Genomic DNA, 129,203 nt, shown 5'->3' on the forward strand with positions numbered 1-129,203 from the left:
GGAGTTGCACGTGTCATACGGAGGAACACAGGCATTTCAACGCTTTTGGAGAGACAATCAATGCAGCGCACGCTACAATGACATACGATTTTAACCATTTTAAATAGTAAAAAAAAATAGAAAATCAATATGTGGCACTCAAGGTTGATATATAGATATTAAAAAAACCTTAAAATACATAATAAAAATGCTTAGGCCCGGCAGGGGGTCAACTGACCGCCGGGCTTGCAATACACTGGAGGAAACCCTAAGTATATCACTATATACATTGTTATTATATATACCATATATAGTATATTAAAGATGTATGATATATATTTTGGTGTGTGTGTGCAGAGCAGAGAAGGAGTGGGGCGATGGGATCCGTGGTCTGTCGCTCAGCGCTGCTCGCTACGCCCTCTTGAGGCTGGAGGAGGGACCCCCTCACACCAAGAACTGGAGGTATCTATAACTCCAAAATACAGAAAAAATGTATATAAATAACTTCAGTAACTACAGAAATACATCTTATAACATAAATACATTCAATAACTGATAAATGTATTCAGTAACTACATGAATGTATTCAATATCTAATGAACAAATACAATAACTAGTAAATACATTCTATACTCATACTTTATATTCAATAACTAATAACTATTATATATTACATTCACCACATACTGTATACATTACATTACATTAAATACAGTAATTTCAACGCATAATAGTTTGTTGTTGCACATTTAATCCTTAAAACTTGCTCGTTGATCAGAGCTCTATACATTTTCCTGAATTGCTCGCTTCATTTTGCTCTTCATGTTTGTACATTTTAAACACTGATAATCTTCTGTCAAATAGGAGAGACAAACAAACATGCAAACCAACACAAATATTCTTCTATAGCCATAGTTTTATGGAAAATGCAAACTGTAGATGTGTGTTTACTGAAATGCTAAAAGAAATAACCTCACATGTCAGGACCACAGCAAACAAACAGCTGCAGGAGCTCATTTCAAGTCCACTGTTCTCTAGTGTGTGAATGAAGCTTGGATGAATGTATGTGCATGTTTGCAGGTAGGTCCACTTCCTGAAGCCCTCCTAAACACACTTCCTGTTGTCCTCCTAAACACACTTCCTGTCATCTTCCTAAACACACTTCCTGTCGTCCTCCTAAACACACTTCCTGTCGTCCTCCTAAACACACTTCCTGTCGTCCTCCTGAACACACTTCCTGTCGTCCTCCTGAACACACTCCCTGTTTTCCTCCGAAACACACTCCCTGTAGTCCTCCGAAACACACTCCCTGTAGTCCTCCGAAACACACTTTGTGTCGTCCTCCTAAACACACTTTCTGTAGTCCTTCTGAACACACTTCTTTTGTCCTCCTAAACACACTTCCTGTAGTCCTTCTGAACACACTTCCTGTAGTCCTCCTAAACACACTCCCTGTAGTCCTCCGAAACACACTTTGTGTCGTCCTCCTAAACACACTTTCTGTAGTCCTTCTGAACACACTTCTTTTGTCCTCCTAAACACACTTCCTGTAGTCCTTCTGAACACACTTCCTGTAGTCCTCCTAAACACACTTCCTGTAGTCCTCCTAAACACACTTTCTGTAGTCCTCCTAAACACACTTCCTGTAGTCCTCCTAAACACACTTCCTGTAGTCCTCCTAAACACACTTCCTATAGTCCTTCTGAACACACTTCCTATAGTCCTCCTAAACACACACTTCTTTTGTCCTCCTAAACACACCCTTCCTTTTGTCCTCCTAAACACACACTTCCTGTTGTCCTCCTAAACACACACTTCCTGTAGTCCTCCTTAACCTACTTCCTGTAGTCCTCCTCTTAAACACGCTTCCTGTTGTCCTCCTAAACACACGCTTCCTGTTGTCCTCCTAAACACACGCTTCCTGTTGTCCTCCCAAACACACACTTCCTGTTGTCCTCCCAAACACACACTTCCTGTAGTTCTCCTTGACCAGGGGTGTCCAAACTTTTTTCACTGAGGGCCACATACAGAAAAGTATACGAGTATACTGGGCCACTCACTAGAGGTGAGGTATATCACCTCACCTATCGTGTATTAAAGTTAGCAAAATCAATCAAATGAAGGTAAATTATGCTTGATAATTGAATATGCTTAGAGAAAAAAACAGCCTACATCACAGCTTTCTATTAATGAGTTTTCATTTATTTTGTTACAAAAATGGTTGTCAGCACATTGTCAAAACAGCAGCCTCAGATTGCTTCTTAGTCAGGATGGTGATCCCCCTTCACAGCCATGTATAAAAGGGAAACGGTAGGGGATGGTAGCTCAGGAGGTAGAGCTGGTGGTCTAGTGATCTAAAGGTTGCTGGTTCAATCCCAGGCTCCTCCTGCTAGCATGCTGTAGTGTCCTTGAGCAAGACACTTAACCCCTAATTGTACGTTTTTGGGCTTGTTAACACATCAACTATCGTTTGTTAGAACATGTTCTCAACTTAAATTGACTGGATTTATTAAGTCATTGGGCTTATTAACACATGAATGCTGTGTAATATATTTTTAACTGATCTATCATGGGAACAGCGTTGCACTCATTGGGAGCAGTGATGCTGCGCTTTGGACTGAAGGATGGCTGGCAGGTCAGGAGTAAGTTTGGTGGTTGAGATGCAAATTGCTCAGTTGGGTTCTCCATCTGCTTTTTTTCAGAGTTTAACAGAGAACATGTTTGCTCATATACGGATGTTGAGCCGAACAGACTCATCGTTCTTTTTGTGTGCCGTCTCATCAGAGACGCATCAAAGCGCCGCTAGAAGTCGGGTCGGGATAGAAGCTGATGTTGATTCTTCAGAGAATTATCACACTGTATTTCCATAAGTTCTAATTGCAGACTCTCTTCCACTTCTTCTGCATCTATCAGGAAGGGAGTCGAGAACAGTTTTGTTTATTTTTCATTGGTAGAAAAATTTTGGAAGCTCTGATTGAATTCTGTCATGAGAGATGTGATCACAGACACATGTGGTACATGTTGTAGTACCAGTTGGTCTGCCTTGTAGACTCTTGTTCAGTGTGTTAAGAAGATAAGATCAACTTAAAAAGCCAGGTCTGCCAACCATCGAGGGTCACTCAGCTCATAAAGAGATCTGTCCTTCTCTTTCAAAAACTGGTCGATTTCTGATCTCAGGGAATAAAACTTAGCCAGGACACATCTGAATGGAAGAGTAGGTCCCCGTATTCAGCATCGACATCAGATAGGAAAGCTTAAGCAGATTAAGCAGCTCCTCCGTAATGCAAAAGTTATCGTAGACTCCCCGCAAAAGCATTAACAGCTGTGTCTGTGGCATCTGTGCATGTGTAGTAGTGTGGCGTGGCGTGTGGTCGGTAAAGATTCTTCTTCTAATTCTTGTCTAATTCTTCTAATCACATGCAATTGTGTAAAAATCAAAAGCACAAGCTTTATCTGACACTTGATGTTTTAAGTTAGCTGACAAGTCTTTGATTCACCGCACAACTGTATTGTGGACATGCTCAGGTTTTTGAATTCTCGTTCTTTGATTGCTCTTGTTTTGTGGAGAAGCTGCCTTGTTCAAGTAGCTCCACCTAGTGTTAAAACTCAGAAGTACAATACAGTCAAGTTCAAGTTTCATGTGTGGGCCATATTCCTTAAATTTTTGGAACTTGCTACTGGCCAATTAAAAATGGACCACGTGCGCCGCAGTTGGCCTGTGGGCCGTGGTCTGGACACCCCTGTCGAAACACACTTCCTGTAGTCCTCCTAAACACACACTTATTGGTCCTCCTAAACACACACTTCTTGTAGTCCTCCTAAACACACTTCCTGTTGTCCTCCTTAATACAAACTTTCTGTAATCCTCCTAAATGCACTTCCTGTTGTCCTCCAAAACACACTTCCTGTTGTCCTCCTTAACAGACACTTCCTGTTGTCCTCCTAAACACAAACTTTCTGTAATCCTCCTAAACACACTTCCTGTTGTCCTCCTAACGCCACTTCCTGTTTCAGGCCCCAGCTGCTGGTCCTCCTGAAGCTGGACGAGGACGCTCACGTCAAGGCTCCTCGCCTCCTGACCTTCGCCAGCCAGCTGAAGGCAGGAAAAGGGTTGACCATCGTCGGCACGGTGATCCCAGGCAACTTCCTGCACAGCTACGGGGAGGCGCTGGCTGCAGAGCAGGTCTGTTGTCTGTCTAAAGACCTTGGAAAGACTTTGGAAATACCTTAGACTTCCACTTTGTAAAGTATTCTAATGACTTTAAACTCTTAAGATTGTTTTAAGTCTTAGAATTTGTCTGGGACCCGGGGCAACCACATTTGGTACATTGGCAACCGTCTTGTGTGGTCTGGTTTCCTTGTTGTCGCCACTGTTTGCTAAATAATAAGGTGGTATGCTGTATGTTTACAACTGAAAATGAGTTATCCTGGAGCATTTATTTACTCTGTCAAAAATGGTAAAACAATTGCAAAAAGTGGCAGCAACACAGAGCCTCCACCCTGCAGACCCTGAAACACCTGATGGAGCAGCAGCGGGTGAAGGGCTTTGTGCAGTGCATCGTGGCCCAGAAGCCTCGGGACGGCATCAGCCACATGATCCAGTCCAGCGGCCTGGGAGGCATGAAGCACAACACGGTGGTGATGGGCTGGCCCCATGCCTGGAGGCAGAGCGAGGACCCCCAGTCCTGGAAGACCTTCATCAGTGAGTCTGTCTGTCTGTCTTGCATGGAAGACCTTCGTCAGTGAGCCTGTCTGTCTGTCTGTCTGTCTTGCATGGAAGACCTTCATCAGTGAGTCTCTCTGTCTGTCTTGTATGGAAGACCTTCATCAGTGAGCCTGTCTGTCTGTCTTGCATGGAAGACCTTCATCAGTGAGCCTGTCTGTCTGTCTGTCTTGCATGGAAGACTTTCATCAGTGAGTCTGTCTGTCTGTCTTGCATGGAAGACCTTCATCAGTGAGTCTGTCTGTCTGTCTTGCTTGGAAGACCTTCATCAGTGAGTCTGTCTGTCTGTCTTGCATGGAAGACATTCATCAGTGAGTTTGTTTGTCTCTCTGTCTTGCATGGAAGTCCTTCATTAGTAAGTCTGTCCGTCTGTCTCATTGATAAAGGTGGATATTATAATAATAATAATAATAATAAGTAAGAGATAACGTCCAGCCAGACGGTGGTTATCTCTTAATAACCCCAACAGGGTGACCAGGTCTGGTATTAGTCTGAAGGAGGTTATTTGGTGATGGTGACTGTCTGGCTGCACATTATCCTGCTTATTATATAGCTACTTAACCGGATGTTGGGTGGAAGTCTTCTATTGTTGTTTCTTTGTAATGTGACAAGATAGCTGGAACATGTAGGAGGTATGATATGAGGGCCTGAAACCAGGAGAAGTGGTTGCCCGTGGTCAGTGCCACGGACAACTGTGGTACTGACCACATCAAAATCCAGTATTCCACAGAGCTGTGAAATAATGACAGTTAACTTTTATCTGTGTTGTGGCTTCACAATGCATTGTCGGATACTGGGATACAGTGTATGCATACGATGATATATCACCAGATGTACATCATCCTGGTACTAAACAGTATTGATGCATATCATGGATTTAGATGGACTAAACCGCTGACATACTAACTTGGTGTACTCAATTTTATAGCAGTAATAATAAAGTGGTATCCCGTTTTGGATGTAGCGTAGCGTTTAAGGAGGACGTTATTGGAAGGACGGTTTTAGGGGGACTTTATGAGGATGTTATTTTTAGGAAGGCCTTATTAGGGGGACATTATTATGAGGACATTAAGAGGACGTTGTGTTGTTGTGACAGTGCCCCCTGTCTGTCCTCCAGACACGGTGCGGGTCACCACAGCAGCCCACCTGGCGCTGCTCGTCCCCAAGAACATCTCGCTGTTCCCCGGGAACAGTGAGCCTTGCGCAGAGGGCTACATCGACGTGTGGTGGATTGTGCACGACGGAGGCATGCTGATGCTGTTGCCCTTCCTGCTGCGGCAGCACAAGGTACCGAGCTTCACCCAGGGGTTATATCTGGGGTAATAATGTGGATAACTTGCAGCCAATGGTTATTGTCTCAGAATAAACCCAGACGGGGTGACCTGGTCTGTATCTCTCTGAAAGAGGTTCTTTAGTGATAACACCATCTGGATACACATTATCCTACTTATAACACACCACTTACTGAATACAATAATACACTGAGAAGGATTTACAACTAGTATAGATCCAGTGTATAGATTTACTGTATACATCTAGTATATAGATCCAGTATATGGATACAGTGTATAGAACCAGTGTATAGATTTGGTGTATAGATCCGGGATTCCGATTCGGTGTATAGTTCCGGTGTATAGATTCAGTTTATAGGTCCGGTATATAAATCAAGTGTATGGACTCAGTGTATGGACTCAGTGTATGGACTCAGTGTATGGACTCAGTGTATAGACTCAGTGTATAGACTCAGTGTATAGACTCAGTGTATAGGTCCAGTGTATAGGTCCAGTGTATAGGTCCAGTGTATAGGTCCAGTGTATTGATCCAGTGTGTAGGCTCAGTGTGTAGGCTCCATGTATTGATCCAGTGTATAGATTCTGTATGTAGGCTCCGTGTGTAGGCTCCGTGTGTAGGCTCAGTGTGTAGGCTCAGTGTGTACCTTCATGCCATTCAGGTGTGGCGTAAATGTGGCATGCGGATCTTCACCGTGGCCCAGATGGAGGACAACTCCATCCAGATGAAGAAGGACCTCGCCACCTTCCTGTACCACCTGCGCATCCAGGCCGACGTGGAGGTGGTGGAGATGGTACGATCAATGGCTCATCAATGGATACTATAGATATATGTTGTATAGATGGATGTTGTGTAGATGGATGTTGTGTAGATGGATGTTGTATAGATTATATAGATGGATGTTGTATAGATGATATCGATGGGTTCTCCTCTCCTCCTCCTGCAGCACGACAGTGACATCAGCGCTTACACCTACGAACGAACCCTGATGATGGAGCAGAGGTCTCAGATGCTGAGACAGATGAGACTCTCCAAGTCTGACCGCGAAAGAGAGGTGAGACAACCAGAGCGGAGAGAGAGACAACAAGGGGTGAGAGAGAGACAACCAGGGGTGAGAGAGAGAGACAACCAGGGGTGAGAGAGAGAGACAACCAGGGGTGAGAGAGAGACAACCGGGGGTGAGAGGGAGACAACCAGAGCAAAGAGAGAGACAACCAGAGCAAAGAGAGAGACAACCAGAGCGGAGAGGGAGACAACTATTGGTGAGAGGGAGACAACCATTGGTGAGAGGGAGACAACCATTGGTGAGAGGGAGACAACCAGAGCGGAGAGAGAGACCACCAGGGGGGAGAGGGAGACAGTGAGCAAAAGGAACTGAAAGAAAGCAAACAAACAAGAATGAAAAAGAAGGAAGTGCACATTCCGTAAACAGGAAGCTGCAGGTTTCAGGTTCCTACACCATGTGGTACCACTCCAGAACCCTGCAACAGGAAGCAGCAGCTGCTGTGTTCCTTCCTGTGTTATCCAACAGGAAGCAGCAGCTGTGTTCCTTCCTGTGTTATCTAACAGGAAGCAGCAGCTGTGTTCCTTCCTTTGTTATCTAACAGGAAGCAGCAGCTGTGTTATGCACTGACTTCCTCTGTATCATTGGTTTCTTTAGCACATTCGCTGGAGTTTGGACGACGTAAGTGTGAGTTTTGCAGTAGAATAGTGACAGTAGATTAGTAGAATAGTGACACTAGATTAGTAGAATAGTGACAGTAGATTAGCGACAGTAGATTAGTAGAATAGCGACAGGAGATTAGTAGATTAGCGACAGGAGATTAGTAGATTAGCAACAGGAGATTAGTAGATTAGCGACAGTAGATTAGTAGATTAGTGACAGTAGATTCTACTAATCTACTGTCGACAGTAAATTAGCGACAGTAGATTAGTAGATTAGTGACAGTAGATTCTACTAATCTACTGTCGACAGTAAATTAGCGACAGTAGATTAGTAGATTAGTGACAGTAGATTAGTAGATTAGCGACAGTAGAAGCGCTCCCTTCACGGCACGCTGTGAAAACATGGATTCCAAGAGGATGTCCCATCTCCAGATGTATCTCACTTTCAATTTTACATTCTTTCTACTCATATTTGTGTGTTTTGTACGAGTTATTTGGACATAATGAATGATTATCTGGATGGGACGCCTCTTTGAAGAGTTCATAACTCCATTACATTTAACTATGATTTTTGGGAGGACTTTTATGTGAGTTAAGAATAATTTTTGGGTCATTTACAGTGGGGCAAAAAGGTATTTAGTCAGCCACCAATTGTGCAAGTTCTCCCACTTAAAAAGATGAGAGAGAGGCCTGTGATTGTCGTCATAGGTACGCTTCGACTATAAGAGACAGAATGGGGGGAAAGAATCCAGGAAATCAAATTGTAGGGTTTTTAATTAATTAATTGGTAAATTCTCCAAACTCCACTATGGCCAAGACCAAAGAGCTGTCAAAGGACACCAGAAACAAAATTGTAGACCTGCACCAGGCTGGGAAGACTGAATCTGCAATAGGTAAGCAGCTTGTTGTGAAGAAATCAACTGTGGGAGCAATTATTAGAAGATGGAAGACTTACAAGACCAATGATAATCTCCCTCGATCTGGGGCTCCACGCAAGATCTCACCCCGTGGGGTCAAAGTGATCACAAGAACCATGAGCAAACATCCCAGAACCACACGGGGGGACCTAGTGAATGACCTGCAGAGAGCTGGGACCAAAGTAACAAAGGCTACCATCAGTAACACACTACGCCGCCAGGGACTCAAATCCTGCAGTGCCAGACGTGTCCCCCTGCTTAAGCCAGTACATGTCCAGGCCCGTCTGAAGATTGCTAGAGAGCATTTGGATGATCCAGAAGAGGATTGGGAGAATGTCATATGGTCAGATGAAACCAAAATATAACTTTTTGGTAAAAACTCATTTTGTCGTGTTTGGAGGAGAAAGAAAGCTGAGTTGCATCCAAAGAACACCATACCTACTGTGAAGCATGGGGGTGGAAACATCATGCTTTGGGGCTGTTTTTCTGCAGAGGGACCAGGACGACTGATCCGTGTAAAGGAAAGAATGAATGGGGCCATGGATCGTGAGATTTTGAGTGAAAACCTCCTTTTTGGGCATTGAAGATGAAACGTGGCTGGGTCTTTCAGCATGACAATGATCCCAAACACACCGCCCGGGCAACGAAGGAGTGGCTTCGTAAGAAGCATTTCAAGGTCCTGGAGTGGCCTAGTCAGTCTCCAGATCTCAACCCCATAGAAAATCTTTGGAGGGAGTTGAAAGTCCGTGTTGCCCAGCGACAGCCCCAAAACATCACTGCTCTAGAGGAGATCTGCATGGAGGAATGGGCCAAAATACCAGCAACAGTGTGTGAAAACCATTTTTACGGAAAACTTTTGACCTCTGTCATTGCAAACAAAGGGTATATAACAAAGTATTGAGATTAACTTTTGTTATTGACCAAATACTTATTTTCCACCATAATTTGCAAATACATTATTTAAAAATCAGACTGTGATTTTCTGAATTTTTTTTTCTCATTTTGTCTCATAGTTGAGGTTTACCTATGATGAAAATAACAGGCCTCTCTCATCTTTTTAAGTGGGAGAACTTGCACAATTGGTGGCTGACTAAATACTTTTTTTCCCCACTGTATGTCCAACAGACTCCATTTGAATGGTTTTGATGTTCTCAAACATTACAATAATCTGATGGCGACTTTAAACTATGGGTTTGTATGTAATGTCATTGTGAAGAACTGGGCCAATTAGAAATTGAAAATATTCTGTCGTGTTTGTTTTGGACTTTTCGCCATCGGCAGATGGGCGGAGTCACCTCCACGAGAGACGTGACGATTTTAACTTTCAAATACTGACAAAAACTGTAAGAGATTTATCCTTTGTGTTAAACTCTGCTCTGCTCGTGTTCAATGTCATTGAAAAAGAAACAAGCGCAAACGTAATTCTTACACTGCACATATACCGATGGCTGTATGACGGGCGGCTTGTACTACCGCTCCCGTCAGACAACCTGACAGCGCCACATGGACGATAGAGCAGGTGCCAAACCCAAAGAGGAGGACGGTTCCTCTGTGACCAAGTTCTGCTGCTCCTGTGTTGCCACCTTGTGTTTGTGTCGCTTGGGCTCTTCGTTAGCATTTAGCTTCTTCGCTGTAGCTTAGCCAGTGACCGTGTGCTGCGTGTAGGTCTATCGCTCCCCCAGGTTCAGGAGTTCTCGAGGAAACTCCCCAAACCCCAGAAAAGCTGACCGAGACAAGACAGGTACCCAGACAGACAGGAGAGTGTTCCATGGAGGAGACCGTTTCACAGCTTTTCCAAACCGTCCGACTGCAGCTTCATCTTGACAAAGCAAAGAAAAAGCAAAATGGCAGCGCTTCCTGTTTCTGTTTGTTTGTTGTCCAGCGCTCGTGGAGCTTCAGTGTGAGCGTCCCTGTTTGTTCCTGACAGCAACACAACATGGAGGCAAACAACTGTCTTTTCAAGTCAACTAAAAGAGTTGTTTTGTTTGAAGGCCCATGGAACTGAGTGACGCAGGGCTATAAGCCTGCTACCCTCCAACACCCTAACCATCCTACCCTACCCTCCTACCACCCTAACCCTCCTACCACCCTACCCTACCCTCCTACCATCCTACCTTGCTACCCTACCCTCTTACTACCATCCTACCACCCTACCATTCTACCACCCTACAATCCTACCCTACCCTCCTGGCAGCCTACCCTCCTACCCTGCCTTCCTACCATCCTACCCTGCTACCCTCCTACCACCCTACCATCTTACCCTGCTATCCTACCATCCTATCACCCTACCCTCCTACCCTACCCTCCTACTACCCTACCCTGCTACCCTACCCTCCTACCCTACCCTCCTACAATCCTACCCTAACCTGCTACTCTACCATCCTTCCCTACCATCCTACCCTCCTACCCTACCATCCTACCCTACCCTCCTACCCTGCTACCCTCTCCTCCTACCCTACCCTCCTACCATCCTACCCTACCCTCCTACCCTACCATCCTGCCCTACCCTGCTACCCTACCATCCTTCCCTCCTACATCCTACCCTCCCACCCTACCCTACTACCATCCTACCCTACCCTACTACCCTGCTACCCTACCCTCCTACAATCCTACCCTACCCTCCTACCCTACCATCCTTCCCTACCATCCTACCCTGCTACCCTACCATCCTACCCTACCCTCCTACCATACTACCCTACCATCCTACCCTACCATCCTGCCCTACCCTCCTACCCTGCTACCCTACCATCCTCCCCTCCCCTCCTATCCTACCCTCCTACCATCCTACCATCCTACCCTACCCTCCTACCCTGCTACCCTACCATCCTACCCTACAATCCTGCCCTACCCTGCTACCCTACCATCCTTCCCTCCCCTCCTACCCTACCCTCCTACCATCCTATCCCACCCTACCATCCTACCCTACCCTGCTACCCTACCCTCCTACCATCCTACCCTACCCTCCTACTACCCTACCCTTCTACTACCCTACCATCCTACCCTACCATCCTACCCTATCCTCCTACCATCCTACCCTACACTTCTACTACCCTACCCTCCTACCATCCTACCCTACCCCCCTACCCTACCCTTCTACCCTACCACCCCACCCTACCCTTCTACCCTACCACCCCACCCTACCCTCCTACCCCCCTACCCTACCCTCCTATCCGACCCTAAGTTTTATTCTGTCAACTGAGGAACAGCTGCAGGCGAGGCTCCTTCCTCTTCTCCCTCTTCCTCCTTCATCTTCTTCCTTCCTCTTCCTCCTTCCTCGCCTTCCTCTTCCTTTCCTTCCTCTTCTTTCCTTCCTCTTCCTTCCTCTTCCTTCCTCCTTCTTCTCCTTGCTCTCCCTCTCCTTCCTCTTCTTCTTGCTCTTCCTCTTCTTCCTCTCCCTCCCTTCCGCTTCCTCTCCTTGATGAAGGAGAGGAAGCAAAGTTGGTTGAGCGACGTCTCGGTTGCTCGGCTTCGATCTCGTACTGTGGAGAAAGAGAAGTGGTTATGTGCCAGGATCTCTCAACATTAAACCGGGCTTCCGTGTGTGACCAGGCCCAACTGGTGAAGGATCGCAACTCCACGCTGCGGTTGACGAGCATCGGCTCGGACGACGACGACGAGCCGGACGGCGGCGAGCGTCCTGCGCCCGGCCTCGCTGCCCGCAACGAGCGAGCGTCGTGTGGGGAGCGTGCGGCGTCCTGCGAGCAGAAGCGCCGCGTCCAGATGACCTGGACCAAGGAGAAGAGCATGCAGTACCGAGCCACCCACTCTGGATGCTCTACGCCAGAGGGCTTCAGAGACATGCTGAGTATCAGACCGTCAGTATATGTGTGTGTGTGTGTACAGTATATATACAGTATGTGTGTGTCTATATATATATATATATATATATATATATGAAGCGTTTTATAAGATGTATGTCTTGTACTACTTATACAACTAGTCATCCTAGTTATTCAACAAGACGTTTAATTACTAGTATGACTAAATGTATCAGGAGTACATCTTGTTTAATAACTAGTATGAGTTTTATAAGTAGTAAGTCCTGTTTAATAACTTGTATGACTAGTTGTATCGCGTGTACGTTATATATATGTGTGTGTGTGTGTGTGTGTGTATATATATATATATATATATATATATATATATATATATATACACACACACACACACACACACACACAGTGGGGCAAAAAAGTATTTAGTCAGCCACCAATTGTGCAAGTTCTCCCACTTAAAAAGATGAGAGAGGCCTGTTATTTTCATCATAGCTACACTTCGACTATGAGAGACAGAATGGGGGGGAAAGAATCCAGGAAATCACATTGTAGGATTTCTAATGAATTAATTGGTAAATTCCTCGGTAAAATAAGTATTTGGTCACCTACAAACAAGCAAGATTTCTGGCTTTCACAGACCTGTAACTTTTTCTTTAAGAGGCTCCTCTGTCCTCCACTCGTTACCTGTATTAATGGCACCTGTTTGAACTGGTTATCAGTATAAAAGACACCTGTCCACAACCTCAAACAGTCACACTCCAAACTCCACTATGGCCAAGACCAAAGAGCTGTCAAAGGACACCAGAAACAAAATTGTAGACGTGCACCAGGCTGGGAAGACTGAATCTGCAATAGGTAAGCAGCTTGTTGTGAAGAAATCAACTGTGGGAGCAATTATTAGAAAATGGAAGACATACAAGACCACTGATAATCTCCCTCGATCTGGGGCTCCACGCAAGATCTCACCCCGTGGGGTCAAAATGATTACAAGAACGGTGAGCAAACATCCCAGAACCACACGGGGGGACCTAGTGAATGACCTGCAGAGAGCTGGGACCAAAGTAACAAAGGCTTCCATCAGTAACACACTACGCCGCCAGGGACTCAAATCCTGCAGTGCCAGACGGGTCCCCCTGCTTACGCCAGTACATGTCTAGGCCCGTCTGAAGTTTGCTAGAGAGCATTTGGATGATCCAGAAGAGGATTGGGAGAATGTCATATGGTCAGATGAAACCAAAATAAAACTTTTTGGTAAAAACTCAACTTGTCGTGTTTGGAGAAAGAAAGCTGAGTTGCATCCAAAGAACACCATACCTACTGTGAAGCATGGGGGTGGAAACATCACGCTTTGGGCCTGTTTTTCTGCAAAGGGACCAGGACGACTGATCCGTGTAAAGGAAAGAATGAATGGGGCCATGTATCGTGAGATTTTGAGTGAAAACCTCCTTCCATCAGCAAGGCATTGAAGATGAAACGTGTCTGGGTCTTTCAGCATGACAATGATCCCAAACACACCGCCCGGGCAACGAAGGAGTGGCTTCGTAGGAAGCATTTCAAGGTCCTGGAGTGGCCTAGCCAGTCTCCAGATCTCAACCCCATAGAAAATCTTTGGAGGAAGTTGAAAGTCCGTGTTGCCCAGCGACAGCCCCAAAACATCACTGCTCTAGAGGAGATCTGCACGGAGGAATGGGCCAAAATACCAGCAACAGTGTGTGAAAACCTTGTGAAGACTTACAGAAAACGTTTGACCTCTGTCATTGCAAACAAAGGGTGTATAACAAAGTATTGAGATGAACCTTTGTTATTGACCAAATACTTATTTTCCACCATAATTTGCAAATAAATTCTTTAAAAATCAGACAATGTGATTTTCTGCATTTGTTTTTTTCTCATTTTGTCTCATAGTTGAGGTTTACATATGATGAAAATAACAGGCCTCTCTCATCTTTTTAAGTGGAAGAACTTGCACAATTGGTGGCTGACTAAATACTTTTTTGCTCCAGTGTGTGTGTGTGTGTGTGTGTGTGTGTGTGTGTGTGTGTGTGTGTGTGTGTGTGTGTGTGTGTGTGTGTGTGTGTGTGTGTGTGTGAATCCCAGCTGACTGTCCACTTCCTGTTCAGAGATCACTCCAACGTCAGGCGCATGCACACAGCCGTCAAGCTGAACGAGGTGATCGTCAACAAATCCCACGACGCTCGTCTGGTGCTGCTCAACATGCCAGGTCCTCCACGCAACACGGACGGCGACGAGAATTGTATCCTTCATTAGGAAGTTAACTCCTCTTTATCAGGAAGTTAACTCCTCTTTATCAGGAAGTTAACTCCTCTTCATCAGGAAGTTAACTCCTCTTCATCAGGAAGTTAACTCCTCTTCATCAGGAAGTTAACTCCTTTTCGTCATGAAGTAAACTCCTCTTCGTTGGGAAGTAAACTCTTTCTACTCTTGGATCTAGATTTGACTTTTTTTGCTCATTAGCATCAACCCAGACCCATCATTCTGTGTCACAATTCATAAATGTAATTCTGGTCAAATAAATACAAATACACAAACAAATATCCCTCCATCCAATAATAATATGTGACTCATTGTGCTGCTTCCCGTTGAATCTCGTGGAATACTATTAAATTACATATAATGAGAGTGAACTGTGCCGCAAAAAACCTGGAAGCAGGACTTCAGGAGTCATCAGGTGGTGCTGATCAGATGGTGCTGATCAGATGGTGCCGATCAGATGGTGTTGATCAGGTGGTGCTGATCAGATGGTGTTGGTTCTTGACCCGCTGCTCAGACATGGAGTTCCTGGAAGTTCTGACGGAGGGACTGGAGCGGGTCCTGCTGGTCCGGGGTGGAGGCAGCGAGGTCATCACCATCTACTCCTGATCCACTGCACCAGTCCGGGGTGGAGGTGGGCGGGACCCCTGAGACCCTGGGGACGGGCCCTCGGCACAGACTGCCCTGCCCCCTCCATCACCAACATGATTCCTTCAACACGGTGTGTGTGTGTGTGTGTGTGTGTGTGTGTGTGTGTGTGTGTGTGTGTGTGTGTGTGTGTGTGTGTGTGTGTGTGACTGTGTGTGTGTGTGTGTGTGTGTGTGTGTGTGACTGTGTGTGTGTGTGTGTGACTGACTGTGTGTGTGTGACTGTTTGTGTGTGACTGTTTGTGTGTGACTGTTTGTGTGTGACTGTTTGTGTGTGACTGTTTGTGTGTGTGTGTGTGTGTGTACGCTTCGGCGGGGGGGGTGGGGGGCAAACGGATACAAGATGGAATTTTAATTTGTACTTTTCTACAATATTTTTAATTTTTACCCCAAATTCTCCCGCTGGACCGAACCAGAGCCCCCGTGGGACCGCCCTTGGGTCCGTGGGCCGTACGTTGAACGTTCCAGGGCAGAGCGACTCAGGGTTCCACAGAATGTATTTTGGAAGCAGCCATTTTGTTCCACGCTGTGACCAGCATCTTCTCTTCAAAGGTTCAGCTGTGCTTGTTCGTCAGGTTCACAGGAAGCAGAGAAATGGAAAGGGCTCCTCAACACGGGTCCGGGGACCCCCAGGGGGACCTTCCAGTGGGTCCTCAACACGGGTCCGGGGACCCCCTGGGGGACATTCCAGGGGCTCCCCAACACGGGTCCGGGGACCCCCTGGGGAACCTTCCTCACTACTTGAACTGTTATTTGATCCAGTGACGTTTGGATCCTAGTTTGACTAAATCACATCTGATCACATCGATTGATCGCAGAGACTGAATGTGATCAAACTGAGGCTCCAGGACCCTGAGAGGGTCCCTGAGGACCCTGAGACGGTCGTTTGATGAAGGGTTTTGGAATAGAACTGGATCCAAAGTGTCTGAAGATCTGGCAGCTTTTAGGGAGAGGAAACAGCAAAATTACTTTCACTTTGAGTAAATTGCCAAATCCACGAGGAAGTAAGTACTTTAGTAGCAGTACTTTACCAGTAGTACTTTACTACACACATAGTAGTAGTACTTTAGTAGGCGTACTTTACTACACACGTACACGTATTCACTTCTGAGGGAAAGAGTATTTAATTTGTCTCATGTGATGCAGAGCTCCACACACTGGTTGCCCAGTTGCCCTGATCAACCAGGTTTGGTCCATCGTCGGCCATCTTGTCCGGTCTGGTTGTCGACCTCTGTCTGTTTACAACTAATTCAGCAACCATTGTGTGAGTTGTAGCAATCGGGTTGATGCGTGGGTGCCGCGGTAACCAGCGACCTTACAAATTAGAAATTTCCATTGAATTGTGCAAATGTGACTTTTTTTGTTCAGCTGCTGATTCCTGCCTCCGTTGGTGATTTACTTCAAGCTTTCATCTTCTTTGTGTTTTATTTTGCTTGTATATAAAGAAAAATCCTGAGTTTTATCATTTTTATGGACATTAATATAAGAATAAGGACGGGAGGCTGTTTGGGGTCAATAAACCACTTTTCAAGGAAAGAAATGTTTTGTTTTCCTTCACTCAATCTGATTTCCTGTTTCCTTTTTGCTGCTTCCGGTTTCCTGCTTCCTCAGGCAGAACAAGTAAAACCAAAAACTGTAGAAGTTTGTGACTTGAAAGAAGAAAAGTGTTTTAAGACGGTATAAAAGTCACTGCCATTCAGACGCTTAATTTGACGAGGCTTCACAGCGTTTTGGAAACAGCTTTGATGCTCCTCCATGCTTCATGTTCCTGACTCGTTTACTTTGTTTTAATTCAGTTCCAATCAACACGAGTGTGACGCGGATCTTGAACGCACTGCAGAGGGGGCGGAGCTTACCGCGGAGGGGGCTGGATCGTTGCGGAGGAGGAGGAGGAGGAGTTGACCTTTAACCTCTGGAGGCCGGAGGGAGGGTCCCCCGCCCTCCTACAGCAGCAAGCTTGCGGGTTCCGACCTGAGCGGCAGGTTGCGTGTGGATGTTTGATTCACCTGCTGACTGTGCACCTCCATACTCGACCCGCCCCTCGCTCCTTGAGGCGGAGGCCCACAGCACCCGGCCCACGGTCCGGCTGCGGTGCCTTGCCCAAGGGCATCAGCAGGCGGTGACCCGGACTAACTTTTTAGCCTTTGGAAGCCACAGTTTGGAAACCAACTCCCGCTTGGTAGAGCCGGTGTCTTGCTCAGGGGCCTTGGCAGTGCTGTGTACCTGGCGTGAGCCTGGCGTGCTGGTCTTTCACCCTCAACGTCCTTGTGACGATGGGAACCACGACAAACCTGCGACGAGGCGTCAAACCCTCAACCTTCTATAACAGGCTCCTCCTGCTCGCATGCTGTAGTGTCCTTGAGCAAGACACTTAACCCCTAATTGCTCCTGATGGCTGCGTCCGTCGGTGTTTGAACAATTGTAAGTGGCTTTGGATAAAAGCGTCTGATCAATGACTTAATGTAATGTAAATGTAACATCACATGATGGGTTCACATTCTGTTGCAGTACCAGTCTTGTCCAGCAGGAGGCGCCATGTGGACTGTATAGAATGTTGTTTGGCAAAACTGCTTCTGAATGGTTCAGAGTTTATTATTAATAATAATGATAGTAATTATCATAATAATGATGGTAATAATTATAATAACAATAATTATGATCATATGATGATGATAATAATAATAAACATTATGACAATAATGATGGTAATAATTAATTGATGATAATAATGGTAATAATAACGATAATAATAGAAATAATGGCGGTAATAATAATATTAATAATACTTAAATACTTCGGGTCCTCGTAGTGCAAGTGTCCCAGACCGCGACCCGATAAATCTCCTTGGAGGAGTCCGTGAACGTACAAAGCTAAAATGGCAGCTTTAGTTCAAAACTGCCGACTTCCTTTGGCTTTGGGTCATGGCAGCAACGTAATGCTTTGTCAGGCTGGGGATGATACTCAAGTGCCGAACGGGGTGAGTTTTGTGGTAAAAAAAGTGAATCGGGTTGATGTTTTGACATTTGAAAGAGGGTGGGGGCAGCCATTGTGCTACGCCCAGGCACAAGCCATAGAATACCGATGGGGGTATAATAATGATGATAATAATAATGATAATCATACTAGCAATATTAATAATAATGATACTAACGATACTAATAATAATAATAATGATACTAACGATACTAATAATAATGATAATGATACTAACGATACTAATAATAATGATAATGATTCTAACGATACTAATAAGAATAATGATAATAACGATACTAATAATGAAGATAATGATTCTTATGATACTAATAATAAGGAAAATAAAAATGATAATGATACTTACGATACTAATAATAATAAATTATGATAAAGAAGATAATGACTGATAATGATAACAATGATGATGACGAAGCTAATGATACTAACAATAATGATGATAATGATAACGATAATGATAATTATAATGAGAATAATAATGCTGAAAATGGCAATAATAATTATCCTAATAATAATGATAATGACGAAAATAGTAATGAAAGGTTTTCTTGCGGAGCGACGCGTCACTTCCTTCCTGCTGACGTCACTTCCGCTGTTCAGCGTAACCCGGAAGCGGGCTCCATGTTGTGATGTGTGGGGAAACTGATCAGATTCCTGGGAGATGGAGGTAAGACACCACACCCAAATACTGACACAGGGACTATGTGTACTATGCATGTACTGTATACTATGTGTGCACGCTGTGTGTAGTGTTTGTGTGTACTCTGTGTGCGTGTGTGCGCTGTGTGCGTACTGTGTGTACTATGTATGTATTGTGTGTGTGTACTTTGTGGGCACTCTGTGTGTACACTGTGTGTGTGTACTGTGTGTGTGTACTGTGTGTTACTATGTATGTACTGTGCATGTATCTACACTCACTGAACACTTTATTAGTACCACCTTATTAGTACCACCTTATTAGTACCACCTGGACACCTACTTATTCATGCAGTTATCTAATCAGCCAATTGTATGGCAGCAGTACAATGCATCCCATCCTGCAGATACAGGGTAGTTGTATATGTAGATGTAGGGGTCACATCCTGCAGATACAGGGTAGTTGTAGATGTAGGGGTCACGTCCTGCAGATACAGGGTAGTTGTATATGTAGATGTAGGGGTCACGTCCTGCAGATACAGAGTAGTTGTTAATGTAGATGTAGGGGTCACGTCCTGCAGATACAGGGTAGTTGTATATGTAGATGTAGGGGTCACGTCCTGCAGATACAGAGTAGTTGTTAATGTAGATGTAGGGGTCACATCCTGCAGATACAGGGTAGTTGTAGATGTAGGGGTCACATCCTGCAGATACAGGGTAGTTGTATATGTAGATGTAGGGGTCACGTCCTGCAGATACAGGGTAGTTGTAGATGTAGGGGTCACATCCTGCAGATACAGGGTAGTTGTAGATGTAGGGGTCACATCCTGCAAATACAGCGTAGTTGTATATGTAGATGTAGGGGTCACGTCCTGCAGATACAGGGTAGTTGTATATGTAGATGTAGGGGTCACGTCCTGCAGATACAGGGTAGTTGTAGATGTAGGGGTCACATCCTGCAGATACAGGGTAGTTGTATATGTAGATGTAGGGGACACATCCTGCAGATACAGGGTAGTTGTATATGTAGATGTAGGGGTCACATCCTGCAGATACAGGGTAGTTGTATATGTAGATGTAGGGGTCACATCCTGCAGATACAGGGTAGTTGTAGATGTAGGGGTCACATCCTGCAGATACAGGGTAGTTGTAGATGTAGGGGTCACATCCTGCAGATACAGGGTAGTTGTAGATGTAGATGTAGGGGTCACGTCCTGCAGATACAGGGTAGTTGTAGATGTAGATGTAGGGGTCACATCCTGCAGATACAGGGTAGTTGTAGATGTAGGGGTCACATCCTGCAGATACAGCGTAGTTGTATATGTAGATGTAGGTGTCACGTCCTGCAGATACAGGGTAGTTGTATATGTAGATGTAGGGGTCACGTCCTGCAGATACAGGGTAGTTGTAGATGTAGGGGTCACATGCTGCAGATACAGGGTAGTTGTATATGTAGATGTAGGGGTCACGTCCTGCAGATACAGGGTAGTTGTATATGTAGATGTAGGGGTCACGTCCTGCAGATACAGGGTAGTTGTAGATGTAGGGGTCACATCCTGCAGATACAGGGTAGTTGTAGATGTAGGGGTCACATCCTGCAGATACAGCGTAGTTGTATATGTAGATGTAGGGGTCACGTCCTGCAGATACAGGGTAGTTGTATATGTAGATGTAGGGGTCACGTCCTGCAGATACAGGGTAGTTGTAGATGTAGGGGTCACATGCTGCAGATACAGGGTAGTTGTATATGTAGATGTAGGGGACACATCCTGCAGATACAGGGTAGTTGTAGATGTAGGGGTCACATCCTGCAGATACAGGGTAGTTGTAGATGTAGGGGTCACATCCTGCAGATACAGCGTAGTTGTATATGTAGATGTAGGGGTCACGTCCTGCAGATACAGGGTAGTTGTATATGTAGATGTAGGGGTCACGTCCTGCAGATACAGGGTAGTTGTAGATGTAGGGGTCACATCCTGCAGATACAGGGTAGTTGTATATGTAGATGTAGGGGACACATCCTGCAGATACAGGGGTAGGTGTATATGTAGATGTAGGGGACACATCCTGCAGATACAGGGGTAGGTGTATATGTAGATGTAGGGGTCACGTCCTGCAGATACAGCGTAGTTGTATATGTAGATGTAGGGGTCACGTCCTGCAGATACAGGGTAGTTGTATATGTAGATGTAGGGGTCACGTCCTGCAGATACAGGGTAGTTGTAGATGTAGGGGTCACATCCTGCAGATACAGGGTAGTTGTATATGTAGATGTAGGGGTCACGTCCTGCAGATACAGGGTAGTTGTAGATGTAGGGGTCACATCCTGCAGATACAGGGTAGTTGTATATGTAGATGTAGGGGTCACATCCTGCAGATACAGGGTAGTTGTATATGTAGATGTAGGGGTCACATCCTGCAGATACAGCGTAGTTGTATATGTAGATGTAGGGGTCACGTCCTGCAGATACAGGGTAGTTGTATATGTAGATGTAGGGGTCACGTCCTGCAGATACAGGGTAGTTGTAGATGTAGGGGTCACATCCTGCAGATACAGGGTAGTTGTAGATGTAGGGGTCACATCCTGCAGATACAGCGTAGTTGTATATGTAGATGTAGGGGTCACGTCCTGCAGATACAGGGTAGTTGTATATGTAGATGTAGGGGTCACGTCCTGCAGATACAGGGTAGTTGTAGATGTAGGGGTCACATCCTGCAGATACAGGGTAGTTGTATATGTAGATGTAGGGGACACATCCTGCAGATACAGGGGTAGGTGTATATGTAGATGTAGGGGACACATCCTGCAGATACAGGGGTAGGTGTATATGTAGATGTAGGGGTCACGTCCTGCAGATACAGCGTAGTTGTATATGTAGATGTAGGGGTCACGTCCTGCAGATACAGGGTAGTTGTATATGTAGATGTAGGGGTCACGTCCTGCAGATACAGGGTAGTTGTAGATGTAGGGGTCACATCCTGCAGATACAGGGTAGTTGTATATGTAGATGTAGGGGTCACGTCCTGCAGATACAGGGTAGTTGTATATGTAGATGTAGGGGTCACGTCCTGCAGATACAGGGTAGTTGTAGATGTAGGGGTCACATCCTGCAGATACAGGGTAGTTGTATATGTAGATGTAGGGGTCACGTCCTGCAGATACAGGGTAGTTGTAGATGTAGGGGTCACATCCTGCAGATACAGGGTAGTTGTATATGTAGATGTAGGGGTCACATCCTGCAGATACAGGGTAGTTGTATATGTAGATGTAGGGGACACATCCTGCAGATACAGGGGTAGGTGTATATGTAGATGTAGGGGTCACATCCTGCAGATACAGCGTAGTTGTATATGTAGATGTAGGGGTCACGTCCTGCAGATACAGGGTAGTTGTATATGTAGATGTAGGGGTCACGTCCTGCAGATACAGGGTAGTTGTAGATGTAGGGGTCACATCCTGCAGATACAGGGTAGTTGTATATGTAGATGTAGGGGACACATCCTGCAGATACAGGGGTAGGTGTATATGTAGATGTAGGGGTCACATCAGAACAGGAAACAATGTGATGTCAGTGTTTTCCACCGTGGTGTGACTGTTGGTGCCAGACAGGCTGGTCAGAGTATTTCTCTAACTGCTGATGTACTGGATTTTCACGCAGAACAGTCTCTAGTGTTTACTCAGAATGGTGAGAAAAACAAAAAACATCCAGTGAGCGGCAGTTCTGTGGGGGAAAGGCCTCGTTGAGGAGGGAGGTCAACGGAGAACGGTCATACCGGTTGGAGCTGACAGAAAGGCTACGTCACTCAGATGAGCGCTCTGTACAATGTGGTGAGCAGAACAACATGTCAACACCACACGTGGCACCTTGAGGTGGATGGACAACAACGGCAGAACCACGTCGGGTTCCACTTCTGTCAGAAGAACAGGAAGCTGAGGCTGCACCGGGCACAGGCTTCCAAAACTGGACCGACGCGGCCTGGTCTGATCAACCTCCAGTTCTGCTGAGACAAACCGACACAGGGTCACAATTTGGCGCCACCATTATGAATGCGTGGACCCAACCTGCCTTGTGTCAACAGTCCAGGTGGTGGTGTCATGGTGTAGCGAATGTTTTCTTGGCACATTATGGGTTAATACCAATCCATCATGGCTTGAATGCCACCGCCTACCTGAGTATTGTTGCTGACCATGTGCCTCCCTTCATGGCCACACCCATCCTCCAGTGTCTACTTCCTGCTTAATGAAGCACCGTGTCACAAAGCAACAGTCATGCTTTCATGACCATGATGACGAGTTGAGTGTTGTTCGGTTTCCTTCCCGGATCATCCGTCACCGGATCACAACCAACAGAACCTTTGGGAAGTGATGGAGCGGGAGATTCGCAGCATCAATGTGCAGCCGACAAAGTATAAAAATTAGGATAAAAATTGTACGAAAAATAGTCATAAAATAGTTTGGAAATACAGTAAAAACTAGGGCTGAACGATGAGATAGAAAATAATCAAATTGTGATTTTTTCTTTTAGACCAATATTGAGATTTAGTTTTTGATTTTTTTCAAATTTCCTTTTTCTTCTGTATTAGTCACTAAACATGATAAATCGGTTCTATCGTACGACCTACACGACATCTAAACTGCTCCCACCTGATGGCCATGCCCACGTGTTATGATGAGATGGGATGAGTTGATATGAACATATCTTTATATATATAACATATATTTAACTACTGAATTGTAAAAAGAAAAACCTTCAATCACAGCAGAATATTGAGTGATTGGTTGAACTTTGTTTTAATAATGAACATTGTAAAAACTGATTTTAGAACAATGTTCCGTGTACGTGCCGCCGGGTCTCACCAGGTCGCACCGGGTCTCGCAGGGACGGAGCACCGGGTCTCCGTGCTAAGGTTCGGTTAAAAAGTGTCCCGGTTTATTCCATGAAGAGACGTGAAATAAAAACACACTGTTGTGGTCGCGGGCCTCGCCGGTACCGCCGTCGGTACCGTCGCTTTACTAAATGACTGTCGATACTTTACTGGACCGGACCACAGCAGGACTAGACTGGAACGGACCGGAATATACGTGACTGGCCCGGACTGGACCGGACAGGGGAGGTGAAGACCGACTTGTATAGACTGGACCGCACTGTACCGGACCGGACTGTACGTGACTAGACTTGACTGGACCGCACTGGACCTGACCGGAGAGGTGCAGACTTGTATTGACTGGACCGGACTGTACCGGACCAGACAGTACCGGACTAGACTGGACTGCACCGGACTGGACTGTATTTGACTAGATTGGACTGGACTGGACCGGACTGGAGAAGTGCAGACCGACTTGTATGGACTGGACCGGACTGTACTGGACTGGACCTGACCGGACTGTACCGGACCAGACCGAAGAGGTGTTGACCGGCTCGTATGGACTGGACAGGTTCCTGACCTGATCATACCCAGCACCACTGTGCTCCTGTCCATGTTTCAGCTTCCTGGAGGCAGCGATGGCTTCCTGACCGTCTCAGGGTCCTGTCACCCCTTCCTCTCGTCTGAGGTAAACCTTCTACACCTCCACCTTTTCTTATCTTAAAAAAGGTGGAGGTAAACTGGCTCCACCAGTACCAGTACACCACCATTACACCACCAGTACACCACAAGTACACCACCAGTACAATACCAGTTTACCACAAGCGCACTGCCAGTGCACCACCAGTGGAACACCAGCGCACCGCCCGCACGCCGCCAGTGCACCACCAGGACACCGCCAGTACACCAACAGTACACCACCAATATACCACCAGCGCACCACCGGCACACCACCAGCGCACCACCAGCACACCACCAGTACACCACCAGTACACCACAAGTACACCACTACACCACCAGTACACCAATACACCACTACTGCACCAGTACATCACTCGTACACCAGTACACCACCAGTACACCAATACACCACTACTGCACCAGTACACCACTATTACAACACTAGAACACCACTGGTCCACAAGTAATACAGTTCACTACTTCCTACATACTAGAACACTACATAGTACATACTAGAACCCTACTTAGCGCGTACTAGAACACTACATAGTACATACTAGAACACTACTGTACTTAATACATACTAGAACACCACATAGTACATTTTAGAACACTACTGTACTTAATACATACAAGAACAGTACTTTGTCCATTCTAGAACACTACGTCGTACATACTTGAACTCTACTTAATAGATACTAGCACCCTACTTAGTACACTGATTAGTTCATAGAAGCATACTACTTTGTACATACTATAACACTAACTCGTACATACTAGGACTCTATAGATACTGGCACACTACTTAGCACACTGATTAGTTCACACTAGCCGATACTTAGTACATACTCGAACACTAATTAGTACATACTAGGGCTTTACTTAATACATACTAGGACCGTATTTAATAGATCCTAGCACACCACTTAATACATACTAGAACACTGCTTAGTATATACTAGGGCTCTACTTAGTACAAACTAGGACTCAACTTAATAGATACTAGCACATGGCTTCGTACATACTAGAACACTACTTAGTACATAGGGGCCACGCCACCAACACTGGAAACTGCAGAGGAGCTTGTGGTTTCTTCTACCAGACCAACGAAGTATCACATCTGGATTCCCACTTGAACCCGCAGACGTTCCACACCCCGAGCCTGGGTGATGAGGAGTTTGAGATCCCGCCCATCGCGCTGGACCCTGACTCCGCCCTCTCCGTGTCCCACTTCCACCGGCCCGACAGCGCCGTCGTCGGGGGCGATGACCCCTCCTTTGCCTCCGCCTTCGTCCATCCCCCCTCCCAGGCCCTGGGTGCTCTGAGCCTGGGGGGCTTCAGCCAGCCAGGAGGGGGCGCTCTGCTGGGCTCCACGCTGGCCATGGTGGGTACAGCGCTTTGAGAAGTACACGTACAAGTACATGTACAATGCCAAGTACGTACCAAGTAGGTCGCTACTCAGAAGGAACGGAGCGCTGGTTGCTTCTGCTGACCAATCAGAATGCAGAAAAAACAAAATGAAACTATCGGTCTACCTGTCTGTCTGTCCATGCATCCATCTATTCATCTATCACAACATAACATCATCATCAATGCCTTTGTTTTAGATGTATATATATTTTTTTCTAATTATGTATAAATGTATGAATATGATCCATTTAGAAATAGAACCGCTAGAAATGATTTATTTTAGTGTGTTTGTGAAAATCAGGTTCTCTAATTTTAAGCTCCGCCCCCCATTTCCTCCCTCCAGGATCTGCGCCATCCCATTGGCTCCCAGTTCAGCAACTCGTCCCCCATGACCATCGACGTCCCGCTGGATGACGTGGCCGCCGGGCTTCTGGGTGGCAGCCCGCTCTCCACCATTGACCAATCGGAGCTGAGCACACAACTGGGGCTGGGCCTGGGGGGCGGGGCCATGCTTAGGCCCGCCCCCTCGCCACAGAACCCGCTGTCCGCTGCTGCCTCGCCCACCAACTCGCTACAGGACGACGACATGGACGACTTCAGGCGGGTGAGCAGCGCGACCTTACCGATCAATTTCAATTCCATTTTCAATGAGACTGGAAATTAGTTTTGTTTTTCATATCGCAATACCGTTACAACATCATGGCCTTGAGACTAGATACCGTTACAACATCATGGCCTTGAGACTAGATACCGTTACAACATCATGGCCTTGAGACTAGATACCGTTACAACATCATGGCCTTGAGACTAGATATCGTTACAACATCATGGCCTTGAGACTAGATACCGTTACAACATCATGGCCTTGAGACTAGATATCGTTACAACATCATGGCCTTGAGACTAGATACCGTTACAACATCATGGCCTTGAGACTAGATACCGTTACAACATCATGGCCTTGAGACTAGATATCGTTACAACATCATGGCCTTGAGACTAGATACCGTTACAACATCATGGCCTTGAGACTAGATACCGTTACAACATCATGGCCTTGAGACTAGATACCGTTACAACATCATGGCCTTGAGACTAGATACCGTTACAACATCATGGCCTTGAGACTAGATACCGTTACAACATCATGGCCTTGAGACTAGATATCGTTACAACATCATGGCCTTGAGACTAGATACCGTTACAACATCATGGCCTTGAGACTAGATATCGTTACAACATCATGGCCTTGAGACTAGATACCGTTACAACATCATGGCCTTGAGACTAGATACCGTTACAACATCATGGCCTTGAGACTAGATATCGTTACAACATCATGGCCTTGAGACTAGATATCGTTATAACATCATGGCCTTAAGACTAGATACCGTTACAACATCATGGCCTTGAGACTAGATACCGTTACAACATCATGGCCTTGAGACTAGATACCGTTACAACATCATGGCCTTAAGACTAGATATCGTTACAACATCATGGCCTTGAGACTAGATACCGTTACAACATCATGGCCTTGAGACTAGATATCGTTACAACATCATGGCCTTGAGACTAGATACCGTTACAACATCATGGCCTTGAGACTAGATACCGTTACAACATCATGGCCTTAAGACTAGATATCGTTACAACATCATGGCCTTGAGACTAGATACCGTTACAACATCATGGCCTTGAGACTAGATACCGTTACAACATCATGGCCTTGAGACTAGATACCGTTACAACATCATGGCCTTGAGACTAGATACCGTTACAACATCATGGCCTTGAGACTAGATACCGTTACAACATCATGGCCTTGAGACTAGATATCGTTACAACATCATGGCCTTGAGACTAGATACCGTTACAACATCATGGCCTTGAGACTAGATACCGTTACAACATCATGGCCTTAAGACTAGATATCGTTACAACATCATGGCCTTGAGACTAGATACCGTTACAACATCATGGCCTTGAGACTAGATATCGTTACAACATCATGGCCTTGAGACTAGATACCGTTACAACATCATGGCCTTGAGACTAGATATCGTTACAACATCATGGCCTTGAGACTAGATATCGTTACAACATCATGGCCTTGAGACTAGATATCGTTACAACATCATGGCCTTGAGACTAGATATCGTTACAACATCATGGCCTTGAGACTAGATACCGTTACAACATCATGGCCTTGAGACTAGATATCGTTACAACATCATGGCCTTGAGACTAGATATCGTTACAACATCATGGCCTTAAGACTAGATATCGTTACAACATCATGGCCTTGAGACTAGATACCGTTACAACATCATGGCCTTGAGACTAGATATCGTTATAACATCATGGCCTTGAGACTAGATACCGTTACAACATCATGGCCTTGAGACTAGATACCGTTACAACATCATGGCCTTGAGACTAGATACCGTTACAACATCATGGCCTTGAGACTAGATATCGTTACAACATCATGGCCTTGAGACTAGATACCGTTACAACATCATGGCCTTGAGACTAGATATCGTTACAACATCATGGCCTTGAGACTAGATACCGTTACAACATCATGGCCTTGAGACTAGATATCGTTATAACATCATGGCCTTGAGACTAGATACCGTTACAACATCATGGCCTTGAGACTAGATACCGTTACAACATCATGGCCTTGAGACTAGATATCGTTATAACATCATGGCCTTGAGACTAGATATCGTTATAACATGGACATCGTGATATGATGCTGGATATCGTTATAATATTGTTATTTTTTCTCCACCCTCCCCCGGCTCAGAGTGTCCTGGTGGAGTCCCCCGTCTCTCTCTCCGCCTCTCCGGGTGTCATCCCTCTCGACCCTTCCGTCACAGACTCCGCCCCCTTCCCAGCGGTTTCCTCATGTGGCTCCGCCTCCCCGGCCTTCCTTCGGCGGGGGGGTGGCGGAGGGGGCGGGGGGAGGAGGAAGGACCCCCGGGAGCCGGTGAAGCCCGTGTCGGCCTACGCCCTGTTCTTCAGGGACACGCAGGCCGCCATCAAGGGCCAGAACCCCCACGCCTCCTTCGGGGAGGTGTCTCGCATCGTGGCCTCCATGTGGGACAGCCTGGGGGAGGAGCAAAAGCAGGTGGAGAAGGAGATGATAAATCCATGCCTTACAAATATAGTAGTATATTATATTTGTGTTTTTATTAGTAGTATATGGTATATTGTAGTACAATATTTCACGGAACAAATTCTCTCTCAAACAGAAATTATACATTTGAATCTTTATTTCTCTACAAACAAGATAAACATTGCTTTGCTAAATATGCAGTGTTATATGGAACATTTTATAAACAACCATCATTTATATATCCTTTAAACCAGTGGTTGTCAAACTGTTTTTTGTAGTGTACCCCTTTAATGGTACAGTCACCTCGCCGGCCACAGGGCGCTGCAAAGCAACAGCCAGTCCAATTTGAGCTGACACGCCCACAACAGCCAGTCCAATTTGAACCCTTCGCCGGCGCTGTGACTGCACCATTTCATGTTTTAACAGCTTCACTGACATTGGAAGAAAAAAAACTACAATTAACATACATAATATCCTGTATTTATTATAAAAAAAAATTCATTTTAAATAACCAATAATTTTTTAAATATATTTTTGTTTTGCTTTGGTCATTCCCCGCAGTCCTCCTCGGGGTACGAGAACCCCATTTGAGAAACACTGATTTAAAATATAGATAAAATAAATGAAACTGAAATATAATAGAAAAATATGAATATATATTTGATATCAAAATGATATCTTATAAAAATATTGATATATTTTAACATAAATAACATGTAAAAAATAGATTTTCAAAGGGAGGATGAAAAGCTGTGTTTTTGTTGTATTGAACGGTTTGAATCGGTTTTACTTTTCAACTGATGAAGCTTTAACTTTTCACCAAACATCAAAGACTTTGATTTGAAGTCTCCAAAACGTGGCGTGTGATGTCAACTGATGAGTCTTCAGCATCATTCAGTCATAAAACAGAAAAATTAGACGTTGTTATGATACAGCACAATGACGCCGCCAGGAAGTTCGGCAAGTGGGTGGGGCTCTGTGGGGGCGGGGCCTTTATTTTTCCTCTCGACATTAACTGACATTCAAGAATTTCCAGCACCTGCATTCCAGGACTCTGCCCGTGTAAGTCACTACAAACTCTTAGGAATCCAGTTTTATCTGATCTGGTTTCATTGTTTTTGGTTTTTAAATTCTGCATCACCTCCTGCAGATGTATGACATCATCACCCTGAGTGGACTGTCGTTAGACCGACAACAGCCGCAGACATGTTCAGTCCTCCATGTCAAATCACATTTGCTTTGTTTTTAAGAGTCTTCATAGTTTTCATATCTTAGTTTTTTTGCTTCTTCTCAGGTTTACAAGAAGAAGAACGAAGCAGCGAAAAGAGAATATGTGAAAGTTCTGACGGCCTACAGAGCCAGCCAGGTCGAAACATGCATACGAGTCATATCCACCATGCACATCACATTCATCATACGGTTCATATCCACCATGCACATCACATTCATCATACGAGTCATATCCACCATGCACATCACATTCATCATACGAGTCACATCCACCATGCACATCACATTCATCATACGAGTCACATCCACCATGCACATCACATTCATCATACGGTTCATATCCACCATGCACATCACATTCATCATACGAGTCATATCCACCATGCACATCACATTCATCACATAAGTCATATCCACCATGCACATCACATTCATCACGAGTCATACCCACCATGCACATCACATTCATCATACGAGTCATATCCACCATGCACATCACATTCATCATACGAGTCACATCCACCATGCACATCACATTCATCATACGAGTCATATCCACCATGCACATCACATTCATCATACGAGTCATATCCACCATGCACATCACATTCATCATACGAGTCACATCCACCATGCACATCACATTCATCATACGAGTCACATCCACCATGCACATCACATTCATCATACGAGTCACATCCACCATGCACATCACATTCATCACATGAGTCATATCCACCATTCACATCACATTCATCATACGAGTCACATCCACCATGCACATCACATTCATCACATAAGTCATATCCACCATGCACATCACATTCATCACATGAGTCATATCCACCATGCACATCACATTCATCACATGAGTCATATCCACCATGCACATCACATTCATCACATGAGTCATATCCACCATGCACATCACATTCATCATACGAGTCACATCCACCATGCACATCACATTCATCACATGAGTCATATCCACCATGCACATCACATTCATCACATAAGTCATATCCACCATGCACATCACATTCATCACGAGTCATACCCACCATGCACATCACATTCATCATGAGTCATACCCACCATGCACATCACATTCATCATGAGTCATATCCACCATGCACATCACGTTCATCATACGACTCACATCCACCATGCACATCACGTTCATCATACGAGTCACATCCACCATGCACATCACGTTCATCATACGAGTCACATCCACCATGCACATCACATTCATCACATGAGTCATATCCACCATGCACATCACATTTATCATACGAGTCACATCCACCATGCACATCACATTCATCATACGAGTCATATCCACCATGCACATCACATTCATCATACGAGTCACATCCACCATGCACATCACATTCATCATACGAGTCACATCCACCATGCACATCACATTCATCATACGAGTCATATCCACCATGCACATCACATTCATCATACGAGTCACATCCACCATGCACATCACATTCATCATACGAGTCACATCCACCATGCACATCACATTCATCATACGAGTCACATCCACCATGCACATCACATTCATCACATGAGTCATATCCACCATGCACATCACATTTATCATACGAGTCACATCCACCATGCACATCACATTCATCATACGAGTCACATCCACCATGCACATCACATTCATCATACGAGTCACATCCACCATGCACATCACGTTCATCATACGAGTCACATCCACCATGCACATCACGTTCATCATACGAGTCACATCCACCATGCACATCACATTCATCATACGAGTCACATCCACCATGCACATCACGTTCATCATACGAGTCACATCCACCATGCACATCACGTTCATCATACGAGTCACATCCACCATGCACATCACGTTCATCATACGAGTCACATCCACCATGCACATCACATTCATCATACGAGTCACATCCACCATGCACATCACATTCATCATACGAGTCACATCCACCATGCACATCACATTCATCACATGAGTCATATCCACCATGCACATCACGTTCATCATACGAGTCACATCCACCATGCACATCACATTCATCATGAGTCATATCCACCATGCACATCACGTTCATCATACGAGTCACATCCACCATGCACATCACATTCATCATGAGTCACATCCACCATGCACATCACGTTCATCATACGAGTCATATCCACCATGCACATCACATTCATCATACGAGTCACATCCACCATGCACATCACATTCATCATACGAGTCACATCCACCATGCACATCACATTCATCATACGAGTCACATCCACCATGCACATCACATTCATCATATTTATCATATCTATTATATTTATGATGCCACGGTAATGGAAGGGAGGCTAGCTGATCCCATCTGCAGCCATGCATAGAGCTAACCCAGTTAGCATGAGATGCCTAAAGGTGGACGGGTGTCTCAGGGAAACTCCAGCTCTGCATCCTAACTGTTAGCTCAGTGCATGACTGCGGCTGGGATCAGTTAGCCCAGCATCTCAGAATTAGTTATTAAAGTGATGCATTTTGCGTACCACCCCCCAGATTCCCATGGAGGTGCTGGGCTCCGCCCCCTCGCCACCTTCCCAAGCTCCGCCCCCACCGGCTCCGACCCGGGCCGCCTCCTCGGTGCCCCGCCCAGCCCGGGCTCAGCAGTACAACCCAGAGGAGAACACCATCACCAACATCTGCACCTCCAACATCATCCTGGACCTCCCGGTGGTCTCCACCCGCTCCCGCACGGGCGCCACCCGCCCCGCCCCCCCGGCGCAGCCTCCCCCACACGCCGTCACCAAGATCATCATCAGGAAGACAGCGTCGCCTTCTGGCGGCGTGACGGTGACGGCTTCCCCCGCCCCGTGTTCCTCGGCCCGCCAGCCCCCCCCACTGCAGCAGATGCATGGCGCCCCGCGGCTGCAGCAGATGGTGCACGCCCAGGCCCCCCCCCCCCTGCAGACCCCGCCCCCCCTGCAAGCCAAGCCACGGGGCGTGACCGCAGCCCCTTCCCCTCTGCAGATCAAGCTGGTGCTGCCGGCGCTTCGCTCCGACTCCGCCACGCCTGTCCTGGTCACCTCGATGGGGGCGGAGCCTCTGCCGCCCCCTGCCGGCGGAGAGGAAGCAGTAAGAGGAGACTTCCTGTCTGGGGTTCCGGGTGTTAGCTTCATAACGTACTCGTCGGGTGATTTCTCTGATGATATCCTGAATAATAATGAAGAATGAAATGTATGAACTTTTCCTTCCAGATGGAGGTGGAGGTCGACGTAGCTCCTGGACCCCCTGCACCGCCCCCCGGTGGCCCCAACCTCTGTGCTCGTGCCGGCTGCAGCAAGCCGGCGGTGCAGAGCAGCGACTGGGACCAGGAGTACTGCAGCAACGAGTGTGTGGCCACACACTGCAGGTCAGCAGGGGGTCTGGAAAGTCATGGAAGAGTCTTGAATCAGAGTTTATGGGGTCTGGAAAGTCATGGAAGAGTCTTGAATCAGAGTTTATGGGGTCTGGAAAGTCATGGAAGAGTCTTAGTTTTGAAATAATCTGACATATGATGATGTTTTATTTGTTATCTCTTTCCTGCTTTATTTTGGGCCTTGAGGTCTTCAAAGTCCTTGTCTAATTTTTCAAGAATAAATACATGGAGATGTTTGTATCCATGTCCACGTTGATCTCTTTAAGTCTTTGTAGTTTATATGAAGTGTCACCAGGATGAACCAGCGCTGCTGGCGGCCGCCGGCCAATCAGAAGGCAGGATTCCACTTGGACCGGAAGAATAACAGAAGTGGAACTGAAAGAAGACCCTGAACCTGCAGGTGGCGCTAAAGTCCTGTGTTGTTCCCCTGCAGGGATGTGTTCATGGCGTGGTGCTCCATCAGAGGACAGAAATCCACCTCCGTCACATAGAGACATGGAGCCATGGAGGCAACAGACTTTTCATGGACAATGAACGGAAGGAAGGATGGATGACGGATGGAGGGGTGAATGGGTGGATGAATGGAGGCCAAAGACTCAGGAGAGGGAGACTGTCGTCTCACGACGTCGATCAATAAAGTTTTATATTGACGTTGTGTTTTTAACTATTTATGGATTTTAACAACGTGATCGTTTGCTTCCACGTGAACGACCTGGAAGGTCAACACCTTGTGAGGAGCTGACGGAGAAATGGCCTCCAGCTGGAGGTGATGGAGAAATTACCTCCCGCTGGAGCTGATGGAGAGATGGAGAAATGGCCTCCAGCTGGAGGTGATGGAGAGATGACCTCCAGTTGGAGCTGATGGTGAGATGACCTCCAGTTGGAGCTGATGGTGAGATGGAGAAATGGCCTCCAGCTGGAGGTGATGGAGAAATTATCTCCAGCTGGAGCTGATGGAGAGATGGCCTCCAGCTGGAGCTGATGGAGAAATGGCCTCCAGCTGGAGGTGATTGAGAAATGGCCTCCAGCTGGAGGTGATGGAGAGATGACCTCCAGCTGGAGCTGATGGAGAGATGGAGAAATGGCCTCCAGCTGGAGGTGATGGAGAGATGACCTCCAGCTGGAGCTGATAGAGAGATGGAGAAATGGCCTCCAGCTGGAGGTGATGGAGAGATGACCTCCAGCTGGAGCTGATAGAGAGATGGAGAAATGGCCTCCAGCTGGAGGTGATGGAGAGATGACCTCCAGCTGGAGCTGATAGAGAGATGGAGAAATGGCCTCCAGCTGGAGGTGATGGAGAGATGACCTCCAGCTTACATTTTACATTTCGTCATTGATCAGACGCTTTTATCCAAAGCCACTTACAATCATTCAAACAGCGACGGACGCAGCCATCAGGAGCAATGAGGGGTTAAGTGTCTTGCTCAAGGACACTACAGCATGCTAGCAGGAGGAGCCTGGGATCCAACCAGCAACCTTTAGATGACTAGACCACCAGCTCTACCTCCTGAGCTACCGTCCCCGAGCAAGAGCTGATGGTGAGATGACTTCCAGCTGGAGCTGATGGAGAGATGGAGAAATGGCCTCCAGCTGGAGGTGATGGAGAAATGATCTCCAACTGGAGCTGATGAAGAGATGGAGAAATGGCCTCCAGCTGGAGGTTATGGAGAAATGGCCTCCAGCTGGAGGTGATGGAGAAATGGCTTCCAGCTGGAGGTGATGGAGAGATGGCCTCCAGCTGGAGCTGATGGAGAAATGACCTCCAGCTGGAGGTGATGGAGAGATGACCTCCAGCTGGAGCTGATGGAGAGATGGAGAAATGGCTTCCAGTTGGAGGTGATGGAGAAATGATCTCCAGCTGGAGCTGATGGAGAGATGGAGAAATGGCCTCCAGCTGGAGGTGATGGAGAAATGGCCTCCAGCTGGAGGTGATTGAGAAATGGCTTCCAGCTGGAGGTGATGGAGAAATGGCCTCCAGCTGGAGGTGATTGAGAAATGGCCTCCAGCTGGAGGTGATGGAGAGATGGCCTCCAGCTGGAGGTGATTGAGAAATGGCCTCCAGCTGGAGGTGATGGAGAGATGACCTCCAGCTGGAGGTGATTGAGAAATGGCCTCCAGCTGGAGGTGATTGAGAAATGGCCTCCAGCTGGAGGTGATGGAGAGATGACCTCCAGCTGGAGGTGATTGAGAAATGGCCTCCAGCTGGAGGTGATGGAGAGATGACCTCCAGCTGGAGCTGATGGAGAGATGGAGAAATTGTCTCCAGCTGGAGGTGATGGAGAAATGACCTCCAGCTGGAGCTGATGGTGAGATGACCTCCAGCTGGAGCTGATGGAGAAATGGCCTCCAGCTGGAGGTGATGGAGAGATGACCTCCAGCTGGAGCTGATGGAGAGATGGAGAAATGGCCTCCAGCTGGAGGTGATGGAGAAATGATCTCCAGCTGGAGCTGATGGAGAGATGGAGAAATGGCCTCCAGCTGGAGGTGATGGAGAAATGGCCTCCAGCTGGAGGTGATGGAGAAATGGCCTCCAGCTGGAGGTGATGGAGAGATTTTCACTTTTATCTTTAATTGTATTCTCTGAAACATCCAGTTTAATGATCCAGAAAATGCAATGGTGAAATAAAAATATTGGATCTGAACACTATGAGAAAATATCATTTCATATCAAATATGATTGAATATGAGTTCATGGGAATGTTGATTTCAACTGCGTCTGCATGTCTACGAGCCGATAAGCGACAGAGGCATCAAGTATTGGAAGAGCCCTATTTGAGGCTTTTAAAGTTTGACAGAGCCAACCCCCAGTTTTACACCAACCCTAACCCTAATGCAGCATGATTTTCTGACTTTACTTGAACACAGCATGGGCTCACCCCGGTCTGTTGTCTCCTGGTTGCTCGTCTCACGGAGCAACCCGCCTGTCTTTAAAACAACCGTCCATGTTTGCCTGTCAAGCAGGACTTCTCATTATTAGAACTCACCTTGTTGTCTGTTGAAATATAGAGCTGCACTCTCAGTGAGCGGTGGCTGTTTGCTGCTGTGTCGGGCACCTCATTTATTTGTCGACTTTGTCCTTAGATTACATTTTCAGTCAATTCTGTTTCCATGAAATACGACAGATGCTGTGATATACCTGTGGGTATTTACCAGCGCATGGCTTCTATTTTTCCGACGTCTCGCTGGATCTTGATCGCATCACTCAGTTGCACATTTCAGTGTTTTCGAGGGATGCGCTGAGGACATTTTAAGGATTATTTTTGATTAGAATTTTCATCAATCTGGCGAAGTCATGTGGAGCAGGGATTTAAAATATCAATGTATTAGATCTACTGACATCTACCAGGTAAGAAGTTATGTAAATATACACGTAAATACATAGTTTGGTAACGTCTGAACACTACAGAGTGACCGAGTCCACGCAGCCCACTGGACACGACCCAACTGGACATTCTCAATCAGAACCTGCACATTTATAATAACTAATATGATGACATCATAAAGCGTCTAACTGTAAATATCATTTATAGTAAATAATATGATGACATCATAAAGCGTCTTACTGTAAATATCATTTATAGTAAATAATATGATGACATCATAAAGCGTCTTACTGTAAATATCATTTATAATAACTAATATGACATCATAAAGCATCTTACTGTAAATATCATTTATAGTAAATATGATGACATCATAAAGCGTCTTACTGTAAATATCATTTATAGTAAATAATATGATGACATCATAAAGTGTCTTGCTGTAAATATCATTTATAGTAAATATGACAAAGCGTTTTACTGTAAATATAATTTATAGTAAATATGATGACAAAGTGTCTTACTGTAAATATCATTTATAGTAAATATGACATCATAAAGCATCTTACTGTAAATATAATTTATAGTAAATAATATGATGACATCATAAAGCGTCTTACTGTAAATCTCATTTATAGTAAATATGACGTCATAAAGCGTCTCACTAAATCTCATCTCAATTTTAGATCCAGATGTGTGACGTGTCAGTTAACCTAGACCAACTGAATATTTGGGGTCAAAGTTGTTTGTTTTTTTTACCAAAATCTGCTCCGTATGTGGATCGATTTGGATGGAACTTGAACCATGAGGTGTTTGTGATAGCTCGGTTCAAACAAGATGTAAACCGTCTTCGATGTTCTGCAGAAGTTGGTGTTCCAGATAGGGTTAGGCTTCAGAATTCCGGTCAGGAACTATAGCAATAAGTGGCTGCCGAACAAAAGGGTTTTTTATATTTATATATATAGATATGTGTGTGTGTATATGTATGTAAACACACACCATTATCGACACCAATTACAAATTTCTGAGTTCCAATGGTACGTAGCATCAGTTAGTTCTGTTGCTCCTCTTTACATCAGCATTACGTCTAAGAACAAGTAAAATTTCCATTGAACGTAGCATCAGCTGACGTAATGACACAGTGAGTCCTGGTGACACGCAGAATTACAAATACAAGGATACACTTGCGTGTTAATTTGTAACATATCTTGGTGTTTGGTCTTGTGAAGGGCAATTATTGTACATTCACGGAGGTTTACGTATACGACTACAGCAGCCTTGTCGGACGACTCCTCAGCAGCTTTGTCGGATGACTCTGCAGCAGCCGTGTTGGACGACTCTTCAGCAGCCTTATCGGTCAACTCTTCAGCAGCCTTGTCAGACGACTCCACAGCAGCCTTGTCGGACGACTCCTCAGCAGCTCTGTCAGATGACTCTGCAGCAGCCGTGTTGGACGACTCTTCAGCCGCCTTATCGGTCAACTCTTCAGCAGCCTTGTCAGACGACTCCACAGCAGCCTTGTGAGACGACTCTTCAGCAGCCTTATCGGTCAACTCTTCAGCAGCCTTATCGGTCAACTCTTCAGCAGCCTTGTCAGACGACTCCACAGCAGCCTTGTGAGACGACTCTTCAGCAGCCTTATCGGTCAACTCCTCAGCAGCCTTGTCAGACGACTCCACAGCAGCCTTGTGAGACGACTCTTCAGCAGCCTCGTCGGACGACTCTTCAGCAGCCTTGTCGGACGACTCTTCAGCAGCCTTGTCGTACAACTCCGCAGCAGCCTTGTCAGACGACTCCTCAGCAGCCTTGTCGGACGACTCTGCAGCAGCCGTGACGGATGACTCTGCAGCAGGTGGATTAATGGGACTTCTGTCGATAGGGTGAGCAGCTTCAGATATCTGGGAGTCCACATCACAAAGGACTTAACATGGACTGTTCACACAGACACTCTGGTGAGAAAGGCGAGGCAGCGTCTCTACCACCTCAGGCAGCTGAGGAAATTGCGGGTCTCGGTGAGGATCCTCAAGTCCTTCTACTCTGGAGCAGTGGAGAGCATCCTGACAGGCAACATCACTGCCTGGTTTGGGAACTGTACTGCCCAGGACAGGCGGGCCCTGCAGAGGGTGGTGCGTTCAGCTGAACGTACCACTGGAACTACCCTCCCCCCCTTGCAGGAGTTATACACCAGGAGGTGTAGTAGCAGAGCTGTAGGATCATGAAGGATCCTCATCACTCCAACAACGGACTGTTTCAGCTGCTGTGGTCAGGCAAGCGCCTCCGCAGTCACACAGCGAGAACAGAGACTGAGACGGAGTTTCTTCCCTCAAGCCATTAGAACTGTCAATGCTGACCTCACCAGGGGTCCTAACTGAGCCATGCACTAGGCTCCACTACCTACTGTACTGTATGTAGCATACTGTACCGCATACTGTGTCACTGTTCAGGGTTGTTCGTGATGTCGTATTGCTGCGCCGTACTGTTGTATACTGTGCTGTATTATCCCAAACACTACCTCACACTATTCACATTCACATGCCACTTTAATTCACATGCCACTTTAAATGCACATATCTGTACATACATAGGCATATTCCCTCTATCTATTCCATTTTATTTCATTTTATTTTTATTGTATTTTATTCTATATATTTTTATCTTATTCTATAAGTATTCAACTTACTGTATTACGTTTTAGGAGTCAGTCGGTCTATTAGAAAGGAATTCTTTACTTTTATTTATTTTTTTTCCTAGGACATATTGTGTGCTATCACCGGGTGCGTTGCATTACATTTCACTGCATATATGTATAAGTATGTATATGTATGTGACAAATAAAAAATCTTGAATCTTGAATCTTGAATCTTGAAGGTGTGATGGACGACTCTGCAAAGAGTAAAGACAGCCCAGCAGCGTCTCAACTTCCTAAGGAAGCTAAGGAGAGCCCACCTCCCGCCCCCCATCCTGACCACATTCTACAGAGGGACTGTAGAGAGCATCCTTAGTAGCTGCATCACTGCCTGGTTTGGTAAGTGCACCAAACTGGATCATAAGAACCTGCAGCGAGTAGTGAGGACAGCTGAAAGATCATCGGAATCCCTCTCCCCTCCATCTCAGACATCTACACCACACGCTGCATCCGCAAAGCAACCAGCATTGAAGAAGACCCCACCCACCCCTCACATAAACTTTACACCCCCCTCCCATCTGGCAGAAGGTACCGAAGCATACAGTCCCTAACATCTAGAATATGCAACAGCTTCTTCCCCCAGGCCATTCCACTCCTCAATGCTCAGGGACTGATCTGAACCACCCCCCTGCTAAATATATAAATAATAAACTTGGTACTGTACTACTGTACTACTGCAGGACTGTACTACGACTCTGACCACCACACTACTGTTACCGCCTATTGACAGTTGCCACTATCTGGCCCCCCCCTACACACCTGGTTGTGTACTCTGCACTCTGGCGAATGTTGTCTGCTGTCTTGTGTTGCTGTTTTGTACTTTTCCAGTCACTAAGTCACTTTGCTTTCTACAACCACTTAACAAGATGTTGTTTAAGTCACTTTACTAAGTTGTTTATTGCGCTCCACCAGACTATATGTAGCATGTCGTCCAACTGTGTTCTGTGTTGCACTGAGGTTCTTTGAGAAACGTTATTTTATTGCACTGTGTCCTGTGTACGTCTATGGCTGAAATAACAATAAACCCCCTTGAATCTTGAATCTTGCAGCAGCCGTGTCGGATGAGCTCCCTGATGCTGCTGCTAACTGTTATTTTTCTGCTGCTTGGCCTTGTTGCTAATCCTCAGCTGTTTAGCAAACTGCTCGATGTCCCGCTATACCATGTACTGTAGCTACACTTGCTTGGGTAATGTTGTGTAACCATGGTAACCGTAGCTAATGTTGGCGTGCTACTTGTTCTAACATTGCCATTAGCTCACATGCTGTATAAAGTGAAGTGGGCAAGTTTAATCTTTTTTAAAACATTGTTCTCTTGTTTTTGGTGTTGTTCATAGAGTTAATGCCATTCGATACTAACCCTGACCCACCCCCACCATCCAGCGGCTCGCCCCCAATGTTCAGCAGCTCACCCGCAACATACAGCAGAAACGTTAGAAATACTGACAAATGAAAAGAAGGTTAAATGGACCTGATAGTAGAAATGTGTCATGGAAAGATAAACTGGCTGAAGCTGAATTGACCGGCCACAGACAGTATTTGACCAGCACTTGGCAGGAGCATATTTGATTCCCTGCACGAAACAATTATTTACACGAGTACACAATGAAGACCTGCGTTGATTGTTTTTGTTGTTGTACGCAGAAAGAAGGAAGCGAGACAATAACACAAAGCTAATGCAGTATGTTGAGGGGGAAGGCCAGAGGTTCAGCAGCATAGCAGAGACTTGGACGTTGCCTTCAGGGACATAGAGGACGCCTTCTGGGACATGGACGACGCCCTCAGGGACATGGACGACACCTTCAGGGACATGGACGACGCCTTATGGGACATGGACGACACCTTCAGGGACATGGACGACACCTTCTGGGACATGGATGACGCCTTAAAGTACATGGACGACGCCTTCAGGGACATGGAGGACGCCTTCAGGGACATGGATGACGCCTTCTGGGACATGAACGATGCCTTCAGGGACATGGACGATGCCTTCAAGTACATGGACGACGCCTTCAGGGAAATGGGCGATGCCTTACTGCAGAAGATGGACGCTACACATGTGCTTTGCTGGGGCTCATGGGGTGCATGCTGGTGGCAATGCAGGCTCAAGCCAACAACTGAAGACTGTTAAATTAAATGGTTGTTGACATTGCACATAATATGTTCACTGCATGCTACACTTTGACTTTTTGTTAGATTTGTAGTGATTTTTGTTTTTTGCCTGTTGTACCATATTTAATTGATTGTTTTTTAAAACAAACAACTTTTCTAAGTATACATGTCTGCTTCAATATACCAATCAACAAAGAAACAAACAACACAAGTCATGACAGATGTCTTTGAACCCAAACAGCGCAGTTCGGGTCTGTTGAAGTCTGTTCATGCAGCTCTAAGGTTGGCCCCGCCCGGTGACCACGCCCGAACCCTGGACCAAGGTAAAGGCTTAACAGCTACTAGAATATTACAGAAAGATCAGCTTTTTATCATTTACATGAGATCTGATCACACTTTCTGCATTCATGTAGAAAGAATGCTACACAATATAAAACCTTGTTAATTAAATATAATATTATAAATAATTATACATCACGAAAATTCATATAAAAATATGTATACACAGGATATATATATATATACATACAGTATATATATGTATGTACACAGTGTGCACAGTGTATGGCCTGGACGGTGCCGGACTCTGCCGTTATTCCGGCTGGATTTTCCATCTACCGACACGACAGAACCACGGAGTCAAGTAAACACAGAGGCGGTGGGGTCTGCATTATGGTTCACTCTCGCTGGGGTTTGGATATATCAGTACTCTCAAAACACTGCTCTCCAGGCCTAGAGCTCTTAACTATAAAAGTCTGTCCCTTCTACCTCCCACGGGAATTCAGCTCCGCTATAATCACAGCAGTCTGCATACTCCCGCAGGCGGATAAAACCTGCGCGTTAGAGGACCTTTACGGAGGAATCAATGGACTGAAGAATGCTCACCCTGAGGCAGCTTCTATTGTTTGTGGCGACTTCAACAGGGCTAATATGAGGAAAGTTTTGCCTAAATATCACCAGCATATCAACTTTCCTTCCAGGGGTGGTCAGACTCTCGACCATTGTTATTCACAACTACGGGACAGCTACAAACCCCTCCCCCGCCCTGCCTTTGGTAAGGTGGATCACACCTCCATTCTTCTCCTACCAACCTACAGACGTTTAAAGCAAGGAAAACCGGCTTTTCGAACAGTCCAACACAGGACTGTTTCGAAACCACGGACTGGCAGATGTTCTGTGTTGCAGCTGATGGGGACATGGATGCATACACAGGCTCTGTCTCAGGCTACATCTCCAAGTGCATTGATGATGTCGTCCCGAGGGTCAAGGTCAGGACTTTCCCCAACCAGAAGCCCTGGGTTAATGGTGATGTCTGTGCTAAGCTCAGAGCACGGTCCTCCGCCTATAGCTCTGGGGACATGGAGGCCTTGAGGAAGTCCAGATATGACCTTCTGAAAGCCATCAGAGATGCCAAAAGAGCCTACAGGGACAAGCTGGAGTCAGACTACCAACCCCAGACGCCTGGTGTGGACTGCGCACCATCACAGACTACAAAGGGAGAAACAGGAGTGCTGCCTAACCAGTCGCCTTTCTTCCTGACGAGCTCAACACCTTCTACGCACGGTTTGAGGTGAGCAACACCATCCCGGCTGCAAGGCTAGTGGAGGACCAGGATGACTGCCCTCTGTTCCCCTGGTAGGACCAGGTAGGACCAGGATGACTACCTCTGGTAGGACCAGGATAACTGCCCTCTGTTCCTGTGCTCCGGTGGGTTATCTCCCAAATAGGAGCCTTTCTGTGTGGAGTTTGCATGTTCTCCCCGTGCTCACATGGGGTTTCCTCCACCTCACGTCAGTAAGGACCCCCTCAAAAACATTGCACACATCATCGTCTGACCAGCAATGGACACTTATCACCTGGTCCCTGGGCGCGTCCACGTACGCTGCCCACTGCTCCTGCTGTGCCCCCAGAGGAAGGACAAGCCAGGATGGTTCAATGCAGAGAATCCATTTCACCAGCACCACCAAAGCATGTGCATGTGTGTGTGTGTGTGTGTGTGCAAGCATGTGTTGTAGTGTGGTGTGTTGCGTGACGAATAAAGACTGTTTCTTCTTCTTTAAAAAGTTAGGGATATTGGGCTTTCAGGTAAAATTTCAGGATGAAGCTAAAATGCACTATAACCTTTACAGGTGAACTTCATTTGACCTTCTCTAAACTTTTGAATGCACATGTCCAACTGTTCAATGTTTCAGTACTTTTATGCACAACTTGCTGTTCTCTAACAAGGAGCTGAACGGCAAAATTCACAACAGGTGTTTGATCCATGAATGGACCAATACATTTCCTGGTTCACTTAGAATTGGTATTTAAAGTCCTCTTCATCATGCTGTTCACATGTTGACATCATGAGACCAAGACCACACCTAACAACTGATCAACAGCGTGCGTAGAAGGTGTTGAGCTCGTCAGGAAGAACCTTCAAACAGGATGTTGTCGGAGGGAAGTGGCCACTGAGCTTAGAGTGTCACAGAGTGTCATCAGCAGGTTGCAATAGAGATACAGAGACTGGAAGAGTCACAGAAAGACAGAGAAGTGGACGTCCTTTGGCCACATCCCACACGGATGAGCGCTTCATTGTGAACAGTTCCCTGCGCAACTGCATGATGATGCCACTCAACTCCAGGCACATTTAAGGAAGGTGAGAGGCACCAAGTGTCACGTCAGTCCATTCAAAACTGTTGACATCAGCGTGGTCTGCGTGCTAGACGACCTGCAAGGGCACCTGACCACACCACCACAGGCATCATGGTCTTGCAGGTGCCAGGGAGGATTGACGCTGGACGAGGGACCAGGGGCCTCAGTGCTGTTCTCTGATGAAAGTCCATTCACGTTGAGCAGAAATGATGGAGACGTCAAGGAGAGCGCTACGCATCAGCCACTGCTGTCACCAGACGAGCCTTTGGTGGTGGTGGTGGTGTTACAGTGTGGGCAGGTGTGTCTAGTCAATACAGAACTGCCCTACACTTTGAATGGTACAGTGACAAGCCCATACTACCTGAATGACATCATTGATCCAGTCATTGTGCCCCTGCATGAACAACACAGGCCTCATTTCATCTTCATGGACGACAACGCTCCAGCTCATGGAGGTGGCATCACTAGGGAACGGCTGCTGGAGACTGGGGCACCTCAAATGGAGTGGCCTGCACTTTCTCCAGACCTGAATCCATAGAAAACCTATGGGATGAGCTGAGTGGCCGTGTAGAGGCTCCTAACGCTGTACCCCACAACCTCAATGACCTGAGGGCCCCCTTCAAGAAGAGTGGGGGGCCAGGCCTCAGCAGACAATAAGTCGACTTGTGAACAGCTTGAGACGTCCTTGTCAAGCTGTAGCTGATGCTCGAGGACACATGACAAGTTATTGAGACATTGACATTTGTTGTTGTGGTAAACCCACCACTGTTGTTGGCTTTTGTTTCAGTAAATTGTTTGAGATGAGGAAATCACCATTGTATCTTCTACTTAAATGCTCTACTTTCATCATATCATATCACTGGACCGTCAACTTTTTACATTTTCCATCAATTTCACCCGAAAGCCGAATATCCCAAACTTTTTGTGAGTAGTGTGTATACAGTGTGTAGCTGTATATATATATATATATATATATATATATATAAGTAAGTATGTATGTAAACAGTGTGTATATATATATATAAATATACACACACATATATATGTATGTATGTATATACACAATGTGTGTGTATATATATATTTACATTTAGTCATTTATCAGATGCTTTTATCCAAAGCCACTTACAATCGTTCATCATCAGGAGCAATGAGGGGTTAAGTGTCTTGCTCAAGGACACTACAGCATGCTAGCAGGAGGAGCCTGGGATCCAACCAGCAACCTTTACATGACTAGACGACCAGCTCTACCTCCTGAGCTACCACCCCCATATATATATATATATATATATATATATACTGTATATACACATATGTATGTGCACATACAGTATATACAATTAAGGTGTATACACAGTATGTATATTCTTTATACACATACATATATATAGTATATAATTGTATATACACAATGTATATATATACTGCATATACACATATGTATGTATATATATAGTATATATATCCTATGTATATATGCTGTATATTTAAATGTATGTATAGGTACAGAAGATATATACGTGTTTATATATATATATATAGATAGATGTATATTTAGATATGTGTATATGTGTGTGTGTATATATATACATATATGTATATATACATATACATTTATATCTACAGTATATATACATACTGTGTATATGCTGGATATATACATACTGTGTACTTACTGTATGTATATATGCTATAAATACACATACATATGTACATATTGTATGAATATATTTGTCTTTATTTGTACTGTGTATTTCTTTGAGCTTTTATTTTCATATCTATATGTGTTTATAGAATACTGAGTACACGCTGTGTATGTTGTATTTGATGAGTTGCTGCATTGTTGCTGTTGACTATTACTGCAGAAAGAAAAGAGAGAAAAGCAGAGCCGCCATCATGGCTGCGTGTGACGTCACAGCGCCCTCTGTCCGCGGTCAGCACGCTGATTTTTCCCGCCACGGCTGCTTTTTCCCGCTACCGTCATCGTTTCGAAACCTACTCCGTCATCACAACGTCACATACCTATTTTAAAATGTTAGTTATTAATACTAAACCATTTTTGCATCAAAGCAGCGTTTTAATCCAACATCCTCCTCCTTAATAGTATCATTATTTATTGATTTAATTCTTAATAATATTTATTTGACATCCTGGTTACTACTATTGCGTGGTTGGCATCACTCCATTTGTTATTTTTATTATTATTACGATTATTATTCCTCTTATTACTATGAATAGTAACAATAATACTTATACTACTACTACTACTACTAATAATAATAATGGGTTAGGGTTAGGTTAATAATTGTATGTATTTTTTGAATTATTATTTATTTGTATTTCTTCATTTTCACGGTCACTTCTATAAAGTGGTTGGCATGACTCCATTTGGTATTGTTGTTGTTATTATTATTATTATTATTATTATTATTATTATTATTCATAGCGTGCTGACTTTCCCGCTCTTTCCGCGCTGTCCCTGCCTCTTAAAGGCAGCGGCACCGTCCGGGGGCCGGTGCCGCTGCTTGGAGCCCCACATCGAGCTGCTATGGCGGTAAACCTGGACAAGGAAGCCTGCTACCGGAGGCTGCAGCGGCTGTACGGGAGCTGGAAGGTACCGGGGGCCGGGTGGAGGGTCCCGGGGGATGGACCGGGGACGAAGGGACCGATAAGACGGGGTTAGACTCCACCATGCGGAGCGCGGGGTCCGGGTGCACCGGCTCTGCCTGGATGGAGCCGCTGCGCGGGTCCCAGCTCCGACACAGCCCGCCGCGGGCCCTGGGTGCTAATGCTAATGCTAATGCTAACGCTAACGCTAACGCTAACACTAACACTAACACGCTGCCTCTGGTTGGGTGTCGTGTCACCAAATGCCCATAAAACGAATGACAGAGGATAACGGAGGATAACGGGTGAATAATAACAGTTAATAACAACAGTTAATAACAGTGGAACTAACGTCAGCTTCAGGCAGCGAGGCTACCACGCTAGCCTCCACACATATGTGTCTGTGGCGAATAACCGATCGTTTCCCACTTCCAATAATTCCATCTGGACGGCTCGGCCTTCTTCTTTTATCAATAAGCTGATCGATCGGTAACTCGCCCCAGCCAGCCAGCATGCTTGTGTACCAGTTAGCGTTAGCATTAGCATTAGCCTCCACCTGATGTGTTGCTGTGGAGCTCGTGCTGCTTCACCACCTCTACATTGGTTTGGGTTCAACACATGGCGAAATAAGAAAACAGGGAAAGGGAACACGGTCAGCCCTGTGCTCAGCATTTACAATGGACCAAATGAAGCAGAGTGGATATCAACAATGCATCCAGCGGTGAAGCAGCTTTATCATCCTTCATACTTTAGTTTGGCATCGGCTTAGAACTCAAAAAAATAAAGATGGAACTCACCCACAGCCCAAAGTGGTGGAAGAGCTGCGACTTGTATGTATAGATAAATAGACTGTTATAGATGGATACAAATAGCCAATAATATAACTAAGAAAATGGAATACAATTGGCCCTAAGCTAAACATTTAAGAAAGTTTCAAGAGCAGCAGATGCTTGAAGTCCTGGAAGTTGGAGGTGGGGTCGCCATGGATCGGGCTTGTTGCTTCAGCACATCCCACAGATGCTCCATCGGAGCAGACCCTGACCCCACCATCCACACGATGTAGAAGAAAAGGTGATTCATCAGACCTCCACCTTCTTCCATTGCTCCATGGTCCAGTTGTGATGCTGACGTGTCCATTGTAGGTGCTTTCAGGGGTGGACAGGGGTCAGCATGGACACTCTGAGCACTCCAATACGCAGCAAGCTGCCATGCACTGTGTGTTCTACACCTTTCTACCACAGCACCGTTCACTTTTCCACCCATTAGTGCTGCAGTAGTTCTTCTGTGGGATGGAACCAGACGGACTAGACCTGGCTCCCCACGTGCATCAATGAGCCTTGGGCCCCGTCACCCTGTGGCCGGTTCAGCGCTCGTCCTTCCTTGGACACTTTTGGTAGCTAGTAACCACTGCACAGCGGGAACAGCCACAAGACCTGTGCTTGTGGAGATGCTCTGACCCAGTCGTCCAGCATCACAATGTGCTCCTTGTCAAAGTGGCTCAGACCCTGACCACGCCCATTTTTTCCTGCTTCCAACACATCAACTTGAGGTGTGTGTGTGTGTGTGTGTGTGTGTGTGTGTGTGTGTGTGTGTGTGTGTGTGTGTGTGTGTGTGTGTGTGTGTGTGTGTGTGTGTGTGTGTGTGTGTGTGTGTGTGTGTGTGTGTGTGTGTCCCACCCCTTTGACAGATGCCATTGGAAGCAGATGATCAATGTTATTCACTTCACCTGGCTCTGGTTTAATGTTGTGGCTGATCTGTGTGTGTATTCTGTATGAGTTAGATACAGAATATAAGTTTTACAGTACCAGCCGCATATATCCATTCATTCCATTCAGATAAGCAGGGAGGGACCTCTCCGTGCTCGTCAAGGAGCAGCCGGCCGTTCTCGGTGGCTGCATCTGTGTATGTCTTTCTCCAGGGTTTTAAGCAGAGTGGATATGAACAATGCATTGAGTGGCAAAGCGCCTTTTAACATCCTTCATAGTTTGGGTTTGAAATCAAATTATAATTCAAAACCTAAAGATGAAAATTACTCACAGGTCAACATGGTGGAAGATTGGTGGTGGCTTGTATGTATGGGTTATAGATGGATACTTTGTTCACCCCAGGAGGGAAATTACAGTCTAAAAAGATGTGATGTGACTTTGATGTTGTTTTGTGCAGAAAGGAGAAGATGAGTTTGGCAAAGTGGACGCCATCGTGGTCTCTGTGGGTGTGGATGAAGAGATCGTGTACGCCAAGTCCACGGCCCTACAGGTAACGTAGAATGTGTGTAAGGTGAAGTAGGAAGTAAGGTGTGTGTATATGCACGGAAGGAAGTATTGAATGGGTATGAATATGGTTGGCTATTTAAGTATATAAGGTAAATACATGGCGGAGGGTGGGATGCAATCTGGGAAACATCTGGAAGCTTCAGTCCCTGAATCACTGCTTCTGGGAGAAGAGCACATCTTCATCTTGGTCTTACCTATGTCTTGGAAACCAGGTGGTGTCGCTCTCTCTCGTTTAACGGTGCTTCTCTCCATCCCTCTTTCCAGACGTGGCTGTTTGGCTACGAGCTGACGGACACCATCATGGTGTTCTGTGACACCAAGATCCTGTTCCTTGCCAGCAAGAAGAAGGTGGAGTTCCTCAAGCAAGTCGCCGTCACCAAGGGCAACGAGGGCGCTAACGGGGTGCCGCCGATCACGCTTCTCACTCGGGAGAAGGTAAGGTTCTACCTCCAGTCTGTAATGGCAAATGATCCTGCGGTTTTGGTTTTCCTCCACCTCCTCAACCTGACCTCCTGCTCTGCCAGCCTCCTCACCTTCTCACTGTAGACCTTCTCCCTCCTCTTTCAGAATGAAAGCAACAAGGCCAACTTTGACAAGATGATGGAGGCCATCAAGGGCAGCAGAGAGGGCAAGACGGTCGGCGTTTTCAGCAAAGACAAGTTCCCTGGAGAATACATGAAGAGCTGGAACGACACCATCACGGCCGAGGGGCTGGAGAAGGTAGGAAATGGAGAAGGAACCACACCCAACATCCTGTCACTTCCTGCAGGAACTAAAGTTCTTATCACTCCAGCGTCCATTGTAGCTCCATCACCTCGAGGATGTAGCTCCGTCCCCTCGCGGTTGAAGCTCCGTCACCTCGCGGTTGAAGCTCCGTCACCTCGTGGATGTAGCTCCATCATCTCGTGGATATGGATTGCGATCCATCCCAGGGATGTGGCTCCATCACATTGATGCGTCTCCTTCAGGTGGATATCAGCGCGGTGGTTGCCTACACCATGGCGGTGAAGGAGGATGGCGAGCTGGCACTGATGAAGAAGGCGGCGGCCATCACTAGCGAGGTCTACTCCAAGTTCTTCAAGGAGCGCGTCATGGAGATCGTGGACGCCGACGAGGTGAGTAAGAGCTTGCAGGAGGGTGGAGGAGATGTTGAAGGATGGCTTCTCCATTGACCGAGCCAGCTTTCGTAAAAACAATCATCTCCTGTGGTCTCACAGAAAGTGCGTCACAGCAAGCTGGCCGAGGCCGTGGAGAAGGCCATCGAGGAGAAGAAGTTCCTGGGTGGAGCAGACCCCTCCACTGTGGAGATGTGCTACCCTCCCATCATCCAGAGTGGTGGCAACTACAGCCTCAAGTTCAGCGTTGTCAGGTACTGAGAGTACTTCTGCTGCAGGGGGATTCTGAGAAACAAACAGGAGCTTGGTTGTACAGCATGGCTAGAGTGGAAAAGAAACTGCGTCAACACCTTATTTATTGATTTAATATGATGGTATTTATTGTATTGATAGCGATAAGAACCACATGCACTTTGGCGCCATCACGTGCGCGATGGGGATCCGCTACAAATCGTACTGCTCCAACCTGGTGCGGACGCTCATGGTGGACCCTCCGCAAGACATGCAGGACAACTACAACTTCTTGCTGCAGGTGGAGGAGGAGCTGCTCAAGGAGCTCAAGCATGGTGGGTGCATCAATGCTCTACATCGCTGGACGTTGTTCCACGTCATTCTGTAGCTCTGTTTCTATATCTTTATGCCGCTCTACGTTGTTCCACGTCATTCTGCAGCTGTTTCTGTCTTTATGTCGCTCTACGTTGTTCCACGTCATTCTCTAGCTCTGTTCGTCTCTGTCGCTCTACGTTGTTCCACGTCATTCTCTAGCTGTGTTTGTCGCTCTACGTTGTTCCACGTCATTCTCTAGCTCTGTTTGTCGCTCTGCGTTGTTCCACGTCATTCTCTCACTCTGTTTGTCGCTCTGCGTTGTTCCACGTCATTCTCTCACTCTGTTTGTCGCTCTACGTTGTTCCACGTCATTCTCTAGCTCTGTTTGTCGCTCTACGTTGTTCCACGTCATTCTCTAGCTCTGTTTCTCTTTGTCATGCTGCGTTCCACGTCATTCTGTAGCTCTGTTTGTCGCTCTACATTGTTCCACGTCATTCTGTATTTTGTTTTGTCTCTTTATGTTGCTCTTTGTCACTCGGCTGCTCTACATTGCTGGTATATTTAATACAACACAGACAATTAATTCTATTATATAATTATCTAACCCAGAATTGTGATTGTGCCGCGACCGCCTGCGCGAGCGCCTTGTGTCGACGACGCACATTTTAGTATTTTTAGACTCTACATAACTTTATGTCACTCTACATAACTTTATGTCGCTCTGCATTACTTTGTAACTCGACTTTGCTTCGTCGCTCTGTTACTTTATGTCGCTCTACATTACTTTGTCGCTCTACGTTACCTCATGGCACTCTACGTTACTTTGTCAAACTCTACATTACTTTGTCACTCTACTTTACTTTGTTGCTCTGTTACATTATGTCACTCTACATTACATTATGTCACTCTACATTACTTTGTCGCTCAATGTTACCTCATGGCCCTCCACGTTACCTCATGGCCCTCCACGTTACCTCATGGCCCTCCACGTTACCTTATGTCGCTCTACGTTACCTCATGTCACTACATTACTTTGTCACTCTACATTACTTTGTCACTCTACATTACTTTATCTCGCTCAACGCTACCTCATGGCACTCCACGTTACTTTATGTCACTCTACATTACTTTGTCACTCTACATTACTTTGTGTTGCTCAAAGTTACGTCATGTCACTCTACATTACTTGATGTCACTCTTTGTTGCTGTGTTATACCCCTTTTCGGACTGCACCAAAATCCTGGTAACACCCGCTATCATCTGGCATTTCTCACCAGTGGGAGAGTAAAAAAAAAAAACGGGGTCTCAGTCCCTGTCAAATGACCCTGCAATAGACCCCGCTTTTAATGGGCTCTGATATGGACAGGACACCTGGGTCGACCCCCTCATGTTGGCCCCTTTATGTGTCGCGATGCCAGGAAAGTTATATCCGTGTGTCATTTCATATCCCATTTACAATCCAAGGTTTTTGACTTTTTTACCTTTTAATGGTACTGGGGGGCCGTGTAATGTGAGTGTGGGGACCCCCACGCTCCCCCGCCCCAGCAGCATGGAGGATCCGTGCTACCGTGGCTCAACGCTGCTTCTACTGTAGTGCTGGGTCCTTGTATTAAATATACAGTGAAATCCTCCTCAATGAAACAACACAGACAATTAATTATGTTATGTAATTATAGAACCAGAATCGCGGTTGTGGCGCCGCCCCTTGCGGCCGCCTGTGCGAGCCCCTCCACAATTACGTGTGTGTGTGTGTGTGTGTGTGTGTGTGTGTGTGTGTGTGTGTGTGTGTGTGTGTGTGTGTGTGTGTGTGTGTGTGTGTGTGTGTGTGTGTGTGTGTGTGTGTGTGTGTGTGTGTGTGTGTGTGTGTGTGTGTGTGTGTGTGTGTGTGTGTGTGTGTGCGCCTCTGGAATTTTCATGAACCGCCCTCTTCTTTTGAACAGCTCAAAATACTTTTTTTTTTTTTTTTCCAAGTTTTCCAGTTTAAGTTGCCGTGTCTACTGTTTTGTTCCCAATCACACGCCCAGGACCATAACGCCCCTTTTCCTGCGTGTTCGTGAGGTCGAACATGACGCACCGGGGGGGCGGCGGCATTTCTCCTGGCAATGGGAACGGAGTCAATTGCCTATTTTTAGTGGGTTGATCCGGGTACTGATGTGAGTCGCTCTCGCTCTCGCTCTCTCTCTCTCTCTCTATAGGGGCCAAGATCAGCGACGCCTACAACTCAGTTGTGGAGTATGTGAAGAAGGAGAAGCCTGAGCTGGCATCAAAACTCACCAAGAACCTGGGGTAACAGCTATTATATTGTCACCACATTGCACTGAAGCTATCAATTTTACAGTCAAAATTTAAGAGTAATTATAAACTAGTGTTATTGTTTAAATATTATGTTCAAATGTTATTACACTGTTTATAAACCTCTTGAATCTTATTTGATTTTCTATTTGAATATAATGCTGTTATAAAATGGTAATCAGTTGTAAGACAAATGTCCACTAAAACATCCTGGTGGAGGCTACTGTCTGTAGTACACACTCAGTGTGTACTGTCTGTAGTACACCCTCACAGTGTGTACTGTGTATTCTTGTGTACATGGAGGTTATTTGTTCTTCTCCTTCCTCCAGGTTTGCGATGGGCATCGAGTTCAGGGAAGGGTCGCTGGTGCTGAACGCCAAGAACCAGTACAAGTTGAAGAGAGGTGATGCTGGAAAGCAGAGCAAAACAAGTTGTTGACAGAAACACAAGTGTATCTACCCTAAAAGTATATACTATACACTAAGTATATACTAAACTACGACACTAAAAATATATACTATACACTAAGTATATAATAAACTACTACACTAAAAATATATACTATACACAAAGTATATACATTTCTATCCTAAACTACTATAAAGGTGTGTATATAAACAAATGCTTTAAAGGTGTATACTCAACTACTATACTAAATGTGTACATACTCAACTACTACACTAAAGGTATATGCTAAGCTACTACACTAAATGTGTGTGTGTGTGTGTGTGTGTGTGTGTGTGTGTGTGTGTGTGTGTGTAGGCATGGTGCTGAGCATCAGCCTGGGCTTCTCAGAGCTCCTCAACAAGGAGGGCAAGAAGGATGAGCAAAAGAAGTACGCTCTGTTCCTGGGAGACAGCATCCAGATAAACGAGGTAACCACCGGATACTTTTAATAACTATTCCTAGTACACAGGAGCATGCACAGGGGCCGCAATGCCCCTCTGGTCGAAAGGATTTTGCAAACTTGCCCTCTAGGTACCCCTACTCTGTCTGTCTGTGTGTAGGATGAAGCCGCCACCGTCCTGACGCCAGTGAAGAAGAAGATCAAGAATGTGGGCATCTTCTTGAAGGTGAAATCCCAACTATTTCATCCAGTAAAAATGACATCCGTTTCAATATAATGTTTCCGTAGTATTTAACAGTTGAGTAAAAGTACTCAGTGTCCATGCTGTGTGTTTAGAACGACGATGAGGATGATGATGAGGAGGAGGCGGACGATGCTGAGGAGCTTCTGGGGAAAGGAGCACGAGGAGCAGCGCTGCTCACGGACAGAACCAGGGTGAGAACAGGAAGCTCTGTGTTGTTACGTAGAAACTACCTGGAAAAATAGAAGGATGTTCAAATGGAAACATGATGACTTGAAAAATGTCAAAGCAAGTGACGCTGCCTGCTGACCCTGCCTCCCCCTGATGGTCAGAATGAGATGACAGCGGAGGAGAAGCGGCGGGCCCACCAGAAGGAGCTGGCCGACCAGGTGAACGAGGAAGCCAAGCGCCGTCTGACAGAACAAAAGGGGGAGCAGCAGATCCAGAAGTACGACCCATTATATACGCATAAATACCAATCTACAACAGTGTGTTTCTAGAACTGCAGTGTAACAAAGGGTACATATCTGGAGCACCAGCTTCCTATACTGGACCTCTAGTTGGCATCGTGCTACTTCTATTTATAAATGTACATAGATTAAAAAATTTTATTTTGTATTTATCATAAAACACTGATCAGCCACAACATTAAACCAGTGACAGGTGAAGTGAATAACATTGATCATATGGTTCCAATAGCGCGTTTGTGTGGTGTTGAAGTTGATGGAAGCAGCAAAAATAGGCGTGGTCAGGATTCAAGATTTTCAAGATTCAAGATTATTATTTGTCACATACATATACATACTTCCATACATATATGCAGTGAAATGTAATGTGGAGCTGAGCCACTTTGACAAGGACCAAGAAGTTGTGGCTGATCGGCGTATTTATTTTACTTTGAACTGTTTTTTTCCAACACCTGTGCTTCCCTGGGGGGTTTAAAAGACCTTCTCTTAAAACTAAATATTTTGAGGGTCCTACAATGCAGTAATGGTACTGCTGCATGTATTTAATAACTATCAGGGCAAGGAAGTCCAACGTGTCCTACAAGGGCGTATCCCAGATGCCCCGGGAGAAGGACATCAGGGACATGAAGATCTTCATCGACAAGAAGTACGAGACGGTCATCATGCCTGTCTTCGGCATCGCCACGCCCTTCCACATTGCCACCATCAAGGTACTGTGGCCATGGCAACCGCCATCTGTTTTTCAATTATTTGGAGACTGGGTCAGGGAGATGTAGAATATACAGCTGATAGCAGGTAAGTCAGGGTGTAAAGACCGCTTTTAAACAATCAGAATAGAACATTTGAAGCTGGGTTGTGTTTGCATCGGAGATCACAGTATTCTTCAAGTCTGTAAAGTCACTTCAGTCATTTCCTTCCAAACACTTTATACATGTTAGAAAGTAGTTGACATATGAGAAGGCTGAACCATGTAGTACTGAACTGTGGAGTTAGAACATGACACTTTTTTTCACCATTTTGGTGTTTGGGATCTTTTGGTAATAAAGACAAGTGGGTGTGGGCAACGCCCCCAGTGTCTCAGAGCAGAGAGTACTGCCTATTACTTCACCATTTTGAAACCATATTTTATTTATGTCACCATTATTCTTTTTTTTAATCATTCAAATTTGGCTGGGTGCTTAACATATTTAAAAAGATATGTACTAATACTCCGTGGCTTACTTTACTTTGTGTGGTACGTACATTGTACTGTCATTGTACTCACATTGTACTTTGGTTGTATGTGCATTAGGGCAGGGCGGTATGGCCTAAATTTTATATCACAGTTTAATCTGAAGCAAGTACATTAACGCTATATATCACAGTATATTCGTTTTTCTTAACATTTCAATAAGTGCGTCTGAAGGGGTAAAGCACTGGTATGGCAACTGCATGGCGGCCGTCACTGTACTCTTATCTATATTACGAGTACACATTTCACATAGTAAAGAGGGATTTTAACATTTATTGTGCAAAACTGCAATAATAAATAGAAAAAATACTTTTCTCAAGTAATTTCCATCTCTGAACAACACTGTCATGAAATGAAATAAAATCAAGCCGCACAAAGTGCAAATAAAAATGGACTTCAAGTATTTGTGATTTATTCCCCTGTGTGCCAGTTGAAATATTTAAACTTTGCGCTGTCCTTTGATTGGACTATGTGGGCACTGCAGTGGTGTGTGTTGCTGTCGGAGGGAAGAGAGCAAGAAAGCACAACTGCTACAACTATAGTACGGATATGAGTATTGAAACAGTTTTATATAGTCAGAATTGATGTACCAAGGTACAGGATGGGTGAAATGCAGAGAACTCATTTTGTTGTATCCCACTTGTACAATGACAATAAAGTGCTATTCTATAAAATGCGTATTTTTGACAACCCTAATCCATACATTATAATATCTATCTATTATATCTATAATCCATAACGGTTTACTTTCCATACACTTCATATCGTTCACCCCTATTTTCCAATTTTGCATTGTACTTTGGTTGTAGTCACCGTGTACTTACATTTTTTTGGTTGTTTACAAATTGTATTTCTTGTCTGTGTGTGTAGAATATCAGCATGTCGGTGGAGGGCGACTACACCTACCTGAGGATCAACTTCTACGTCCCCGGCTCGTCGCTAGGACGACACGAGGGAAATATCTTCCCCAACCCAGACGCCACCTTCGTCAAGGAGATGTACGTTGAATGTTGTAAATAAGAAATAACATTTCCTATTAATTCATTAGAAAGAACTATTAAAAATGCAGCCAGTTCAGATATGCGTTAGAGTGGATTGCGAAAAACAACCCAAAATTCAACATGTAACAAAAAGTGCAATGATTGTCCTGTTAATCAATTACTGGAATTAGCAATATCCAGGTAGAAAAATCTTTTTGATTTAGTCAACAGCCAGCCCTTTTCCTTGATATATTGATATAATATGGATATTGTGATGTGAGACTATTGGTCTGGAGATGTATTTGATCTTAATATTAACATCTGATGGATGAATCAATCATCGTCCCCATCGTCCCCAATCTATCCTGAAATGATAAATATCTTGGAATTACTCCCAGAACACATTGCAGCATCTAAATTCTGCCCTGACCCTTCCAGAACGTACCGGGCATCGAACCTGAAGACCCCAGGGGACCCTGCTGTGCCCTCCACCAACCTGCAGAATGCCTTTCGCATCATCAAGGAGGTGCAGAAGCGCTATAAGACACGGGAGGCAGAGGAGAAGGAGAAGGAGGGCATTGTCAAGCAGGACTCACTGGTCATCAACCTCAACCGCAGTAACCCCAAGCTCAAGGACCTGTACATCCGGCCCAACATCGCCCAGAAAAGGATGCAGGGCTCCCTGGAGGCCCACACCAACGGTACAGTACCTCTACTGACCACTGGGGCAGGGTACAGTACCTCTACTGACCACTGGGGCAGGGTACAGTGCCTCTACTGACCACTGGGGCAGGGTACAGTACCTCTACTGACCACTGGGGCAGGGTACAGTGCCTCTACTGACCTACTGACCATGAGGTCACAGTACAGTACCACTACTGACCACTGGGGCAGGGTACAGTGCCTTTACTGACCTACTGACCACGAGGGCACTGTACAGTACCACTACTGACCACTGGGGCAGGGTACAGTACCTCTACTGACCACTAAGGCTGCATGCAGGCTCGCTGGAGGCCCACACCAATGGTACAGTACCACTCCTGACCACTAGGGCTGAATGCTAACTGTGTTAGCCCAATGCGTGGCTGCAGATAGCATCAGCTAGCAGAGTTCCTGTGAAATGAGGCAAGTGCACGTTCAGCCCTCAAAATGCTTAGTTATTTAAGATAAGATAAACCTTTATTAGTCCCACAACGGGGAAATTTACATCATTCTATCAGCAAAAAGGGGACAGCAGAAAATTGAGAGCATATCAAGGTACACAATAGTGTGTGTGTGTGTGTGTGTGTGTGTGTGTGTGTGTGTGTGTGTGTGTGTGTGTGTGTGTGTGTGTGTGTGTGTGTGTGTGTGTGTGTGTGTGTGTGTGTGTGTGTGTGTGTGTGTGTGTGTGTGTGTGTGGTCTGACAGCCGCAGGAAGGAAGGACCTGCGATAGCGCTCCTTCCCACACTTTGGGTGAAGCAGCCTATCGCTGAGATCTTGTCTTTATGACGAATTAAACTGTAGTTTGTGACTTCCTGTTTCTAATGTTAGCCCTTCTTCCTTTCAGGTTTCTAATATCTCTACTTCCTGACCGGTTTCTAATATCTCTACTTCCTGACCGGTTTCTAATATCTGCTTCCTGACTGGTTTCTAATATCTCTACTTCCTGCTTCCTGCCAGGTTTCTAATATCTACTTCCTGCTTCCTGACCGGTTTCTAATATCTCTACTTCGTGCTTCCTGTCAGGTTTCTAATATCTCTACTTGCTGCATCTTATCAGGTTTCTAATATCTCTACTTCCTGCGTCCTGTCAGGTTTCCGCTTCACCTCTGTGCGTGGCGACAAGGTGGACATCCTGTACAACAACATCAAACACTCCATTTTCCAGCCGTGTGACGGGGAGATGATCATCGTGCTGCACTTCCACCTCAAGGTCTGTCTGTCTGTCTGTTTAAGTTTACGGAAATTCTCTTCAACGCAGGGGATAAGACAGGAAGCTTTTTGCTGCAGCTTTTTGTTTTTATTTTTACTTTTTTAAAGAAAGGTTCAAGTGCAGATTTACAGGAACATATTTAAAGAGTAGGACAGCGGGAGAGGAAGCTAAAATAGTGGAGGAACCAGGGAGAAGTGGAGGGTGGATAGGTGGGTGCTTGTGGCTCACATGCACACAGGTCAGTGTTGGATTCAGGCACATGGTGTATTATTTGTTTGTTTTGATTGGGTCGAACAGAACATGAGAGTATTATTATTATTATTATTATTATTATTATTATTATTATTATTATTATTATATAAGAGTATTAAACACTTAAAATATCCCTTTAAGGTATTTTGAACAGATTAAAAATGTGTGATTCATATTTGACTAAATATTGGAACGGTTTGACAGCCCTAATCATATCTCCTGTCTAGAACGCCATCATGTTTGGGAAGAAGCGTCACACGGATGTGCAGTTCTACACAGAGGTGGGGGAGATCACCACCGACCTGGGGAAGCACCAGCACATGCATGACCGGGACGACCTCTACGCCGAGCAGATGGAGCGCGAGATGAGGCACAAGCTCAAGTCGGCCTTCAAGAACTTCATCGAGAAGGTGGAGACACTCACCAAGGAGGAGCTGGAGTTCGAAGTCCCCTTCAGGGACCTGGGGTGAGTCACAGGGGCGGGCGGGCAGGGCCATTGAGCACTGATCCAGTCGGCCTTCAAAAACATCATGGAGAAGGTGGAGAGATCACCAAGTAGGAGCTTGAGTTCAGGGACCCTGGATGAGACTGGGGAGAATTCTAAGGGTGGAGGGGAGGGCTGAAACGGGTGGGGGCACTGTATTTATTGAGGGTTTTACTTTTGTACAGAGATTGTTTTTGTAAAGATAAATTGTTGCATCTAGGTTTTGCATGTAATTACTATTCAAGCAGCGTGTCCCACAATGCATTGTGAGTGCAAGATACTGTATGACCACATAGTATTAGCATGTCTTGGGTAATAGGGATGCAACCGTACACATATAACATATACATGTTATCGAATCGTTAAGTACGGCCCTTACGGTTCAATCTGGAAGTCCACTGGACTCCTACAGTATTGGTCTATGTAAAGGTCTGGTTTGGGGTCAACCATCCTTTTGCAAACTATAACAACCACCAATGAATGTGAACCCTGTCTCCCCCCACAGTCATACACATGGAGTGTTACACTACTTTGTGGCAGACTACTATTGAAACTTCTTTTACATCTTCACCTTTTGTAAATTAAAAAAATAATTATGTTCAAAAATATATAGATAATGAAACAGTGATACATGTTCCATGCCTAGTAGGTATGTGAGATGGAGCGGTTGTTATTGTTCCATGCGGCAGTTGTCTGACCTCTGACCCCCTGTACTCAGCTTTCAGGGCGCCCCCTACAGGAGCACCTGCTTACTACAGCCCACATCCAGCTCCCTGGTCAATGTCACTGAATGGGTGAGCCACCATGCAGTACACCTCCTACTGAGAGAAGTACTAGTACACATTTTAATAGTGAAAGAAGTACCGTTTCTCCCATAGCCTCCCTTTGTGGTGACGCTGGACGAGGTGGAGCTTGTGCACTTTGAGCGTGTCCAGTTCCACTTGAAGAACTTTGACGTGGTCATAGTCTACAAGGACTACAACAAGAAGGTCACCATGATCAACGCTGTGCCGGTCAACTCACTGGATCCCATCAAGGAGTGGCTCAAGTGAGGAGTGTGTGAGTGTGTGAGTGTGTGAGTGTCTTCATATTGGACTAAAATACTTTTGCAATGCATTTGGCAGAAGTTGGCAATGTAGTTGGTGTAGAATGATAGTCAGCTCCTGACCAGGAGCAGCTCTTGCTGAACGTGTCCTTCCTCTAGTTCCTGTGACATCAAGTACACTGAGGGCGTCCAGTCACTCAACTGGACTAAGATCATGAAGACCATCGTGGACGACCCCGAGGGATTCTTTGAGCAGGGAGGGTGGTCCTTCCTGGACCCCGAGGGCGAGGTAGCGGCCAAAACAACCTGATCTGTCCATCAGTGGGAGGCAAAATCTATCCATAATATAATCATATCATAAAATACTTGCAGAAGGGTTTCCAAGGAGACCATGATGAGCCTCCTGTATTTTGAGTAATTTTCACTTGTACACATTTTGTTTGGAAAGTCATTAAAACCCAATTACACATTTTTCAAGTCTCTGAAAAAAAAACATGTCGATGACTTGTAGGATACTATGATGTAAATATAATGACTTCTAACGCTACTAGGATATATTATCCAATATTAATGATATTTTTCATATCAATAGAATGACATGTAAAACGCTGTTTTATCAATCACTGCTTGATGTGAATTTGACATATTTAATGTTATACATTTATATGTATAATTAAATGGTTATGAAAGTACCCGGGTGTGTCTGCAGGGCAGTGGTGGGGAGGAGGACTCAGAGTCAGAGATGGAGGACGAGACCTTCAACCCTTCGGCCGATGAGGAAGAGGAGGAGGGGGAAGACAGCGACGAGGACTACGACTCTGAGACGGAGGACTCTGGTACTGCTCCACCTCTTCTCCATCCTTACATCCCTGTTGTTATTGGCTGACCATGTTCCTTTCAACTGGTTTGAACCGGGTCGTCGCAAACATCTCGTGGTTCAACTTTAATCTAAATGGATCCACATACGCAGCACGAATGGGGGGGGGGGGGAAACGAACAACTTTGACCCAAAGTTCCCAGGTGGTGGTGTGTCACCGACACGACAACGTTGAAGAGGAAGGAAGGAGATAATGACAGGAACGCTCTGTGATATCATACACACCAAGGTTTAAAAGGAAGGAAGGAGAAGATGATGACAGAGGAACCCTCTGACATCATACACACGCAGGTTTAAGAAGAATGAAGGAGATGATGACAGGAATGCTCTGACATCATATACACCAACATTTAAAAAGAAGGAAGGAGATGATGATGACAGAGGAACGCTCTGACATCATACACACGAAGGTTTAAGAAGAATGAAGGAGATGATGATGACAGGAACGCTCTGACATCAAACACACCAACGTTTAAAAAGAAGGAAGGAGATGATCAAGGCAGGAATGCTCTGACATCATACACACCAACGTTTAAAAAGAAGGAAGGAGATGATGACAGGACAACTGACATCATATACACCAACGTTTAAGAAGAATGAAGGAGATGATGAAGACAGAAACGCTCTGACATCATACACACCAACGTTTAAAAAGAAGGAAGGAGATGATGACAGGACAACTGACATCATATACACCAACGTTTAAGAAGAATGAAGGAGATGATGAAGACAGAAACGCTCTGACATCATACACACCAACGTTTAAGAAGAATGAAGGAGATGATGAAGACAGAAACGCTCTGACATCATACACACCAACGTTTAAAAAGAAGGAAGGAGATGATCAAGGCAGGAATGCTCTGACATCATACACACCAACGTTTAAAAAGAAGGAAGGAGATGATGACAGGACAACTGACATCATATACACCAACGTTTAAGAAGAATGAAGGAGATGATGAAGACAGAAACGCTCTGACATCATACACACCAACGTTTAAAAAGAAGGAAGGAGATGATGACAGGACAACTGACATCATATACACCAACGTTTAAGAAGAATGAAGGAGATGATGAAGACAGAAACGCTCTGACATCATACACACCAACGTTTAAGAAGAATGAAGGAGATGATGAAGACAGAAACGCTCTGACATCATACACACCAACGTTTAAGAAGAATGAAGGAGATGATGAAGACAGAAACGCTCTGACATCATACACACCAACGTTTAAAAAGAAGGAAGGAGATGATCAAGGCAGGAATGCTCTGACATCATACACACCAACGTTTAAAAAGAAGGAAGGAGATGATGACAGGACAACTGACATCATATACACCAACGTTTAAGAAGAATGAAGGAGATGATGAAGACAGAAACGCTCTGACATCATACACACCAACGTTTAAAAAGAAGGAAGGAGATGATGACAGGACAACTGACATCATATACACCACCGTTTAAGAAGAATGAAGGAGATGATGAAGACAAACGCTCTGACATCATACACACCAACGTTTAAAAAGAAGGAAGGAGATGATGATGACAGGAATGCTCTGTGACATCATACTACTTAGTATCAATTTAGAGGTTCTGGTTCAGTGTCCACGCGGGGGGAGGTGACCACGTATCTGAAGCACAGACACGGTGGAGGTCTCGTTGAAACGGTGACGTTTCAGACGTTCAAGTTTGATCAATGTACATTTGGAGCAGGAATGACAACCCATCACAGAGTAACAGGAAGTAAAAGAAGGTTGCTGCACCTTGAAGAGTTGGAGCGCTCTGTTCTCTGCTGCTCGTTGCCATGGGCAGAGTTGTGCTGCAGAGACCTGGTTGCTTGGTGGAGTGTTTACACTCGTCCACGACAACAGACTGGAGGAGCCGTGTGGCGTTCAATGGCAACTCAGAAAACTGTAACTCGTGCTGCGTTTCAGAGAACCCCGAAATGAAAGCCGTCGATACAAAACGTGTGTTTTATGCCAGGATCAGACCAGACAATATTTTTGTTTTTCACGATGGTCACCGCGTCAGATGAGGTCATCGTCGTGCCATAACTTGTCACCGTGTCAGATGAGGTCATCTTCATGCCATAAGTTGTCACCGTGTCAGATGAGGTCATCTTCATGCCATAAGTTGTCACCGTGTCTTGGTCTGGAGACAGGCTACACTACATGTAGGTGAAGAAACGAACATGGCTACACAAGTGCTATGGCTCCAGTTTACGACTCAACTGGACGCCGGCAGTTATTATTGATATTATTATTGTAGTTATGATTGAACATTATTCTCAGTGATATTCATTTGGTTTCCCAGAATACAGTGCGTCGCTGGGCAGCGAGGAGGAGAGTGGGAAGGACTGGGACGAGCTGGAGGAGGAGGCTCGCAAAGGTTGGTGTGGTCACCATGGATATGCTGCTGCCAGGCGGCCATTTTAAAGGTCTTGTTAGGGGGACGTATGAGCTCAGTATGATTTTACTGTTGGTTGTAAATGAATTTCAAGGTATGATTCTGTATCGCTTCATGCATGATATCATTTCTATGTTTTATACATGAGATACAAGGTTTTACAATATGAATTACCAAAATGTTTCAAACAATAAGTGTACGAACTGATTCAGCCTCATATTTAAATTAATTACACAAACATTTGAAGTTGATTAACATCAGAGTATTGAGATTACAACTTGTCTCATAAATGATCAATATCAATGTTTTATTATCATTTTGGGGTGGAGGGGGAGGAGCCAGCTTCCCGTAGGCGTGGCTCATTGAAATACATCAAACAAAGGATTAAAGATGGAGTTTGAAGTCATTTCTCCTCCCCCCCCCTCCCTCTCTTTCTCCCCCCTCTCTCTCCCCTCTTTCTCCTCTCTCCCCCTCAGTCTCTCTCTCCCCTACCTTTCTCTCCCTCTCTCCCCTCCATCTCGCTCTCCCCCACTTTCCTCTCTTTCTCCCCCTCTCTCCCTCCCTCCCTCCTCTCCCGCTCTCCCCCCTCCAGCGGATAGAGAGAGTAACTATGAGGAGACGGAGGACACCACCTCCACCAGGAAGAGGAAGGTGCGTCCGGTGGCTCGGCCCCCCAGCAAGAAGAAGAGACGCCACTGAGGCACACACACACACACACACACACACACACACACCGTGTGTACATAGCAGCTGCAGGTCATCTTGTGTCGTGATGGTTTGGTAACCTTGGTAACCAGCAACAACACTGAGAAACTCTTTTAGCCCCGCCCCCGTGTGTGTGCGCACGTGGTTCCATCGTTCCAAACTCTTTTCTTTTTGTTGAAAAGAGACTCCAGCGTTTCTGCTGCACCTCCTATATCCCCCCTCCTCCTCCTTCCTCTTGTCCTCTGTTCAGTCGTTTGAAATATAAAAAAAGTTTTGATTCTGTTTTTTGTACACCTCCCCCTTCCCTCCTTTCTTCTCCTTTATTTCATTCTTCGTAGATCGACTGTTTTACTGTTAATTAAAAAAAAAAAAAAAAAAAAAATCCTGTTTTTGTTTTTGCAATAAAAATTAAAAGCTGACGTGGCGTCGTGTCCTGGTTTATTTTTTCATGATTGAATTGTTATGTATTGGTCACGTGTGTTTTTTAGACGGATCCTTCCACTTTGTGTCCTACAGGTTCTTTTGGCTTAAGATACAAAACTATTCAACCGTGGATCTGACTACCTCCTGTCATGTACAAATAGGATCGGACTACTTCCTGTTCATAGACCTCGCATCCACCCGACTGTCTGTAGAGATCACATCCACCGGACTGTTGTAGACCCCACGTCTTTTTAAATGTAAGCAGGAGCAATTTGGGGCCAACTGGTGGCAAGCGCCCTCTCAGTGGACTGTTGTTTTTGCGGGTGTGGCCCCCTTGCACCGCCCTCCGCCAGGCTGTAGATCCCGGGAGTTCCGCCGTTCGTCCCCAACGAGGCGCTGGAGTGAGAGCTGCAGCGCTTGGGTAAAATGGTAAGCCCATTTAAGACAATAAAAAGGTGGAGCTGTGGCAGGTGCAGTCCCTGCGGAGGGAAGTACTTCATCCTGCTCAGCTCCTCGGAGCTGGATGTCAGCTTGGAGCATGGAGAGGATTACTACCTGCTTCACGACGACGGGAACATGGAGGGCTTGGAGTGTGGGGGCATGGGGCACAAGTAGGCTGGGGGGCCGGCGCGGAGGCGCTCCTCCCGTCCGGAGGCCGGCTTGGGGCGGTGCCGCTCCAGTATGGATGCTCCCCCCGCCCCGACTGGGGATGTGCCTCCGTCGCTGGCCACGGAGCCCGCGCCCCCCCCCCCCCCCCCCCGCTCCGGGTGTGTGAGGACCCCTGACACAGGGTGGCAAGGGGAAAGGTGCTCAACATTTAAAAATAAGTAAATAGGTTGGTTGTCATGGTAATGTCTCTGTTATGGGTTTTCCATCCGTATGTTCTACTGTTTTTCTCTTCCTTATGGAGCGCTTTAATTTTGGGTCCTTAAACAGTAACTGTGGCAGGGACAGACAGACAAGGGCTTTCGTTTATTGTGGACGTCGCTGCAAAAAAAAAAAAAGTTGTAGATGGTGTTCCTTCAGGAGATGCACGGTGATGGAGGTAACCAGGTGGCCGGGTCTGGAGTTGAAGGGCAGCATTGAGGTAACCAGGTGGACGGGTCTGGGGTTGAAGGGCAGCATTGTCTCCGCCATGGGACTAAATTAAGTGCGGGGGGAGGGGTAGCCATTTTATTATGTCCTAGTTTGCAGGTGACCGTTATCCACAGTGGACGTGTGGGGGGGCCGGGGAGTTTTATTAACATTTCTGCACAGGAGTGGTGGCTTTATTCAACAGTGTAAGGGCCGTGGTCGAGCGGCAGGACACCGGGGATCACCTCATTGTGGCAGGGGACTAGAACCGCTCTGTGAACAGTCTGCCACCACAGCCAGTTTGGTTGATGCCTGGAGGATTAAACACCCTGACTTCAGGCAGGACACCTGGGGGAGGGTGGGTGCACCCAGGCTGGACAGGGTCTCTGTGTGCAAGGCCGTCAGCCCCAGGTTAACACGCAGCTCCATCACCCCGGTTGGTTTTAAAGATCATAATTTCATTTCTATTCAACTTTTTTATTTAGCCAAGAGGAGAAAAATCTCCGATGCCCGGGGGTTTACTATTACAGGACAAAAAGCAGCAGTTATGGGCAGAAGACTGCGAGGAGGAATCCACTGCACAGCTCCTTCAGGGCCTCCTTCAGGTGGGAGAGGAGGAGCGGGTCGCTCTGGATGCCCCCATCACCGTGGAGGAACTCACCCCTGCACCGGGGGCAGATGGCACCGGGCAAGGCGCCAGGATTGGACGGGCTTCCTGCTGAGTTTCTCAGACACTTCTGGAGCTGCCTGGGGCAGGACCTCCTGGATGTCCTGCTGGAATGCCTGGGGAGGTGCTCCCTGCCGGCCTCCTGTTGGGCCGCCCTGTCTCTGCTGCCCAAGAAGGGAGACCTGGCGCTCCTCAACAACTGGAGGCCTGTAGCCCTCCTCGACGCCGACAACAGGGTGCTCTCCAAAGGGCTGGCCGACAGGCTCAGAACACCTGGGTCTGGTGGTACAGAGACCAGGCCGACTGCATACCTGACAGGACCATCACCGACTATCTAATTTTAATTCGGGACATTTTTGACACATGCAAGTGATATGATCTCATTCTGGGTGTACTTTCACTGGATCAGGAGAAGGCTTTTGATCGTGTCGATCTATGGAATGAAATAATGGTCATCAATATTTTGAGCTTGTGAAATATTTTGTGAATGTGTGATAATGCAATAATGACGTATTTATGGAATGACATGGTCACGACTTTGTGTGGATTCATGTTTTTTCGTGTCTCAGTTTTCTGAGAGGTTACGATTCCATGAATCCTGAAAACGGTTGACATCTTTCTGTCATTATTTATAGTTTTCCTATTCGTTCCAAGTACATGAAATTCATCATGGACTGGCACATTTTCGTATCTTTAGAACTTCCTTGAATCCTGCAATGTAAGGAGGAACACAACGCTGCATCCAAAACAGTTAGATCCCAAAAGAATGTCTTAATTTACAAAGAAATCAAAGAGATTAATTATCAATCGAACATCCGAGGCATCAAGTAGTTACACACAAACACACACAATCACACGGTGTGTATCCACTACAGTGTGATGGAGTCTGCGCGACACAACATGATGCGAATGAACGTTCGTAGCCACACCCTTCACATTTATAATGATGTGTCGCACTCCACAAACTCATCTTGCTGCGCCACTCGACTGCAACTTTTACAACCTTGGTGTGTCGGTAAAGCACCAACGTTCTGCTACTGCAGGTTACATTTCTTTTTTTTTTTTTTTTTACTTATTTTCATTTATTTCTGCTCTATTTGGATCGATTTGGATGAAACTTGAACCACGAGATGTCTGAGACTCCCGGTTGTAACGGCACCTCAACCGTGTCTAAAGCTGCGGCAGTTGTTCTGTTCCAGACACTTTTAGCCCGAAAAGTGCCAAGGAGAATAACAATAATAAAAACCCGAACAATAAAAATAGGGTTCCATGGACTCTTGGTGGTGGAATGAGGAAGTACAGGAGAGCATAGAGCAGAAGAGGGTGACGAAGAAGAAATGGGAAAGTCAGAGATGAAGAGTAGAGAGAAGTACAAGCTGATGCGGCGCAAGGCGAAGAGAGAAGTGGCAAAGGAAAAGAAAAAGGCATAGGATGAATTGTATGAGAGGTTGGACAGTAAAGAAGGAGAAAAGGACTTGTACCGATTGGCAAGACAAAGGGACCAAGCTGGGAAGGTAGGGTTAGGGTTAGCAGGTTAGGATGATGAAGGATAATGATGGGTATGTGCTGACTAGTGATGAGAGTGTGTTGAGAAGGTGGAAGGAGTACTTTGAGGAGTTGATGAATGAAGAAAATGAGAGGGAGAGAAGAGTGGATGATGTGGGGATAGTGGATCAAGAAGTGCAGCAAATTAGCAAGGATGAGGTGAGAACAGCATTAAAGAAGATGAAGAGTGGAAAGGCAGTTGGCCCAGATGACAAACCTGGAGAAGCATGGAAATGTTTAGGTGAGATGGCAGTGGCGTTCCTAACCAGACTGTTTAACACCATCCTGGAAAGGGAGAGGATGCCGGAGGAGTGGAGAAGAAGTTTACTGGTACCATCTTCTAGAATAAGGGAGACGTACAGAGCTGTAATAACTGCAGGGGAATGAAGTTGATCAGCCACAGCATGAAGCTATGGGAAAGGGTAGTGGAGGCTCGGTTAAGAGGAGCGGTGGGGATCAGCGAGCAACAGTATGGTTTCATGCCAGAAAAGAGTACTACAGATGCAATGTTTGCTTTAAGAATGCTGATGGAAAAGTACAGGGAAGGGCAGGGGGAGTTGCACTGCGTCTTTGTGGATTTAGAGAAAGCGTATGATCGGGTGCAGAGAGAGGAAGTGTGGTATTGCATGAGGAAGTCGGGGGTGGCAGAGAAGGACGTAAAAGTGGTACAGGATATGTATGAGGACAGTCAGACAGTAGTAAGGTGTGCAGTAGACGTGACCAAGGCATTCAAAGTGGACGTGGGACTGCATCAAGGATCAGATCTGAGCCCTTTCTTGTTGCAGTGGTGATGGACAAGTAAACAGATGAAATCAGGCAGGAGTCTCTGTGGACTATGATGTTCGTGGTTGACATTGTGATCTGTAGCAAGAGTAGGGAGCAGGTGGAGGAGAGCCTGGAGAAGTGGAGGCAGCATTAGAGAGAAGAGCAATGAAAGTCAGCAGGAGTAAGACACAGTACATGTGGCTGAATGGGAGGGAGGGCGGAGAAAAGCTGAGAATGCAAGGAGTGGAGGTGGAGCAGGAGGATGAGCTCAAGTACTTGGTGTCGACCGTCCAAAGCAGCGGAGAGTGTGGGAGAGAGGTGAAGAAGAGAGTACAGGCAGGGTGGAGTGGGTGGAGAAGAGTGTCTGGAGTGATGTGTGACAGAAGGGTTCCAGCCAGAGTGAAGGGGAAGGTGTACAGGACGGTAGTGAGAGCAGCCATGTTGTAGGGTTTAGAGGTGGTGGCACTGACTAAAAGGCAGGTGGATGAAGTGGAGGTGGCAGAGTTGAGGATGTGGAGGTTTTCATTGGGAGGGACAAGGATGGACAGGATGAAGAATGAGGACGTTAGAGGGACAGCTCAGGTTGGACAGTTTGGTATAAAAGTGAGAGAGGCCAGATTGAGATGGTTTGGACACGTGTGGAGGAGACATGAGAGTTACATTGGGAGGAGGAGGCTGAGGGTGGAGCTGCCAGGCAAGAGGAAAAGAGGAAGCCAAAGAGAAGCTTGATGGAGGTGCTGAGGGAGGACATGCAGGCGGGTGGTGTCAGGGAGGAAGATGTGCAGAACACAAGGTGTTGGAGGCAGATGATCCGCTGTGGCAACTCTTCACGGGAGCAGCACAAAGAAGAAAATCTGTTTATAATTTATTGTCTTTTTATTATTTATTTATCGTCTGTTTATTATTTATTTATTGTCTGTTTAATATGTATCTGTTTGTTATGTATTATCTGTTTATCATTTATTATCTGTTTATTATTTATTATCCGTTTATTATTTTTGTCTGTTTATCATTTATTATCTATTTATTATTTATCTGTATATTATTAATTGTCTGTTATTATTTATTTATGTCAGTTTATTTTTTATTAACTATTTATTCATTTATTGTCTGTTTATGATGTATTTATTGTTTGTTTATTTATTTATTGTCTGTGTATTATTTATTTATGTCTGTTCATTATTTATGATCTGTTTATTGATTTATTGTCTGTTTATTTATTGTCTATTAATTATTTATTTATTGTCGGTTTCTTATTAATTCATCGTCTGTTTATTTATTTATTGTCTGCTTATTGTTTATTTATCGTCTGTTTATTATATATTGTTTGTTCATTCTTTTTTATCTGTTTATCTATTTTATTTTTTTATTATTATCCGTTTATTATTGTTTTTTTATCATTTATTATCGGTTTATTATTTATTGTCTGTTTATGTATTTATTGTCTGTTTAATATTTATTTATTTATCTGTTTATTATTTATGATCTGTTTATTTTTTGTCTGTTTATTCATTGTCTGTTTCTCATTTATTTATCGTCTGTTTATCTATTTATTATCTGTTTATTTATTGATTGCCTGTTTGTTTAATATTAATGCATTATCTGTTTATTTATTATCCGTTTATTATTTATTGTCTCTTTATAATTTATTATCTGTTTTTTGTTTATTGTCTGTTTAGTTATTTATGTCAGTTTATTATTTATTATCTGTTTATTCATATATTGTCTGTTTATTATTTATTTATTGTTTGTTTATTAATTTATTGTCTGTTTAATATTTATTTATTATCTGTTTATCTATCATCTGTTTATTATTTATTGTCTGTTTATTTATTCATTGTCTGTTAATTTATTGTCTGTGTATTATTCATTTTTGTCTGTTTATTATTAATGATCTGTTTATTTATTGTTTGTTTGTTTATTATTTATTTATTGTCTGTTTCTTATTTATTTATTGTTTGTTTATTATTTATTCATCGTCTGTTTATTATGTTTTCATTGTCTGTTTATTATTTATTGTTTGTTTATTATTTATTTAATTTGTTTATTGATTTATTGGCTTTTCATTCTTCATTGTCTGTTTGTTTATTATTGATTTGGTGTGTGTTTATTAAATATTTATTGTTTGTTTATTATTGATTTGGTGTGTGTTTATTAAATATTTATTGTTTGTTTATTATTGATTTGGTGTGTGTTTATTAAATATTTATTGTTTGTTTATTATTGATTTGGTGTGTGTTTATTAAATATTTATTGTTTGTTTATTATTGATTTGGTGTGTGTTTATTAAATATTTGTTGTTTGTTTATTATTGATTTGGTGTGTGTTTATTAAATATTTATTGTTTGTTTATTATTGATTTGGTGTGTGTTTATTAAATATTTGTTGTTTGTTTATTATTGATTTGGTGTGTGTTTATTAAATATTTATTGTTTGTTTATTATTGATTTGGTGTGTGTTTATTAAATATTTGTTGTTTGTTTATTATTGATTTGGTGTGTGTTTATTAAATATTTATTGTTTGTTTATTATTGATTTGGTGTGTGTTTATTAAATATTTATTGTTTGTTTATTATTGATTTGGTGTGTGTTTATTAAATATTTATTGTTTGTTTATTATTGATTTGGTGTGTGTTTATTAAATATTTATTGTTTGTTTATTATTGATTTGGTGTGTGTTTATTAAATATTTATTGTTTGTTTATTATTGATTTGGTGTGTGTTTATTAAATATTTATTGTTTGTTTATTATTGATTTGGTGTGTGTTTATTAAATATTTATTGTTTGTTTATTATTGATTTGGTGTGTGTTTATTAAATATTTGTTGTTTGTTTATTATTGATTTGGTGTGTGTTTATTAAATATTTGTTGTTTGTTTATTATTGATTTGGTGTGTGTTTATTAAATATTTATTGTTTGTTTATTTGTCTGTTTATTATTTATTTATTGATCAGTTGAATACATCTCTGTTTAACAAAGGATAATTCGTGTTATGACGTCATATGACCCTTTCATCCCGTTTATAACGAGCTGTTTCGTATTTCAATACATTTGCAAAATAAAATAGAATAAAATAAATAAAATAAAAATGTGAAAACCGAAACGTCAAATTAAATGTCGCGTGGAAGTGACGTCACGCCCCGCGCCGGGCTAACAGCCTAACAAGCTATAAAGCTAACAGGCTTACAGGCTAACCGGCTAACAGGCTAACCAGCTAACAGGCTAAACGGCTAACAGGCTAAACGGCTAACCGGCTAAACGGCTAACAGGCTAAACGGCTAACAGGCTAAACGGCTAACAGGCTAAACGGCCAACCGGCTAAACGGCTAACCGGCTAAACGGCTAACCGGCTAAACGGCTAACAGGCTAAACGGCTAACAGGCTAAACGGCTAACCGGCTAAACGGCTAACAGGCTAAACGGCTAACAGGCTAAACGGCTAACCGGCTAAACGGCTAACAGGCTAAACGGCTAACAGGCTAAACGGCTAACCGGCTAAACGGCTAACAGGCTAAACGGCTAACAGGCTAAACGGCTAACCGGCTGGCGGCTACACAGAGCTTTAAACTGTTCCGTTTTTCCGGCTGTTGATGAATGAAAAAGCCTCCGGAGAGCAACGGTAAGAACAACTGACACAGAATAATAACTGACATTCAATAACAACTGATATTGAATAATAACTGACTGTGAAGTGAATAATAGCTGACAGTGAATAACCACTGTCGGCGAATAACAACTGACATTGAATAACAACTGACATTGAATAACAACTGACATTGACGAACAACTGACATTGACGAACAACTGACATTGACGAACAACTGACGGTGAATAATAACTGATATTGAATAATAACCGACTGAAGTGAATAATAACTGACTGTGAATAACAGCTGACCGTGAATAATATCTGACTGAATAATAACTGGCATTGAGTAATAACTGACTATATCATTACTGACATTGAATAGCAACTGACATTGAATAAAAACTGACAATGAATAATAACTGACTGAATCATAACTGACTGTGAATAATAACTGACTGAATAATAACTGACGGTGAATAACAACTGACATTGAATAACAACTGACTGAATAATAACCGACTGAATAATAACTGACGGTGAATAATAACTGACATTGAATTATATGACTTATTAGTGATTATATTACTTATTATTATTATATACTATAGATGCATGATAGTAGCTCATTATTGTGTCGTGAACATCAAGGCTTTCAAGCTGCTTTTAAAGGTGTTCAATGTGAGGGCCTTCAGAGTCTGCTCTTGACAAGAAGCATCTTCATTTGTAAAATGTTTTTTAGATGGTAAAAGGCTGATTTTGTGATGTGATTGATATGGTTCTTAAAATTGAGATCGCCGTCTATGATTACACCCAGATTTTTGGCTTCATTCTTGCTCTCCAGGGACAGAGAACTAAGATGAGCTGCAATTTTCTGTCTTAGAGCCTTTGCACTAGAGATGAGAATTTCTGTTTTATCTTTGTTCAGTTGTAAAAAGTTCTGTGACATCCATGCATTAATATCATGAATACACTGAGTGTATGGGGAGTAGGTCATCAGGAGATAGGGATATGTACAGTTGTGAATCATCTGCATAATTTAGTCATTTATTTTGTGTTTCTTTACAATATGTGCAAGTGGGAGCATAAAGAGGTGAAACAATAATAGTCCCAGAATCGAACCTGGGGGCACTCCACATACAATATCCACTTGGTTTGACACAACATCTCCAATGGACACAAAGAACTGCCTGTCCTGTACGTAGGTTTTGAACCAGTTCAGAACCGGGCCAGATAGGCCGACCCATTTTTGTAATCTCGCTAATTAAAGGTGATGGTCAACAGTGTCGAAGGCAGCAATGAGACCCAGGAGCAGAAGAACAGATCGTTTTTTGGCATCACTGTTTATGTGTAGATCGTTCACAACTATAATAAGTGCTGTTTCTGTGCTATGGTGAGGTGAAAAGCCAGATTGATATGTGTCTGAAAGGCTGTTTGAGGTTAGATAGTTGTAAGCTGTAGGTAAACTGTTTTTTCCAAGTAGTTTTGCTGAGGAACAGCAGGTTGCAAATGGGCCTGTAGTTGGCAATAACTGTTGCATGGAGATTGCTCTTCTTCAGGAGTGGTTTAATGACAGCTGTTTTAAATTCTGCAGGGAATATACCTGATTGAAGAGAGACATTTAAAGTGTCTAATTCCTCATGTGCCAGGCAGTTAAAAACTGTTTGAAAAAATGTGGTAGGGAGGGGGTCCAGGCAGCAGGTGGAGAACCTGAGCTGACCAACAATATCCTCCAGTTTATTTTATGTCTAAGGGGACGAAGTGAGACATGTCAGTAATCATATAACTGAATAATAGTACCTTATCATAGAACCATATTATAGTACCTTATTATAGTGGAGAAGAAGTGTACTGGTACTCATCTTCAAGAATTAGGGAGACGTACAGAGCTGTAGTAACTGCAGGGGAATAAAGTTGATCAGCCACAGCATGAAGCTGTGGGAAAGGGTAGTGGAGGCTAGGTTAAGAGGAGAGGTGGGGATCAGCGAGCAGCAGTATGGTTTTGTGAGGGAAAAATGATTACGATCAACTAGTTTGAATGAGGACAAAGGCCTCTACCTCCAAAAGGGGGTTTGAAAACATTTGTCTGTCTTCCCAGGAACCCCCCAGAGTTCATGTAAAGAGAAATGTTTTGCTCCTACAATGTCAATTCTAATATGAAAGAATCAGATCACACGTGGCCTGTTTACCTTCTATAGAGATGGGGGACACCTAGAAGTGCATTGTCATGCAACCACCATTCGGCCAGGTCAAGGTTGCAAGTACCTGTTATTTACATTCTAGGAAAGGGGGGGCACCCAGGAAGACAGTTAGGGGGGAGGCAGACTCGTCGGAGACCTCTGACCCAAACCACACCCTGTTTCTACTGTATAAAGCCTCCTGTCTTTCTCTGTGATATCAGATTGATCCCAGCGCTGCTTTGGAGCAGTACTGAATCTTTCTCTTTATTCTGCAGAATAAATAATCTTGGATATTCTCAGTTTTGTCTTCTTGTAGCGGGCAGATTAACCTCACCGATCATTGCGGAAGAATTTCCTTAACAGTTTCATGCCAGGAAAGAGTACTACAGATGACATGTTTGCTTTAAGAATGCTGATGGAAAAGTACAGGGAAGGGCAGGGGGAGTTGCACTGCGTCTTTGTGGATTTAGAGTAAGCATATGATAGGGTGCAGAGAGAGGAAGTGTGGTATTGCATGAGGAAGTCGGGGGTGGCAGATAAGTACGTAAGAGTGGTACAGGATATGTATGAGGACAGTCAGACAGTAGTAAGGTGTGCAGTAGACGTGACCAAGGCATTCAAAGTGGAGGTGGGACTGCATCAAGGATCAGCTCTGAGCCCTTTCTTGTTTGCAGTGGTGATGGACAGGTAAACAGATGAAATCAGGCAGGAGTCTCTGTTGACTATGATGGTCGCGGATGACATTGTGATCTGTAGCGAGAGCAGGGAGCAGGTGGAGGAGAGCCTGGAGAAGTGGAGGCAGCATTAGAGAGAAGAGCAATGAAAGTCAGCAGGACTTTCCATTTCACTGCATATATGTATGAAAGTATGTATATGTAAGTGACTAATAAAAAAAATATTGAGGAGTGAGACACAATACATGTGCCTGAATGGGAGGGAGGGCGGCAAAAAGCTGAGAATGCAAGGAGTGGAGGTGGAGAAGGCGGATGAGTTCAAGTACTTGGGGTCGATCATCCAAAGCAGCGAAGAGTGTGGGAGAGAGGTGAAGAAGAGAGTACAGGCAGGGTGGAGCGGGTGGAGAAGAGTGTCCAGAGTGATCTGTGACAGAAGAGTTCCAGCAAGACTGAAGGGGAAGGTGTACAGGACGGTAGTGAGAGCAGCCATGTTGTACGGTTTAGAGGCAGTGGCACTGACAAAAGGCAGGTGGATGAAGTGGAGGTGGCAGAGTTGAGGATGTGGAGGTTTTCATTGGGAGGGACAAGGATGGACAGGATTAAGAATGAGGACATTAGAGGGACAGCTCAGGTTGGACAGTTTGGTGGAAAAGTGAGAGAGGCCAGATTGAGATGGTTTGGACACGTGTGGAGGAGAGATGAGAGTTACATTGGGAGGAGGAGGCTGAGGGTGGAGCTGCCAGGCAAGAGGAAAAGAGGAAGCCAAAGAGAAGCTTGATGGAGGTGCTGAGGGAGGACATGCAGGCGGGTGGTGTCAGGGAGGAAGATGCGCAGAACACAAGGTGTTGGAAGCAGATGATCCGCTGTGGCCACCACTAACGGGAGCAGCCCAAAGAAAAAGAAGATTATACTACCGTATTAGAAGAAACAGTCTTTATTTGTCACACAACACACCACACTACAACACATGCTTGCACACACACACGCACATGCTTTGGTGGTGCTGGTGAAATGGTTCCTCTGCATTGAACCATCCTGGCTTGTCCTTCCTCTGGGGGCACAGCCAGGAGCAGTGGGCAGCGTACGTGGACGCACCCGGGGACCAGGTGATAAGTGTCCATCGCTGGTCACACCATGATGTGTGCATGTTTTGGGTGGGGGTCCTTACTGACGTGAGGTGGAGGAAACCCCATGTGAGCACGGGGAGAACATGCAAACTCCACACAGAAAGGCTCCTGTTTGGGAGATAACCCACCGGAGCACGGTGCCAACATCATTTAGCAGACGCTTTTATCCAAAGCGACTTACAATTGTTCAAACAGCGACGGACGCAGCCATCAGGAGCAATTAGGGGTTAAGTGTCTTGCTCAAGGACACTACAGCATGCTAGCAGGAGGAGCCTGGGATCGAACCAGCAACCTTTGGATCACTAGACCACCAGCTCCACCGCCTGAGCTACCATCCCCGTAGATGTACATCCCCAACAGTGCCCCAGGCGGGAATCGAACCCAGTATTAATACTGTATTATTGTACCTTATTATAGTACCGTATTATTGTACCATATTATAGTACCGTATTATAGTACCTTATTATTGTACCTTGTTATAGTACCGTATTATAGTACCATATAATAGTACCGCAAGTATTGTAATAACTGAGAGAAAGTTACTAAACAACAACAAAACAACTGAAAGTAAATAATACCCGTAGATAAATATAAATATAAACTATGGTCGGAACTATAAATAATAACTCTAGATAATAACTTGATAATAACTCTAGATAATAACTCTAGATAATAAATACATATATATATATATATATAATAAGTATTGATAATATCTAGATGATCACTATTAATTATAAATAGATAATAATTGATATTTAATAACTGATGGTAGCTAATTAATACATAACTGAAAATTAATATCTAATTATGGATAATAGATATAATTTAATAACTGATCATGGATAATAAATAGATAATAACTGATGGTTAATAATAAATAGTACTTTGTTGTCAAGTCGTGCATCTCCTGATCTGTTCCTTTCTCCTCCAGACTCTGAAGACACTCATTGCAGGACTTCCACACCAGCAGCCACCTCCTGTTCCTCTTCCTCACTGTGTCCCTCCTTAGCTCCTCCGAATCGTCCTTCATCCCTTCTTCCTCCAACTTCACTGACCTCCAACTCTACCCCCGTCTCCTTGCCCATCATGGCGTCGGTCCCTCTCGTTCTGTCCACCGTCCTGCAGGAGGAGCTGACATGCCCAGTGTGTCTGGACCTGTACCGGGACCCTCACCTACTGCCGTGCGGTCACAGCTTCTGCCTACGCTGCCTGCGGCGCCTGCAACGCCGGGCGCAGTACGGCCGCTTCCTGTGCCCTGAGTGCCGCCGCTGCCACCGCTGCAGCGGCCCCTTCCAGAAGAACTTCAAACTGGCCAACATTGCTGACGACTGCCGGCGGCGTGGCAGGGCGGTGCCCGGGACCGCACCCGGGGAGCCTGTCATGGCTCCGCCGACTTTGCGGCCAGCCAAGGCTATGCTATCGGTTCCCTGCGACTACTGCCCTCCGGAGGGCTCGGTGGCTGCAGAGTGTCCCGCCGGGGAGGAGGGGGCCTGCTGCGCCTCGGCTCCTGTGGAAGCGGGTGTGGTGGTGGGCCTGGCAGTGAAGACGTGTCTGAAGTGCGAGGTGTCGATGTGCCAGCAGCATGTTAGACCGCACCTGGAGCTGCCAGCATTCAGGGAGCATCCTCTGAGCGAACCACTGGATGACCTGAGGAGCAGGAAGTGCCCTGAGCATGACGAGGTCTTCAGGTAGGAGATCAGAAGGTCTTCAGGTCTTCAGGTAGCAGATCAGAAGTTCTTCAGGTAGGAGGTCAGGAGTTCTTCAGGTAGGATGTCAGAAGGTCTTCAGGTCCTCGGGTAAGAGGTCAGATGGTCTTCAGGTAGGGGATCAGAAGGTCGTCGGGTCTTGGGGTAGGAGATCAGAAGGTCTTCAGGTGGAAGGAAGAAGGTCTTCAGGTCTTTGGGTAAGAGGTCAGAAGGTCTTTAGGTAGGAGGTCAGAAGGTCTTTAGGTAGGAGGTCAGTAGGTCTTCAGGTAGGAGATCAGAAGGTCTTCAGGTCTTCGGGTTGGAGGTCAGAAGGTCTTCAGGTAGGAGATCAGAAGGTCTTCGGGTACGAGGTCAGAAGGTCTTCAGGTCTTCAGGTAGCAGATCAGAAGGTCTTGAGGTCGGAGGTCAGAAGGTCTTCGGGTAGGAGATCAGAAGTTCTTAGGGGTCGGAGGTCAGAAGGTCTTCAGGTCTTAGGGTAGGAGATCAGAATGTCTTCGGGTACGAGGTCAGAAGGTCTTCAGGTCTGCAGGTAGCAGGTCAGAAGGTCTTCAGGTAGGAGGTCAGAAGGTCTTCGGGTAGGAGATCAGAAGTTCTTCGGGGTTGGAGGTCAGAAGGTCTTCAGGTCTTCAGGTCTTCAGGTAGGAGATCAGAATGTCTTTGGGTACGAGGTCAGAAGGTCTTCAGGTCTTCAGGTAGCAGGTCAGAAGGTCTTCAGGTAGGAGGTCAGCAGGTCTTCGGGAAGGAGATCAGAAGTTCTTCGGGGTCGGAGGTCAGAAGGTCTTCAGGTCTTTGGGTAGGAAATCAGAATGTCTTCAGGTTGGAGGTCTTCAGGTCTTTGGGTAGGAGATCAGAAGGTCTTCAGGTCTTCAGGTAGGAGGTCTTCAGGTATTTGGGTAGGAGGTCAGAAGGTCTTCGGGTAAGAGATCAGAAGGTCTTCAGATCTTAGGGTAGGAGGTCAGAAGGTCCTCAGGGCTTCCGGTACGAGGTCAGAAGGTCTTCAGGTAGGAAGTCAGAAGGTCTTCAGGTAGGAGGTCAGAATGTCTTCAGGTAGGAGATCACAAGGTCTTCAGGTAGGAGATCACAAGGTCTTCAGATCTTGGGGTAGGAGGTCAAGGTCTTCAGGTCGGAGGTCAGAAGGTCTTCAGGTAGGAGATCAGAAGGTCTTTGGGTAGGAGATCAGAAGTCTTCCGATCTTGGAGTAGGAGGTCAGGAGGTCTTCAGGTAGGAGATCAGAAGGTCTTTGGGTAGGAGATCAGAAGTCTTCCGATCTTGGAGTAGGAGGTCAGGAGGTCTTCAGGTAGGAGATCAGAAGGTCCCAGGTCTCGTTGGACACAGTGTCATATGTGCATCACCATCTGAACCAAATGGTTTTAGTTTGGAAAAGGTGTTCTCTTTTCTCTCAAGTGAATTCAGGCTTCACTGGATTCACTGGATTCACTGGTTTCCAGCTGCCATATCCAATATTGCCCAGTTGCCCAGTTGCTTACTTGTGTAGTTGCTCAGTTGCCCAGTTGCTTAGTTGCCGTGGTGTCCTTGCAGATACTTCTGCTTGGACGACAAGACGTGCATGTGCAATGCGTGCACCATCGAAGGAGGACACTCTGGACACGCCATGAAGACCCTGAAGAACACCATGAAGGACCTCAAGGTACTGGATGGTCCTGTAGATCCTAGATGTCGCCTACTCTGTCTGCTAGCTCCTAGATATCTCCTTGACTATCTCCTAGCTCCTAGATGTCTCCTATACTGTCTCCTAGCTTCTAGACATCTTCTTGACTGTCTCCAAGCTCCTAGAATGTCTCCTCACTTCTAGACGTCTCCTAGTCTGTCCCCTAGATGTCTCCTAGACTGGCTCCTAGACCGTCTCCTACACTGTCTTCCAGCTCCTAGAATGTCTCCTAGCTCCCAAGACCTTCCCCTACGCTGTCTCCTTGCCCCTAGACCGTTTCCTAAACTATTGAATAGCTCCTAGAATGTCTCCCTAGCTCCGAGACGTCTCCTACACTGTCCCTAGCTCCTAGACCATCTCCTACACTATCTTCTAGCTCCCAGACCGTCTCCTACGCTGTCTCCTAGCTCTTAGAGTCTCCTACCCAGTCTACTAGCTCCTAAAATGTCTCCTAGCTCCTAGACCATCTCCTACACTGTCTCCTAGCTCCTAAACCATCTCCTGCGCTGCCTAGCTCCCTTAATAAAATTCAGTCCATGATTTTAGAACTTGAAGGTTTTTCTGGATTAACGTAACTGCAGTCCTTCAGGTTTAGTCAACGGGCCACTCTGTGTTAATACGTGGACCCTGTTTGGCCCACAGGGCAGCAGTTGAGCAAGCCTGGTGCAGGTGTTCTGGAAGAAGGTTCTTCTCGAATGTTCTGTGGTAATCAAGAGGATCATGTTGCTGCAGCCTCTGGAACGCTGTGGACCATGGCCTATTGTGTGTGTGTGTGGGGAGGGGGTCACCAGTAACGGTTGCGCAGTTGCCCGGGGCAACCACATGTGGTCCATTGTCAAGCACCTGCTGTGGTTGTACCTTATCCACCGAGGAGAATGAGTGGGAATAATGAAATATGGATTATCATGAGAATCAATTTGTTCTAGGTCATTTTAGGGAGGGTTCAGGGAGTTATAGGAGGTTTCTGGAAGTTTTAGGACATTCTGGAATATTGGAGAATGTTTCAGGACATTTCAGGAAATTTCAGGAAGCTATAGGAAGTTCCAGGAAGTTCAAGAATGTTTCAGGAAGTTTTAGGGAGTTTCTGGACGGTCCAGTAAATTTGAGAATGTTTCAGGAAGTTTCAGGATGTTTCAGGAAGTTTTAGGGAGTTTCTGGGTGGTCCAGGAAGTTCGAGAATGTTTCAGGAAGTTTCAGGATGTTTCAGGAAGTTTTAGGGAGTTTCTGGACGGTCCAGGAAATTCGAGAATGTTTCAGGAAGTTTCAGGATGTTTCAGGATGTTTCAGGAAGCTTTAGGGAGTTTCTGGACGGTCCAGGGAGTTCGAGAATGTTTCAGGATGTTTCAGGAAGTGCAGGAAGTTTCAGGAAGCTTTAGGGAGTTTCTGGACATTCTAGGAAGTTCGAGTGTTTCAGGAAGTTTCAGGATGTTTCAGGAAGTGCAGGGAGTTTGAGGATGTTCCAGGAGTTTGAGAATGTTTCAGGATGTTTCAGGAAGTGCAGGAAGTTTCAGGATGTTTCAGGAAGCTTTAGGGAGTTTCTGGATGTCCAGGAAGTTCGAGAGTGTTTCAGGAAGTTTCAGGGAGTTTCAGGACGTTCCAGGAAGTTCCAGAAAGCAAAAAAAAATAATGTGGCTGATTCCCATTTTAATAACACTGCGCATGTCTCCTGCAGGCCTCTCTGGACAGGAAGCTCTACCGGCTGGACAGGAAGTACAGCCTGGTCCAGAAGAAACTGCGTGAGCAGAAGGACAAGGAGCAACAGAACAAGGTGAGAGAGAGAATTCACACTGAATTATTGTATTTTTTTTGTATAATTATTTTGTAGAATTAATATAAAATATATGAAATATATATGATATGTAAGTTAAGGTGAGTTTAATTTAGGAGGATTTAAATGTATATTTAATTTAACAACACAGACAATTAATTCTAATATATAATTATAGAATATTTTTAGTATTTTGAGTATTTTTAGAGCTTATTGTGCATAATCAGGTGTCATGACATTTCACTCTATATATGTATGATCGTATCTATATGTATGTGACAAATAACCTCTTGAATCTTGAGCATTTCCCTGCGTCCTGCAGCACCTCCTGGAGGACTCGGAGCAGCGTCTGTCCCGTCTGGCCGAGGAGATGAAGATGAAGGTAGATGCCTTCATCTCCAGGCTGCGTGTCACCGTGGCAACACACTGCGATGCCAACACGCCAGCCATACACAAGAACCTGAACCGGATCAGCCAGGACCAGGACCGGCTGCAGGAGGTCCGCTGCCGGTTGGAGGAGCTGCTGCTGGAGACCGACCCCATGCGCTTCATCCAGGTCAAGATCAGAGTAACTTGATAATAGATAATGGCTGCATGAGTGCATGTGTTGTGGTGTGTGATAAATAAATGATCTTCTTCTTCTAAATTTATAAGAGTAACTTGATAAGAGTACATTTTTAAAAGTAACTTGATAGGAGTAACTTGATAATAGATAATGGCTGCATGAGTGCATGTGTTGTGGTGTGTGATAAATAAATGATCTTCTTCTTCTAAATTTATAAGAGTAACTTGATAAGAGTACATTTTTAAAAGTAACTTGATAGGAGTAACTTGATAATAGATAATGGCTGCATGAGTGCATGTGTTGTGGTGTGTGATAAATAAATGATCTTCTTCTTCTAAATTTATAAGAGTAACTTGATAAGAGTACATTTTTAAAAGTAACTTGATAGGTGTAACTTGATAATAGATAATGGCTGCATGAGTGCGTGTGTTGTGGTGTGTGATAAATAAATGATCTTCTTCTTCTAAATTTATAAGAGTAACTTGATAAGAGTACATTTTTAAAAGTAACTTGATAGGAGTAACTTCATAATAGATAATGGCTGCATGAGTGCGTGTGTTGTGGTGTGTGATAAATAAAGGATCTTCTTCTTCTAAATTTATAAGAGTAACTTGATAAATGTAACTTGATAGGAGTAGATTTATAAGAGTAACTTGATAAGAGTAACTTGATAGGAGTAAATTTATAAGAGAAACTTGATAGGAGTAACTTGATAATAGATAATGGCTGCATGAGTGCGTGTGTTGTGGTGTGTGATAAATAAAGGATCTTCTAAATTTATAAGAGTAACTTGATAAATGTAACTTGATAGGAGTAGATTTATAAGAGTAACTTGATAAGTGTAACTTGATAATAGATAATGGCTGCATGAGTGCATGTGTTGTGGTGTGTGATAAATAAATGATCTTAGTCTTCTAAATTTATAACAGTAACTTGATAAGAGTACATTTTTAAAAGTAACTTGATAGGAGTAACTTAATAATAGATAATGGCTGCATGAGTGCGTGTGTTGTGGTGTGTGATAAATAAAGGATCTTCTTCTAAATTTATAAGAGTAACTTGATAAATGTAACTTGATAGGAGTAGATTTATAAGAGTAACTTGATAAGAGTAATTTGATAATAGATAATCGTTGCATGAGTGCATATGTTGTGGTGTGTGATAAATAAAGGTTCTTCTTCTTCTTTTGAATTTATAAGAGTAACTTGATAAGAGTAACTTTATAGGAGTAAATTTATAAGAGAAACTTGATAGGAGTAACTTGATAATAGATAATGGCTGCATGAGTGCGTGTGTTGTGGTGTGTGATAAATAAAGGATCTTCTTCTAAACTTGATTAAAGTAACTTGATAGGAGTAACTTGATTAGAGTAACTTGATAAGAGTAACTTGATAAAAGTACATTTATAAGAGTAACTTGATAAGCGTAACTTGATAGGAGTAGATTTATAAGAGTAACTTGATAGGAGTAGATTTATAAGAGTAACTTGATAAGAGTACATTTTTAAAAGTAACTTGATAGGAGTAACTTGATAATAGATAATGGCTGCATGAGTGCGTGTGTTGTGCTGTGTGATAAATAAAGGATCTTCTTCTTCTAAACTTGATAAAAGTAACTTGATAGGAGTAACTTGATAGGGTAACTTGGTAAGAGTAACTTGATAAGAGTAACTTTATAAGAGTAACTTGATAAGCGTGACTTGATAGGAGTACATTTATAAGAGTAACTTGATAGGAGTACATTTACAAGAGTAACTTGATAAGCATAACTTGATAATAGATAAATGCTAAACGAGTGCATGTGTTGTGGTGTGTGATAAATAAAGGATCTTCTTCTTCTAAACTTGATTAAAGTAACTTGATAGGAGTAACTTGATTAGAGTAACTTGATAAGAGTAACTTGATAATAGTACATTTATAAGAGTAACTTGATAAGCGTAACTTGATAGGAGTAGATTTATAAGAGTAACTTGATAAGAGTACATTTTTAAAAGTAACTTGATAGGAGTAACTTGATAATAGATAATGGCTGCATGAGTGCGTGTGTTGTGGTGTGTGATAAATAAATGATCTTAGTCTTCTAAATTTATAACAGTAACTTGATAAGAGTACATTTTTAAAAGTAACTTGATAAGCGTGACTTGATAACAGATATTCGCTGCATGAGTGCGTGTGTTGTAGTGTGTGATAAATCGAGGATCTTCTAAATTTATAAGAGTAACTTGATAAGAGTAACTTGATAGGAGTACATTTATAAGAGTAACTTGATAGGAGTACATTTACAAGAGTAACTTGATAAGCATAACTTGATAATAGATAAAAGCTGAACGAGTGCATGTGTTGTGGTGTGTGATAAATAAAGGATCTTCTTCTAAACTTGATTAAAGTAACTTGATAGGAGTAACTTGATTAGAGTAACTTGATAAGAGTAACTTGATAAAAGTACATTTCTAAGAGTAACTTGATAAGCGTAACTTGATAATAGATCATCGCTGAACGAGTCCATGTGTTGTGGTGTGTGTATAAATAAAGGATCTTCTAAAATTGATAAGAGTAACTTGATAAGAGTAAGCTAATGAGTAAATTGATAAGAGTAACTTGATAAGAGTAACCTAATTAGAGTAACTTGATAAGAGTAACTTGATAAGAGTCAATTGCGATACATTTTTAAGTAAAGTTTTGTTTTCCTCTCTTCCCCGCAGGCCTACAGCAGCACCTGGAAACAGTAAGTTCACAGTGTTGATGCCAATATGATTGATAAGACAACTACTTCCATAAATGTATATTTAAAATCATATCATATTCTGACATTGTGGTGTTAGCGTTGTTTTTAACCTTTGACAATTGAATTCAAGTTTTAAATGTAAAAAAGATGTAATTTGACAAACTTAATGTTATTTCATTCACTGTGTCCACATTTCTTATTGGCAAATGGAGAGCATTTTCCTCATTTTGACTCCAGGTGGAGAACATTATTCTCATGTTGTCCCAGATGGAGATCATTATTCTCATGTTGTCTCCAGGTGGAGAACATTATTCTCAGGTTGACTCCAGGTGGAGAACATTATTCTCATGTCCACATGGGTGGAGAACATTATTCTCATGTTGTCTCAAGGTGGAGAACATTATCCTCATTTTGACTCCAGGTGGAGAACATTATTCTCATGTTGTCCCAGATGGAGATCATTATTCTCATGTTGTCTCCAGGTGGAGAACATTATTCTCAGTTTGACTCCAGGTGGAGAACATTATTCTCATGTCCACATGGGTGGAGAACATTATTCTCATGTTGTCTCAAGGTGGAGAACATTATCCTCATTTTGACTCCAGGTGGAGAACATTATTCTCATGTTGTCTCCAGGTAGAGAACATTATTCCCCATCTTTTCTCCAGGTGGAGAACATTATTCCCATGATGTATCCAGGGGGCGAACACTATTCTCATGTTAACGTGGGTGGAGAACATTATTCTCATGCTGTCTCCAGGTGGAGAACATTATCCTCGTGTTGTCTCCAGGTGGAGAACATTATCCTCGTGTTGTCTCCAGGTGGAGAACATTATTCTTATGTTGTCTGCAGGTGGATATCATTATTCTCATGTTGACGCCAGGCGGAGAACATTATTCTAATGTTGACTCCAGGTGGAGAACATTATTCTCATGTTTTCTCAAAGTGGAGAACATTGTTCTCATTTTGTCTTCACGTGGAGAACATTATTCTCATGTTTTCTCAAAGTGGAGAACATTGTTCTCATGTTGTCTCGAGGTGGAGAACATAATTCTCAGTTTGTCTCAAGGTGGAGAGCATTTTCCTCATTTTAACTCCAGGTGGAGAACATTATTCTCATGTTTTCTCAAAGTGGAGAACATTGTTCTCATTTTGACTCCAGGTGGAGAACATTATTCTCATGTTGTCCCAGATGGAGATCATTATTCTCATGTTGTCTCCAGGTGGAGAACATTATTCTCAGGTTGACTCCAGGTGGAGAACATTATTCTCATGTCCACATGGGTGGAGAACATTATTCTCATGTTGTCTCAAGGTGGAGAACATTATCCTCATTTTGACTCCAGGTGGAGAACATTATTCTCATGTTGTCTCCAGGTAGAGAACATTATTCCCCATCTTTTCTCCAGGTGGAGAACATTATTCCCATGATGTATCCAGGGGGCGAACACTATTCTCATGTTAACATGGGTGGAGAACATTATTCTCATGCTGTCTCCAGGTGGAGAACATTATCCTCGTGTTGTCTCCAGGTGGAGAACATTATTCTTATGTTGTCTGCAGGTGGATATCATTATTCTCATGTTGACTCCAGGCGGAGAACATTATTCTAATGTTGACTCCAGGTGGAGAACATTATTCTCATGTTTTCTCAAAGTGGAGAACATTGTTCTCATGTTGTCTCGAGGTGGAGAACATAATTCTCAGTTTGTCTCAAGGTGGAGAGCATTTTCCTCATTTTAACTCCAGGTGGAGAACATTATTCTCGTGTTGTCCCAGGTGGAGATCATTATTCTCATGTTGTCTCCAGGTGGAGAACATTATCCTCATGTTGTCTCAAGGTGGAGACCATTATTCTCACGTTGTCTCCAGGTGGAGAACATTGTTGTCATTGATCATCATGTAGGTGGAGAACAGTGTTGTCATTGATTATCATGTAAGTGGAGAACATTGTTGTCATTGTTCATCATGTAGGTGGAGAACATTGTTGTCATTGATCATCATGTAGGTGGGGGAACATTGTTGTCATTGATTATCATGTAGGTGGGGGAACATTGTTGTCATTGATCATCATGTTGTATCCAGGTGTCGGCGGCAGCTCCACAGAACCATGTTCTACCCAGAGTATGTGGACCTGGAGACGGAGGCTCTGGGGGATGAGATGAACCTGGAGACGCTGAGGTTCCTGGAAGTAGAACTGCAGTCGTCTGTCCTCAGCTCCATCAGCTCCCTTTGTAAGGAGAGCCACCATCTTGTTTTTGGACTATTCCCTTCATTTATGACTTCTACGACTTTTAGGTCCAATTTATTTGACAAAAACTTCAATTGATGAACTGTAGGAGGCCAGAAGTGGTCGTTAGAGGTCAGTACAGGTTAATAGAGAGCCAAAGTGGTCATTAGAGGTTGGCAGTGTTCAGTAGAGGTCAGGAGAAGTCAGAGGTTGTTGTTAGAGGTCAGTATTTACATTTACATTGATCAGAAGCTTTTATCCAACATTTACCTTTATTCAAACACCGACGGACGCAGCCATCAGGAGCAATTAGGGGTTAAGTGTCTTGCTCAAGGACACTACAGCATGCTAGCAGGAGGAGCCTGGGATCCAACCAGCAACCTTTAGATTACCAGACAACCAGCTCTACCTCCTGAGCTACCATCCCCCATAGAGGTCAGAAGTGGTCGTTAGAGGTCAGAAGAAGTCGTTAGAGTCCAGAAGTAGTCGTTAGAGGTCAGCACGGGTCAGAAGTGATCAGTAGAGCTTAGTAGAGCTCAGTAGAGGTCAGAAGTGGTCGTTAGAGCTCAGTGGAGGTCAGAAGTGGTCGTTAGAGGTCAGTCCGGGTCAGAAATGGCCAGAAGTGGTCAATAGAGGTCAGTAGATGTCCTCGAGGTTAGTAGAACTCAGTCTAGGTCAGAAGTGGTCAGTAGAGGTTAGAAGAGGCCAGTAGAGGTATGTAGAGGTCAGAAGTGGTCATTAGAGGTCAGAAGTGGTCAGTAGAGATCAGTAGAGGTCAGGAGAGGTCAGTAGATGTCAGAAGTGTTTTTTAGTGCTCGTTAGAGGTCAGTAGAGGTTGTAAGTGGTCAGTAGAGGTCAGAAGTGGTTGTTAGAGGTCAGAAGTTTTCCGTAGAGGTCATTAGAGGTCAGAAGTGGTCGTAAGAGGTCAGCACGGGTCAGAAGTGATCAGTAGAGCTCAGTAGAGGTCAGAAGTGGTCGTTAGAGCTCAGTGGAGGTCAGAAGTGGTCGTTAGAGGTCAGTCCGGGTCAGAAATGGCCAGAAGTGGTCAATAGAGGTCAGTAGATGTCCTCGAGGTTAGTAGAACTCAGTCGAGGTCAGAAGTGGTCAGTAGAGGTTAGAAGAGGTCAGTAGAGGTCGGAAGTGGTCAGTAGAGGTCAGAAGTGGTCAGTATAGATCAGTAGAGGTCATTAGATGTCAGAAGTGGTTTAAGTGGTCTTTAGAGGTCAGTAGAGGTCAGAAGTGGTCAGTAGAAGTCAGAAGTGGTCCGTAGACGTCATTAGAGGTCAGAAGGTTCGTTAGAGGTCAGCATGGGTCAGAAACGGGCAGAGGTGGTCAGTAGAGCTTAGTAGAGCTCAGAAGTGGTTGTTAGTGGTAGTTAGAGGTCAGTAGAGGTCAGAAGTGGTCAGTAGCGGTCAGAAGTGGTCAGTAAAAGTCAGTAGACCCTCAGAAGTCATCATTCGAGGTCAGTAGAGGTCAGAAGTGGTCGTTAGAGGTCAGAGGTGGTCGTTAGAGGTCAGTCAAGGTCAGAAGTGGTCAGTAGAGGTTGGCAGTGTTCAGGAGAGGTCAGAAGTGGTCAGTTGCGGTCAGAAGTGGTCGTTAGAGGTCATAAGTAGTCGTTAGAGGTCAGAAGTGGTCGTTAGAGGTCAGAAGTGGTCGTTAGAGTTCATAAGTAGTCGTTAGAGGTCAGAAGTGGTCAGCAGAGGTCAGTAGATGTCAGAAGTGGTCAGTACAGGTCAGTAGAGGTCAGAAGTGGTCAGTAAAGATCAGAAGTGGTCAGTAGGGGTCAGTAGAGGTTAGAAGAGGGTAGTAGAGATCAGTAGAGGTTAGTAGAGGTCAGTCGAGGTCTGAAGTAGTTCAGTAGAGGTCAGTAGAGGTCAGAAGTGGTTCCGTAGAGGGCAGACTAAAGTGCTTGTGGTCGAGGTCAATAGAGGTAAGTAGAGGCCAGAAGTGCTCAAAAGTGGTCAGTCGAGGTCAGAAGTGGTTGTTAGTGGTCGTTAGAAATCCATCAGTAGACGTCAGTAGAGGTCAGGAGTGGTCAGTAGAGGTCAGTAGATGTCAGAAGTGGTCAGTACAGGTCAGTAGAGGTCAGTAGAAGTCAGTACAGGTCAGTAGAGGTCTGAAGTGATTCAGTAGAGGTCAGATTCGGTGCTTGTGGTAGTACTTGTAGTAGTACTCGTTGTTCCAGTAGTACGAGTAGTACTACTAATCACTTCCTTGAGTTACACTTTCTGTCTTCCCCTCAGGTCATCGTCCGGAAGCTGAGGAGGAGGAGGAGGAGGAGGAGGAGCAGGAGGAGGAGCAGGAGGAGGCGACCGAGGAGGAAGACGACGATGACGACCTGGACGACAGCAGCGAGGAGGAGAGGAGGAGCGAGGAGGAGGAGGAGGAGGAAGAGGAGGAGGAAGGACGAGAGCCCAGCGAGTCGGGCGACGATGTCTACAGCCCTGAGGGCGAAGAGGAGGAAGAGGAGGGAGAGGAGGAGGAAGGCTAGGACCCTAAACTCAACTTATGTTTAGAGGAACAGCAATATCACATTTCATTATGAATAATAATAATAATAATAATAATAATAATAATAATAATAATAATAATAATAATAATTCTCTACATTCTACATTCTACATTACATTGATCAGACGCTTTTATCCAAAGCCACTTACAATCGTTCACACAGCGACGGACGCAGCCATCAGGAGCAATGAGGGGTTAAGTGTCTTGCTCAAGGACACTACAGCATGCTAGCAGGAGGAGCCTGGGATCCAACCAGCAACCTTTAGATCACTACACCACCAACTCTACCTCCTGAGCTACCATCCCCGATAATAATAATCACTCATAAGAATGTTTATTTTTGAACATAAATACATTATACAAGTTACATTTTGATAAGCAAATAAACAGCAGGAGTGTGTGTGGGCCTGCACGCTACTTGAATGTTATTCTGTTACCACACAGTTACCATGTAAATACTATTACTATGCAGTTACTATGTAGTTACCATGCAGTTACAGTACTATGCAGTTGCTATGAAGTTATGGGAGGGATGTTTTTGACTTTATTCCAAAAACCGGTGTTTGAAGTTTGATTTGGAAAAATGAAAGAGATGAGAAGTGTGGTTGCTGCAACTATGCTGTCAAAAATACTTGACTGCTCAGATGTGTGTTGAGGCTGGAGGGGGTGGAGGGAGGGGTGGGTGTGTGTGTGAGTGTGTGATCTCCCAAGCCTCCAACCCTAAATAAATACAAATGTGATCTTTTCTTTTTTTTTTTTTAAGAAGAAAAATCTGTTTTATCATGTTCACCTTTTTGTTAATTTAGTAATAATAATAATAATAATAATAACTTGGATTTAAATAGCGTCTTTCACAAACCCAAGGACACTTTACAAAGAATAAACAAAAAAACAACACACGGTGGATCAATAGAAATAATCAAGAACAGGAAGAAGAAACCAGAAAGGGTCAGGTTTGAAGAGGAAGGTTTGAGCAGGTTTTTCAAGGTGCTCAGGGATGGAGCCTTTTGGAAGTCAGCGGAGAGGGAGCTCCGGAGGCTGGGGCTGCCTCCTGAGGCGGGTGGAGAGCAGACCCAAGTCCCAAATGTGAGTGAAATAAAAGGGTTGAATGGAAGACGACGCCCAGGTTGTGACTTCAGGGGACGGGGAGATGGAGCAGCCATCAACAACCAGGAGGAGATCTCCAAGCTTCCTGAGCAGCGCCTCGGGATCCACTGCCATGAGTTTGCTTTTGTGATTGTTGAGTTTGAGCAGGTTTGATGACGTCCACACCTTGATGTGGTGGGGGCAGGTTAGAAGAGACTGAGGGGGGTGTTCATGCAGGGGCACAATGACTGGATGAATGATGTCATTCAGGTAGTATGGGCTTGTCACTGTACCATTCAAAGTGTAGGGCAGTTCTGTATTGACTAGACACACCTGCCCACACTGTAACACCACCACCACCAAAGGCTCGTCTGGTGACAGCAGTGGCTGATGCGTAGCGCTCTCCTTGACGTCTCCATCATTTCTGCTCAACGTGAATGGACTTTCATCAGAGAACAGCGCTGAGGCCCCTGGTCCCTCGTCCAGCGTCAACGCTCCCTGGCCCCTGCAAGACCATGATGCCTGTGCCTGGTGGTGTGGTCAGGTGCCCTTGCAGGTGGTCTAGCACACAGACCACGCTGATGTCAACGGTTTTGAATGGTCTGACGTGACACTTGGTGCCTCTCACCATCCTTGAATGGAGGTGAGAGGAGTTGAGTGGCATCATCATGCGGTTGCGCAGGGCACTGTTCACAATGAAGCGCTCATCAGTGTGGGATGTGGCCAAAGGACGTCCACTTCTTTGCCTTTCTGTGACTCTTCCAGTCTCTGTGCCTCTGTTGCAACCTGCTGATGACACTCTGTGACACTCTAAGCTCAGTGGCCACTTCCCTCTGACAACATCCTGTTTGAAGCCTCGCAAGGCGAGGTGCTGTTGATCAGTTGTTAGGTGTGGTCTTGGTGTCATGATGTCAGCATGTGAACAGCTTGATGAAGAGGACTGTTTAAATACCAACTCTAATTGAACCAGGAAATGTATTGGTCCATTCATGGATCAAACACCTGTTGTGAATTTTTCCGTTCAGCTCCTTGTTAGAACAGCAAGTTGTGCAAAAAGTACTGAAACATTGAACAGTTGGACATGTGCATTCAAAAGTTTAGAGAAGGTCTAATGAAGTTCACCTGTAAAGGTTATAGTGCATTTAGCTTCATCCTGAAATTTCACCCAAAGCCCAATATCCCTAAATTTTTGTGAGTAGTGTATAGTCATGGTTACATAACATAGCAAAGTAATTAATAAAATTCCCAACATCCGCGTATGTGTGGAAGCATAGACCATGGTGGCGTATGATCTGACCAAGGGGGAGCAAGTAGATGGTGAAGAGGAGGAGGCCAAGCACGGCGCCTTGAGGCACGCCTTGATCGAGACAAACTGCTTCCTGTTGGTGAGATAGGATTGGAACTACGAGTGTAAATTTAGGATTTAGTGAAATGTAGTGTTATGTATTTTCTTGTATTTTGTTTTTTAAACTGAATTCAATTTAATTTAATTTTGGTTTAATTTGGTTTAATTTTATTGTATTTGGTTTTATTTCCTGTTCCTGACGCGGCGGAACCAAACACCCGGAACCGAAGTTCAGCCTCGTGCGTGGTCGGACTCTATTGGCGACGGGCCGGGACTAGCGTCTTAGCTTGTTAGCTAGGTGTTAGCCACATTTAGAGCGTTGAGCTTTAGGTGGAAACAGAGAAAATAATTTCTACCATTTAATTTAATTTAACATCATTTATTTTATGGTTCGATTCACCATGAAGCCGCTGATGATGAAGGTAAAATTGAGACAGGTCACTTACATTTGATTTAGTTTTATATCGATCAATTGAAGGTTATATAGATTCCATTAAATGTTGACATGAGACATTTAGTCATTTATCAGACGCCTTTATCCACATTCAAGCTACATTGCAACAGAAACAGTAGTGTAACAATAAATACTGCTAGGGAGTGTATAGAATGTACTGCACATAGATTCATTTAGAGTTATTTAGAGTTATATAGACTCATTGATATTATTTCGTTAAAAAATACCATATCTTATGCTTTTATCACATTATGACTTGTATTTGATACCATTTGAACAGAATGGCAGGGTTTCGTGTATTTATCATGTAAATAAACAAAGAATATGAAGATGTAAACGATGAATCAATCAAAGCAAAGAAGAAGGAAATAAATGCGTTCGTACATTTCAAGTCGAGTCTTTTGCCGTTGACATCCTTCATTCTACACTCGTGGATGATTCAAGGTCCTTGACAAGTCCTTAAATAGTCCGAAGTTATTGTCATTACTTCATTACCTTTCTGGACTTTTTCTACCTGTACTACAAAAAAGCGTCCTTCCTCCTGGTTGAAATGAGAAGATGATATCAGATAAAGTCAGATGATATGAGATAAGATAAAGTAAGATGATATAAGATAAAGTCAGATAATTTAAGATAAAGTAAGATGATATAAGATAAGATAAAGTCAGATGATATAAGATAAGATAAAGTCAGATGATATAAGATAAAGTAAGATGATATAAGATAAAGTAAGATGATATAAGATAAGATAAAGTAAGATGATATAAGATAAAGTAAGATGATATAAGATAAAGTTCGTTCGTTCGTTCGTATAGGGCTACACAGGCAATTGGGACATTAGCCAAGAAGTGGTATCGTCATCCAGTTCAATGAGGCCACTGACTCCATGTGGTGATTTGAAGATTGGGCATTCATCAATGATGTGTTCAACAGTCTGTGGTTTTCCGCATTCACAGAGATTTGTGGCAGACACTCCAATCATATGCAGATAGGTTTGTCTGTTGAGACTGACCCAGGCATTCCGTGGTAGGTCACACCCAGGCGGATTGGTTGCAGTCAAGGATCCATCCAGGGTGTGGAGGGCTCGTGGTAAGGAGTCTCCTAGCTTCGGTGGAGAAGTGTCTGCGTTTGAGTCTCTGGTGGCCATATTCAGCAGGCGGGGGGATCAGGCTTGTTGGCTCATCTGCACTCTTGCAGGCCAGCTTCAAGGTCAGGAAGTTACGACGGAGCTCTGGAGGTGGAATGCCAGACAGTATGGGGAGGAACTCGACAGGGGTTGATGGCAGGGCACCACTAATTAGCCTCATGGCGGTGTTAAGCACAACATCAACACAGGCTGTATGGCTGCTGTGACTCCATGCAGGGGCGGCATACTCAGCCGTGGAGTATGCGAGGGCAAGGGTAGAGGTGCGCAGGGTGGTGAAGTTTGCACCCCTTCCAGTGCCAGTCTCTTCAGGAGGTTTACACGGGCAGCGGTCTTGGCAGCAACTTGTTGGATGTGTGGCTTGAAGGTGAGGCTACGGTCAAGTGGACACCGAGATATTTAGGGTTGGGGTCATGCCTGACGATGGTGCCGTCGAATGTGATGTTCAGCATGGTATTCGCACATCGATTGGCAAGATGGAACACTGAGCAAACTGTCTTGGGCAGGCTAAGCTTGAGATGCCATTTATGGAAGTACCTGCTCAGTAGCGAGAGATCTTTCTCAAGGGCATTCTCAACCACACTAAAGGCTTTGTCACCAAATCCAATGGCTGAGTCGTCGTCGTAGGTGTATAGCGAGCACTCTCCAACAGGCATGTCAGCGGTGTAGATGTTAAAAAGTGTAGGGGCAAGAACAGAGCCTTGGGGGAGCCCGTTCCTCAGTCTTCTTCTCTTGCTGCGTTGGCCGTTTGAGGTCTCCAGTACAAAGGTACGGTCCTGTATAAGCAGCATGATGAACTACACAAGCTTAACATCAGGCAAAGTCTTCAGGAGCTTGAGGTAGAGGCCTCTGTGCCAAACTGTGTCATACGCTGCAGTGAGGTCGATGGAGACTGTTCCAAACTTTTCTTTCCTCTGGAAGGCGCTTTCGATGTCATGAACTAGCCGGGTCACTTGAGCTGTTGTTGATCGACCTTTACGGAAACCAGCTTGAGTGTGGGGAAGACTCTCTTCAATTATGTTGTTTATTCTTGATAGAATGACCCTCTCAAGTAGTTTGTAAAGATGTGACAGGAGGGATATTGGGCGGTAGTTCTTTGGTTCATCTAGTGTTTTATTTGGCTTGAGTATGGCCAGCACCTTAGCCTGCTTCCATTTGGATGGTATGGTCAGGTTTTCTAGGCAGTTAGAGAGGAAAAGCTGGACTCATGGCTCATGTTCTTCAGGAACTCAGTGTGGATGTTATCCTTTCCAGGAGCCTTATTTACCTTGAGGGATTTCAGAGCTGCAAGGATTTCTTCTGACGAAATGGGCTGGGAAAGGGGGCTGGATTGAGGAACTGTCCTGGTGAGTTTCCTGATGTCTGCGACTACTTCTCTGGTGAAGGCTTTTGCCTCAGATGAGCGGTCTCTCCACCTACCGTTATCAGCGAGTACAGAGGCTATCGCATTCGCTGCTATGGGGCATGGTCTAGCTGGGCAACTTCGCCCAGTTAGCCGGTTGATCGTATTCCAGGCCCTACGACTAGAATGTGTGAAGTTGATGTTGTTTACTTCCTCCTCCCATCTAACCTTTCTCTTCTGCCCGAGAAGATCCAGCAGTTGGCCACCACGGAGAGAGCGTTGGTCAGTGTCGGTGGCATTCAGGTACTCCTTGTACAGTTTCTCGCAGTCTTTATCCCAGCAAGGTACATGTGGGTCACTGCGGCCTCTTGGGATGGAGAGCTTGGCAGCCTTGTTGAGCAGGATGCAGAAGGCGTTATAAGCTCCATTCACATTGGATGATGGGTCAGGTAGGCTTGCTGTTAATTTCCTGGTGAATTCTGAAAACTTTTGCCAGTTAGCCTTCCTGAAATTCCATGTTCTTCTGTTGAGGCTAGAGATGGCTAGCTTGATGTCACTGGAGATGATGATGGGCGAGTGACCAGATCTAGGGAACTTCTGTAGAACCATTCTGTTGCAGCGTCTGCTGATGTTGTTGGAGACAAAGGACAGATCAGGGCATGTCCAGGTGCCGTGTCTGCCAGAGTAAAAGGTTCTGGGGTCCTTGTTGTCGAAGAGCAGATGAAGGTTGTTACTTTCTGCCCAGTCGCTAGCAACAGAGCCATTTCTGTCAGTGTTTGAGTACCCCCATTTGATGTTCCTACAGTTAAAATCACCGCAGACAAAAGAGTTCACAGGGATGGTGGGGAGGAAGGATATATCCAACTCAGCAGGTGGTGGTTTGTAGATGTTGCAAAAGGTGGTGCCCAGAGCTTCCATGGTGCACCATTCAATTGCAGAGTTAGCTGGAGATTGCTGGAGGGCTCTTGCATTTATTCCCTGTTTGGTGTAGCAGGCAATGCCGTGTTTGTTGTGACCTATGAAGCTGATGAGGTCGAAACCATCGATGAGTAGCTTGTCTTCAGTGACACAGTGGGTCTCTTGTAGCAGCAGTATGTTCGCCTGATGTTGGTTGGCCATGTGCTGGATGAGATCACGCTTCGACCGTGTCAGGCCCTCTGCGTTCAGTTGCAGTAGACGCACTTCGGTGTTAGCCATGAGGCTCGTCTTGACAGACGCGTAGTGGGTCCTGTACTGTTGAGGACGGAGGGCTGTTGATGTAGAATCTGTGTAGTACTAGTATGACTGGTTTTGTTGGATTCTTCGGTATCTTCAGATCGGGATCGTCAGGGTCGTCGGAATCCGTAGCAGGGCCACCACGTGCAGGTACCAGTCTTGACCCCCTAAGATAAAGTAAGATAATATAAGATAAGATAAAGTAAGATGATATAAGATAAGATAAAGTCAGATGATATAAGATAAAGTCAGATGATATAAGATAAAGTCAGATGATATAAGATAAAGTCAGATGATATAAAATAAAGTAAGATGATATAAGATAAAGTCAGATGATATAAGATAAAGTCAGATATAAAATAAAGTAAGATGATATAAGATAAAGTAATATGATATAAGATAAAGTAAGATGATATAAGATAAAGTCAGATGATGTAAGATAAAGTCAGATGGTATAAGATAAAGTCAGATGGTATAAGATAAAGTCAGATGATATAAGACAGCGTACTGACAGTGTAATAAAAGCGTACCGTGTAATAACAGTATATTGACAGTGTAACAAATGAATATTGACATTGTAAACAGCATACTGACAGTGTAATAACAGTATACTGACATTGTAAACGCATACTGACAGTGTAATAACAGTATATTGACATTGTAAATAGCATACTGACAGTGTAATAACAGTATATTGACATTGTAACAACTGAATATTGACATTGTAAACAGCATACTGATAGTGTAATAACAGTATATTAACATTGTAACAAATGAATATTGACATTGTAAACAGCATACTGACAGTGTAATAACAGTATACTGACATTGTAAACGCATACTGACAGTGTAATAACAGCATACTGATAGTGTAATAACAGTATATTAACATTGTAACAACTGAATATTGACATTGTAAACAGCATACTGACAGTGTAATAACAGTATACTGACATTGTAAACGCATACTGACAGTGTAATAACAGTATATTGACATTGTAAATAGCATACTGACAGTGTAATAACAGTATATTGACATTGTAACAACTGAATATTGACATTGTAAACAGCATACTGATAGTGTAATAACAGTATATTAACATTGTAACAAATGAATATTGACATTGTAAACAGCATACTGGCAGTGTAATAACACGATATTGACATTGTAAACAGCAAACTGACAGTGTAATAACAGCATACTGACAGTGTAATAACAGCATACTGACAGTGTAATAACAGTATATTAACATTGTAACGAATGAATATTGACATTGTAAACAGCATACTGGCAGTGTAATAACACGATATTGACATTGTAAACAGCAAACTGACAGTGTAATAACAGCATACTGACAGTGTAATAACAGTATATTAACATTGTAACAAATGAATATTGACATTGTAAACAGCATACTGGCAGTGTAATAACACGATATTGACATTGTAAACAGCAAACTGACAGTGTAATAACAGCATACTGACAGTGTAATAACAGCATACTGACAGTGTAATAACAGTATATTGACATTGTAACAACTGAATAGTGACATTGTAAACAGCATACTGACAGTGTAATAACAGTATATTGACGCTGTAATAACAGTATATTGACATTGTAACAACTGAATATTGACATTGTAAACCTCATACTGACAGTGTAATAACAGTATATTGACATTGTAACAAATAAATATTGACATTGTAAACAGCATACTGACAGTGTAATAACACGATATTGACATTGTAAACAGCATACTGCCAGTGTTTACAGTATATTGACATTGTAAACAGCAAACTGAGAGTGTAATAACAGTATATTGACATTGTAAACAGCAAACTGAGAGTGTAATAACAGTATATTGACATTGTAACAACTGAATATTGACATTGTAAACAGCATAATGACAGAGTAATAAAAGTATATTGACATTGTAACAACTGAATATTGACATTGTAAACAGCATAGTGCCAGTGTAATAACAATATATTGACATTGTAAACAGCATACTGACAGTGTAATAACAGCCTACTGACAGTGTATTGATATAAGATAAGATAAAGTAAGATGATATAAGATGAGGTGAGATCAGATGCTTCACACTACTTCTTCTGGTTTCAGGTTTCCTCTGTGTTGGGCAGAGCGGCAGCCATCTTGCAGCAGTGAGTTACCCCACACACTCTTTTCAAATGATTTATTCCACCATCACATGTTTCCATCACCAAACCTAAAATGTGAATTTGGTGCATTCCATCAGTTTGCTTCAGTAGCATGAACTGAACATATACTTTCTTTCCCCAGATAACAAACACCTCTTCTACATGTGGTGGATGTGTGTTATTACCCTGTTCTTCCACTGAATACGTTTGGAATTAAGTTATTACACTGGAATGACATCAATACACTGTCAATACACTGTCAATACATTGTTATGACACTGTCAAGACACTGTCAAGACACTGTTATGACACTGTCAATACACTGCTATGACACTGTCAATACACTGTCAATACACTGTCATGACACTGTCAATACACTGTTATTACACTGTCAATACATTGTATCACACTGTCAATTCACTGTCAATACACTGTCAGTACGGTGTTATTACACTGTCAGTACGCTGTTATAACACTGTCAATTAGTAATTTCCCCCGGGATTATTAAAGTATTCCTGATTCTCATTCTGAATACGCTGTTATTACACTGTCAATACACTGTCAGTATGCTATTTACAATGTCCATATACTGTTTTTACAGTGTACGCTTTTATTACACTGTCAGTACGCTGTTATTACAGTCAGTATGCTGTTTACAATGTCCATATACTGTTTTTACAGTGTACGCTTTTATTACACTGTCAGTACGCTGTTATTACAGTCAGTATGCTGTTTACAATGTCCATATACTGTTTTTACAGTGTACGCTTTTATTACACTGTCAGTACGCTGTTATTACAGTCAGTATGCTGTTTACAATGTCCATATACTGTTATTACACTGTCAGTATGCTGTTTACAATGTCCATATACTGTTATTACACTCTCAGTATGCTGTTTACAATGTCAATATGCAGTTGTTACAATGTCAATATATTACATTACATTACATTGATCAGACGCTTTTATCCAAAGCGACTTACAATTGTTCAATCACCGACGGACGCAGCCATCAGGAGCAATGAGGGGTTAAGTGTCTTGCTCAAGGACACTACAGCATGCTAGCAGGAGGAGCCTGGGATCCAACCAGCAACCTTTACATCACTAGACCACCAGCTCTACCGCCTGAGCTGTCAGTATGCTGTTTACAATGTCAATATACTGTTATTACACTATCAGTATGCTGTTTACAATGTCAATATGCAGTTGTTACAATGTCAATATACTGTTATTACACTGTCAATACACTGTCAGTAGACTGTTATTACACTATCAGTATGCTGTTTACAATGTCATACTGTTATTACACTGTCAGTACGCTGCTTTACACTGTCAGTTTGCTGTTTACAATGTCAATATGCAGTTGTTACAATGTCAATATACTGTTATTACACTATCAGTATGCTGTTTACAATGTTAATACGCAGTTATTACACTGGAATAACATTGAATGAAGTTATGACACTGAGTACGCTGATGTAACGTTGGTGCGCTGTTGGTTTGCTGAAGATATTTTCAGTTCATCTGGTGGTGACGGCTTTACTTTGGTCTTTGTTTCTTTCCATACACTGTCAGTATGCTGTTTACAATGTCCATATACTGTTATTACACTGTACACTTTATTACACTGTCAGTATGCTGTTATTACACTATCAGTTTGCTGTTAACAATGTCAATATACTGTTATTACACTGTCAGTATGCTGTTATTACACTATCAGTTTGCTGTTAACAATGTCAATATACTGTTATTACACTGTCAGTATGCTGTTAAAAATGTCCATATACTGTTATTACACTGTACGCTTTAATTACACTGTCAGTACGCTGTTATTACACTGTCAGTTTGCTGTCAGTAGGCTGTTATTACACTGTCAGTTTATTACAATGTCACTATTCAGTTGTTACAATGTCAATATACTGTTATTACACTGTCAGTATGCTGTTATTACACTGTCAGTTTGCTGTTTACAATGTCAATATCGTGTTATTACACTGCCAGTATGCTGTTTACAATGTCAATATTCATTTGTTACAATGTTAATATACTGTTATTACACTATCAGTATGCTGTTTACAATGTCAATATTCAGTTGTTACAATGTCCATATACTGTTATTACACTGTCAGTATGCTGTTTACAATGTCCATATACTGTTATTACACTGTTTTTATGCTGTTTACAATGTCCATATGCTGTTATGACACAGTCAGTACGCTGTTATTACACTGTCAGTTTGCTGTTACAATGTCAATATACTGTTATTACACTGTCAGTTTGCTGTTTACAATATCAATATACTGTTATTACACTGTCAGTATGCTCTTTACAATGTCCATATACTGTTATTACACATTACGCTTTTATTACACTGTCAGTACGCTGTTATTACACTGTCGGTTTGCTGTTTACAATGTCAATATTCAGTTGTTACAATGTCAATATACTGTTATTACACTGTCAATACACTGTCAGTAGGCTGTTATTACACAGTCAATACACTGTTTACATGTCAATATGCAGTTATTACACTGGAATAACATTGAATGAAGTTATGACACTGAGTACGCTGATGTAACGTTGTTGCGCTGTTGGTTTGCTGAAGATATTTTCAGTTCATCTGGTGGTGACGGCTTTACTTTGGTCTTTGTTTCTTTCCAGTGCCGCAGCACCTGCGCAGCGCCCCCTACGGGGTAAGTACCTCTCATGAATATAACATTTATTACACTTGTGTACATGCTACTCTGGGTTCCATATGCACTGTGAATCAAACATTTTGTGCAGGATGAGGTCTGAATGATTCATCAAATTAGAACACACATCGCAATATAATAACAGCGCAATTTTACAAATCTATTTTATGATGATGCGGTTGTGATATGGTTATGATGCGGTTGTGAGACGGTTATGATAATGCCTTTATGAATATGCGGTTATGATGATGTGGTTATGATACATTATGATACATTATGATGATACAGTTATGATAATGTGGTTATGAGACGGTTATGATGAAGCAGTTGTGATGTGCTTATGATGCGGTTATGTTGTTATGATGATGTGGTTATGATAATGTGGTCCTGATGATGCGGTTATGATGTGGTTATGATGATGCGGTTATGATACGTTCTGATGCGGTTATGATAATGTAGTTATGATGGTGCGGTTATGATGTGGTTATGATACGGTTATGATGTGGTTATAATGATGTGGTTATAATGCGCTTATGATAATGTGGTTATGATGTGGTTATTATACGGTTATCTCTCTCTCGGTCGTCCTCAGACGAGCTTCCATCAGAGTCTCCAATCCTTCCGATTCTCCATACACCCGGCCAGCTCCGAAGAGCTTTCAGCTCCCGTATCCTTCTTCAAGACGTCCACATACGTTAGCGCTGAACGGCCTCGCGATCGATGCCGTGCGTTGGTTCCCATAGGACCAGCCTGCTCGCCAGGAGCTCCCGATGTCTGTGACATTGACCTCTCGCAGAGCGTTGCCATCTGATGTTGTAATCAGCGGATGGTCCATGTGGAAGTTATAGGTGATTACCTCAGTCTTCTTTGCATTCAGTCTGAGGCCAACCTTAGCACATTCCACCTCCACTCTGTTCAGGAGTTCCTGTGGCTGCTCCACGCGGTCAGACACCAGGCAGATGTCATCTGCGTAGTCTAGGTCTGCCAGGGCTACAGCAGGGCTTCTTCTAGACTTCCTTGGTGTAATTGTGAAGCCAAGCTCTGCTCCCGCCCGGTGATGGCTTTCCTGAGCGCGTAGTCCAGAGCTATGATAAAGAGGAAGAGAGCAAGAGTGTCTCCCTGCTGCACCCCTGCTAGGATTTCAAACTCCTCGCTGATGCCGTCTGGGGTTACCACCTTGGCGCTTGTGCCCTTGTACATGGCCTCTATGGCCCGGAGTAGATTCGGGGGGACCCCACCATAAGCCTTGAGAATTTTCAGCTTTATGCCTCTGTCTATTGAATCAAATGCCTTTTTGAAGTCAATAAAACACAGCACTGTTGTCAAGTTGTTCTTCTTCACCTCCTCAATGATTCTCCTTAAGGCCAGGATCTGGCCTACGGTGGTCCTTCCCTTTCTGAAGCCATTTTGGTTGTCCCTCAGGTGTGTGGCGTCCCTGATCCGGTTTAGAATCATGTGGTTGTACATCTTCGCTATGACACAGGTCAGGCTAATGCCATGATAATTGTCTGGCTTAGACAGATCTCCAGATTTGGGAACCGGGATGATGTTAGACAGGGACCATATGTCGGGCTTGATGTTATCTATCAGAGCCTGGTTGCAGATCTCCAGTATGATGTTGTCGAGATCGCAGTTTTTAGGGGCTTCTGGGGGGATACCGTCCGGCCCAGCACTTTTTCCTTGCTTCAGGGTGGACTTCACTGTGGCAAACTCCGTAGCTGTAAAGGGGCCATCGTCAATTGCAAGATTTGTGAGGACTGCAGGTATCTCTTCCTCAGCTCTGTCCACTGTTGGGTGGGTGCCCAGGAGATCCCTGAAGTGGGTGAACCAGGAGGTTACTCTCTCTTCTGGGCTGCAGCCTGCCAGCTGTCCCTCTCTCGCCCTCTTGCGCCCACTCATCTCGTTTATGACCTTCCATGACTCCTTGTATCTCTTTTCGCCATGTTCTGCCTCCACCCTCTTCACCTTCTCCAACATCTCCTCCCCTTTGATCCTGTCGTAGGTGTTGAACAGCTGTTGTTTGGTGCTGTTCAGCTCCTCCCGACTCTCTGCGGTCCCCTCTCTCTCATAGTTTCTGCGGGCCTCTGCCACCTGCGCCCGCGCTCGGACAACTTCTGGGTGTTTAGATCTAGTGGAGGCTCTGAGTCTCCCCTTTGTCGGCACCCATTTCCTGGTTGCCTCTTCGTTAGCAGAGAGAAACCACTCGTAGGTTGTTGGCTCCCCCTCCTCAGCCAGCAGATGTAGGCGGGCTCTCACCTCCGCTGTGTAGTTGGCCTGGAGTTCAGGACTTCCCGCAAAGGCCTCCCAGTCGGGCCGCGTCCTTGGGGCGCTCTTGAGGACCCTCAAGCTCAGGCGCAGCCTTGTAGCGACCACACGATGATCAGAGCCTACAGAGTCGAATGTGCTGTAGGACTCTGTGTTCAAGATGGACTTCCTCCACTTCGTCTATCTCTTGCCCATCCTCTTATGGAACAGGGGGTTGGCGGCCAGTCGGTCATATTCCATGAGGAGGGCAGCTAGATGTTCTCCGTTGCGGTTGGTATTGTCGTGGTAAGTGAAGGGTGCGTCTTCCGGTCCAAGTCTCGCATTGAAGTCCCCCAGGATTATTAGGAAGTTGTGAGCAGGCACATGGTGGATCGCTGTTCTTAAGTCATTGTAGAACCTTTCCACTTCCTCAATCAGTGTCACGTTGGTGGGAGAGTACACACTCATGACCGTTGTTACTGGGTTTCCCTCGAAATCGGCACTAAGGATCCTGTTGGTGTGTGGTTGCACTCTACGGAGGACCTTTCGTGCTCGGGGGCTCACCAGATGAGGTGATGAATGTGCACCCCCCCTCTCTGTGATGGTTAATTGGCTGGTCCGTGTGCACTCTCCTATGCTCCTGGACTGCCAGGATCTCCACTCCCCTTTCCTCGACACAGTGTGCCAGTTCTTCCGAACCTCGCCTCTTCCCTCACTGTGTTTGCGTTGTAGGTTGCCATAATACATGGCCTCCTACAGCGCAAGAGTGCATTGGACAGTGGGCTGTGGTCAGACTGAACCCTCCCTCCCCGGAGGAGAGGGTATGGGGTCCAGTCGTCATAGTGCCCACCCGAGGGAGGACCAGCACCACCGTCCGCTGCGTGGCTCCTGCGGACTCCTGCCGTTGGAAGTATAGGATTATCGGTGTCTTGTGTCTCCATGGAAGCTATACATTGCGCATTAATAATGATTGTGGGGCGCAGCTCCTCGTAGTCATACTCTGGCCGTTTCAGGCTTAAAGCCTTCATCAGCCCTTGCTGCACACATTCAGATGGTATACAGTGCGGAGCAAGGTGCGAGCAACGCCTGTGGTTTTTGTTCGGAATGACCTTCTCCTAGATAGGTTTCCGACCATGGCGGAGCCCCATCTGCCCACTATTTTACCCATAGCTGGGACAGTGGTTGACGGGCACCAGGGCGTGTCCACTCGCTGGTGGGCCTGCGCACCGCGTCCATGGGGCCCACTGCTGCTCCCCGATCCCCTACAGTTTAGCCTGGGACTGCATAGTCCCGTGTGTGGCCGCTGGGAGGCACTGCATGGGTCTTGGTGGTGGAGAGGCTGTATACCAGCAGGAGGAGGCTTACGCACTCTGCTCCTCTTTTCGCCCCCCCGCAAGGAGGGCTAGCCGGCGGCAGTAGTTGAAAGCAAAGCACAGCAAGCAGAAGCAACATGCAGCATGCACAAACACATGCACAAGCTACAAACACTACTACTACTACGCATGCATACGCACGCTTGCACACGGACCCTGTGTGCAAGCACACACACACAATGATGATGTGGTTACAATGATGTGGTTATAATGCGCTTATGATAATGTGGTTATGATGATGCGGTTATGATGCGGTTATGATAATGTGGTTATGATGGTGCGGTTATGATATGTTATGATTATGTGGTTATGATACGTTATGATGATGTGGTTATAATGATGTGGTAAGAATGCAGTTATGATAATGTGGTTATGGTGCCGTTATGATAATATGGTTCAAGTTCAAGAGATTATTCCTCACTGGTGATAATGATGTGTTGATGATGCGGTTATGATAATGTGGTTATGATACGGTTATTATGATGTGGTTATGATAATGCGGTTATGATGATGCGGTAATGATAATGTTGTTATGATGATGTGGTTATGATACGGTTATTATGATGTGGTTATGATAATGCAGTTATGATGATGCGGTTATGATGATGTGGTTATGATGATGTGGTTATGATAATGTGGTTATGATAATGTTCTTCCCCCTGGAAGTTCAAGTTCAAGAGGTTATTTGTCACATACATATACTACGGTCATACATATATGCAGTGAAATGTCATGACACCTGGTGATTACACACACGGGTGGAATCATCAGTCAGGGACCAATCGGTCGACTGCGATTCTTCCTTAAGTCGATTTTTGTTTTTGGTCAGTCAGTGTGCATTACCATTCATGCCGTTGGTGCTCAATGGAACTTCACAACCGGCGTTAGATCTGCCAACAGCAGCCGGCCTGATGGGGAGGCTGCGGCACACACCTGGCTTTTCCAGCAGAAGCACGGTGGTTGCCACACTTTGGAGAAGGAACAGAAACTGTTACAGCTCCCGACCCACAACCTCAAGACTAACATCAGCAGGAGATGGAGCAGTGCTTATGAAATGCTCATCTGGGCGGTGCTGTGGCAGCATGGTTCTGATGCAGTTATGATATGAATCTGGTATTGTTTCCTCAGGCCTGGACGCCTGCAGTTCTAGACAATACAGAACAATGCCCACGCACGGGATTGGACGCTGGAGACACCTGCTGCCCAAGGACGCGGTGAGTTTAGTTCACCTCCAGGGGCCACAGTCACGCTTCACTGTGTTTAGCCCCTCCACCTCCAGGGGCCACCGAGTCATGCTTCACTGTGTTTAGCCCCTCCACCTCCACCTCCAGGGAGGGGTGAGAAAGAGAGAAACGCACGTATAGCACCGCCCCATGGAAGGAACATAATTATTTCCATTTTAGTCAAATCGTCCTTGGAAAATGTTAGTGGTTTTACTTTCTCACGTTTGATCGATTCAATGAGAAATTGACACTCGATACGATTCTATATCGAAACATCATCACGACAATTTAGAATTCAGTTTAATACAGAAATTAAATATTTCTATTTACTTGTGACTGAATTGGAAAACAATGCATGGGTATTAAAGTTGTTAAACAATATATATATATACACTACTCACAAAAATTTTGGGATATTGGGCTTTCGGGTGAAATTTCAGGATGAAGCTAAAATGCACTATAACCTTTACAGGTGAACTTAATTTGACCTTCTCTAAACTTTTGTCCAACTGTTCAATGTTTCAGTACTTTTTGCACAACTTTCTCTTCTCCAACAAGGAGCTGAACGGCAAAATTCACAACAGGTGTTTGATCCATGAATGGACCAATACATTTCCTGGTTCAATTAGAATTGGTATTTAAACAGTCCTCTTCATCATGCTGTTCACATGCTGACATCATGACACCAAGACCACACCTAACAACTGATCAACAGCACCTCGCCTGGCGAGGCTTCAAACAGGATGTTGTCAGATGGAAGTGGCCACTGAGCTTAGAGCGTCACAGAGTGTCATCAGCAGCTTGCAGCAGAGATACAGAGACTGGAAGAGTCACAGAAAGGCAAAGAAGTGGACGTCCTTTGGCCACATCCCACACTGATGAGCGCTTCATTGTGAACAGTGCCCTGCGCAACTGCATGATGATGCCACTCAACTCCAGGCACATTTAAGGAAGGTGAGAGGCACCAAGTGTAACGTCAGACCATTCAAAACCGTTGACATCAGCGTGGTCTGCGTGCTAGACCACCTGCAAGGGCACCTGACCACACCACCAGGCACAGGCATCATGGTCTTGCAGAGGCCAGGCAGCGTTGACGCTGGATGAGGGACCAGTGGCTTCAGTGCTGTTCTCTGATGAAAGTCCATTCACGTTGAGCAGAAATTATGGAGACGTCAAGGAGAGCGCTACGCATCAGCCACTGTTGTCACCAGAAGAGCCTTTGGTGGTGGTGGTGTTACAGTGTGGGCAGGTGTGTCTGGTCAATACAGAACTGTCCTACACTTTGAATGGTACAGTGACAAGCCCATACTACCTGAATGACATCATTCATCCAGTCATTGTGCCCCTGCATGAACAACACAGGCCTCATTTCATCTTCATGGAGAACAATGCTCCAGCTCATGGAGGTGGCATCATTAGGGAACGGCTGCTGGAGACTGGGGCACCTCAAATGGAGTGGCCTGCACTTTCTCCAGACCTGAATCCCAGAGAAAACCTCTGGGATCAGCTGCGTGGCCGTGTAGAGGCTCCTAACGCTGTACCCCAGAACCTCAATGACCTGAGGGCCCCCTTTAAAAAGAGTGGGGGGCCAGGCCTCAGCAGACAATAAGTCGACTTGTGAACAGCATGAGACGTCCTTGTCAAGCTGTAACTGATGCTCAAGGACACATGACAAGTTATTGAGACATTGACATTTGTTGTCGGCTTTGTTTCAATCAATTGTTTGAGATGAGGAAATCACCGTGCATCTTCTACTTAAATGCCCTACTTTCATGGTATCATTTCACTGTAGCGTCAACTTTTTACATTTTCCATCAATTTCACCCGAAAGCCAAATATCCCTAACTTTTTGAGAGTAGTGTGGATATATATATATATATATATATATATATATATATATACAAATGATATCATATTGTTTATATTTATTTTTAAGCTCATTTTCATCCATGATTATTGATCTATGATTATTTCACGACATAACTCCAGCCCAGGAAGAAGAAGGAGCGTCTCCAGATGAAGCCCGTTGCCATGGCGACGGGCTCAGCTTACGGGACGCTGAACGTGACTGTGTCCGGGTTCGACATGACGCTGGTGGAGCACTACGCCCAGTACCTGCACAACCTATGCAACCGGCTGAGCGTGGCTGTGCAGGACAGGTGGGCGGGCTATGTATCCATAAAATACATATTGACCTCCACATTATAGCGATAAGACACTACTTAGAAGAAGAAGAATCTTTAATTATCACACAACACACCACACTACAACACATGCACACACACATGCTTTGGATGGTGGCCGGTGAAATGCTTCCTCTGCATTTCACCCATCCTGGCTTGTGCTCCCCCCCGGGGGGCAGCCAGGAGCAATGGGCAGCATTCGTCGTCGCCCAGGGACCTGGTGACAAGTGTCCATCGCTGGTCAGACCATGATGTGTGCATGTTTTGGGTGGGGGTCCTTACTGATGTTAGGTGGAGGTCTCCCATGTGAGCATGGGGAGAACATGCAAACTCCACACAGAAAGGCTCCTATTTGGGAGCCACCGTGCCACATTATCGCTATAATATGGATGTTGTGATATGACACTACATATTGCTATAAGACGGATGTAGTAATATCACACTACGTACCGCTGGATGTTGCAATATGACACAACATATCACTGTAATATGGATGTCGCAATATAACACTACATATCGGTATAATATGGATGTCGCAAAATGACACTACATATCGCTAAAATATGGATGTTCTGTATGACACTACATATCACTATAATATGGATGTCACAATATGACACCACACATTGCTTCAATATGGATATCGTGCCAACTCAATATCGATATAATATTGAGGTCTTAACATGAGACTAGATATCATATTGATATCACGAGATGAGACTGGATATCATATTGATATCGCGGTATGATACTAGATATATTGATATCATGATATGAAACTAGATATTATATTGATATCGCGATATGAGACTAGATAACATATTGATATTGAGATATGAGACTAGATATCATATTGATATCGGGATATGAGACTAGATATCATATTGGTATTGTGATATGAGACTAGGTAATTATATTGATATCGAGATATGAGACAAGGTAATCATATTGTTATCGCAATATGAGACTAGGTAATTATATTGATATTGCGGTAAGAGACTAGGTAATCATATTGATATGGCGATATGAGACTAGATATGATATTGATATCACAATATGAGACTAGATATCAGATTGATATCGCAATATGAGACTAGATATATTGATATCGCGATATGAGACTAGATATGATAGTGATATAGCGATATGAGACTAGATATTATATTGATATTGCGATATGAGACTAGATATCATATTGATATCGCGGTATGAGCTTAGATATCCTATTGATATCGCGATATGAGACTAGATATTGCGATATGAGACTATATATAATCTTGATATTGCGGTATGAGACTAGATATCATAGTGATATCGCGATATGAGGCTAGATATGATATTGATATCACAATATGAGACTAGATATCATATTGATATTGCGGTATGAGACTAGATATGATATTGATATCACGATATGAGACTAGATATCATATTGATATTGCAATATGAGACTAGATATATTGATTTTGCGATATGAGACTAGATATCATATTGATATTGTGGTATGAGACTAGATATATTGATATCGCGATATGAGACTAGATATCATCTTGATATCACAATATAGCACTAGATATCATATTGATATCGCAATATGACACTAGATATCATATTGATATTGCGATATGACACTAGATATTGATATTGCGATATGAGACTAGATATATTGATATTGCGATCTGAGACTAGATATATTGATATTGCGATATGAGACTAGATATATTGATATTGCGATCTGAGACTAGATATCATATTGATATTGCGATATAAGACTAGATATCATATTGATATCGCGGTATGAGACTAGGTAATCATATTGATATCACAATATGAGACTAGATATCATATTGATATCGCGATATGAGACTAGATATCATATTGATATCGCGATATGAGACTAGATATCATATTGATATTGAGATATGAGACTAGATATCATATTGATATCGCGATATGACACTAAATATCATATTGATATCGTGGTATGATACTAGATATATTGATATCATGATATGTGACTAGATATCATATTGATATCGCGGTATGATACTAGATACAGTGGGGCAAAAAAGAATTTAGTCAGCCACCAATTGTGCAAGTTCTCCCACTTAAAAAGATTCATCATAGGTACACTTCAACTATGAGAGACAGAATGGGGGGAAATAATCCAGGAAATCACATTGTAGGATTTTTAATGAATTAATTGCTAAATTCCTCGGTAAAATAAGTATTTGGTCACCTACAAACAAGTAAGATTTCTGGCTTTCACAGACCTGTAACTTTTTCTTTAAGAGGCTCCTCTGTCCTCCACTTGTTACCTGTATTAATGGCACCTGTTTGAACTCCTTATCAGTATAAAAGACACCTGTCCACAACCTCAAACAGTCACACTCCAAACTCCACTATGGCCAAGACCAAAGAGCTGTCAAAGGACACCAGAAACAAAATTGTAGACCTGCACCAGGCTGGGAAGACTGAATCTGCAATAGTTAAGCAGCTTGTTGTGAAGAAATCAACTGTGGGAGCAATTATTAGGAAATGGAAGACATACAAGACCACTGATAATCTCCCTCGATCTGGGGCTCCACGCAAGATCTCACCCTGTGGGGTCAAAGTGATCACAAGAACCATGAGCAAACATCCCAGAACCACACGGGGGGACCTAGTGAATGACCTGCAGAGAGCTGGGACCAAAGTAACAAAGGCTACCATCAGTAACACACTACGCCGCCAGGGACTCAAATCCTGCAGTGCCAGACGTGTCCCCCTGCTTAAGCCAGTACATGTCCAGGCCCGTCTGAAGTTTGCTAGAGAGCATTTAGATGATCCAGAAGAGGATTGGGAGAATGTCATATGGTCAGATGAAACCAAAATAAAACTTTTTGGTAAAAACTCAACTTGTCGTGTTTGGAGGAGAAAGAAAGCTGAGTTGCATCCAAAGAACACCATACCTACTGTGACGCATGGGGGTGGAAACATCACGCTTTGGGGCTGTTTTTCTGCAAAGGGACCAAGACGACTGATCCGTGTAAAGGAAAGAATGAATGGGGCCATGTATCGTGAGATTTTGAGTGAAAACCTCCTTCCATCAGCAAGGCATTGAAGATGAAACATGGCTGGGTCTTTCAGCATGACAATGATCCCAAACACACCGCCCGGGCAACGAAGGAGTGGCTTCATAAGAAGCATTTCAAGGTCCTGTAGTGGCCTAGCCAGTCTCCAGATCTCAACCCCATAGAAAATCTTTGGAGGGAGTTGAAAGTCCTTGTTGCCCAGCGACAGCCCCAAAACATCCCTGCTCTAGAGGAGATCTGCATGGAGGAATGGGCCAAAATACCAGCAACAGTGTGAAAACCTTGTGAAGACTTGCAGAAAACGTTTGACCTCTGTCATTGCAAACAAAGGGTATATAACAAAGTATTGAGATGAACCTTTGTTATTGACCAAATACTTATTTTCCACCATAATTTGCAAATAAATTCTTTAAAAATCAGACAACGGGATTTTCTGGAATTTTTTTTTCTCATTTTGTCTCTCATAGTTGAGGTTTACATATGATGAAAATAACAGGCCTCTCTCATCTTTTTAAGTGGGAGAACTTGCACAATTGGTGGCTGACTAAATACTTTCTTGCCCCACTGTATATTGATATCATGATATGAGACTAGATATGATATTGATATCACAGTATGGCATGAGATATCATATTGATATCGCGATATGAGACTAGATATCATCTTGATATTGAGATCTGAGACGAGATATCATATTGATTATTGATATCATATATGATTATTGATATTGATATAGAGATATGAGACTAGGTAATCATATTGATATCGAGATATGAGACTAGGTAATCATATTGATATCGCGATATGAGACTAGGTAATCATATTGATATTGCATTATGAGACTCGGTAATCATATTGATTTTGCGGTATGAGACTAGATATCAGATTGATATCGCGATATGAGAGTAGATATGATATCGATATCACAATATGAGACTAGATATCATATTGATATCACAATATAGCACTAGATATCATTGATATTGCGATATGAGACTAGATATCATATTGATATCGCGGTATGAGACTAGATATCATATTGATATCACAATATGAGACTAGATATCATATTGATATTGCGATATGAGACTAGATATCACATTGATATCCCGGTATGAGAATAGATATAATATTGATTTTGCGATATGAGAATAGATATAATATTGATATTGCGATATGAGACTAGATATCATGTTGATATTACGATATCAGACAATATATCATATTGATATTGCGGTATGAGACTACGTAATCATATTGATATTGCGATATGAGGCTAGATGTGATATTGATATCACAATATGAGACTAGATATATCGATATTGCCGTATGAGACTAGATATCATATTGATATCGCCATATGAGACTAGGTATCATACTGATAACACAATATGAGACTAGATATCATGTTGATATTGATATTGAGATCTGAGATGAGATATCATATTGATATTGCGATCTGAGACTAGATATCATATTGATATCTCGATATGAGACTAGATATCATATTGATATCTCGATATGTGACCTGATATCAGATTGATATCACAATATAGCACTAGATATCATGTTGATATGAGACTCGGTAATCATATTGATATTGCCGTATGAGACTAGGTATCATACTGATAACATGATATAAGACTAGATATCATATTGATATCACAATATGAGACTAGATATCATATTGATATGCCGATATGAGACTAGATATGATATTGATATTGTGATATAAGGCTGGATATCATATTGATATCGCAGTATGAGACTAGATATATTGATTTCACAATATGAGACTAGATATCATATTGATATCGCGATATGAGACTAGATATCATATTGATATCTCAATATAGCACTAGATATATTCATATCACAATATGAGACTAGATATCATTTTGATATTGCGATATGAGACTATATATCGTATTGATATCGCGGTATGAGACTAGATATATTGATTTTGCGATATGAGACGAGATATCATATTGATATTGAGATATAAGACTAGATATCATATTGATATTGCGGTATGAGACTAGGTAATCATATTGATATTGCGATATGAGGCTAGATATGACTTTGATATCACAATATGAGACTAGATATCATATTGATATTGCGATATGAGACTCGATATCATATTGATATTGTGATATGAGACTAGATATCATATTGATATTGCGATATAAGACTAGATATCATATTGATATTGCAGTATGAGACTAGATATCATATTGATATTGCCGTATGAGACTAGATATCATTTACATTTACATTTAGTCATTTATCAGACGCTTTTATCCAAAGCGACTTACAAGGGAGAATAACATTCAAGCTACATTGCGACAGAGATTAGTGTAACAACAACATTGGTGTAACAATAAATACTGCAAGGTGGTGCTAAGTAATTGTAGGTTAGGACAGGAGGTACTCACTGAAGAGCTGGGTCTTCAGGTTCTTCTTAAAGACAGAGAGGGAGGTCCCCGCTCTGGTCATTTTTGGCAGCTCGTTCCACCAACGTGGAACTACAAATGAGAATAGCCTGGATTGCCGTGGCTGTATGGCCAGCAGAGCCAGGCGACGCTCATTTGACGAGCGCAGCATCCGGGGGGCAACATGTGCTCTTACAAGAGCATTTAAGTAGGCGGGAGCATTCCCAGCAATCACTCTGTAGGCCAGCATCAGAGACTTGAACTTGATGCGGGCGGCTACAGGTAACCAGTGGAGCTCGATGAGCAGCGGAGTGACATGTGCCCTCTTTGGCTGGTTGAACACCAGTTGCGCCGCCGCATTCTGTATCATCTGTAGTGGCTTCACCGCAGAGGCCGGCAAGCCTGTTAAGAGGGCGTTGCAGTAGTCGAGACGGGACATCACCAAGGTTTGTACCAGCAGTTGAGTGGCATATTGGGTCAGGTACGGCCTGACTTTTCGGATGTTGAGTAGTGCGAAGCGGCAGGACCGGGAGATGGCGGCAACATGGTCCGAGAATGTCAGATGGTCATCAATAATGACACCAAGATTCCTTGCAGCCTTGGTAGGAACAAGAGATAGAGAGTCGATTTTAATATCAATGTTGTGATGAATACCTTGTTTGGCCGGGAAGACCAGCAGTTCCGTTTTCGCCAGATTTAGTTGAAGATGATAATTCTTCATCCATGTGGATATGTCAGCGAGACAATCCGAGATCCGCGTCGAGACAGTAGGGTCGTCGGGCGGGAAGGACAGATAGAGTTGAGTATCATCCGCATAGCAGTGATATGAAAAGCCATGTGAGCGGATGATCGGGCCCAGTGAGGTGGTGTATATGGCAAAGAGGAGGGGTCCTAGCACCGAGCCTTGGGGCACCCCTGTGGTGAGGTTGTGAGGCACAGACAGCTGGCCTCGCCATGTCACACTGAACGAGCGCCCAGTAAGGTAAGATTCGAACCAGGAAAGTGCACTGCCCGTTATGCCCATGCTTGAGAGTATGGGCAGGAGTATGCTGTGATTGACAGTGTCAAAAGCAGCTGATAAGTCAAGCAGAATGAGAACCGAGGATTTGGCAGCAGCTCTAGCAGTTTTTAAGGCCTCTGTCACAGACAACAGGGCTGTTTCGGTGGAGTGACCACTTTTGAAGCCAGATTGAAGTGTATCAAGAAGGTTGTTTCTTGACAGGTACTCTGTAACCTGTCTAGAGACCGCCCTCTCTAAGGTTTTGGAAAGGAATGGGAGGAGAGAGACCGGCCGATAGTTTCCTACTTGATTGGGATCGAGTGAGGGTTTTTTGAGCAGTGGTGCGACCCGAGCCGCTTTGAAAGCGGAAGGGAAAGTGCCGGAAGTTAAGGAAGAATTAATCATATGTGTGATTGCCGGGGTGATAGTCGGAGATATGGCTTGAAGGAGGTTAGATGGGATCGGATCTAGCGGACAGGTAGTAGGACGGCTACATGTTAGTAGTTTAGATACCTCACTTTCAGCGAGGGGGGTGAAACCAGGGAACGATGAGCCTAGGGCTGGAGGAGACAGGTTGTGAGTAAGTTGTTTAGTGAATTGGCTGCTGATGGCTGCCACTTTGTTAGTAAAAAAGGAGGCAAGGCAGTCAGCAGTGAGGTTAGTAGCTGGGGGAGGTGGTGGAGGGTAAAGCAGAGACTTGAAGGTGGTGAATAACTTACGTGTGTCTGTGGCACCGTTAATCCTATCGTTGAAGAAGGCCTTCTTGGCAGCAGTGATGCTGGAGGAGAAGGAGGACAGCAGTGTCTGGTAGATATCATATTGATATCGCCATATGAGACTAGGTATCATACTGATAACACAATATTAGACTAGATATCATATTGATATCGCGATATGAGACTAGATATCATATTGATATCGCCATATGAGACTAGGTATCATACTGATAACACAATATGAGACTAGATATCATATTGATATCGCGATATGAGACTAGATATCATATTGATATTGCGGTATGAGACTAGATATCATATTGATTTTGCGTTATGAGACTAGATATCATATTTATTTAGCGATATGAGACTAGATGTCATATTGATAACGCGGTATGAGACTAGGTATCAGACTGATAACACAATATGAGACTAGATATCATTGATATTGCGATATGAGACTAGATATCATATTGATATGACACTAGATATCATATTGATATTGCGATATGACACTATATATCATTGATATCGCGATATGAGACTAGATATCCTATTGATATCGCGATATGAGACTAGATATCATATTGATATCTCAATAAGAGACTAGATATCATATTGATATTGCGATATGAGACTATATATCGTATTGATATCGCGGTATGAGACTAGATATCCTATTGATATCGCGATATGAGACTAGATATCATATTGATATTGCGGTATGAGACGAGATATCATATTGATATTGCGATATGAGACTAGGTCATCATATTGATATTGCGATATAAGACTAGATATATTGATATCGCGGTATGAGACAAGGTAATCATATTGATATCACAATATGAGACTAGAAATCACATTGATATCGCGATATGAGACTAGATATCATTGATATCGCGGTATGATACTAGATATATTGATATCATGATGTGAGACTAGATATATTCATCGCGATAGGAGACTAGATATGATATTGATATCACAATATGGCTCTAGATATCATATTGATATCATGATATGAGACTAGATATCATATTGACATTGTGATATGAGACTAGATATCATATTGATATTGCGATATGAGACTAGATATTATATTGATATTGCGATATGAGACTAGGTAATCATATTGATATTGTGGTATGAGACTCGGTAATCATATTGATTTTGCGGTATGAGACTAGATATCAGATTGATATCACAATATGAGACTAGATATATTGATTTTGCGATATGAGACTAGATATCCTATAGATATGGCGGTATGAGACGAGGTAATCATATTATTATTGCGATATGAGGCTAGATATGATTTTGATATCACAATATGAGACTAGATATCATATTGATATTGCGATATGAGACTAAATATCATGTTGATATTGCAATATGAGACTAGATATCATATTGATTTCACAATATAGCACTAGATATCATGTTGATATTGCGATATGAGACTAGATATCATATTAATATTGCGGTATGAGACTAGATATAATATTGATATTGCGATATGAGACTAGATATCATATTGATATCTCAGTGTGAGACTAGATATATTGATATTGCGGTGTGCGACTAGGTAATCATATTGATATTGCGATATGAGGCTAGATATGATATTGATATCACAATATGAGACTAGATGTCATATTGATATCGCGGTATGAGACTAAATATCATACTGATGTTGCGATATGAGACTAGATATCATTGATATTGCGGTATGAGACTAGGTCATCATACTGATATCGCGATATGAGACTTGATATGTTGATATGGCAATATGAGACTAGATATCATATTCATATCACAATATGAGACTAGATATCATATTGATAATGCCATATGAGACTAGATATCATATTGATATTGCGGTATGAGACTAAATATCATATTGATATCCCGAGACTAGATATGATATTGATATTGCGATATGAGGCTAGATATGATATTGATATCACAATATGAGACTAGATATCATATTGATATTGCGGTATGAGACTAGATATCATATTGATATTGCGGTATGAGACTAGATGTCATTGTTATTATGTACAAGCTGTGGTAGTTATGATGAGGTGCCTCTATGATCATTTTGAACACTATAATAATGAAAACTAAAATAATGGATATAAATTGATTAATGATCATTTCAATGGCATTTCAATGGTGTGGCACGGTGGCCTCACAGCAAGAAGGTCCTGGGTTCGATTCCCGCCTGGGGCGCTGTTGGCACCGTGCTCCGGTGGGTTATCTCCCAAACAGGAGCCTTTCTGTGTGGAGTTTGCATGTTCTCCCGGTGCTCACATGGGGTTTCCTCCACCTCACGTCAGTAAGGACCCCCACCAAAAACATGCACCCATCATTGTTTGACCAGCAATGGACATTTATCACCTGGTCCCCGGGTGCGTCCACGTACGCTGCCCACTGCTCCTGGCTGTGCCCCCAGAGGAAGGACAAGCCAGGATGGTTCAAAAGCAGAGAATCCATTTCAACGGCCACCATCAAAGCATGTGCGTGTGTGTGTGTGTGCAAGCATGTGTTGTAGTGTGGTGTGTTGCGTGATAAATAAAGACTGTTTCTTCTTCTTCTTCTTTTCTTCAACTGGTTCTCCTCCTGCAGTTACGCCCTTCCCACCAGAAGTACAGAGGTGGCGCTGTTGCAGGAACAAGGAACCAAGATGTTGGTGGACGCCGTCCTGAAGACGCACCAGCGGGTCGTCCAGGTCGAATCCATGTTTGGATATTTTGAGTATTAAGAATGTGTCCCACCGAATACTGTAGGGTCACATTTGTGGAAATGAAGCAGATATCTTGCAAGCTATGACTTATGAAAGATGAAGGATTTGGATTATTTTGAAGTCTGAGAAATCAGGCTTTAAAGTTTCTGAAACATTTCCAGACTTTTCAGAACAAAATTCACATTAAGAAACAGAAAGTAGTGCTTAGTGCTTGAAATGGTTTAGTTTTGATAGTTCTGTGCTGTGTGCGCGCTGTTGTTTTTCTGAAATAATCAGAATCGTTAATTTTTAAAACATTGGAAAATGCACAATTCCATTGAATCCATGAATATTTGAGTTTGATTCTCAGTTGATGCTCACTGTGACATCATGTCACCATTTCCTGCCTTTATTGTTTTATAACAATAAGAATTTTAAGAAAGTGGCTCTTTTCATTTCGCTCGCATGAAACCCATCACCAGGAAACATCAATTCCCAGAATGCAATGGGCGAGGTCGTCCCAGCCGAGCTGGGCTAAGGGCTAGGCATGTGAAGTGCTCTGTTGGATGCATAGACCAGCAGCTTTCTTGTAAAAGAATAATTAATACCAACTGTCCATGAAGAAACTGCAGATGATGGAAATGTCGTTGATCTGCTGCACGGATCGTGCTAAGTGAGAACAAACCTTTAATTGAGTCTGTAGATCTAATATGAGTGAAGATTCAGAAACGGGAGTGATTGTTTCGTGCCTCGAATTTGTTCAGAAGCAATTTTTGGTGGATTGATGAAGTCAAATCAGTAAAAATTTACTGACTAAATACAACAGAACCCTATTGGCTCACAGAACTAGGGGCCTCAGGAGGGTGGCTCCACCCACTAACTTCAACAACAATTTTCCAGAACGTGTCTTGGGGACCTGAGAGACGGATATTAAATCCTATCCTACTAGTTATAAAACTAGAACCTCTGATGTACTAGTTGTAAAACTAGAACCTCTAGATATACAAGTGATGTACTAGTTATAAAACTAGTACCTCTAGATATACAAGTGATGTAATAGTTATAAAATTAGACACTCGTTATACAACTTGTTATACTAGTTGTACAAGTGATGTACTAGTTATAAAGCTAGACACACTTGTTATACAATTGGTTATGCTAGTTGTACAACTGATGTACTAGTTGTAAAACTAGACACACTAGTTATACAACTCGTTATACTAGTTGTAAAACTAGACATACTAGTTATCCACCTAGACGTACTAGCGACCGGTGTGAGCTCAGGGCAGGGCTGCGGAGGGATGAGCTAGCCTGGCTCCTCTCTTCTCTTGCAGGTTGGCAGTTTGAGTACCGCCTTGTGTCCTGTTTTCCTCCATGTCCTTCTGAAGAATCAGCCGGAAGGTGTTCAGCTCTCCGTGCAGGAGGTGAGTGGGCTGAGCCCCAAGCTCAAGCTATCAATACTCCAATCAGGTTAAATGCTCTGTTGGAGTAGTGTGCTCGTACATAAGAACACTATTTAGTACATTCTAAGTAGTCCGCTAGTATGGCATAAATAGTGGTCTATTTTATACTAAGTAGTGTGCCAGCAGCATGTACTAAGTCGTGTGCCAGCAGCGTGTACTAAGTCGTGTGCCAGCAGCGTGTACTAAGTAGTGTGGATGTGTGGATGTGTGTACTGTCTGGATGAAAACAGGAGTGCAGCTGAAAGTATTGCAGGTAATGAAGTTTTCCCGTCTTGTGTGTTCTCAGCACACCGAGGCAGATTTCCAGGCCCGCTTCAAGTCCCGCCCGGAGCTCGAGGGGTTAATGGCTCAGATGAGCCACAGAGACTGAACTATTTCAGAAATCAACGTTTTAGAAACCAACTGTGTATCTCTTTACAATGAATTAAAAAAAGATCAGCTCAATCATGTTGTGTTTTTACATTTCAACACATATATTTTTACCAAAGTGATGAAGATATTAAAAGGTTATTTTTATGCCTTTTCATCCACTCGGGTGCTGTGGCCCCAGCCCACCTGTGAAATAAGCACAAAAGAAGGGAATAATATTTTCTACTTTCTTCCATTCAAGGATTCCTATTGTATGAGAGGATCAGCCAATCGGCAGCCAGCTCAACCGCCCTGCAGTTGGTGCCACAGTCGCACAGAGCTGTGGCCCTCCGGAGCTAAAATGGCTGCCAAAGGATTCCCATGAGCGAGGTGTTGTAGGGTAGTGTAGGCGGTGTAGTGACCAACATGGAAGGAGCAGCATCCACAGTACGCTTTGCTCAAGGGCTTTGGCCTTTGGATTATTATTAATATTATTAATTATTTATTTATTATTCCACCTACTGCAACCGGCTGAAGTAGCGTATATAAAATTACGTTATTATCTGCACTGTTAATTAATCACTTTTATAACAGTGAATTGTGTTTCTGGGTTTGACTCATGTCATGCACTAGGACGGCCACCAGGGGCACTTCATGGGAGGGCGCTCCACGGGGCGCTGCTCCACGGGGGGCGTCCTATCGTCCTTTTCCCACCAGCTTCCTCAGTTGCGTTCCCATGGTAACAGAGATATAGATCCCTCCAGCAGGGGGCTTCCTGGGACCACAAAGGGTTAAAACCTCTGTGCTCGTTGGCCTTTTTTCAGCTGTAACTTTATTTAAGAAAATAAAAACCCAAACGACATCGAGACACATTGAAGCATTTCCTCTTCTTTTAATATCCTGAAACATTTATTAGTACAGACCCGTCCATACACTACGAGCAGTTCAGAGGAAATCTGTTCATTTTTTATTCATTAAATATTAAAATATGTTTCAGTTGTGTCCATCCACATCATTGTCCTGTCAGTTGCTTGGTCTGGTGTGGTCCGGTCCAGTCTGGTCTGGTTGGGTCTGGTCCGGTAGAGTCTGGTCTGGCCTGGTCCTGTCTCGTGTTTGGTCTGGTCTGGTTGGGTCCAGTCTCTGGTGTGGTCTGGTTCGGTTCATTCATGTCTGCTCATGACTGATCTAGATCATTTGGAGCGGTTCAGGTTTGGGGGGGGGGGGAGTACTTGTAGTTGCTGATGAAGGACATTTACACTTGTGATCTGCAGCATTCAGATCAGGATACATCTCTTTGACTGTGGTGCTGCTGAGGAAATTCTTCAAAGTTGAAATCTGTCAACAGCATCTCATCCTGTAAAGTCCTGGTCTCCATGTAGACCTGGCCCTGACCAATGCTGTCCCCCCAGTGAGCGCTTGCTAGCCGGTTGCCCTGACTGTCGCTGTGGTAACAGACCGCTGTCCAGAGAATCTTTCCGATGTTGATTCTTGGTTGTTGTTGTGATTGTTGTCGACTGTTGATGAGGAAGTTGTCGTCGCTAGGAACCACTCCAGTCAGGACAAAAGCTTCAAGACAGTTGTTGTGTGTCGTGTGTTGACGCAATATGTTTCCAGGACACATTTGACACATGACTCAGTTTTTCTCCAGCGGTTGCAGTTGAAAGCGTGTGCTTGTGGAACAATGTTCATCACGGTGAAGGATTGAGGATCCTCTACATTGAATGCTTGAGCACTCGGAAACAAGTGCCCTTTGTCAAGTTGCTGATCATTGAAGGAGTCGTGATATTCAGCCGGGTCGACGTAGGTCCCTTTCCAGTCAGAACCTGTCATGTTACCATCGTCATCTCTCTGTTCATGCTGCAAAGCATAAATACATGAATGTGATCAGGAGATTAGATTTTCCAAATGCTGTCAAAGTGTGGAAAATGGTGGACCCGGTCCCATCCCACCCCCCTGCAATCATCTACCTCCGCAACTGAGCCCACTCCCTATATCTAGGCTGGCAGCGCTGTGAGGCTAATGTTCTTTGGTTTCTCAACTGCCTCTATAGCAAGAGGTACACTTAAAAAGACGTAAGAACCACCGAAGAACATGTCCCAGACCACCATCAGCAGGTTACTCAATAAGAACTCGGCCGTCAAAGAAGCACAAACCAGACAGCGAGACGAGTTGGCAGTGGCTTTGCTTTACATGACGATGAAAAAAAAGATAAAATAGTGAAATCAAACACAATGTCATTTATTGACTGTACCCATATTTCCTTAAATAGTGACCGGGGCTTTTATTTTCCTCCACTGCCGTCTGGTTGGTTAAATACCTCTAAAATAAACTTGCATTATTTGTTTTGTTGGGAGACACGGGATGCACAGTGGAGCTAAGATAACGCCATGACACAATCCACTGTCCTGAACTAAGGCGGAACATCCATTGGTTTAAAATGTTTGTATCATACAAGTAGAAACTGATGTAAACAATAGATGTAAAATATAAACACAGTAACACCGGAACTGGAACTGCACGGGAGGCACGGAGCGATGCGCTGGAGGAGAGAAAACACACTGACTCAGATTCAATCTTATTTATTATTTGAGTACCGGTTTATAGTTGAGGAGATACGGTATCTATAAAACATGTTCCGAATGTTACTGGCTCAACAAGCTTGTTGAGCCAATAGCATTTGGACCAGACAAAGAAAGACAAAAAAAAAAAGTTTGCCTCAGGGGCTCACACCGAGAACACCACTTGAACCCAGATCATCGCATCTTGTTTTGTACATGTATTTTTGGTCCAAAACTTCTATTTCTAAGTGTACCTCCACCGTAACACCACACAGCCTCTCCTGCTTGTGGATAAGAACATCTCCCATGTGTCAGTAGAGACCAGCGCGGTGTTCTACCCAATGGTATGCTGGTTCATCAGCATCAAGGCTGGTGATGCAAAGAGGCTGAAGCAGCTTGTGAAGAAAACTGTTTCAGTCCTTGGCGCTGACGTGGACTCTGTGAAGGAGGAGGTCAACGGTGGCCAAACTAGTGGCCATCCTTGGCAATCCCTCCCACCCCCGAGAGGGACCTCCCACCCCGATCCATCCATCGATCCATCTGAGGTCTTCGATAGGTGAAGGAGGGGTTTTTGGGTCTTTTTATACCCATCATACTTGTACGCAGAAAAAAACTGAATCTTGTCTGTCATAGAGCATCATGTAGTAGGGGTAGCAGTAGTATGTTTGGTAGTTGTGGTAAGGGGCAGTAGTAGTAGATTGGGTAGTTTTGGTAGTAGGTGTAGCAGTAGTTTGTTTGGTAGTAGGGGTAGTCGTAGTAGGTTTAGTAGGAGGGCTAGCAGTATGTTGTTTGATAGTTGTGGTAGTAGGGGTAGTAGTAGTTTGTTTGTTTGGTAGTTGTGGTATTAGGGGCAGTAGTAGAAGGTTTTGGTAGTAGGGGTAGCAGTAGTTTGTTTGGTATTTCACCTTCCGCCATGCCCACCCGCGCCCCGCACAAGAACATGGCCCGCCCCATCCCAGCCTCCCAGACGCACCATCCGGCCAAGAGCCCCAAACACCCATCCATGTAGCAGAGTGTTCTCAGCGCAGGGCACCCAGATGTGAGCCCTCCCGCCGACAGCAGTAGGCCGCCAGAAAGACGGGCCCTCCACCATCCTGGGCACGTGCCACAGAGAAGCCTTGCAGTCGGAGCAAAGGCCGACAGCCCCCCCCTGCACCCCAACCCACACCCTCACTAGGATATTCAATGCCTCCCTGGACGAGTTGGTGGTCCCATCCTGCTTCAAGAGGTCCACCATCATCCCTGTGCCGAAGAAAGCCTCTCCAGCCTGTTTGAATGACTACCGTCCGGTGGCCCTCAACTCGGGGTCGTGAAGTGCTTCGAGAGGCTGATTACACCAGCGCCTTCCTCCCCCGCGCCATTGACCTTCTGCAGTTTGCGTACCGGCCGAACAGATCCATGGACAATGCGGTCTCCCAGGTACTGTATAGGTCACGCCTACACCTACACACTGACGCACCTGGATGGCCGGAAGGGGGCCGATGTGAGATTGCTGTATAGTAGCAGAGCCCGCAGGATCATGATGGATCCTCACCACCCCAACAATGGACTGATCCAGCTTCTGTGGTCGGGCAAGAGCCAAACAGAGCCGCAGCCAAACAGGGAGACTGAGACCGAGTTTCTTCCCTCAAACCATAATGACTGTCAGTGCTTAACTCACCAGGGGGCCCCATTGCATTACTGTACTGTATGATGCGTACTGTACTGCATACTGTATCACTACCGGGTTATTGCAACTTCTACTCACTATGAAAGAACGCAGTTTGGTGTTAGGCGTGTTCCTGAACAGCTGACCCTGAAACAAGGGGAGGGCTCTTTGAACTGTGTCGGAATGAGATGCATGACAAGTGAAGTTAGTCTCACTACCGTTCTCCCCTCAGTGTTGTGGACCCGTAGTAGAGCGCCGTGAACTTTCTTTGTCCATTGAATGTCTGACAGATGGGCGTGTTCTGCTTCTGATTGTTCCCATCATGCAACGGCAGAGGGAGGAACAGTGAGCGGCAGAACATGTCTGAGGACACATCATACCCCACAGATTTTCAGGCAAACAAAGAGTTAAACCGGAGGTGGGGTTCAGAGCGTGAATCCAGAACCTCCGCCCTACGCTGTGTTTACTGGATGCTCCACCACAGCCTCTGCTCCTTCATCAGCTATCTGTGGAATCCATACCGTCATTCAAGGCACAGCGTCGGCGTGAGCTCGGATTCCACAGCGAAATGAGAGGAAACTACGAGGTCAAAGGTCACTTCTTGTCAGCGTGACGTGAGGAGCATGAGTCCATGACCCCTGGTGGCGGACACTACTTATTAGTTGCACGGAGGCTGTTTGGTTGTGGAATGTGAGCGGCCCATGTACGGCCGAGTGGTTTGATGCATCATTTGTCAAAATGGAGTAAGAACTGAAGAATTGTCTGCCCCCCTTGCCCCTCCCCCTGCTTTCCACACCAATCACCATCACAACCGACCCTCCATTCAAGTCACATCAATAAAAACATTAATATATAAACATTATGATTATTATTGCCATGTTTTTAATAATAAAATAGTTATTCATGTAAATAATTGTTATTGTTATATTATTAATGTCATTATGCAGATGAGAAGCGGCCGAGCGGTTAGATGTATCGTTTGTCCAAACGGAGTCAGAATCAAGTAAACAACACGCCCCCTCGGCCCTCCTCTGCCCGCTGCTCGCCCGCCCCTTTCTGTGTTACTATGGCAACAGCGCCAATCAGAAGACACGCCTGTGCAAGTGTGACGGAGAGCGACCATCTGATCCTTCCATTGGTTAGCGTTGAAGGACACACCTTACTTTGATCCATATTTTAAAAAGGTATCCATGTCACAGCTTGGAGATCTTCGCCAACAGTTTGACGGAGGGCGTGTCCAGGTTGACGGAGGGCGTGTCCAGTTTGACGGAGGGCGTGTCCAGTTCAAGTAAGACTTGAGACAGTGATGTGATGACGTGTCCATTTGTTCATTGTTGCTCAAAGCGTAAAAAGGACACTCGCTGCAGATAGTTTTCACCAGAAATCCCCTGCGTTTTGATGTCTGCTACCCGCCGCCCTCTACATTCCCGTCTGCTCAGCATCAGCCGAAATTTGGGCTCAAAAACGCGATTGACGCTGAAACGGCCTGGCCAACATTTGCCCATAGTACTAACAACCCGATTGGAACTGAGCTGTTCCATTTGATATATTTTGCGTCCGCGTGGCTCCAAAACTCTGGGACTAGAGGCGTGGCCAAAAAACAATATTATTATGATGAGAATATGTTGAGTAATATTAATGGGTGTTCCCACTCACTTATTACAACAATAGGGTTGAATCCCTAATAACTGACATCTGAGGTTGTTGCAGATCCAACACGATGAAGAATAAGAAGAGCGCCCTCTGCTGGATGTACAGGAGTAGTACAGAATACTGCGCTCCACGGGGTGAGGAATACTGCTATCAAATATTTATTCAAAAGGTTATTATCATGATTATTATTGAGGGTGGACGCTGTCATAAGATTCTGTGATTGAATATTGTTACTTATAAACAGAAATATGAATATTCATAAGGTCACACGAGCAAACATCAACAATAAAAAACATTTTAATAATTTTCCAAATTGTGGTTCAGAGAAAATCCATCAGTGAATAAATCCATGAATCAATCGTTTGATATCGGCCTTTCAAAAGAGCAGGAGGATGAAGAGGCTTTGAGGAAGGGAAGAGTGGAGATAGGGAGAGAAGGGAGGAGGGGGTAAGGAAGGAGGAAACGGTTGGTGTAGGAGGGAGAGGAGGAGGGAAAGAAGGAAGGAGGGAAGGGGGAGAGGAGGAGGGAAGATGGGGAGTGTAGGAGGAGAAGGGAAGGAAGGGGGAGAGAAGGAAGGAGGAAACGGGGAGGGGAGGAGGAAAAGAAAGGAGGGAAGGGGGAGAGGAGGGAAGAAGGGAAGGAAGGAAGGAGAGAAGGACGGACCGAATGGGGGAGGGGAGGAGGGGAAAATGGAAAGTGTGAGCATTCTGGAGGTTTGGAAGAACTGAAGGGTGGTTGTTTGGAATGGGAGGCGGGGAGGAGGGAAGGAAGGGAGGAGGGAAGGAAAGGGAGGAGAGGAGAGAGACTTTCTCTGCCTAGAACTGAAGGACTGTTGTTAAGAAGGAGGAGTGGAGAGAGGGAAGGAGAGGAGGAGGATGGGGAGGAGTGGAGAGAGGGAAGGAAGAGGGAAGGGGGAGGGACAGAAATGGGGGAGGAGTGTGGGAGTGCAGACTGGCGTTGGAAGGAAAGAAGAAGAAGAGTTTGAGGAACATTCTGGAACCACAGCAGATCTGGAGGACGCTTCACTCCTTCACTCTTGGATTAGTGAATGAGTTAAGTGATGAAGTGATGAACCTGCTGAAGTTAGCAGAGGAGGATTTACTGCAGAGGAAGTTGATGAAGTGAACACATGATGGTAAGAACATGAAGGAGTGAGACGTGATGGTGAGAACATGAAGGAGTGAGAGTGAGACGTGATGGTGAGAACATGGAGTGAGAGTGAGACGTGATGGTGAGAACAAGGAGTGAGAGTGAGACGTGATGGTGAGAACATGAAGTAAGAGTGAGACAATGGTGAGACCATGAAGGACTGTGAGAGTGAGTCGTGATGGTGAGAACATAGAGTGAGAGAGTGAGACATGATGGTAAGAACGAAGATGAAGGACTGAAAGAGTGTGTGAGTTAGACCCGATGAAGAGAACATGGGAGTGAGACATGATGTGAGAACATGAAGGAGTGAGAGAGTGAGATATGAAGGTGTGAGAAAGTGATACACGAGGCTGAGAACATGAAGAAGTGAAGGAGTGAGACATGATGGTGAGAACCTGAAGGAGTAAGTGACATGATGGTGAGAACATGAAGGACTGGAAGAGTGCAAGAGTTAGACATGATGAGAACATGAAGGAGTGAGAGTGAGATGTGATGGTGAGAACATGAAGCAGTGAGAGAGTGTGATGTGATGGTGAGAACATGAAGCAGTGAGAGTGAGACGTGATGATGAACACATGAAGGTGTGAGAGTGAGACATGATAGTAAGAACATGAAAGGCTGAGAGAGCGAGAAATAATGGTGAGACATGAAAGAGTGAGATACTGAGACGTGATAGTGAGAACATGAAGGAGAGAGAGTGAGACGTGATGGTGAGAATGTGAAGGAGAGAGTGAGACGTAATGGTGAGAACATGGAGAGAGTGAGACGTGATGGTGAGAACATGGGGGAGAGAGTGAGACGTGATGGTGAAACGTGATGGTAAGAACATGAAGGAGAGAGTGAGACGTGAAGGTGAGAACGTGAACTAGAGAGAGTGAGATGTGACGGTGGGAATGTGAAGGAGAGAGTGAGATGTGATGGTGAGAACATGGAGAGAGTGAGACCTGAAGGACAGAGTGAGAACATGAAGGAGAGAGTGAGACGTGAAGAAGAGAGTGGGAACGTGAAGGAGAGAGTGAGAACATGAAGGAGAGAGTGAGACATGATGGTGAGAACATGATGGAGAGAGTGAGACATGATGGTGAAATGTCAAGGAGAGAGTGAGATGTGATGGAAAGAACATGAAGGAGAGAGTGAGAACATGAAGGAGAGAGTGAGACGTGATGGTGAGAACATGAAGGAGAGAGTGAGAACATGAAGGAGAGAGTGAGACGTGATGGTGAGAACATGAAGGAGAGAGTGAGATGTGATGGAAAGAACATGAAGGAGAGAGTGAGAACATGAAGGAGAGAGTGAGACGTGATGGTGAGAACATGAAGGAGAGAGTGAGAACATGAAGGAGAGAGTGAGACGTGATGGTGAGAACATGAAGGAGAGAGTGAGACGTGATGGTGAGAACATGAAGGAGAGAGTGAGAACATGAAGGAGAGAGTGAGACGTGATGGTGAGAACATGAAGGAGAGAGTGAGAACATGAAGGAGAGAGTGAGACGTGATGGTGAGAACATGAAGTTAAATGAACATGAAATAAAATGTAAAAACTCTTTGATCTGATTAGAAACAGGAAGTCCCTCCTCTTCCTCCTTCTCCTCCTCCTCTTCCTCCTCTTCCCCTTCCTCTTCCTCTTCCTCCTCCTCTTTCCCTTCCTCTTCCTCCTCCTCCTTCTCTTCCTCCTTCTCCTCCTCCTCTTCCTCCGTCTCCTCCTCCTCTTCCTCCTCTTCCCCTTCCTCCTCCTCCTCCTCCTCCTCTTCCTCCTCTTCCCCTTCCTCCTCCTCCTCCTCCTCCTCCTCTTCCTCCTCTTCCCCTTCCTCCTCCTCCTCCTCCTCCCTCTCTCTCTCTCTCTCTTTTACATCTGGTTTCCATCTGCTGCTGCTCTTGTTTCCCATCGATCGCCCACTGGTCAGTAGCCGCCTTTTTCCTCTCTTTCCCTCCAGAAGACTCCCAGTAAACTCATGGCAGACTGCCTGTCTGCCTGCCTGCCTGCCTGCCTGTCTGCCCGCCTGTCTGTCTGCCTGCCTGTGCGCCTGTCTGTCTGTCTGCCTGCCTGCCTGCCTGCCTGCCTGTCTGCCTGCC

General features: G+C 44.2%; 6 protein-coding genes across 9 annotated transcripts in view; all 6 read left to right on the forward strand.

The window, feature by feature from the left end:
- The window catches only part of slc12a6 (solute carrier family 12 member 6), a 42,224-nt gene extending 26,741 nt beyond the window's left edge, over positions 1-15,483 (forward strand). The window contains exons 17-25 of the mRNA XM_080023389.1: positions 337-441; positions 3,994-4,162; positions 4,486-4,681; positions 5,820-5,989; positions 6,654-6,785; positions 6,939-7,046; positions 12,124-12,389; positions 14,471-14,604; positions 15,139-15,483. Of these exons, the coding sequence (XP_079879515.1) occupies positions 337-441; positions 3,994-4,162; positions 4,486-4,681; positions 5,820-5,989; positions 6,654-6,785; positions 6,939-7,046; positions 12,124-12,389; positions 14,471-14,604; positions 15,139-15,230 (1,372 nt within the window). The 3' untranslated portion in view covers positions 15,231-15,483. The remainder of the gene's footprint in view (positions 1-336; positions 442-3,993; positions 4,163-4,485; positions 4,682-5,819; positions 5,990-6,653; positions 6,786-6,938; positions 7,047-12,123; positions 12,390-14,470; positions 14,605-15,138) is intronic.
- Positions 15,484-18,876: 3,393 nt separating this feature from the next.
- Positions 18,877-34,328, forward strand: tox4b (TOX high mobility group box family member 4 b). Its single transcript, XM_080022992.1, has 9 exons — positions 18,877-18,929; positions 24,387-24,452; positions 25,590-25,829; positions 26,199-26,459; positions 28,671-28,994; positions 30,277-30,348; positions 32,791-33,366; positions 33,489-33,643; positions 34,083-34,328. Exons 1-9 carry the CDS (start codon positions 18,924-18,926, stop codon positions 34,138-34,140), a joined length of 1,758 nt encoding a protein of 585 aa, XP_079879118.1. The 5' UTR covers positions 18,877-18,923; the 3' UTR covers positions 34,141-34,328.
- A 12,617-nt stretch (positions 34,329-46,945) lies between these two features.
- supt16h (SPT16 homolog, facilitates chromatin remodeling subunit) lies at positions 46,946-65,020 on the forward strand. Its single transcript, XM_080022842.1, has 24 exons — positions 46,946-47,012; positions 49,169-49,261; positions 49,543-49,713; positions 49,846-49,998; positions 50,247-50,393; positions 50,496-50,647; positions 50,787-50,959; positions 53,135-53,225; positions 53,561-53,634; positions 53,994-54,106; positions 54,239-54,304; positions 54,415-54,513; positions 54,652-54,767; positions 55,343-55,496; positions 56,888-57,015; positions 57,436-57,698; positions 58,792-58,910; positions 59,390-59,628; positions 60,365-60,440; positions 60,525-60,694; positions 60,851-60,980; positions 61,401-61,527; positions 63,884-63,958; positions 64,569-65,020. The coding sequence occupies exons 1-24, from the start codon at positions 46,947-46,949 to the stop codon at positions 64,673-64,675; spliced, it is 3,102 nt and encodes a 1,033-aa protein (XP_079878968.1). The 5' UTR covers position 46,946; the 3' UTR covers positions 64,676-65,020.
- A 7,651-nt stretch (positions 65,021-72,671) lies between these two features.
- LOC307247470 (uncharacterized protein) lies at positions 72,672-92,378 on the forward strand (the record flags this gene model as incomplete). The annotated part of the gene is made up of 9 exons (XM_080023622.1): positions 72,672-72,774; positions 77,656-78,412; positions 79,970-80,078; positions 81,772-81,867; positions 82,190-82,435; positions 85,134-85,156; positions 87,243-87,391; positions 91,025-91,152; positions 92,259-92,378. Exons 1-9 carry the CDS (start codon positions 72,750-72,752, stop codon positions 92,376-92,378), a joined length of 1,653 nt encoding a protein of 550 aa, XP_079879748.1. The 5' UTR covers positions 72,672-72,749.
- Positions 92,379-92,592: 214 nt separating this feature from the next.
- Positions 92,593-120,219, forward strand: mrpl48 (mitochondrial ribosomal protein L48). Of its 2 annotated transcripts, XM_080023320.1 has the most exons (9): positions 92,593-92,751; positions 98,607-98,647; positions 98,787-98,817; positions 101,305-101,336; positions 106,082-106,167; positions 108,166-108,335; positions 118,216-118,318; positions 119,647-119,736; positions 120,062-120,219. In XM_080023320.1, the coding sequence occupies exons 3-9, from the start codon at positions 98,807-98,809 to the stop codon at positions 120,143-120,145; spliced, it is 576 nt and encodes a 191-aa protein (XP_079879446.1). In that variant the 5' UTR covers positions 92,593-92,751; positions 98,607-98,647; positions 98,787-98,806; the 3' UTR covers positions 120,146-120,219. The 2 variants fall into 2 exon arrangements, with proteins under 2 accessions (XP_079879446.1, XP_079879445.1); XM_080023319.1 differs by lacking the exon at positions 98,787-98,817.
- A 6,765-nt stretch (positions 120,220-126,984) lies between these two features.
- arhgef40 (Rho guanine nucleotide exchange factor (GEF) 40) overlaps positions 126,985-129,203 on the forward strand; it is a 70,310-nt gene continuing 68,091 nt past the window's right edge. For all 3 annotated transcript variants that reach the window (XM_080023426.1, XM_080023427.1, XM_080023429.1), the window contains exon 1: positions 126,985-127,117. In XM_080023426.1, the coding sequence (XP_079879552.1) occupies positions 127,112-127,117 (6 nt within the window). In that variant the 5' untranslated portion in view covers positions 126,985-127,111. The remainder of the gene's footprint in view (positions 127,118-129,203) is intronic.

This window comes from Zeus faber, assembly GCF_960531495.2.
Source record: "Zeus faber genome assembly, chromosome: 22".
Taxonomy (NCBI): Eukaryota; Metazoa; Chordata; class Actinopteri; order Zeiformes; family Zeidae; genus Zeus; species Zeus faber.

Bases quoted from the DNA above. Each gene is read 5' to 3' on its own strand.
- mrpl48 (XM_080023319.1), top strand. From the start codon at position 92,716: ATGGTTCGATTCACCATGAAGCCGCTGATGATGAAG. The intron at 106,168-108,165 runs GTGAGTTTAGTT...ACATAACTCCAG, and splicing joins ACCTGCTGCCCAAGGACGCG to CCCAGGAAGAAGAAGGAGCG. The intron at 118,319-119,646 runs GTCGAATCCATG...CTTCTCTTGCAG, and splicing joins CGCACCAGCGGGTCGTCCAG to GTTGGCAGTTTGAGTACCGC.
- supt16h (XM_080022842.1), top strand. From the start codon at position 46,947: ATGGCGGTAAACCTGGACAAGGAAGCCTGCTACCGGAGGCTGCAGCGG. The intron at 53,635-53,993 runs GTGATGCTGGAA...GTGTGTGTGTAG, and splicing joins CCAGTACAAGTTGAAGAGAG to GCATGGTGCTGAGCATCAGC. The intron at 57,016-57,435 runs GTACGTTGAATG...TGACCCTTCCAG, and splicing joins GCCACCTTCGTCAAGGAGAT to AACGTACCGGGCATCGAACC.
- tox4b (XM_080022992.1), top strand. The intron at 24,453-25,589 runs GTAAACCTTCTA...TTGAACCCGCAG, and splicing joins ACCCCTTCCTCTCGTCTGAG to ACGTTCCACACCCCGAGCCT. The intron at 30,349-32,790 runs GTCGAAACATGC...ACCACCCCCCAG, and splicing joins CGGCCTACAGAGCCAGCCAG to ATTCCCATGGAGGTGCTGGG.